The 137,517-nt window shown below is 28.3% G+C and overlaps 12 protein-coding genes and 2 long non-coding RNA genes across 17 annotated transcripts; 8 read left to right on the top strand and 6 right to left on the bottom strand.

The window, feature by feature from the left end:
* Positions 1–3,304: 3,304 nt before the first annotated feature.
* On the bottom strand, positions 3,305–4,135 carry LOC114164802 (uncharacterized). The gene has a single exon (XM_028049570.2). It carries the CDS (start codon positions 4,052–4,054, stop codon positions 3,494–3,496), a length of 561 nt encoding a protein of 186 aa, XP_027905371.2. The 5' UTR covers positions 4,055–4,135; the 3' UTR covers positions 3,305–3,493.
* A 1,365-nt stretch (positions 4,136–5,500) lies between these two features.
* On the top strand, positions 5,501–6,748 carry LOC114181663 (uncharacterized). Of its 2 annotated transcripts, XR_003603887.2 has the most exons (5): positions 5,501–5,636; positions 5,703–5,749; positions 5,879–5,947; positions 6,159–6,501; positions 6,641–6,748. It is a non-coding gene; the product is annotated as an uncharacterized LOC114181663 (long non-coding RNA). The 2 variants fall into 2 exon arrangements; XR_003603886.2 differs by lacking the exon at positions 5,703–5,749 and having other exon boundaries at positions 5,531–5,636.
* A 14,402-nt stretch (positions 6,749–21,150) lies between these two features.
* On the bottom strand, positions 21,151–21,984 carry LOC114164790 (putative invertase inhibitor). The gene has a single exon (XM_028049553.2). It carries the CDS (start codon positions 21,898–21,900, stop codon positions 21,340–21,342), a length of 561 nt encoding a protein of 186 aa, XP_027905354.1. The 5' UTR covers positions 21,901–21,984; the 3' UTR covers positions 21,151–21,339.
* Positions 21,985–25,125: 3,141 nt separating this feature from the next.
* LOC114164758 (putative invertase inhibitor) lies at positions 25,126–25,958 on the bottom strand. The gene has a single exon (XM_028049515.2). It carries the CDS (start codon positions 25,882–25,884, stop codon positions 25,315–25,317), a length of 570 nt encoding a protein of 189 aa, XP_027905316.1. The 5' UTR covers positions 25,885–25,958; the 3' UTR covers positions 25,126–25,314.
* Positions 25,959–26,422: 464 nt separating this feature from the next.
* LOC146883451 (uncharacterized) lies at positions 26,423–29,539 on the top strand. The gene is made up of 3 exons (XR_014984460.1): positions 26,423–26,659; positions 26,892–26,960; positions 29,211–29,539. It is a non-coding gene; the product is annotated as an uncharacterized LOC146883451 (long non-coding RNA).
* Positions 29,540–38,362: 8,823 nt separating this feature from the next.
* LOC146883452 (protein CHLOROPLAST IMPORT APPARATUS 2-like) lies at positions 38,363–39,759 on the bottom strand. The gene has a single exon (XM_085666074.1). It carries the CDS (start codon positions 39,352–39,354, stop codon positions 38,458–38,460), a length of 897 nt encoding a protein of 298 aa, XP_085522200.1. The 5' UTR covers positions 39,355–39,759; the 3' UTR covers positions 38,363–38,457.
* Positions 39,760–41,625: 1,866 nt separating this feature from the next.
* LOC114164713 (uncharacterized) lies at positions 41,626–42,416 on the bottom strand. The gene has a single exon (XM_028049459.2). It carries the CDS (start codon positions 42,335–42,337, stop codon positions 41,777–41,779), a length of 561 nt encoding a protein of 186 aa, XP_027905260.1. The 5' UTR covers positions 42,338–42,416; the 3' UTR covers positions 41,626–41,776.
* Positions 42,417–47,391: 4,975 nt separating this feature from the next.
* Positions 47,392–48,197, top strand: LOC114164755 (uncharacterized). Its single transcript, XM_028049511.2, has one exon. It carries the CDS (start codon positions 47,480–47,482, stop codon positions 48,038–48,040), a length of 561 nt encoding a protein of 186 aa, XP_027905312.2. The 5' UTR covers positions 47,392–47,479; the 3' UTR covers positions 48,041–48,197.
* A 5,787-nt stretch (positions 48,198–53,984) lies between these two features.
* LOC114164750 (uncharacterized) lies at positions 53,985–54,757 on the top strand. Its single transcript, XM_028049506.2, has one exon. The coding sequence runs from the start codon at positions 54,057–54,059 to the stop codon at positions 54,615–54,617; it is 561 nt and encodes a 186-aa protein (XP_027905307.2). The 5' UTR covers positions 53,985–54,056; the 3' UTR covers positions 54,618–54,757.
* Positions 54,758–63,872: 9,115 nt separating this feature from the next.
* Positions 63,873–72,351, top strand: LOC114164803 (RNA-binding KH domain-containing protein PEPPER-like). Its single transcript, XM_028049571.2, has 6 exons — positions 63,873–64,264; positions 65,301–65,556; positions 67,521–67,669; positions 70,447–70,698; positions 71,192–71,383; positions 71,835–72,351. Exons 1-6 carry the CDS (start codon positions 63,989–63,991, stop codon positions 72,012–72,014), a joined length of 1,305 nt encoding a protein of 434 aa, XP_027905372.2. The 5' UTR covers positions 63,873–63,988; the 3' UTR covers positions 72,015–72,351.
* An 899-nt stretch (positions 72,352–73,250) lies between these two features.
* Positions 73,251–87,404, top strand: ATLIG4 (DNA ligase IV). Of its 2 annotated transcripts, XM_085666812.1 has the most exons (26): positions 73,251–73,667; positions 73,755–73,846; positions 76,327–76,412; positions 76,494–76,630; positions 77,153–77,227; positions 77,599–77,690; positions 78,076–78,227; positions 78,759–78,796; positions 78,878–78,884; positions 79,038–79,193; positions 79,440–79,515; positions 80,313–80,437; positions 80,526–80,560; positions 80,657–80,715; positions 81,302–81,385; positions 81,547–81,642; positions 81,741–81,789; positions 81,902–81,989; positions 82,081–82,284; positions 82,647–82,772; positions 82,867–82,966; positions 83,051–83,156; positions 83,526–83,653; positions 83,784–83,945; positions 85,255–85,410; positions 86,569–87,404. In XM_085666812.1, the coding sequence occupies exons 1-26, from the start codon at positions 73,332–73,334 to the stop codon at positions 87,275–87,277; spliced, it is 3,474 nt and encodes a 1,157-aa protein (XP_085522938.1). In that variant the 5' UTR covers positions 73,251–73,331; the 3' UTR covers positions 87,278–87,404. The 2 variants fall into 2 exon arrangements, with proteins under 2 accessions (XP_085522938.1, XP_085522940.1); XM_085666814.1 differs by lacking the exons at positions 78,759–78,796; positions 78,878–78,884 and having other exon boundaries at positions 73,252–73,667; positions 78,076–78,149.
* A 7,046-nt stretch (positions 87,405–94,450) lies between these two features.
* Positions 94,451–100,812, bottom strand: LOC114163278 (transcription factor bHLH35-like). Its single transcript, XM_028047493.2, has 5 exons — positions 100,583–100,812; positions 100,271–100,436; positions 99,836–100,072; positions 99,482–99,652; positions 94,451–94,798 (listed from the first exon to the last, which is right to left on the bottom strand). Exons 1-5 carry the CDS (start codon positions 100,663–100,665, stop codon positions 94,709–94,711), a joined length of 747 nt encoding a protein of 248 aa, XP_027903294.1. The 5' UTR covers positions 100,666–100,812; the 3' UTR covers positions 94,451–94,708.
* Positions 100,813–128,209: 27,397 nt separating this feature from the next.
* PAP28 (purple acid phosphatase 28) lies at positions 128,210–132,898 on the top strand. The gene is made up of 4 exons (XM_085667155.1): positions 128,210–128,448; positions 128,530–128,677; positions 130,948–131,366; positions 132,298–132,898. The coding sequence occupies exons 1-4, from the start codon at positions 128,272–128,274 to the stop codon at positions 132,751–132,753; spliced, it is 1,200 nt and encodes a 399-aa protein (XP_085523281.1). The 5' UTR covers positions 128,210–128,271; the 3' UTR covers positions 132,754–132,898.
* A 1,272-nt stretch (positions 132,899–134,170) lies between these two features.
* Positions 134,171–136,973, top strand: LOC114163906 (4/1 protein short form protein). Of its 2 annotated transcripts, none has more exons than XM_028048292.2 (8): positions 134,171–134,428; positions 134,528–134,641; positions 134,717–134,772; positions 134,882–134,959; positions 135,086–135,159; positions 136,207–136,340; positions 136,464–136,559; positions 136,680–136,973. In XM_028048292.2, exons 2-8 carry the CDS (start codon positions 134,560–134,562, stop codon positions 136,826–136,828), a joined length of 669 nt encoding a protein of 222 aa, XP_027904093.1. In that variant the 5' UTR covers positions 134,171–134,428; positions 134,528–134,559; the 3' UTR covers positions 136,829–136,973. The 2 variants fall into 2 exon arrangements, with proteins under 2 accessions (XP_027904093.1, XP_027904091.1); XM_028048290.2 differs by having other exon boundaries at positions 134,351–134,428; positions 134,536–134,641.
* The last annotated feature ends 544 nt before the right edge of the window (positions 136,974–137,517 follow it).

The raw sequence follows: 137,517 nt of genomic DNA on the forward strand, positions 1-137,517 counted from the left end.
CATATAATACTAGTGAGGTTTTTTTTTTTTAAATTGTCACATGTTAGGTTTATAGTGTGACACGTGACACTATGAGTGACACATGGCATTGTTAGTGTCACGACAAGAGAATATCACGTGTCTGTGTCAATGACAATTGTCATGGTCTTGGTTTATATTTAATCCACATATATGTTTCTTTAATTCAATTTAGTACCCACATATGTCCCTTTATTTCAATGTAGTCTTTTTTTTTTAAAAATATTTATCTTTCCAATTTGAAACCAAATTTATTACTTGTATAAATGTTATACTATTATTTTTTTTAGGTTAAAATACTTTTTTGGTCTCAATTTTCGTCATGTTTTTTTAAATAAGTCCTAATTTTGGTTTTGTGTTCAAATAAGTTTCAATTTTCGTCAATTTTTTTCAATTGGGTCCTTTTTGCTAACACCGTTTAAATCATTAACAGCAATGAACAGTAGCGTACCACATGTTACTTTGTGGTTTTTTTGAATTTTTCTATTTTTTATTTGAATTTTTTTAAAATTTTTATAAATGCACACATATCAACCCAGTAGCGTGCCATGTGTCAAAGTCAATGTTCTATATTCAATTTGGTCCCTATATTTGTTATTGTTTTTCAATTAGGTCCCAATTTTTGTTAACATTAACCAATTTGGTCCCTCTCCAAATTAAAACCAAATTTAATTTTTATATTAAAATTAACATTTTTTTATTAAATATTTTTATATAATATATTAAAATTCAATAACTTTGATATAAAAATTAAATTTGGTCACATCTTCGATAAGGACAAAATTGGTCAATTTTAAACAAAATTGGGACTAAATTGAACAAAAATAACAAATATAAGGACCAAATTGAATATAGAACATTGACGTTGACACGTGGCACTAGGGATGGCAAAAATATCCGCGCCGGCGGATATCTGCGGATAAAATCCGCGATGGACAATTACTACCCGCGGGTATTTATTATCCACGGGTAGCGGGTATTTTAATACCCACTTATAAACGGGTCGGGTACGGGTATCATACTATCCGTACCCGCGGGTACCTGTTATCCGTTACCCGCAAAAAATTAAAATTATATTTTATTAAGTTAAATTTAATTAAAATTAAAATTAACAGTATATTTTATTATGTCGAATTTAATTATAATTAAAATTTAATTTAATTTATATTTTATTTTTATAATTTTATATTAAAAACTTTATAAAATATATATTTTTTAAAATATTTGCGGGTATCGGGTATCCACGAGTACCCGCGGGTTTTAAAATTTTTTGCGGGTAATTTTTAAGCGGATACCCGGCGGGTAGCGGACAAATTTTTTTTTGGCGGGTCGGGTTGCGGGTAGGCACTATCCGTGTCCGATCCGACCCGTTGTCATACCTACATGGCACGCTACTGGGTTGACATGTCGACATTTAAAAAAATTTTAAAAAAATTCAAAAATAAATAAAAAAATAAAAAAAACCACGAAGTGACATGTGGCACGCTACTGAATTGACACGTGTACATTTAAAAAAAAATCAAAAAAATTTAAAAAAACCATGAAGTGACATGTGGCAGTCACGGTTCATGATTTAAACGGTCTTAGCAAAAAATGACCCAATTGAACAAAATTGACGAAAATTGGGATTATTTGAACACAAAACCAAAATTAGGACTAATTTGAAAAAACTTAACAAAAATTGGGACCAAAAAAATATTTTAACCTTTTTTTTATTATGAACGACTTATAAAATTAAGTAATCATATTTATATAAAATGTAAGGGAAAAAATCTTTATTAATAACATGTTAACAATTAAAGAAAATGTAATATGTTATCTCGAATTTGAGATCAAATTTATTATTTATACAAATGATACTAATATTTTTATTAAAAATGACTAACAAAATTAAGTACGGATTATTATTTTAAAATTTTGACAAAACATGGGTTAATAATTAGAAAAAATGTAATATGTTAAAACATCATTTTTAATAAAAAAAATAATAGTATAACATTTATACAAATAATAAATTTAGTTTGAATTTGGAAAGTGATGAAGGATTATCTTGTTCCTTTTTAAGATTATTGAATATGGTGTGAGTTGATTAAGAAAACCAAGGAAATCCCCACTGGACATTAAGATAGCAAGCTATCTAGATGTGAAGGTTCCTTTCCAAGGTTCTAGAGAGGAGGAGAATGGATTGATGGGGAGTAAGAAATCAAAAGGAAAAACATATAATAGAAACAATATAAACCAAGAAGAGTAAAGAAACATAAAATGAAAAGCAAGGGAAATGGGAGGAATGGAGGATTCACGCCACTACAAGGCTAGGCTAGAAGAAGCCATGGCAACCTTGAAGATGAGTGGTGTATGCCGCCACTTGCCAAGGCAAGATAAGGCTTGAAAGAACTCCACTCCCTAAGGAAGAATGCTCTCACAAAAGGTTGTGTATAATTTCTCCAAAATGTTCAACACAGTGGTATTTAGCCTAATAAAAAGGTCACAAAGAATAGTGAAAATATTTACTAAAATATTCAACCATAAATTTACTTAAAAAAATATCAATTGATATAAAAGTTAACATTTTACCTCAAATCTATAAGTCCATCTACTTAGAAGTTGTTATTAACTGATTTTTTATAATAATTATTATATTTATTTTTTAAAAACTGTCATAGATATTTTTTATTATATTTGTAGTTTATATGTTAATATTTATATACTTTTTATTATTATTTTCAAACACTCATTCTTAAAATTTAAAAACTATAGATACACAGAGTAATAATAATAACAAAATATAATATAATGGCAGAAAACTTAAACACAGTGTCCAATAATGAAACTGAGCATTTGTCTTTTTATTTGATTTCATGCATCTATCCATAATTTAATTTCTCCTTATTTATTTGCTAATCCATATATAGTAAAATCTCCGAATAGCAATATTTATATAGTAAAATATTCATGTGATTAATAAAGTGAGTTAAAAATAGTAAAATATGGCAAAGTATTTATGTATAGTCATAACTTCGATACACACTCTTATTTATAATAATTTCAATCTATTGATTTCAAAATTATCAAGAAATGCACGTGTGACTACTCAATATATTAATTATATTATTTCGCCATCTTAAGAAAAAATATGTTATCATGAAAGAAGGATCGACAGTTATACGATAATAAATTTTTGTTGTTAAAATTAAAAATTGGTATTTTTCCAATACCACTGTGTATCTATTAGTATCATCACTGTAAAAGTATGAAAAAGTAAAGTTAAGGAGAGAAGAAGGAAACGTTTTGTGTAATTTCTGAAACACTCTTATTTATTTATCTGTTGAAGAATGCCTTCATGTTGTAGCACAAAGAAGAGAAAGAAAGAAAAAGTAGGGCAACAACATGCAGTTTAAGATTTTGATGCAAAAGATGAAGAAAAGAGTTACAGAGATGGATGCATGCACCGCAAAAACAGCAGAAGCGAAGGGTTTTAGAGTTTGATGGGATTAAGAAGGAGATTGGTAACGGTGATGGCAATGTTGCATAACTTGTGGAAGGCAACGATTTCAACGGAAAGAATGTCTTCATCGCCAGGAATGGAGGCATTGCAGGTGTCGATTGCAGCCAAGGCAGCTTTGAGCCAAAGTTGTATTTCCCCTTTGGAATCAACCTTGAGAGCGTCAATGGAGTCCTCCATCTGGGTCTCTGCATTCAAAATGGTCTTCTTGCAATTAGACAAACCTTGTTGGACATCAGGACTGATTTTATTGTCGTCGATCAAAATGTTGGTTTCGCCGAGGATCCCAGAAGCATTGGTGGCAGCAACCCTAAGAGAAATGATTGTCAAGTCTCTCAGGTTTGCGTTAGGGCTTCTGTAAGGATCCGAAGAAAGAACCTCAATGCAGAGGTTTCTGGTTGCAGAAAATGTGCATACCTTTTGAATTAAACTTTTGCCTTGAAGAGTTTCGAGTGTTTCAAGTGCTATTGTCTGGTGTGCCATTGCAACTGTGCACAAAACCAACACCCAGAAGAATTTTAAAGAGTGTTCCATTTTGTGTTTGGAATGAAACTTAAAGTTTTTCTTCTTCTGGGGTTTGGTTTTGTGTGTTCCGAACCAGGACGAGGAATTACTGAGCCTAGGGCAAAGATTTATAGTAATGTCTCCTCAATTCTTCATACCTAATTAAGAAATTATTGTTTGTTCAATTCTTAATTTAACTATATTTGTTTTGTGTGGTTATTATTACGTGTTCCTCTCTCTTTTTTCGGATTCTTTAATGAATATCTGCAACTACATTGATCCATATCACATATTATTGTTGTTATTATTGTTATTAATATTATAAGTATTATTAATCATATTAATATATAATATATTAATATTATGATTATATATGATTGTTGTTATTATCAAATTTATTGATAATATTAGTCCATTATCATCTTTTTTTATTGACAAGTGTCATAAAGTTTAGTTTTTTCGTTATTTTAAAACTGTTTAACAAAAGGATCCAGATTCAAATTCTACAAAAACCAATTTGTTTTTATTTTTTCATTTATTTATAATTTCAACTATAATATTAATTATAAATAATATTATTATTTGTAATATTTTTATAATTATTATTATTTATAATTATTAATAATATTATTGTTTGTAATATTTTTATAAGTATTATTATTATTATTTGTAATTATTATTAATATTATTATTATAAATATTATTTGTAGTGATAGTATTAAAATTATAACCAATGTTAATATAATAATAATAATAATAAATATTATTATTATTATATGTTACTATTATGTATTATTATTATTGGTATTATTAACATTATTATTATTATTATTATTATTATTATTATTATTATTATTATTATTATTATTATTATTATTATTATTATTATTATTATTATGAGTAAAGAAGTATTAGAAAAATTATTAACTATAATATATGAAAATTAATAGTCAAATTATTAGTATTATTACTATTATATTTTGTTATTATGAAAATTATTAACATTATTAGTAATAAAAAAATTATTATTGTTATTATTATTGTTATTAATATTATAAGTATTATTAATTATATTAATATATAGTATATTAATATTATAATTATATGGTTGTTGTTACTATCAAATTTATCGATAATATTAGTAGTAAAAATATTAGTATAGTTTTACTTATAATTTCAATATATAATATATTAATCTTTTTAAATATTATGAAAACAAAAAACTAGAAAAATTTATTATTAATAATAAAATTATTATTATTAGTTTTAATGATATTATTATTAATAAAATTATTATTATTATTGTTATTATTATTTATTGTTATTACACTACAAAAATATGTATTTTTAAAAGGGGTTTATTAGTTGGGATTATTATAACCTCCACTAAAAAGTAGACATAAAAAGAGGTTTTGGTAATCCTGGCTAAATACTTGAGGTTTTTTAAGAAACCCAGTAAAAGTTGGATTCTATTTTATTTTTTATTTTTGCTGTTTGCATATTTTTAATTTAGTATTCGGACGCTCTTCCTCTCCCTCTGAAAGTGTTCTCTTAAAGGAAGCAACAACTTTCAAGCGCGCATCCCTACTTTCTCTTTCGATTGAAGCTCAAGGTAATAAATTTTTCGTTTTTCATGCTTTCTCTTTTCATTTCATCACACTTTCTCTTTCGATTTCAGCTTTCATCTTTGTCATTGCATCACTACGTGATCTGCGTCGTTTTCAAGTTCGATATAATCTCCATGTCACTTTCGATTTCAAGTTCGATTTAGATTCAATTTCAATTTCAATTTCAATTTCATCTCACTGCATCATCTGCCCTAACTCGGTTATTATTTTTCCTGCCCTAACTCAGCGTTGTCAAGTTACAACACTGACCATGCTACAGCCACAACCGGAGTATGATGCTCGTATATCAAAATAGGTATTTTTTTTTTTCAATTCATACACCAATTTAGTTTCTCACAATGTTCAGTTTGCACTCACTCCTAATTTTTCTTCATGATTTTCGATTTAAATGTGCGTGGTTTAAGTTTCTCTATGTGATGTGTGCATGAGTGTTCCACACTAACATGCTCAATAATCCCTTCTACTTTGATTGACATAATTTTCTTACGTGGTTTTTTTACCGTTAGGCTCTAGAGCTTCAAGTCAAGGTGACAACCAAATGTTTCTCTGATGTAGAAGTTAGGGGTGAGGTTGTGGGAAGAATTGTTTTGGGCCTATTTGGAGAAGATGTTCCCAAAACAGCTGAAAATTTTAGTGCTTTGTGCACAGGCAAGCAATCAAGTTTTTCTACAGCATTTTTCTTGTTGTCGTTGGATTTCTACTTTGGAATGGATTGTGTAACTTTGAATTTTATATATCAAGCTGGATAATCTTCTAACATGTGAGAAATGATATGGTTACAAAGGAAGCTCCTTCCATCGTATAAACAAAGATTTCATGATTCAGGGAGGAGACTTTACGGAAGGAAATGTGAGTTATACTTTTGTATGTAGGCCTACATATTTTTATTGATGAGTACATTTACTTTCCAACTGAGATGCAATGTATATGCATCAAAGAGGCTAATGAATTTTATTCTCACTTATAATGTGCTCTTATTTTGCTGCAGGAACTGGTGGAATTAGTATCTATGGTCCTAGTTTCAAGGATGAGAGTTTTACCTATATATATATATATATATATATATATATATATATATATATATATATATATATATATATATATATATGTATATTGTGGCTTGTGGCTTGATAGTAATATTTAACTATAAATTGTTTATAGTGATTGCCTGATTGGTATTTAAAATTTAGTTTAGGTTTCTTTTCCAATTTAAATTTCAGTTTAATTAATTTGCTTACATTTCTAGTTTCAACACTTTCTTGCAATGAAGCATACTGGTCCTAGAGTTTTAAGCATGGCAAATGCTGGTCCTAACACCAATGGTAGTCAATTTTTCATTTGCACTGTAAAGGTGAGAGACATGTACTGCCCCTTCTGATTTTTTCCAGTTACTGATAGATAAAATTTAATAAAAGTAAAGTCAAAATTCTAATCAAGCCTAACATCAAAATTTTTCAGTAAGTTGTTTCTGATTTGGACATCATTGTATCATAGTGACTAACAATAGCAAAATCTTTGATATATATTAATTTTGCACCAACTGATAGATTTAAAGCATGGATGTTTTGGTTGGTTGTGATTACATGAACATTGGGATCCTAAGTCTTAAATTTCATGTTGATTGCATTCACATAATAACAATGATTTTATTAGTTTATTTAAGATGGATTAGAGAGATGATTGACATGGACAATTTAAGTACCTAACATAACACAATGCATTAGACACCTGCAAAGGGACACATTCTATTACAATTTAGATTTCAATTTTGAGAGTTGAAAAGCATTTTTACTTCATGTAATGTACTTTTTGGGCTAAGAAAAAGTAATGTACCATGACAGTCATCAATTAATTAGTTTGCTTTAGCTTAATGATGCAACTTTCACACGAGACATGTCCTTCCTGATCAAGACAGTAAATTTTAAATAAATTCTTCAACTTCTAATAGCAAAGAGATAATAACAATTCCCTATAAACCGAAGAGATTCATATAAAAAAATTTAAGCTACAGAGAGATAATGTTAAAATTGGGTGCCGTGAAACTACTACTCTATGAAGATGAATTCAAAAGTCAAAGAAAAGATCAACTGTTATGCTACCGGTGGATTACAAACTTCTGTGGAGGCTGTCTTACTGGTTTGTTGCTTCTTTCTTTTGTCACTTTCTTCTTTATGATTTTTATTTTGTTAAAGGATCAATTTCTTAAGAATATTATGCAACTAGTGGTGTATTTAGAAATATTTTGGATTCTGTTTCTGAATATTCTTACCTTGCCACGTAATGTCTATGTTCTGTTCAAAACTTACTTTTGTAAGTAAAATTTGAAACATTTTATTGAAAGATTGAGATTAGGGAAGGGTCGATTCACTTAACTTTTCTTCTAGTTTATGGGTCTTTTTGTATGAATGTCTCTAAAATACTTTTAAGAAAAGAAAAGAAAATATATAGATGTTCTGATATTAGCTTCTTCATACTCAAGTTTTTAATCATAAATAAACTATTGAAAGTGCTTTATTTTTTTCATTTATTTACCCAAAGAAATCTTGTTTGATAATCTTTAACTTAGCTATTGGGAGTTTGATCTCAACAAATTTTACATATGGGTCAGAGTTTTTTTCAATATGATTCTGAACTGAGTACATAATGCTATTGTATCAGGTTGAGTTGTTCAAACATCCACACTTGTTGATTTTGCAAGTAAGAAATTCCATCTATAAACATCCCGGTGGTAGATTATGGTCAGGCAAATGCATCTATCAACCAACTAATTAACAATAATTATGAAGAAATGAAGGTTGGACTGAGAGACTTGAAACTGAAACAAAAGTCATAAATTTTTTTAGTGAGTGAAGAACGTGTTGAAGAAATGTCAAACCGAAATGTTTGGCTATATATAGATTGGTGAAATGGTAACCAAAATAGTGGGTACGGTTTTGAATGTATGTTCTCTCTTGCTTCAAAGTTCAAATTGGCAATAGTATGTTTATACAATATGAATGGAGTTAGCTAGGCATATTATTTATTTAATATGTTTCTATAATATTTTATGTAAAACTTACTGCACATTCATTATATTTTAATACATTTTTTCTGTTATTTGTTTATCCATTTTTTATTGTAGAAATATATTTGGTTACATTTGAGTTTTGAGGAAATTGATTTGGACCAGTCCAATTTTCTTAATTGAACAAAAAATATTGGAGAGGGAGTAATGGGGGTTTTGTAACCCCAGACACTAATAGGGGTTTTGTAATCCCCGGCAATAATAGGGGTTATGAAAACCCCAAGCAGTAGTGGGGGTTTTGAAAACCCCAAGAAGTAGTGGGGGTTTTGAAAACCCCAAGCAGTAGCAGAGGTTTTGAAAACCCTAGACAAGTTGCGTTTTTCAGGGATTATTAAAAACCTCCGGTAATCTATTAGTCACGCTGGTTCTTCAAGGGGAATTGCAAACCCCGGGTAAAATCATTGGTGGCGGTTAAAACCTCCAGAAACGCCAAATATAACCCCCACTAAAAACAATTATTTTTGTAGTGTACTTATCATAAATAATATTAATATTATTACTATTATTTTAATTTTGACACAAGATTATATTTTAATTATTTACATTTTTATTATTTAGATCGTAGTATTTAAATACACATTTTATTTTTATATACTACGAGATTATATTTTAATTACTTGTATTTTTGTTTTCTTTGTTGTGCATTTTTGTTTTCTTTGTCGTTGGTGTGTCTTTTCATTTGAATAATTAGTTGAATCCAAAAAAGTAGTTACTAAAATTTATTTTTATTTTTTTATTTATTTCTATTTCAATTATAATATTAATTATTAGTAATATTATTATTTCTAATATTTTTATAAGTATTATTATTTGTAATTGTTAATAATATTTTTTTATATATATTATTTGTAGTGATAATAGTAAATTATAACCAATATTAATACCAATAATAATAATTATTATTATTATTATTATTGGTATTATTAATATTAATATTATTATTATTATTATATATTATTACGAGTAAAGAAGCAATTAAAAAAATTATTAACTATAATATGCGAAAATTAATACTTAAATTAGTAGTGAAATTATTAGTATTACTATTATATTTTGTTATTGTGAAACTTATTAACTATATTAGTAATAGTAAAATTATTAATGTTATTATTATTATTAGTATTATTAACCATATTAATATATAATATATTAATATTATGATTATATATAATTGTTGTTATTAAATTTATGATAATATTAGTAATAGTAAAAATATTAGTATAGTCTTTCTTATAATATCAACATATAATATATTAATCTTTTTATATATTATAAAAAATAGAAATATTTATAATTATTAATAACATTATTATTATTAGTTTTAATGATATTATTATTAATAAAATTATTATTATTATTTACTGGTATCAGTACTATATTTATCATAAATAATAATAATATTATTATTACTATTTCAATTTTGACAAAATTTAATATTTTAATTATTTAAATTATTATTATTTGAATTGTAGTATTTAAATACACATTTTACTTTTATATACTACGAGATTATATTTTAATTACTTGTATTTTTATTTACTTTGTTGTTGTTTTATCTTTACATTTGCATAATTAGTTGAATCCAAAAAAGTAGTTACTAAAATTAGTAAAATAATAAAACTAAAATGTAGATTTTTTATTATAAATAATCATTTAAATTTAAAAAATAATAATTAGCCATAGTATTAATATTAATATAATAATAATAATTATTATTATTTGTATTTTTATTTTAAATGACATTAATGTTATTATTATTATATTAATATCAATCTTAGTGTTATTATTTGAATTGTAGTATTTAGATACACATTTTACTTTTATTTAGTATGGATTATATATTAATTACTTGTGTTTTTTTTATTTATCTTTAAATATGAGTAATTAGCTGAATTAAAAAAAGTAGTTACTAACATTAGTAAAAAATAGAACTAAAGAGTAATTTTTTATTATCAATAATCATTTAAATTTTAAAAAAATAATAATTAAGAGAATACAAGTATAAAAACAAAATAGGAGACCATGCATCTCTATAAATGTAGTTGTGTATTATTATTATTTTTATCAATATGGGATATTATTATTAAAGTTAGACACCCATTTTATTTTTTTTACTACAGAATCATGTTCCAATTACTTGAACTTTTTTGTTTATTTTGTTATTGATTTATCATTACATCGAAATAATTAATTAAAACAATAGTTACTATTATTATTATATATTATTATTATTATTATTATTATTATTATTATGGGTAAAGAAGCAATTCGAAAATTTTTTAACTATAATATGCGAAAATTAATACTTAAATTAGTAGTGAAATTATTAGTATTACTATTAGTATTATTACTATTATATTTTGTTATTGTGAAACTTATTACCTATATTAGTAATAGTAAAATTATTAATGTTATTATTATTATTAGTATTATTAACCATATTAATATTAATATATAATATATTAATATTATGATTATATATAATTGTTGTTATTAAATTTATTGATAATATTAGTAATAGTAAAAATATTAGTATAGTCTTTCTTATAATATCAACATATATAATATATTAATCTTTTTATATATTATAAAAAAATAGAAATATTTATTATTATTAATAAGATTATTATTATTAGTTTTAATAATATTATTATTAATAAAATTATTATTATTATTATTATTATTATTATTATTTACTGTTATTAGTACTATATTTATCATAAATAATATTAATATTATTACTATTATTTCAATTTTGACAAAAGTTAATATTTTAATTATTTACATTATTATTATTTGAATGTTAGTATTTAAATACACATTTTCCTTTTATATACTACGAAATTATATTTTAATTATTTCTATTTTTATTTGCTTTGTTGTTGTTTTGTCTTTACATTTGAATAATTAGTTGAATCCAAAAAAGTTGTTACTAAAATTAGAAAAAGAATAAAACTAAAATGTAGATTTTTTATTATAAATAATCATTTAAATTTAAAAAATAATAATTAGCCATAGTATTAATATTAATATAATAATAATAATTATTATTATTTGTATTTTTATTTTAAATAACATTAGTGTTATTATTATTATATTAATATCAATCTTAGTGTTATTATTTGAATTGTAGTATTTAGATACACATTTTACTTTTATTTAGTACAGATTATATATTAATTACTTGTATTTTTATTTTTTGTTGTTGTTGATTTATCTTTAAATATGAGTAATTAGCTGAATTAAAAAAAGTAGTTACTAACATTAGTAAAAAATAGAACTAAAGAGTAATTTTTTATTATTAATAATCTTTTAAATTAAAAAAAAATAATTAAGAGAATACAAGTATACAAATAAAATAAGAGACCATGTATCTCTATATATGTAGTTGTGTATTATTATTATTATTATTATTATTATTATTATTATTATTATTATTATTATTATTATTTTTATTTTTATTTTTATCAATATGGGATATTATTATTAAAGTTAGACACCCATTTTATTTTTTTTACTACAGGAACATTTTCCAATTACTTGAATTTTTTTTTTTCATTTTGTTGTTGATTTATCATTACATCGGAGTAATTAATTAAAAAAATAATTACTATTATTATTATATATTATTATTATTATGAGTAAACAAGCAATTAGAAAAATTATTAACTATAATATGCGAAAATAAATACTTAATTTAGTAGTAAAATTATTAGTATTACTATTAGTATTATTACTATTATATTTTTTTATTGTGAAAATTAATAACATTGTTAATAGTAAAATTATTATTATTATTATTATTATTATTATATTTTGTTATTGTGAAAATTATTAACATTATTAATAGTAAAATTATTATTATTAGTATTATTAACAATATTAATATATAATATATTAATATTATGATCATATATGATTGTTGTTATTATTAAATTTATTGATAATATTTGTAGTTGTAAAAATATTAGTGTAGTATACTTATAATATCAATATCTAATATATTAATCTTTTTATATATTATGAAAAAAAAAACTGGAAAATTTTATTTTTATTAATAACATTATTATTATTATTAGTTTTAATGATATTATTATTATTAATAAAATTATTATTATTATATACTGTTATTAGTAGTATACTTATCATAAATAATATTAGTATTATTGCTATTATTTCAATTTTGAAACAAGATTATATTTTAATTACTTACATTTATATTATCTGGATTGTAGTATTTAGATACACATTTTATTTTTATATACTATGAGATTATATTTTAATTATTTGTATTTTTATTTGTTTTGTTGTTGGTTTATCTTTACATTTGAGTAATTAGTTGAATTCAAACATGTAACTAAAATTAGTAAAATAATAAAACTAAAATGTAGTTTTTTATTATAAATAATCATTTAAATTTAAAAAATAATAATTAGTATTAGTATTAATATTAATATAATAATAATTATTATTATTAATTTTTGTATTTTTATTTTAAATAATATTAGTGTTATTATTATTATATTAATATCAATCTTAGTGTTATTATTTGAATTGTAGTATTTAGATACACATTTTATTTTTATTTGCTACGCATTATATATTAATTACTTGCATTTTTATGTGTTTTGTTATTGATTTATCTTTAAATTTGAGTAATTAGCTGAACTTAAAAAAAGTAGTTACTAAAATTAGTAAAATAATAGAACTAAAGAGTATTTTTTTTATTATCAATAATCATTTAAATTTATAAAATAATAATTAAGAGGATATAATTGTAAAAGCAAAATAAGTGATCATGTATCTATATATGTAGTTGTGTATTATTATTTTTATTATTATTAGTATTTTTATCAATACGGGATATTATTATTATAGTTAGACACCCATCTTATTTTTACTGATTACAGAATCATGTTCCAATTACTTGCACTTTTTTGTTCATTTTGTTGTTGATTTATCATTACATAAGAGTAATTAAATAAAAAAATAGTTACTAAAATTAGTAAAATAATAGAACTAAAGATTATTTTTTTATTATCAATAATCATTTAAATTTAAAAAATAATAATTAAGAGAATATAATTGTAAAAATAAAATAGGAGACCATGTATATATATGTAGTTGTATATTATTATTATTATTATTATTTTTATCAATACGGGATATTATTATTATAGTTAGACACTCATCTTATTTTTACTTACTACATGATCATGTTCCAATTACTATTATTTTAATACATGGCAAAATAAATATTTTTCAATCATAAATATTTTAAACATCAAAAGGATTTTAAAAATATTAATTTTAAATATTTATTTAATCAAAATTGATAATATTTATTTTTATTTCATTTAAATATTTCTATTACAATGACCATAAACTATAAATATTATTAGTAAATTTATAAAAATATATTATCATATTTTTACGAGGTAATTTTATATTATATTTAAATAAAAAATGTTCATATAGTTTACTATTAAAAAATGTATATTTTTTATTACTTTTCTCTTAAAAAATTTTATTTAAAAATTAATTACACATTTTTCTATAAATAATAAATATAATATCAATTATATTATTTAAAAAAAAAAAAAAAAATCCATGCGTAGGGATGTCAAAAATATATGTACCCACGGGTATCTACGGATAAAACCCGCAATGGGTAGGAAACGGATATTAAAAATGGATACCCGCTATTCGTGGCTACAGGTATTTTTGATACCCATGTTAACGGGACGGGTACGGGTATCATAGTATCCGTACCCGTGGATACCCGTATCCGCTAAACTTTAATTCACAAAAATATCCTTATATATATATATATATATATATATATATATATATATATATATATATATATATATATATATATATAACATTCTAACCTATTTTTTCTAAGTTGCACATTTTGTCTTCTGTCTTCATTCTTCCATCTTCAAATATTGGTATGTGAAATTTATAGTGTGTTTGTTGTCAAATGATGGAATAAAATTAAGAATACTTGGCACGTGACAATTAAGGTTTATTATTTCATTATTTTTTAGGAAAGAAGTGAGCTTGTTGATCAAAGCACTAATTAAAGAATTTTCATTTTATTAAACGTTATTTTATATTTATTTTTATAATTATTTGGACTTGTATGGACTTGAGTTTGTTTGAAGTTTGTTTAAAATTTATGACAATGATGTATTTTATTTGAATTTATGATTAAATATTTATTTTTTAAACAATTTTGTAAATACTCACGGATACCCATGGATACCCGCGGATATGAAAAAAATAGACGGCTACCCGCATAACGGATATGGGTATGGGTACGGGGCGAATATTTATCCAACGGGTAGGGTACGAGGGAGCTACTACCCGTACCCTACCCGCCCCGTTGACATCACTATCCATGCGTATGCACGAGTCAGTATACTAGTTTTTTATTAAAAATGACTAACAAAATTAAGTACGGATTATTATTTTAAAATTTTGACAAAACATGGGTTAATAATTAGAAAAAATGTAATCTGTTAAAAGATCATTTTTAATAAAAAAACAATAGTAGTATAACATTTATCCAAATAATAAATTTAGTTTAAATTTGGAAATGGTCAATTATTGTTATTATTTTGAAGAAAAAAAATTATAACTAAATTGAATGAAAAAGAAATATGTGAAAACTAAATTGAAACGAAAATGTGAAGAAGAAATTGAAACCAAGACATAATATTTGGCTGTGACCGACACATGACTAGACATATGGTAATTTGTTTATATTTAAAAAAACTACACTAACATGTAATTTGCTGTTAATATTTTTTTAAATGGCATAATTATAACATTTTTATACGAGTTATGACACAATTGAAACGTTTTAAAAAGAAACCAAATTGACATACTCCTCGAAATTTCAAACTCAAGCGTTAATCGAGAAAACACAATATGTTGTTTCATCAAAATGTCATCTGTTAGGAAAATTTCAGTGTAAAGTGAAATTTGGTATTTAGCCTAATAAAAAGGTCACAAAGAATAGTGAAAATATTTATTATTATTATATGTTACTATTATGTATTATTATTATTGGTATTATTAACATTATTATTATTATTATTATTATTATTATTATTATTATTATTATTATTATGAGTAAAGAAGTATTAGAAAAATTATTAACTATAATATATGAAAATTAATAGTCAAATTATTAGTATTATTACTATTATATTTTGTTATTATGAAAATTATTAACATTATTAGTAATAATAAAATTATTATTGTTATTATTATTGTTATTAATATTATAAGTATTATTAATTATATTAATATATAGTATATTAATATTATAATTATATGATTGTTGTTATTATCAAATTTATCGATAATATTAGTAGTAAAAATATTAGTATAGTTTTACTTATAATTTCAATATATAATATATTAATCTTTTTATATATTATGAAAACAAAAAACTAGAAAAATTTATTATTAATAATAAAATTATTATTATTAGTTTTAATGATATTATTATTAATAAAATTATTATTATTATTGTTATTATTATTTATTGTTATTAGAACTATACTTATCATAAATAATATTAATATTATTACTATTATTTTAATTTTGACACAAGATTATATTTTAATTATTTACATTTTTATTATTTAGATCGTAGTATTTAAATACACATTTTATTTTTATATACTACGAGATTATATTTTAATTACTTGCATTTTTGTTTTCTTTGTTGTCCATTTTTGTTTTTTTGTTGTTGGTGTGTCTTTTCATTTGAATAATTAGTGGAATCCAAAAAAGTAGTTACTAAAATTTATTTTTATTTTTTTATTTATTTCTATTTCAATTATAATATTAATTATAAGTAATATTATTATTTCTAATATTTTTATAAGTATTATTATTTGTAATTGTTAATAATATTTTTTTATATATATTATTTGTAGTGATAATAGTAAATTATAACCAATATTAATACCAATAATAATAATAATAATAATAATAATAATAATTATTATTATTATTATTATTATTGGTATTATTAATATTAATAATAATATTATTATTATTATATATTATTATTATTATTACGAGTAAAGAAGCAATTAAAAAAATTATTAACTATAATATGCGAAAATTAATACTTAAATTAGTAGTGAAATTATTAGTATTATTATTATATTTTGTTATTGTGAAACTTATTAACTATATTAGTAATAGTAAAATTATTAATGTTATTATTATTATTAGTATTATTAACCATATTAATATATAATATATTAATATTATGATTATATATAATTGTTGTTATTAAATTTATTGATAATATTGGTAATAGTAAAAATATTAGTATAGTCTTTCTTATGATATCAACATATAATATATTAATCTTTTTATATATTATAAAAAATAGAAATATTTATAATTATTAATAACATTATTATTATTAGTTTTAATGATATTATTATTAATAAAATTATTATTATTATTTACTGGTATCAGTACTATATTTATCATAAATAATAATATTATTATTATTATTTCAATTGTGACAAAATTTAATATTTTAATTATTTTAATTATTATTATTTGAATTGTAGTATTTAAATACATATTTTACTTTTATATACTACGAGATTATATTTTAATTACTTGTATTTTTATTTACTTTGTTGTTGTTTTATCTTTACATTTGCATAATTAGTTGAATCCAAAAAAGTAGTTACTAAAATTAGTAAAATAATAAAACTAAAATGTAGATTTTTTATTATAAATAATCATTTAAATTTAAAAAATAATAATTAGCCATAGTATTAATATTAATATAATAATAATTATTATTATTATTTGTATTTTTATTTTAAATGACATTAGTGTTATTATTATTATATTAATATCAATCTTAGTGTTATTATTTGAATTGTAGTATTTAGATACACATTTTACTTTTATTTAGTATGGATTATATATTAATTACTTGTATTTTTTTATTTATCTTTAAATATGAATAATTAGCTGAATTAAAAAAAGTAGTTACTAACATTAGTAAAAAATAGAACTAAAGAGTAATTTTTTATTATCAATAATCATTTAAATTTTAAAAAAATAATAATTAAGAGAATACAAGTATAAAAACAAAATAGGAGACCATGTATCTCTATAAATGTAGTTGTGTATTATTATTATTTTTATCAATATGGGATATTATTATTAAAGTTAGACACCCATTTTATTTTTTTTACTACAAAATCATGTTCCAATTACTTGAACTTTTTTGTTTATTTTGTTATTGATTTATCATTACATCGAAATAATTAATTAAAACAATAGTTACTATTATTATTATATATTATTATTATTATTATTATTATTATTATTATTATTATTATTATGGGTAAAGAAGCAATTCGAAAATTTTTTAACTATAATATGCGAAAATTAATACTTAAATTAGTAGTGAAATTATTAGTATTACTATTAGTATTATTTATATAATATAGAAAAATGGAATTTTTAATTACTTTTAATTTTAAACATAAAAAAATTTAAAAAAATTAAAAAAATTAAAAAATAGGTTGGCGCGTTTTAGCCCGCTAAACTGGCGGGCCAGACATGCCGAGTTACAGTAGGCTGGCGGAGTGAAAATTCCAATCCGACCCATTTTTTTTTTGCGGGCTGGCGGCCCGGCTCGGTGAACCTTGTCCATTTTGACATCCCTACACATGATACCACACATGACACGACTTGTTGTAATTTGTTTTTCTTTAGAAAAAAACTACATTGACATGTGATATACCAGTTAAGACACACTTGAAACGTTTTAAAAAGAATCCAAATTGACATGCTCCTTAAAATTTCAATGTGAAGCGATAATCGAGAAAACACAATATATTGTTTGATCAGAATGTCAGCTGTTGGGAAAATTTCAGTGTAAAGTGAAATTTGGTATTTAGCCTAATAAAAAGGACACAAAGAATAGTGAAAATATTTACTAAAATATTCAACCATAAATTTACTTAAAAAAATATCAATTGATTTAAAAGTTAACATTTTACTTCAAATCTATAAGTCCATCTACTTATAAAAGTTGTTATTAACAGACACGTAATTATTTATGAATCCTAAAAAAGTATTATTGTGTATTTATTAATTTTCATTATATGACAAATCTTATATCTTACTTAAAAGTTAACATTCTACATCAAATCTAGGTTAATTGACCTTAAAATTGTCACTCGATTTATGTTGAATCTTGATCAACGGGGCACAAAATTATCTTTGAATTACAAAAAAAAAATTATTTGTATTTATTACAATATATAATAATGATAACATAAGACATTTTGTACCGGTAAGTAATGTTTTTAATGTTTAAAATAATGTAATTATCCTAATAATAATATTCTATGTTAATATATATAAAGAATTTTCTCTTTTACGTACATTATTCATAATTTAAATTTATTGTTAACTGATTTTTAATAATAATTATTATATTTATTTTTTAAAAACTGTCATAGATATTTTTTTATTATATTTGTAGTTTATATGTTAATATTTATATACTTTTTATTATTATTTTCAAACACTTATTCTTAAAATTTAAAAAATATAGATACACATAGTAATAATAATATAATATAATATAATGACAGAAAACTTAAACACAGTGTCCAATAATGAAACTGAGCATTTGTCTTTTTATTTTATTTCATGCATCCTATCCATAATTTAATTTCTCCTTATTTATTTGCTAATCCATATATAATAGTAAAATCTCCGAATAGTAATATTTATATAGTAAAATATTCATGTGATTAATAAAGTGAGTTAAAAATAGTAAAATCTTGCAAAGTATTTATGTATAGTCATAACTTAGACGGGAAATTTGTAAAAAGGGGTCTTTTTCAAGGTTTATTTGTAAAATGGGGTCTATTTCAAAAAAATTTGCAAAAATGGGTCGTGTCGTCCGGCGGGAGGACGACATTAAGGTGAAGTCGTCCTCCCAAAGGCCGGTTTCCTTTTATTTTTTATTTTTTTTTTAATGAAGTCGTCCGGCCTCCGGCCAGTTTCTAAGATGAAGTCGTCCGGCAGGAGGCCGGTTTCAGTTGTTGTTTTTTTTTTTTTTTTTTTCGTTGCAGTTTTATTTTATGATTTATAAATTTTTAATTTTCAGTTTTTTCAATCATTTACATTTCTTAAATTTTTGTATAGTATATTTAATTTGTTGGTATTCTTTTATTAATAATAAATTAATTTAAAAAAATACATCATATAATAAAAATAACATAATAAAAAATCGCAACCAATACATAATAAAAATTACATAATGAAAATAATATAATAAAAGTTACATGAAAATTGGATAAAGTGATAAATTACTGACGGTAGGGACAGTTGCCCCTATGATGTCCTTCATTTCTACAATATGAACATTTGCTTCGTCTGTTTGGATTTGGTTCATCCATCTCATTATGGATTCTATTAGTTGGTGGTCTTCCCCTTACCCTACGACGCATGTTTGGGTCTGGAATGAAATTTGGTCCAGTGTATATGGACCAATATTCTTTATTCCTAACCGGATGAAACTGTATTTCATATGCTTTGTTGATGTTGTAGAGGCTATAAACTGGGTGAATGTATGTGGTTAGGTCTATATGTGCGAAAGAGCAAACAGCTATTACGTGATGACAAGGCAGTCGAATAGGATCTTCATCATCAATGCCATTCTATCCTCCGCCAATGCCTTCCCAATCACCACAAATTCCTCAAAATGTCCAAAGTCATCAAGATGAAGATGACGATGAAGAACCACAACAACAACCAGTAACACGTCCCAACAGACCTAGAAGAAGACCAACATGTGGAACCGGAGGACATAGATGACTGTTTCATTATTTTTAAGTTACTAAATTATTGTATTTTAATTTTTAATCATTTAAAAAATATATTAAAGTTTATTTCTATTTTTATTTCAATTTATTACCATTTACTGTTTTTAAAAAAAAAACTAAAATGAAGTCGTCATCCGCAAAGACGACCCGCAAAGACGACTTCACTCTGACGAAACGACCCAGTTTTGCAAATAAATTTTCAAAGGACCCTTTTCTACAAAATTTTGGTCAAAGGGACCCCTTTTTACAAATTTCCCTAACTTAGACACACACTCTTATTTATAATAATTTCAATCTATTGATTTCCAAATTATCAAGACATGCACGTGTGACTACTCAATATATTAATTATATTATTTCGCCATCTTAAGAAAAAATATGTTATCATGAAAGAAGGGTTGACAGTTATACGATAATAAATTTTCCTTGTTAAAATTAAAAGATGGTATTTTTCCAATATCATTGTGTATCTATTAGTATCACTGTAAAAGTATGAAAAAGTAAAGTTAAGGAGAGAAGAAGGAAACGTTTTGTGTAATTTCTGAAACACTCTTATTTATTTATCTGTTGAAGAATGCCTTCATGTTGTAGCACAAAGAAGAGAAAGAAAGAAAAAGTAGGGCAACAACATGCAGTTTAAGATTTTGATGCAAAAGATGAAGAAATGAGTTACAGAGATGGATGCATGCACAGCAAAAGCAGCAGAAGCAAAGGGTTTTAGAGTTTGATGGGATTAAGAAGGAGCTTGGTAACGGTGATGGCAATGTTGCAGAGCTTGCGGAAGGCGACACTTTCAATGGAGAGAATGTCGTCGTCGCCAGGGATGGAGGCATCGCATGTATCAATTGCAGCCAAGGCAGCTTTGAGCCAAAGTTGTGTTTCAGCTTTGGAATCAACCATGATAGCGGCAATGGAGTCCTCCAACTGGCTCTCTGCGTCCAAAATGGTCTCTTTGCAATCAGACAAACCTTGTTGGACATCAGGACTGAGCTTATCATCGTCGATCAAAATTTTTGTTTCGCCGAGGATCCCAGAAGCATTGGTGGCAGCAACCCTAAGGGAAATGATTGCCAAATCTCTTAAGTTTGCATTAGGGCTTTTGTAAGGATCCGAAGAGAGAACCTCAATGCAGAGGTTTCTGGTTGCAGAAAATGTGCATACCTTTTGAATTAAACTCTGTCCTTTAAGAGTTTCGAGTGTTTCAAGTGCTATGGTCTGGTGTGCCATTGCAACTATGCACAAAACCATCCCCCAGAAAAATTTTAAAGAGTGTTCCATTTTGTGTTTGGAACGAAAGTTAAAGATTTTCTTCTTCTGGGATTTGGTTTTGTGTGTTCCAAACGAGGACGAAGAATTACGGAGCCTAGCGCAAGGATTTATAGTAGTGTCTCCTCAATTCTTCATACCTAATTAAGAAGTTATTGTTTGTTCGATGCTTAATTTAACTATATTTCTTTTGTGTGGTTATTATTACGTGTTCCTCTCTCTTTTTTCGGTTTTTTTAATGAACTTCTGCAACTACATTGACCCATATCACGTATAAAACGCATTTTCCTTTTCGTTAAAGTGTGGAAAATATTATATCTTATTCTGTTTCACACACACTTTATGAAAATCAAATTTATTTTAAAATAAATTTAGTTGATATATTCAAATGTATCGTATATATCTAATTTTAATTTGTGTTACTTTCATGTTCAATATGGTAAATAAATACTTAAAAATGTATCTCTTCATGCCTTTAACCATATCTAAAAGTAAATAATAGTGAATGATGTCAAATTGAATAAGTGATTCCATATATAGAAAATTCAATGGATGAAAGTACTCGGAAGCACGATATAACCATAGATATAAATTATAAAGTATTAAATCTTTAAAATATAACAAGAATATATTTAAAGTATAGACTATAAATAGAAAGCATATATAATACTGGTGAGGGTTGACGATATTTGTTTATAGTTTTAGAAACACTGTTATATATTTTTATTATATAGAAAAAGGGTCATGAAGTCATATTTTTGGTATGGCAACAAGGTTTGTGTTGTTTATGATATAATTATTATGTAATCGGTTTTAGTTTTATAATAAAGTTTTTTTATTACTTAATATAATATTTATTTGATGATTTTTTATTATATTTTATTTATTCATTATCAGGTTATTGTAATAAGAAACAATATTTTTTTTTTATAATTTTACTTTAAATTATATTTATCGTAGCATTTTTATGAATAATATACATATATAGCGTTCATTATATATATATATATATATATATATATATATATATATATATATATATATATATATATATATATATACTAGTGTACACATAGATGTTGTCGCGTCTGTGTGTACGTATTTTGTAAATATACTTGATATTATATTAGTAGACGATAATAATGTAATGTTGTTAAGTTATAATATATAAAATAAAATTATATTTATTAAAAATAAAGTGAAATATATCAGAAAAGATGAGAGAATAACGGTTGATAAGTAGAGTGAAAGAAAACAACAGAGATAGACGATTTCATAATAGAATTTGTGAAAATAACGGTCAATTTTCAAAAATTTTATAAATAATTATATTTTAAAGGGTAAAATTGGTATTTTGAAATGTGAACACAAAAGAGGGAATCTCTTTATATATTGTTGTAGATATTTATTTATTTTTTGAATATTAATACATCTCATATATTAATTTATTTACATTGATGATAGACATATATAAATGAGTTTGATAATTGAAATAACTCAATTGAGTTGTTAATATTACATATAGTGTCCGCATAATATTTCATCAAAAAAGTTAAATATTCATTTACACAATAATTATTATGTTAATTAACAATTTATTTTTAATTTTAATTCTGGACACTTAATACGCCAAAGGAATAAGTGAATGAATATCATACACTTTATATATATATTTATATATATATATATATATATATATATATATATATATATATATATATATATATATATATATAAAATAAAATTATTAGCGGATTATTAACTATTTAAGAAGAGACTCATTATTTCTAATCATAATTTTAAAAGATAAAAACAAAATGATTTCATACTATACCGACAATGAAAAATATAATTGGATATCTATGTTAATTAGCATATTAATTTAATTACATATTATCTTTATTTTAAGTTGATCAGATTAACGTAGAAACCAGTGTGCTACTCTAAATTTGCTAAAAATTGAGACACTACTTAAAATTTCAATATGAAACGTTAATCTAGAAAACACAATATGTTGTTCGATCAGAATATCATCTGATAGGAAATTTCAGTGTAAAGTGAAATTTGGTATTTAGCCTAATAAAAAGGACACAAAGAATAGTGAAAATATTTACTAAAATATTCAACCATAAATTTACTTAAAAAATTATCAATTGATTTAAAAGTTAACATTTTACTTCAAATCTATAAGTCCATCTACTTAAAAGTTGTTATTAACAGACACGTAATTATTTATGAATCCTAAAAAAGTATTATTGTGTATTTATTAATTTTCATTATATGACAAATCTTATATCTTACTTAAAAGTTAAGATTCTACATCAAATCTAGGTTAATTGACCTGAAAATTGTCACTCGATTTATGTTGAATCTTGATCAACGGGGCACAAAATTATCTTTGAATAACAAAAAAAATTATTTGTATTTATTACAATAAATAATAATGATAACATAAGACATTTTGTACCGGTAAGTAATGTTTTTAATGTTAAAAAAAATGTAATTATCCTAATAATAATAATCTATGTTAATATATAAAAATAATTTTCTCTTTTACATAGTTCATAATTCAAATTTATTGTTAACTAATTTTTTATAATAATCATTATATTTATTTTAAAAAAACCTATCATATATATTTTTTTATTATATTTGTAGTTTATATTTTAATATTTATATACTTTTTATTATTATTTTCAAACGATTATTCTTAAAATTTAAAAAATATAGATACACAGAGTAATAATAATAATATAATATAATGGCAGAAAAAACACAGTGTCCAATAATGAAACTGAGCATTTGTCTTTTTATTTGATTTCATGCATCCTATCCATAATTTAATTTCTCCTTATTTATTTGCTAATCCATATATAGTAAAATATCCGAATAGCAATATTTATATAGTAAAATATTCATGTGATTAATAAAGTGAGTTAAAAATAGTAAAATATGGCAAAGTATTTATGTATAGTCATAACTTCGATACACACTCTTATTTATAATAATTTCAATCTATTGATTTCAAAATTATCAAGACATGCACGTGTGACTACTCAATATATTAATTATATTATTTCGCCATCTTAAGAAAAAATATATTATCATGAATTATACGATAATCAATTTTTGTTGTTAAAATTAAAAATTAGTATTTTTCCAATATCACTGTGTATCTATTAGTATCACCACTGTAAAAGTATGAAAAAGTAAAGTTAAGGAGAGAATAAGGAAACGTTTTGTGTAATTTCTGAAACACTCTTATTTATTTATCTGTTGAAGAATGCCTTCATGTTGTAGCACAAAGAAGAGAAAGAAAGAAAAAATAGGGCAACAACATGCAGTTTAAGATTTTGATGCAAAAAATGAAGAACAGAGTTACAGAGATGGATGCATGCACCGCAAAAACAGCAAAAGCGAAGGGTTTTAGAGTTTGATGGGATTAAGAAGGAGGTTGGTCACCGTGATGGCAATGTTGCATAACTTGTGGAAGGCCACGATTTCAACAGAAAGAATGTCGTCATCGCCAGGGATGGAGGCATTGCAGGTATCGATTGCAGCCAAGGCAGCTTTGAGCCAAAATTGTGTTTCCCCTTTGGAATCAACCTTGAGAGCGGCAATGGAGTCCTCCAACTGGCTCTCTGCATCCAAAATGGTCTTCTTGCAATTAGACAAACCTTGTTGGACATCAGGACTGAGCTTATTGTCGTCGATCAAAATGTTGGTTTCGCCGAGGATCCCAGAAGCATTGGTGGCAGCAACCCTAAGAGAAATGATTGCCAAGTCTCTCAGGTTTGCATTAGGGCTTCTGTAAGGATCCGAAGAAAGAACCTCAATGCAGAGGTTTCTGGTTGCAGAAAATGTGCATACCTTTTGAATTAAACTCTGTCCTTTAAGAGTTTCGAGTGTTTCAAGTGTTTCAAGTGCTATTGTCTGGTGTGCCATTGCAACTATGCACAAAACCATCACCCAGAAGAATTTTAAAGAGTGTTCCATTTTGTGTTTGGAACGAAAGTTAAAGTTTTTCTTCTTCTAGGGTTTGGTTTTGTGTGTTCCAAACCAGGACGAGGAATTACTGAACACTAGGGGAAGGATTTATAGTAGTTTCTCCTCAATTCTTCATACCTAATTAAGAAGTTGTTGTTTGTTTGATTCTTAATTTAACTATATTTGTTTTGTGTGGTTATTATTACGTGTTCCTCTCTCTTTTTTCGGCTTCTTTAATGAATTTCTGCAACTACATTGATCCATATTACGTATGAAACGCATTTCCCTTTCCGTTAACTTTTCGTTAACGTGTGAAAAATATTATATCTTACTTTGTTTCGCACACACTTTATGAAAATCAAATTTATTTTAAAATAAATTTAGTTGATATATTCAAATGTCACTATAAAAATATCTAATTTTAGAAGAGGTTAATTAGTTGAGGTTATGATAACCTCTAGTAAAATACAATATATCAGAAGTTTTAAAAACCCCAGTTAAGTACCAGGGGTCTTTTAAAAACCCCCAGAAAATTTAAATTTTAATTAATTTTTTCATTTTCATTTTTTTTGTAAGTTTTAATGTTAGAAACAGTGTCTCGTCTCAGGTGTCGTCGTGTGGTCGTGTTCTATTCAGCGAGCGTGGTCGTGTTCTATTCAGCGAAGAAGATCTGTCGCGTGGTTGTTCTTCAACGGAGAAGATCGTAAACGGAGAAGATCGTTTAAAGGTCTCACAAGAACCGTCCTCCACCACCGTTCTTCACTGACTCATGAAACTTCTACATGTAATTGCTCTCCCTTGCTTCCAATTTCATTTTCATACTCCGTCTTCGATTTTTCGATTGCTTCCAATTTCGTCTTTCGATCTCCCGATTTCATCTTCCAGCATTTCAATCTCTGTTTCGTTTTCATTTGATTTGCTACTGCATTCGATTTTTTCTTTCGATTTTTCCCTAATTTGGTTTCTCTTTTCGATTTTGTCACTGGCGTGCGATTTTGCCACTGGCCACCACCAAGTAACCATGCCATAGCCATTGCAATTAGAGTGAGTTCAATTTTGTCACTGCGTCGCGCCATTGCTGTCAGGTTTTCTGCTCTTTCAGTATTTTCTATTTCTGCTATTTGCATATTTCATTGCATATTTGACTGAGTGGTTCAACCTCAGTGATGATGATGCCCTGTTTGTTTCTTCAGTTTCTGCTATTTGCATATTTCATTGAATATTTGACTGAGGGGTTCAACCTCAGTGACGATGATGCCCTGTTTGTTTCTTCAGGGTGCTATTTGGTACATTTGTAAGTCAAAAATGACTTTTAGTTTTTTTTTTTTAGATTTTTCTTTCGCAATTAGTGTGTAGAATTTGAATTCTATGGAAATGACTTTCGCAATTACTGAACCTGGAATAAGAGCAGAGTCACAGACATGTAGTGGTGTTTTTTGGTGGTGGATAGTTGCTACTGAAAATACAAGTTGATATGATCTGATATCTTAATTTTGCTTCTATGAAATACAATACTACTAAATGAAGAAGCCAATTACCAATGGATATAAAAAGTGGCAAATGAAAGTCTGGTAATTTGAAATGAAGATTATACCCGCGAGGAAATGGCAAGGGGAAGGATTCTTGTATTTAAAAATCATATAAAATGTATAGAATGTAGGATATTGAAGTAGATCATTGTGATCTATGCTTTGTTTTCCTCTCCTCTTGTTTTTGTCTTGTAACGTTGCTTTTGTCTAATCAAATTTCGCTGTAACTTGCTTCACCCTGATTGTATTAGCGAAATCCCTTTGGTTAATATACTAACATCTGTGTTTGGTTTGGAAGACCAAATTATGGTACAATCTTTATTTCCTTTGCAGTCTTAGGATTGTTTAGTTTCCTTTAAACTGTAAAGTGCTAAACGTAGAAAAAGACAATGTCGTTCATATGCTTAAGTCTTCTTTTTGTTCCATTATCATTTGTGGGCTTGAATTCAGAATGGCATTGATGTTGTTCCATTATCATTTTTTTTAGTTTCTTGTTTCTCAGTTCTTATAAACGTTTTACTTCATTTGTTTCTTAGTACCTGTCATAGTTTTCTCCCATAACAGAATGCTATAAGTCTAAACTTCCTGGTACGTTTTGCTTCATTTTGTTTTACTATATGTGTGATTAAGTTGTACTGACTATTGAGATGACTATACTAAAAAGTCCAATAATTTTATGACTATGTAAGATAAAAGATAAATGAAAATTATCGTAAGGAACTATATTGAATGGATTCCCTCTTAGAAAAGTTTGGGAAAGGGTACTGGCATGTGCTGTTGGTGAGTTTAAAATGTCATTGCCCTGTGGATATATATTTTTTAATTTGCATAGGAATGAAAAACATGTAAGTTTGAAACTAAAATGAGAATTATTGAAAATGAAAAGTGGGTAGAGAGAAGCATATGCAGGCATAGACATTAGTTGTAGAAGGTCTAAATTTGAATGGGGCATGCAGGGTGAGGATTCAATGTTGAATAATAGATATTAGTAATTGGACATGACAGAGGAAGAGGTTTCTCAGTCCTGTAGTGTAAGGTCAATCTCAGATGGGGTTCTCATTAAATACTCTCTCACCCTTTCACACTTCACCAATACTTCTAACACTAACCTTCAAAGTTTAAGGAAAAAATGTCTCATTTTGTAACATGTTTTATATATCTCATGTTTTACAAATAATTATTGTATATATATTTGAATGCAAAACATAGTGAATTTAAGAGTGAATGTTAATTTGTGGTTCTGCATAAAAAAAATGAAGGGTTCTGTTGGGGATAAGTTTAATAAATGTATATTATGGGTGTAGTATTGTGACACTGAGCCATTTTGGATTTGTGGAGTAGTGTTTGAAATAGTGTGGGATATTTTAATTCCCAAACTCAGTGCTCTAATTGATCACCTTTTGCTGCCTAATTCCAAAGGTCGTGAAGTCATCATGAAATTTTAGTGTCATGCAAGGTCAACCCCTGAATTAGTTTTCACATGCTCATTCTGTTCAAAATTTAATGACCTCACTCAATGTTAATCACTTTTCTTGGTGAGAATTGAATGCTCCTCTGCAACCAGAAAAATAGTTTTTTTTTTAGATGTTGTTTAGGGAGATTTTTATAATCATATACACTTTTATATTGTTTTCTAATCAGCATTATATATATGCACAATATTTGATTTTATTATCAAGGAGAGTTGCCTCGTGATTTTACTGTGCCTCATGCACCAACGGTAATATTTAAAACTTGATTAAATTAATATATGTTTGATATTATTATTTGGAAAGTTATTAATTATCATTATTTTTCATATGTTAGGTATCTGATCAAGGAAGTGTTCCTAACGAAGAAATAAATGATCAACATCCAACACCGCATTAGATGATATTTTTCGTTTACTTTTGAAATTTGTCAACAAATATGCTTCTAGGAAACTTTTGGTTAATTTTGGTTTTATTATAGGTAGATAGTGCATTGCTTATTATGTCATTGTCATTCAAATGCTACCTCTCCAACACTTATTATGTTAAGAACATTATGACTGCTAGTTCTATTGGTACCATTTGAATGAATATTTGTATTGGTACCATTTGAATGAATATTTGTATTGATTGCTTATTTTGAAGTGGCATTGAAGGTTTTGCTTATTTGTATTGATTGATACCAAAATATTAAGTAATAAATAGGAAATTTTATAAAATAAGGTTCTTTTCGTACTCAAATAATTAATTAAACAAATCAATTATCAGGAAAGTACAACTTTAGCATTATAGCAATGTCATAATAATATGAGCACTAACTTTTTGGTATTAACAGGGATTTTCAAGGAATTACTGGGGGTTTTTGGAACCCCAAGCATTGCTGGAGTTTTTGTAAACCCCATGCATTACTGGGGGTTTTTGGAACCTCATGCATTACTGGAGGTTTTCAGAACCCCAGGCATTAATGGGGGTTTTCAGAACCCCAAGCATTAACGGGGGTTTTCGAAACCCCAAGTATTAATGGGGGTTTTCGAAACCCCCAGTAAATTGCGCTACTTCCAGGGGTTGCTAAAAACCTCCGGTAATCCGTTAGCCACGCTTGCACTTCCAGGGGAATCTCAAACCCCTGGTAAAACCATTAGTGGGAGTTAAAACCCCCAGAAACCCCATATATAACCCCCGCTAAAAACAATTATTTTTGTAGTGTATATCGTATATATCCCACTTTAGTTTATGTTACTTTCATATTCGATATGGTAAATAAGTACTTAAAAATGTATCTCTTTATGCCTTTAATCATATCTAAAAGTAAATAATAGTGAATGATGTCAAATTGAACAAGTGATTCCATATATAGAAAATTCAATGGATGAAAGTATTGGGGAACAGGATATAACCATAAATGTATATTATAAAGTATCAAATCTAAAGTATAGACTAGAAATAGAAAGTATTATACAGTGAGGTTTGACAATTTGTTTATAATTTTTTAGAAACACTGTTATATATTTTTATTATATAGAGAAAGGATCATAAAGTCATATTTTTGGCTTGGCAACAAGGTATGTGTTATTTATGATATAATTATTCAGTTTTAGATTTATAATAAAGTTTTTTTTATTACTTAATATAATATTTATTTGATGATTTTTATTATATTTTTTTATTCATTATCAGGTTATTGTAATAAGAAACAAGTTTTTCTTTATAATTTTACTTTAAAATATTTTTGCCGTAGCTTTTTTATGAATAATATTACATATATAGCGTTCATAATATATATATATATATATATATATATATATATATATATATATATATATATATATATATATATATATATATATATATATTTTTAATATTAATACATCTCATATATTAATCTATTTATATTGATGATAGACATATATGAATGAGTTTGATAATTGAAATAACTCAATTGAGTTGTTAATATTATACCTATAGTGTCCGCATAATATTTTATAAAAAAAGTTAAATATTCATTTACACAAAATTATTTTGTTAATTAACAATTTATTTTTAATTTTAATTCTGGACACTTAATATTTCAGAGGAATAAGTGAATGAATATCATACACACACGCACATATATATATATATATATATATATATATATATATATATATATATATATATATAATAATAATAATAAGAAGAAAATTATTATCGGATTATTAACTATTTAAGAAGAGACTCATTATTTCTAATCATAATTTTAAAAGATAAAAAAAATGCTTTCATACTATACCGACAATGAAAAAATTATTGGATATCTATGTTAATTAGCATATTAATTTAATTACATATTATCTTTATTTTAAGTTGATCAGATTAACGTAGAAACTAGGGATGGCAAAAATACCCGTGCCCGCAGATATCCGCGGATAAAATCCGCGACGGATAGTTACTACCCGCGGGTATTTATTATCCGCGGGTAGCGGGTAACGGGTATTTTAATACCCGGTTATAAACGGGTCGGGTACGGGTATCATACTATCCGTACCCGCGGGTACCCGTTACCCGCAAAACATTAAAATTAATATTTAATTTATATTTTATTAAGTTAAATTTAATTAAAATTAGAAGTAACAGTATATTTTATTATGTCAAATTTAATTATAATTATAATTATAATTATAATTTAATTTAATTTATATTTTATTTTTATAATTTTATATTAAAAAATTTATAAAATTTATATTTTTTTAAATATTTGCGGGTATCGGGTATCCACGGGTACCCGCGGGTTTTAAAAATATCCGCGGGTATTTTTTAAGCGGATACCCGACGGGTAAACGGGCGGATAACGAGCGGATTTTTTTTAGCGGGTCGGGTACGGGTATCATACTATCCGTGTCCGACCCGACCCGTTGCCATCCCAAGTAGAAACCAGTGTGCTACTCTATATTTGCTAAAAATAATGTCAGTATTAAATAATTTAATATATATGATCAAGTAAATTATTATTTTTAAATAAAATATTATTATATTAATTAATAGCATTTAACATTTAATTAATATAAAAAAGTAATACATCTGTCAACGGGCAAGATGAGTTCAATTTCTGGTGGACAATTGTTAAGTGGGGAAATTGTTGCGGGTTGCACAATTATCACACGGTGGAAGTTCGGCGAGCCAAGTCACAATTGTTGAGGAAGAGAATGTTGTAGGTGACATCAATTGTTGCGTGAAAAAGGTCAAGTGTGCTAGCTCACAATCAAATCGTGACGTTTGGATCTATTACACTCTTAAGTAAAATGAATTACACCTTAATGACTATAATTTTTTCCCTAATCGTAAGCGCTTGATCCTAATATGACTACGACTCAAAAACCATTGTTAAGATGAGAATAACCCACGAATGTATAGTTTAGACTACTACTAGTTAAAATTATGGTAGTTTAACTTTAAATATTTTATATTATAATCATATGTCCAATAATAATTAAATTATTCTAGGGTGGATTAATTGTCTCGTTAAGAATGTTAAGTAGGTTAAGTAAAAAACGTCACTCTAATATTAGTTATAGATTTTGATACAATGATAAGCATTTGATCCAATCATTAATGTTAGAATTAAGATTACAAGTCAAGATTTGACTTAATTGGTCGGTCACTCTAGTGGCATGTAACATATCGATATATGTAATTTTTTAATTTTTTAATTTTTCATTCCCAATGCAAGAGAGCAACAACATGCAACATTAATTTGATAAACTCACACAAAAATTTAAAAGGAATCCATTTTTTTAGAACTTTTATAAGGACTAAAATTATTTATTTTGACTTTTTGACACCATATTGTAGTGTGGAAATACCAAAACCTCTACAAATCTACAAGGTACTATATCTATATAGAGAAATAGCACATAGGTCATCAGATCATACTCTCCTAACCATTGATCAACAAAAGAACAAAGAACCAAACAGAAAATTGAAGGAACACATGCGACCTCAAAGAGAAACAAATGCAAAAATGAATAAAATTAAACAAAAAGAAAAGATTGAACTCAACTTGCTCAAACAAAGAAATTGATCGATAAATCTTGAAGATCTCGTTGTGAGAATCTTACAGGTGGTCTCTGATTTTCAAACAGATGATCACATGATCAAATATCTTAGAGAAAAAGAAAGAAAACTCTTAAAAGATATTTTAGAGAGATTAAGTCCTTTCAAATATTATATACTTTATGAAATTTCTATTTATAATTAAACATTTTTTTATTAAAATATTATATACCATTTTGGTCTTCTAATTTGTTGATTTGGTTCATTTTTGTCCCCTTATTATTTTTTGGTTCAATTTGGTCCTCTGATTCTTTAGAAAGGTTCAATTTGATCTCTGCCGTTAAGATGACGTTAACACTGTCTCCGTACATGCCACGTGTCATTTTGTGGTATTTTAAATTTTATAATTTTATTATTATTTTAAAAAAATTAAACTTCCACGTGTCATGTCATGATTGTGTCATGTGTCAACTTGATAAATTTTTTTAATTTAAAAAAGAAGTGCCACATGGCAGGTCACATTTGTGCCACATGTCAAGCTAACATTGGTTGTTTTCAACTTAGTCCCTTTATTTTCAATTTTGATTCAATTTAGTCCCCCAATTTTTTAGAATGATTCAATTTTGTCCTCTATAATTTGAGAACAAATTAGTAATTAAGCTTAATTAAAACTTATATATACATGTTAAAATAATTTTTATTATATTTATAGATCAAATTACTCCATCTAACTATTTGAATTATTATCTTTTTTTTTACATGTGTACAAAATTTCATGTGTAAAAAATTACAAGTGAAAAATGTAAGAAATGAAATAAATTGAGTATTTAGGGAGTGATTTGATGTATAAATGGTAAAAAATTATTTTAACATGAATATATAAATTGTAATTAAGCTTAATTATTAATTTGGTCTCAAATTAGAGAGGACCAAATTGAATCATTTTAAAAAATTGAGGGACTAAATTGAATAAAAATGTCAAATAGAGGGACTAAATTGAATACAACTTATGTTAGCTTGACATGTGACACAATCATGACCTGTCACATGGCAGTTTTTTTTTTTAAATAAAAAGTTCTCAAATTGACACGTGTCACAATCGTAAAGTGACACTTGACAGTTTATTTTTTTAAAATAAATAATTAAAAAAGTAAATGTTTCACAAGATGACATGTGGCATGTACGGAGACTGTGTTAACATCAACTCAACAGCAGGACAACCTTCTTCAAAAATTAGAGGATCAAATTAAACCAAAAAATAATAAGGAGAACAAAATGAACCAAACCAACAAATTAAGGAACCAAAATATTAATTAAACCTTTCATATTAATAACAAAAGTTTCTGGTTATTTTATATTAACTACAAAAACATAAAATTTTTAATATATAAAAAATAAATAAACAAGATAATAAAATAAAATAACATTCATGTCATCTATTTAAAGAAACAATTAAGTGACAAAAAGTTGATTAAAAAAATTTTAAATCCTCAAAATACAAAAAAAAAAATTATATGATTCATTACAAAAAATCAGCTTATTATCTACGCCAAATTTTCATAATGGTGACGGCTGTCAACAAAATCAGTTCAGTTAAAAGATCATAACTTGAAATGTAAAAAAAATATAATGCAGTTAATAAAAGAGCAACCATTTGTTTTAATAATATTAATAAGATAACTGAATGAGGCACTACAACAATTTATAGTTTAGACCACACTAAAATAGACAACGGCTAAATAAATGTAGCCTAAACATATAATAAACAACATTTTTATAAATGATGTATAAATATCATGAAAGTCCATGATTATATAATTGTTACTTTAAACTATGTGGACAAAACTAGTAAAAATGTGGTCTAAAAACATAGGTAAGGTATACATTCAACATGTAAAATTGTTGTTTATTGTGAGAATTTTAAGCAACGGTTTTAAAAATATTGTCATACTAAAAACCGTTGTCTATTACCTATAGCTACACTCACCTATACAACGCCTAAAAAATTGTAGTCTAATCTTTAGACCACGGTTTTTATAATTTATATCATAATTTTATGTTGTTGTCTAAAGTGATTTTTGTTGTAGTGAGGTCAAGATTATTAAAAAATGAAGTTCCAATTGTTTCTGAGTGTACATTCAAACATATGCACATCCAATTCACTGAGTAGTGACGGTAGCTCTACATCTACTACACAAAGGTCTAAAATCTTGACAATGGCTGCCATTAGAAAAATCTAACCGAAAAACTGCAAAGGAACATTGCAAGTCTGTGACACATACAAAGAAATGAGTGTATATAAACTAATGCAAGATGTACCTGAGCGATACTATTTCGGTGCGGAACCAAACGATCTCAATAACCCTCTATGTCGAACCTCCTCCTGATCCTCCCTGTACTCCTCCTGGATCTCCCTGTCGTCTGCACTCCGGGGGTGGGGGTACCTGCAGGCACTCCGACACTCAAGTCAAAAAATGTTGATATGAGTAGAGATGGCAAATAAACCCGTCCCCGTGGGTATTGCCCGAACCCGTCCCCGTTTTGACGGGAAATCCCCGCATTGATTGGGTATGGGTATGGGTATGGGGAATCTCCGATTTTTTTGATTGGGTATGAGGATGAGGATGGGAATGAATATATCCCCGCCATATCTTCATCCTCTTTTAAATTATTAAAATATTCACGATTAATTAAGTAACCCTATATATATATATATATATATATATATATATATATATATATATATATATATATATATATATATATATATATATATATATATATATTCTTTCTATCTTTTATTTCTTCTAAATATTTGGTTTGTCATGAAACTCATTCACATCTCCAATATATTTTTTATCTTATCATAACCTTTATGTAATTATGTTAAAATGATGTATGTAAATTAAAAAAAAGTTATGTCTAACATTTGAATATTTCTATTATTTTTTAATATTTTTATTTATTGTATATTTTCCTTTCACATAAAAATGTTTAATATTCTCAATTTAAGTGTTTAATAGGATAAACATTTCATTTACTAGGTAATATAAAAAAAAATCTTTACTTATTATTATTAATTTTTGTTTTATTTGAACTCTTTTATTTTGCTAAAACAATTTTTGTTATTTCTCAACTATTGAGTATATATGTTGATATTTGAAAAGTTTTCTTAGATCTCTAAGATATTTTTCGTCTTATCATACCCTTAATTATACATTTGTTTTTCTTTGTGCAATTCCTTCCAATAGTCTTCAAATTGTTTATAAGACACACATTTGTTAATTTTTTAATATTTTTATTTTTGTGTATTTTCATCATGTAGAATATTGTTTCGATAAATTTTATCTAATTATTTTTTATTTTCTAACTCACTATAATCATACTTTAATTTTTTTCACTATAATTGTATAAATAATTTTTATTTACTACAATATAAAAATTTAATGTAATTGCCATGAATATTCTTTTATCACCATCCAACATATATTGGAGTTTAAAAGATACAAGATCTATGATAAAATTTTATTATGTTTATTATTTATTTTTTGCGTCATTTTTTATCAACCATTGAGTATATATGTTGATATTTGAAAAGTTTTCTTAGATCTCTAAGATATTTTTCATCTTATTATACCATTAATTATATATTTGTTTTCCTTTGTGTGATTCCTTCCAATAGTCTCCAAATTGTTTATAAGACACACATTTGTTAATTTTTTAATATTTTTATTTTTTGTTTATTTTCATAATGTAGAATACTATTTCGATAAATTTTATCTAATTATTTTTTATTTTCTAACTCATTACATTCATACTTTAATTTTTTCACTATAGTTGTATAAATAATTTTTATTTACTACAATATAAAAATTTAATGTAATTGCCATGATTTTTTTTTACCACCATCCAATATATATTGTAGTTCAAAAATACAAGATTTATGTTAAAATTTTATTATTATGTTTATTATTTTTTCTTTGCGTCATTTTGATCAAGTGATGTATTATAACTTTTATTAGTGTATAAAAAATAGATTCATTATAATTTAAAAAATTGAAGTAAACAAACATTTAAAATATATTTTAATTTAAATATTTTTTTCCTTTTATATTTTTTAAAAAATATTTTTTTCCTTTTATATTTTTAAAAAAATATTCTTAAAATTTATCAACTAGGTTTCATTAATGTTTGCAAATTTAATAAATGTTTTGGTTCTCATCAAATTTTATTTGGTATTATAATCTAAAATGTAAACAATTATAATTTATTTCAAAGTATTTGATATCGAAGAAACAACCATACTCCTAATATTGAATATTTAATAATATTATGTTTCCTTTACCGTAATTTTTTATAAAAATTAATTAAAATTAATATTAAAGTAGTAAGAAAACGGGTATGGGTATAGGTACGAGATTACACCCGGTACCCGGTGGAGATGGGGATGGGACAAAAGTTTGATACCCGTTGGGTTTGGATATGGGGATGAGGATGAATTTTTTTGACGGGAATGGGTATGGGATAGTGAAACCTGTCCCCGCCCCGTTGCCATCTCTAGATATGAGGTGTAATTGGTTAGTGAGAAAAGCGTACCTTTACCTGTTCACTATGCCTTAATTTATACTAATTTCTTAATGAACCTGTTATTATTATTTTCGGGTCGTTTGTATTCAAGGATCGATTCTTTCCCTTTCCGACTGAGGTTGCACGCATCGGTTCTTTCCTTATTGACTGAGATTGTTCGTCTGTGTCTTTGTTAAAGATTAGTTCTTTCCATTCTGAGATTTGTCCGTCTGTACTTTTGTCAAAGATCAACTCCTTCCTTTTTGGGGTTTGGTCGGCTGTACTTCTCAAATATCAACTCCTTCCTTTTTGGGGTTTGCCCGTCTATGCTTCGCCAAATGTCAACTCCTTCCTTTTTGGTTGAGATTACGCGCTGCTCCTCTGTACCTCTGCGCCATAATCACAAGTTCCATCTGTCACTCCCTTGGTTCGGGATGTACTCGACCAAGAGGACCGAGATGTATCCGACCATCACACTTATTGGGCCCTCTGTGTTGTGTTGGAGAAAAGGTGAAAAGCAGGTACCCCAGTGACTGGGCCACAACGAATGTGCCTCATACTTGGGCCGGAATGATCCGACCATTTCTGTCTTATTGGGCCGGGATACCTGGCCATACACCAACACAAGAAATTCCTTTTTAGAAAATGTGCATAGTTAAAAATATAAAAAAAAAGTTAAAAGGTAATTAAATCTATAACTAAATATATTAATATACTAACTTTTTCATGTAATAAAATATTTAAAACATCTGTAATTAAATCTTTCAATTTTAATGGAATAAAATGTGAAATTATTTTATATTAAAATATGATTCCTTTCGTTATTTACGTTGTTTTTTAAGATTTGTTTTATTTATGTAATTTATTTAATTGCTATCTATTATGACGCTGAGATTACAAATAGATTATAAAATTTTATAAATATTTTATGAAAATAAAATGTTAGATTTAAATAAAAAATCACAAACGAGTAATGGGGTATCGTATTACTACAAATTTTTCTCAAACTTTTTTCCTTTTAGATTCTTAATCGCCGCCAAGAGAGGAGAAACGTCATTTCCCGGCAAACAATCGGCGAACGGCGACCCCCGGTCCGACCAAGCATTCCGAACGTCGTCGTAATTCAACTTCAATAGCAAACCCTTACTCCGTCCCTCCTTCGACAATTTCTTCACCACCTTCTTCTTCTTCTTCTTCACGGTCGTCGGAACCAAACTCTCCGTCGTAGCGTTCTTTATTCGCGGCGAGATTTGAAGCATGTCAACCACCAGAAAGTTCCACCACTTGGAATCGTCGTGAACTCGCCGGAGCGCCCTCACCCAACAGAATTCTCCGTGGAAGAAGCGTTCCTCGTTGGCGCCGCAATCAGCATCTTCCACTCTGCTCCTCCCCATGACGCTATCGAGCCCTTCCTCGATTTCCTCGTCCAGCATCGATTCGCAACGCAACTCTTCCCTCTCCAAATCCAAATCTACTTCCTCACAATTCACGTTCTTCTTCCTCTTCTTCTCCCTCTCTCGCGCGCCAAAGAACAACTTCTCAGGTTCCGTTTGGAAGCGGCGTTTGCTTTCGAAAGAGAAGGCGTCGTTGTCGTTGTCGTCATATTCTCTGAGCACTAACAACGGTTCCGACAAGTCGTTGTAACATTCCGTTATCGGTTTGGTGAACTTTTCGGGGCTTTTGAGGTTTTTGGTGGAGAAGAGGTTGGGATACGCCGTGGAAAGGAGTGTGACGGCTTCGTTGTAGTTCTGGTTGGGTCGCTTTCGGAGGGTCCGAGGTTTTTTGGTGAAGAGTGATCGGGTAGAGTTGGTGGTTTCCGAGGATGTCGTGGAAGGAGAAGAAGAGGTTGGTGAAGATTTCACAAACTCCAAATTGCTTGAACTCATTGGTTCAACTCAATGAAAATAAAACAAGAGAACTTTTGGTTGGAGAAGAAGGTATTTGAAAAAAAAGGGTTTTTTTTGAATTTCGATAGAAAAATGGAAACAAAAATCTTGAGAATTTGTGTCTCAGTCTTCAACACGTTACAGGGAAAGGATGGTCAAGTAGTGAAGTAGTTGGATTGTCGAGAAGATAAATAAGGGCACTTCACAGAATGCAAAACCCTAAACCCTAAGTAAGCAATAAAGGTTGTTTTTTTATTAGGTTAAAAAAAAAAGAGTGTGTTGTTGTTCCGCCGCCAAAAGAATTGTTTGAAAACAGGAGATGGAAAGTTAAATAAGGCGAAACAGGAAGAAAAAGAATGGTGATAACTGTTTGTATAGTGAAAAAAAGAAAAAAAAAAGAAGAAAAAAGTTATTGTATTTAGGAATACCATAGATAGAAAGAACACAGCTGAATTCACATCCCAATAATAGGAAAATGCCAAAAAGAGTGGTGTCTGCAATGTTCTAGTGTCGGAAATAAAGCAGAAGTGTTGAGAAATAAAATAAAATAAAAAAATGTTAAAAAACATTGAATACGTGAAAGAAAAAGTATGAAGAAATAGACAAGAGAAAGAATGTTGTTGTTGTTGTTGCAGTAGCAGGGTCACGGGGCTAAGTAGATAATAAGCAAAATTTTGAGAGAGCAGAGTGAGTGAATGATGGGTTTGGAGATGAGAACAAAGGAAAAGACAATGCTCAGTTTCATTATTGGACCACTGCATTTTTGTGTTTTCTGCAATTATTTATTATTATTATTATTCCAACTTATTTTACCGTAACACGTAATTTCATTATTTTAAACATTGAAAACATTACTTACGTACAAGATGTCTCGTGTTACCATTATTATATTGATGGTCCAAATATTCCAAATAATAATACACATAACACTTTTTTTTATTCTTTCTTTGTAATTCAAAGATAATTTTGTGTCCTACTGAATTCAACATAAAATAAAATGTTTAATTAGATTCAATATGGAGTGATAATTTTCTGGTAAATTAACCTAACTTTGACGTAGAATGTTAACTTTTAAGTAAGATAGACTAGATTTGGGATATAATGAAAAATAATAAATGCAGACAAAAGAAATAACAAAACAATGGTTTTTGAGACGTTTTCATTTAAGTGTTGTCTAATAAAATAGTAGTAAATTTTATATTAATCATATTTTAAATGCTATTAAATACTTTAATAATATTTTATTTTGTCATATATATATATATATATATATATATATATATATATATATATATATATATATATATCATTTTTTTATTAGTTAGATGTTAATTTTAGGAAATTTATTGTAGCACATTGGTTTGTATTTTACTCTAATCAACTTAAAATGAAGTTGGTAATATGCACATTAAATTAACAAGTGAAAATACATGCGCAATTCATTTTTTTTTTCATCATAATAAAATTAATAATAATAATATTATTATAATTATAACTATAAATAATTTTTATAATTTTATTATAGATATTTTTTATTTATTTTGTAAATATTTGTTTTAAATTATTAAGTTTAAAAAAGTAATCAAATTGAGAAAAACTATTGAATTAAAAAAAATCGTTTTTTAAAAGTAAAATAGTAAAATAATAATTTTAGTTCAAAATTTTTTTATATAAAGAGTAAAAATTAGAAAGAAAATATGAATACCAATAAATATATATATATATATATATATATATATTAGTATATATATAATTACGAATTTTCTTCAAACTGAAATTAAAACTTTTTATTTGATTTCATGCATCTATCCACAATTAATTTCCCCGTATTTATGTGCGTATCCATATATAGTAAAATCTGAGAATAGTAATATTTATATGGTAAAATATTAATGTATATTATAATATTCATGTGATTAATAAAATGAGTTAAAAATAGTAAAATCTGGAATTGTATTAATGTATAGTCATAATAACTTAGGCATACACTCTTAACTATTTATAATAATTTCAATCTATTGATTTTCAAATTTTCTATCAAGACATGTACGTATTATTACCCAATATATTAATTATATTATTGATTCGCCATTTTAAGAAAAACATGTTATCATGAAGAAAAGGTAAGGTTAACAGTTATACGATAATAATTTTTTGTTGTCAAAATTAAAAGGTGGTGTTTCCTCTTTATTACTCTATTGATCGACATTATTAATGGCCATTACTACGTATCCACTGAAAAAAAAAAATTAAGAACAGAAAGAGAAAACATTTGTGTAATTTTTGAAACTTCTGAAACACTATTAATTATTCATCGGTTGAAAATGTAGTGCAACAACATGCAATTTAAGATTGGCGATGCAGAAGATGAAGAAAAGAGTTAGAGAGATGGATGCATGCACAATAGCATAAGCGGAGGTTTTTACAGCTTGATGGGATGAAGAAGGAGCTTGGTAACGGTGATAGCAATGTTGCAGAGCTTACGGAAAGCGACACTTTCAACGGAGAGAATGTCATCGTCCCCGGGGATAGAGGCGTCGCAGGTGTCAATTGCAGCCAAGGCAGCTTTGAGCCAAAGTTGTGTTTCACCCTTGGAATCAACCATGATAGCGGCAATGCTGTCCTCTAGCTGGCTCTCTGCATCTAGAATGGTCTCCTTGCAATCAGCCAAACCTTGTTGGACATCAGGGCTGAGTTTATCATCGTCGATCAAAATTTTGGTTTCAGCGAGGATCCCGGAAGCATTTGTGGCAGCAAACCTAAGGGAAATGATTGCCAAGTCTTTCAGATTTGCGTTAGGGCTTTTATAACTGTCTGAAGAGAGAACCTCAATGCAAAGGTTTCTGGTTGCGGAAAGTGTGCATACCTTTTTTATTAGACTCTCTCCTTTCAGTGTTTCGACTGTTTCAAGTGCGTTTGCCTGGTATGTCATTGCAACAATACACAAAACCAACACCCAGAAGAATTTTGTGGAGTGTTCCATTCTTTATTTGGAATGAAAGTTAAAGGTTTTCTTCTTCTGGGGTTTGGTTTTGTGTGTTGCAGACCAGGACGAAGAATTACTAAGCCTAGGGAGAAGGATTTATAGTCGTGTTTCTTCGATTCTTCATACCTAATTGGGATTTTTTTATCTGTTCAATGCTTAATTTTAGGATAATATCTAACTATAGTTATGTTCATGTGGTTATTATTATGCTTTCCTCTCTCTTCGACTTATTCAATAGACTTTTGTAACTACATTGATCCATATTAAACCATTTCTCACATAGGGTTAAAACATTGATATATTACAAATTACACATATTCTTTAATATTACATCATACAATTTACAGTTAACTTATTTTATAATTAGTATGCATCTTATATTTTACATAATTTAATTTATATTATATTTTTACACTAGAAAGAGAAAAATAATATTATTTAGTTACAATTTTTCTCTCATAAAGTAGATAAAATGTACATTTGGAGTGTTTAAGAAAATTATGGTAGAATTTTTCGTTACTTACAATGTTAATGAGTTAAAACACTTTTATTTTTTCTTTATAACGTGTGTAAAATATTATATCTTACTTTGTTTGGCATACACTTTATAATACTATTCTATAATATTTATTTTAAAAAAATTAGTTGATAATATATATTTAAAGAATTGATACTAAAAATGTATCATATATATCCATCCAGTCTTAGTTTATATTACTTTCATGTTTTGGATATGATAAAAACGTAAAAATGTATATTTAAAGTAACTAATAATGAATAATGTTAAATCGAACAAGTGATTCGATATAGAAAATTCAATGGATGAAAGTACTGGAGCAGGATATAGCCATGAATGTGGCAAAAGGAATTTAAGAAAGTATCACATCTTTAAAATTCTACAACAATATTTAAAAGGGAATATAAATAGAAAGCACATAAAATACTATTGAGGTTTCACAATCTGCTTACATTTTTTTGGAATCACTGTTATATATTTTTTACTATATAGAGGTTTATGAAGTCATATTTTTTGCTGGGCAACAGTGTTTGTGTTTATGGTAAAATTATTACGTAATCAATTTTAGATTTATAAATAATTTTTTTATTTGATAATTTTTTATTATAATTTAATATTCATTATTAAGAAAAATAAATTATATCTTAACTTTTTTATGAATAAGATTATCAACACAATCTGCTTACATTTTTTAACATGTTAACAATCCCGTTTAAGAGTTGACCAGTAATAGCTTGCGCGCAAGACTCTGATGGACAACGTCCTGCCGCCTACATGGCTTCCACATATATCTTCATGAAGTTCGGACATCAACTGCCTTCCGACCTCGGATGTTACACAGATGAGCAAATGTTGGCTGAACCCTCTTCAAAAGAGCTTTCCGTCTATTAGGGTGTATCTAGCGGTGTTCCTTCTTATTGTCCGAGCCTCCTCCTCATCATATATATATATATATATATATATATATATATATATATATATATATATATATATATATATATATATATATATATATATATATATATATATATATATATTAATCATTGTAGGATTATTAACTATTTAAGAGGAGACATAATTTCCAATCATAATTTTAAATGATAAAAAAATATGATCTCATATTATACCGATATTGAAAATATTATAACATATCTATTATATATATATATATATATATATATATATATATATATATATATATATATATATATATATATATATATATATATATATATATATATATATATATATATTAGTAGAGGGTGTTTAATAACTTGTAAGCAACTGTGTTTGAAATTAATGCTAAACAAAAATGTTTCAGAAATTACAATATATAGAATTAAGAAAACTAATATCATTTCTTAAAATTTCCCACTAAATCTAATCAACAATTAACTGTGCAGCTAATCAACAATTAATAATTAATTATAAATTTTGTATCTTTACAATTATATGTTATTTTGAAGTTGCATTGAAATATATTTTTGTCTATCAGCTATCATTTCCACACTTAAACTATATAGTGTTTTAAAATCAATATTTCAAATAAACTGTTTTCCCTTCCTTTTTATCAAATTTTATTGTAATAGAAAAATATTTACATTTTTGAATAGTTATTTTTTTTATCAATTAATTGAATATACACTTGGGTGCTGTAATCCAAAAAAAATAATCTGAAATTACAAATATACTTTTTAATGATTATTATGCTGCACTATCGGTTACTAATTATACCTTATAATACTTTTTTTTACTGAAAATGAAGTATATATTGGGGATTTTAAATTCTCACTATTGTTTTATTAAAACATTTATATTTATTTTAATATTTACATTGTGCATTCATAGATAAATTTATTTTATTTACAAAATTTTTTATAAAAATACTATTTTTCATAAACTGTTTGCAAAACAAAGTAAGATATAATAATATTTTACACATACGTGTAACATCATCAAAAAAGAAATTTAATACAATCATTTTAATAAATAATGTATTACATTATTTATAAATATTTTAGTAAATAAATAAATATATATATATATATATATTAAAATAGTAATAATTATTATTATTAGAAATAATAATGTATCTAATATAATAAATTATAAACATATAAATATTACACTTATAAATATATAAGAATTCAAAATTAATTAATTAATAACAATATAATAATATTATACTACAAAATTTTATACACGTTTAGTTATATATAAGTGTGTATACAACAGAATATATAAAAGTATGTATGATAGAATAATAAAAATAACTCTATAAAAGAATTCTGAAAATAAGAATGCAAACATTTGAAATAATTGGACTATTATACAAACATTTAATTGTATATGAAAGTTCTGAAACAAATGAATAAATGTAAGCATTAGAACGAATAACAAATATATAAAGTAATAGTGATTAGCCGCAGAATAGTTTATTTATGAAAACTCTTATCATAATTAATACAAATTAAAAATAAAAGAAAAAAAATTACATGATAATGTAATATTTAATGACTTAATGACATAAGTACGTATGTTTTATCTTTTCACTGTGAAAAGAAAAAATAATCTCTCTCAACGGTGAATCTATTGTTATATTTATATAATTTTATTATATAATTATTATAGATAAATATTAATTAATAAATTATATTATTTGTTAATTTGAATTATATTGTACATTATTATTAATTTATGGGTGATATATATTGGATTTCTTATCAATGGTCCATGATGAGTTAGATTGTTTAGTAGTCGTTGGTTGAGATGTTCTTGGTCTCTGATGGTAAGAATCTACAATTAGGGGTGGCAATTAGGGTCTGGCCCGCAGGCCCGCGAAAAAAATGCGGGACGGGCTAGGATAGTGAGCTCGTAGGACCGCATAGGCCCAGCCCGCATATGCCCGCATAAAAATTAAAAAAAAAAAAACTTGCACTTGTGTATATTAATTATTTATTTTATAGACTCTTGCATTAACGTTTCAAATTCTTGTATAACGGGAGAAGACAAGTATTATGTAATTTTTAATGTGCTAAAATTTAAAGAATACATTGTGTATGTCATAATATGAATATGATGAAAATGTTGAATTATCAATTTATCATCTAATTCCTCAAAGTCTTTACTTAATTTTGTGAACTTCTTAAAGTTTCCCAATTTTTAAACATTGAAAGTTTTATCATAAAAATTAAAAAAAAATGGGCTAGCCCGCAGGCCCGCGGGCCAAGGAGTATGCGGGGCGGGCCAGTGTTTTCAGCCCGTATAAAGTGTGCGGGACAGGACGAGCCAGCCCACGTTGTGCGGTCCTTATGCGGGTCAGGCCTAAATGGGTCGAGTTGACTCGCATTGCCACCCCTATATACAATTGATACTCCAGTAATCAATTCCAAATAGAGAAATAAGACAAATTAGTCAAATACATTTTGTTTGAGCATTTAATCTCTCGTCATACCCTACAAAGAAAAGAGTAGTATCCTCTCATACATGCATTTCAAGAATGAGAGAGATGAATCTTTTGTTGAGGATGAGAGAGATAAATATTTCGTTGATTCAATTCCTCCTAAACATATACTTTTGAATACACTATAATATTGTATCTTAGGTTATTCATTAAATTGTTATTGGTATTAATATCACAACAATTGGTATTATATTCATTGTATTGTTATTCGAGTTTTGATCACCGTGGCCGAAAATTTGGATTATTTTGTGGTGTAAATCGTTGGCATAAAAATGAGTCAAAAAAATTGGATTTTTTTGGATTGTTCGACCCGTCTTCCTAAGGAAGACAATGAATATTGGCCAGTCGTGAGTGAGCAAGCGTGGAAAGCTCCAAATTTTGGCCAGATTTAAAAAAAATTAAATAATTAATTTTCTGGTTATTTAGTATAATTTTTGTAATTTTTTGTTTAGATACATTTAGGTATTTTATTTAAATTATTTCATGAATTAAATTTAATTTTATATATTGCACCCTCGGTTCTTGGGTCTAAAATTTTCATGCACAAATTCTGTTATTTTGGTAACTTGTTAGTATGTTTTACTCTTTCCGCAATTTTGGTGAATCGTTAGTATGTTATTTTTAAAATTTGGTAATTGTAAATAAATAATATTTTTTTCTCCTCCAAATATAAAAAATATAATACGATATAAGATGCATGTTTATTGTAAAATAAGTTAATTATAAGTTACATGATATGATATAGAAGAATGTGTAATTTGTAATATATCCATGTTTCTTTATTTTAAAAGCAAATAAAAATAAAATAAAAATATTTAACTATAATATAATAAAAAAGGTTAAAATAGTTTAGTTTTAAAGACGTCACTCTCTGTGTTCTAACCATATGTGAGAAATGGTTAAATATGGATCAATGTAGTTACAAAAGTCTATTGAATAAGTCAAAGAAGAGAGAGGAAAGCATAAACATAAATATAGTTATATATTGTCCAAAAATTAAGCATTGAACAGATAAAAAATCCCGAATTAGGTACGAAGAATTGAAGAAACACGACTATAAATCCTTCTCCTATGACTTAGTAATTCCTCGTCTTGGTCTGCAACACACAAAACCAAATCCCAGAAGAAGAAAACCTTTAACTTTCATTCCAAATAAAGAATGGAACACTCCACAAAATTCTTCTGGGTGTTGGTTTTGTGTGTTGTTGCAATGACATACCAGGCAACCGCACTTGAAACAGTCGAAACACTGAAAGGAGAGAGTCTAATCCAAAAGGTATGCACACTTTCCGCAACCAGAAACCTTTGCATTGAGGTTCTCTCTTCAGACCGTTATAAAAGTCCTAATGCAAACCTGAAAGACTTGGCAATCATTTCCCTTAGGTTTGCTGCCACCAATGCTTCTGGGATCCTCGCTGAAACCAAAATTTTGATTGATGATGATAAACTCAGCCCTGATGTCCAACAAGGTTTGGCTGATTGCAAGGAGACCATTCTAGATGCAGAGAGCCAGCTAGAGGACAGCATTGCCGCTATCATGGTTGATTCCAAGAGTGAAACACAACTTTGGCTCAAAGCTGCCTTGGCTGCAATTGACACCTGCGACGCCTCCATCCCTGGTGATGATGATATTCTCTCCGTTGAAAGCGTCGCCTTTCGCAAGCTCTGCAACATTTCCATCACCGTTACCAAGCTCCTTCTCCATCCCATCAAACTCTAAAAACCTTGCTTCTGTTGTTGTTCATGCATCCATCTCTCTAACTCTTTTCCTCATCAATCTTAAATTGCATATTGTTGCACTACATTTTCAACCGATGAATAATTAACAGTGTTTCAGAAGTTTCAAAAATTACACAAATATTTTCACTTTGGAAAAAGTTTTTTGACACCATTTCACAATTCTTATAAGAATAATATTGTCTTAACAAAAAATTAACTTTTATATTTTTATGAAAAATAAATAAATAAATAATAATGAAGGACAAAATCAAATAATAGTAAAAATAAGTGCGGTTTCAAAATACCAGTATCCTTTTCCCTTTATATTATTAATTTTATTTTTTCAGTCGACAGATAATAATGGCCATTAGTAATGTTGGTAAATGATGATAGTAATAAGAGTAAACACCACCTTTTTTATTTTTATTTTGACAACAAAAATTTATTATCGTATAACCCTTAGCCTTTCTTCACGATAACATGTTTTTCTTAAAATGGCGGATCAATAATATAATTAATATTTTGGGTAGTGACATGTGCATGTCTTGAGTAATTTGAAAATTGTTAAATTGAAATTATTATAAATAGTTAAGTGTATGCCTAAGTTATTATGACTATATATTAATACAATTCCAGATTTTACTATTTTTAACTCATTTTATTAATTACATTAATATTTTACCATATAAATATTACTATTGCCAGATTTTACTATATATGGATACGCACATAAATACGGGAAATTAATTATGGATAGATGCATGAAATCAAATAAAAAGTTTTAAATTTCAGTTTTAAGAAAATTTGACATTTTTATTTCTTTATATATAGTTGAACGCAGTTCAAGCAAATTCTTTTTTTACGGAGGGCGTTTATATATATATATATATATATATATATATATATATATATATATATATATATATATATATATATATATATATATATATATATATATATATATATATATATATATATTAGTAGAGGGAATTTAATAACTTGTAAGCAACTGTGTTTTAAAATGCTAAACAAAAATGTTTCAGAAATTACAATATATAGATGAATTAAGAAAAATAATATTTTTTTTTAAAATTTCAAACTAAATCTAATCAACGATTAATTGTGCAGCTAATTAGTAATTAATTATAGATTTTGTATCTTTACCTTCATATGTTATTTTGAAGTTGCATTGAAATATATTTTTGTTTATGAGCTATCATTTCCACACTAAAACTATACAGTGTTTTAAAATCAATATTTCATATAAACTGTTTTCCCTTCCTTTTTATCAAATTTATTGTAATAACAGTTATATTTTTGAATAGCTATTTTTTTATCAATTAATTGAATATACACTCGGGTGCTCTAATCCAAAAAATCTGAAATTACAAATATACTTTTTAATGATTATTATGTTGGACTATTGGTTACTAATTATACATTATACTTTTTTTTACTGAAAATGAAGTATTGAGGATTTTAAATTCTCACTATTGTTTTACTAAAATATGTTTGAAACTTTATATTTATTTTAATATTTACATTGTGCATTCGTAAATAATTTTATTTTATTTACAGAAATTTTACAAAAATAGTATTTTCATAAACTGTGTGCAAAAGAAAGTAAGATATAATAATATTTTACACATATGTGTAACATCCAAAAAGGATTTTAATACAATAATTTTAATAAACAATATATTACATTATTTATAAATATTTTATTGTAAATATATATTATTAAAATAATAATAATTATTTTTAATAAATATATAAGAAATCAAAATTAATTAATTAATAACAATATAATAATATATAATAATGTTATACTACAAAATTTTATACAGGTTTAGTTATATATAAGTGTGTATGCAACAGAATACATAAAACTATGTATGATAGAATAAAAAATAACTCTATAAAAGAATAAGTAAGAATGCAAATGTATAAAGTAATAATTAATACAATGTAATTATATATGAAAGTTCCGAAACAAATGAATAAATGTAATTACACTGAATAACAAATGTATAAAGTAATAGTGAATAGCGGCAGAATAATTGATCTATGAAAACTCTTGTTATAATTAATACAAATTAAAAATAAAAGATAAAGAAATTACAAGATAATGTAAATTTAATGACTTAGCGACATAAGCATATTTATGCGTTTTATCTTTTTATTGCGAAAAGAAAAATAAAATCTCTCTCAACTATGAATAAATATAATGTTATATTTATATAATTATTATTCATTAACATTAATCAATAAATTATATTATTTGTTAATATCAATTATATTGTACACTGTTTAATAATTTATGAATAATACATATTGAATTTATTTTTGATGAAGGATGATCTGTGATAGGTTGGATTGTTCAATAATCATCGTTTCGCTTAAGATGTCCTTAGTCTAAGTTGATAAGGATATAAAACTAATATCCTACTAATCCATTTTAAATACAAAAACAAGATTATAGTCAAATACGTTTTGTTTGTACATTCAATATTTTGGCATACTCTACTCGAAAGAGAGCACTATCCTCTCACACACCGTTCAAAAATAAGAAGGGATGGATCTTTCGTTGTTCTGATTATTCACATACACTATAATATTGTATCTTAGATTATTCATTATATTGTTATTGATATGAATATTACAACAATTGGTATTATAGGTAATTCATTGTATTATTATTTATATGAATATTCCAACAGAGCTTTTTAAAATATTTTAAAATACAAATTATAGATGTTCAAATTTTAAAATATGTATCTTATTAATCTCATAACTATTGTGCATAGAATAATCAGGGATTTTATTATGTTGAACAGTATACATAGCATGTATGGAACTGGTTCCTCTTCCACCGATCGAAATTGGGATATAAAATTTTTCGTTTTGATTCACTAATTGATAGAGGGGTTTTATTACTGAATGTATTAGGAATATATTGTCCATTATTTGGTGTGTTTTGTTCTATATTTTTTTATCAGTTTTTCGATTTGTTTTTTACTTACATTTGGACCAATTATCGTTGAAATTGTTTTAGGGTTTTGACTGCCATGGCCGGAAAATTGCGTCATTCCGTTGTGTAAATCATCGGTATAGAACCGGGTAAAAAAATTGGTTTTTTATTGCCCGACCTGTTTTTATGAGGAAGACAATGAACAATATGGGTCGCGCCTGCCACTTGCGAGGCCAGGCGTGTGAAGCCCTAAATTTTGGCCAAATCTTTTCTTAAATTAAATAATTAAATTTCTGGTTATTTAGTATATTTTTGTAATTTTTTTTGGATATATGTGGATATTTTATTTTAATTATTTTATGAATAAAATTTAATTTTATATATTGTACCCTTGGTTTTTTAATCAGAAATCTTTTTTTACAAATTTTTTGTTATTTTGGTGACTTGTTAGTATGTAATATTCTCTCTGATAGCATGTTTATACTTGAATTAAATTTTGGACTCTTATTTGTATCAATGTTTACATGATTTATGTGTTTTATTTAATGTGTTATTCATGCATAATATAATTTTTTTATATTTTATTAAGCATGAGTAATATAAATTTATATGATTGTGAAGTTATGTATCTATGAGTACAGTTGCATGAGATTTGCTATGTATGAGATAATTTGATTATTTTGTTAATTAATTTTTCATTACATTAATGTTAATTATGTCCTATTGGTATTTTGTTGTTATTGTATTTTATTTTATTTTTTTATATAATGTATTTTGAATTTTATTCAGTTGTCATGTACTTTATTGGTATCAAATTTCTTTATGAAAAAAAGTTGTAATTGGATTTTATTTCTTAATTATATTTTTTATTTATCATGACTACATATGAATGGAAAATTTGATATTATAGACATGTTTGATTGTGTATTAAAAAACATTAATTTTTTATTTCACAATTATGCATATTAAATAAATGTTCCTTTGTTGTTTTTATAAGGACTTATTTGTCTATGTCATTGACTTCAATCAAAACTTTAAATATGAAAACATTTAAGGACTTAAAAGAATCTCTGGACTTATCTGACAATTATCAATATGAACTTTTCTTTGATAGAGGAAGAACATTTAGCTCTTACTCCTGAGTCTAGTGTTGTCATGAGAGCTTCTCATGAGAAATGGGACTCAAACAGAGTGTGTCTAATGGTGTTGAAATACACCGTGAGAAAGTCTATATGGTCCAATATGATAACTTTGCTTGAGAAGACAAAGAACATTTGATTTGCAGGTTGAAGAACTCTATTTATGGTTGTGACAAAACTTCTAGACAATAGTATTTGAAATTTGATCATGTGGTTATCTTTTTGACTTCAAGGAAAAAATGTCTTAGATAAGTGCATTTACTTGAAGAAATTTGGAACAATTGAAATTTGTATGTAGATTAATTGTGTGCACCCTTTAATTTTGTAGGCAAATTATTTGATAAAGATCTACACAATCTTTCGTAGATGATATTCTTCTTGCTATAAAAAGTGTTGAACTGTAGATGATATTCTTCTTGCTATAAAAAGTGTTGAACTTTAGACTGAGACATAAATGATGTTAAATAGCCACTTTGATATGATGGACAGGTGATGCCTTTGTTGTTCTAGACATTCAAATTTTGTGACATTCTTGGATGATCTCATAGGTTATATATTGATAAAGTTTTCAAACAGTTTAACATGCATTCTTACTCGCCATGTTCAAAAATGTGACAAATTCTCTAAATCTCATTCTTTTCAAAATAGTTATGAAAGATTTGAAATGGAAAGTCTCATATGTTTCTACCATTGATAATTTAATTAAAAGAGGAAAGAATGTGAATTGGAGAAAATCAGTGAAAGCAAAGAGACAAGATTAACAAAGAGAAGGAAACTAAAAATGTGAGGAAAATCAAAAGGAGGAAAAGGAAGGAATAATGCATCAATTATTTACATATGATATTGTCTCTGAGGTAAGGGAGGAGATATCTACCATTTAATGTATTTTTTCTTTTACTAATTTCATGTTTTTATCATTGACCAGGTGTCCCTGTAACCCAATCTTAATTCTTTTCTTTTCATGTAATTTATCGTATGGAAGTATCCTAAATCTTAATATTATTTTTAGTCTATTGTACTTTATCTGTAAATTTTGTTATTTGTGATACTTATAATATATATATATATAAAAGTATCGGGCTCTACTCTATTTTATGTGTGATATTTTTCTCACTTCTATATTTTATTATTACGTATAAAAAACAAAATTATAATAGTCTTTTCAGGAAATGTGTGAATGTATGGCAAACAAATATTAATGCGTAAATAACTCAGTAGCATTTCAAGGAACGAGAAGTTTTACCGTCACTTTCCTAATCTCTCCAAATACATATTATCCTTGAAGAACAAATTAGAGTTACGTTACTTTTTATCAGTCTCTAATAGTCCAAATTAATCATATTAATAACCTCTTTTCTCCCAACGCTTGAAGGCTAGTATATAAGGAGGGATATATAATATGAATTAAATTATGTAAAGTATAAGATGCATACTAATTGTAAAATAAGTTAATTATAAGTTGTATGATGTGATATTAAAGAATATGTGTAATTTGTAATATATCAATGTTTCTTTATTTTAAAAGCAAATAAATAAATTAAATAAAAATATTTAATTATAATATAATAAAAATGGTTAAAATAGTTTAGCTTTAAACATGTCACAATATGTGTTTTAATCCTATGTGAGAAATGGTTTAATATGGATCAATGTAGTTACAAAAGTCTATTGAATAAGTCAAAGAAGAGAGGAAAGAATAATAATAACCACATGAACATAAATATAGTTAGATATTGTCCTAAAATTAAGCATTGAACAGATAAAAAATCCCAAATTAGGTACAAAGAATTGAAGAAACGCAACTATAAATCCTTCTCCCATGGCTTAGTAATTCCTCGTCCTGGTCTGCAACACACAAAACCAAACCCCAGAAGAAGAAAACCTTTAACTTTCATTCCAAATAAAGAATGGAACACTCCACAAAATTCTTCTGGGTGTTGGTTTTGTGTGTTGTTGCAATGACATACCAGGCAACCGCACTTGAAACAGTCGAAACACTGAAAGGAGAGAGTCTAATAAAAAAGGTATGCACACTTTCCGCAACCAGAAACCTTTGCATTGAGGTTCTCTCTTCAGACAGTTATAAAAGCCCTACCGCAAACCTGAAAGACTTGGCAATCATTTCTCTTAGGTTTGCTGCCACCAATGCTTCTGGGATCCTCGCTGAAACCAAAATTTTGATCGATGACGATAAACTCAGCCCTGATGTCCAACAAGGTTTGGCTGATTGCAAGGAGACCATTCTAGACGCAGAAAGCCAACTAGAGGACAGCATTGCTGCTATCATGGTTGATTCCAAGGGTGAAACACAACTTTGGCTCAAAGCTGCCTTGGCTGCAATTGACACTTGCGATGCCTCCATCCCCGGAGACGATGACATTCTCTCCGTTGAAAGTGTCGCTTTTCGTAAGCTCTGCAACATTGCCATCACCGTTACCAAGCTCCTTCTTCATCCCATCAAGCTCTAAAAACCTTCGCTTATACTATTGTGCATGCATCCATCTCTGTAACTCTTTTCTTCATCTTCTGCATCGCAATCTTAAATTGCACTTGTTGCACTACATTTTCAACCGATGAATAATTAAAGGTGTTTCAGAAGTTTCAAAAATTACACAAATGTTTTCTCTTTCTGTTCTTAATTTTATTTTTTCAGTCAACACGTGGCCATTAATAATGTTGGTAAATAGAGTAGTAAAGAGGAAACACCACCTTTTAATTTTGACGACAAAAATTTATTCTCGTATAACGGTTAACCTTTTCTTCATGATAAGATGTTTTTCTTTCTTCATGATAACATGTTTTTCTTAAAATGGCGAATCAATAATATAATTAATATATTGGGTAATAATACGTACATGTGTTGATAGAAAAATTTAAAATCAATAGATTGAAATTATTATAAATAATTTATTATATTATATAAGAGTGTATGACTACGTTATGGCTATAGATACATTAATACATTGGCGGATATTACTATTTTTAACTCACTTTATTAATCACATGAATATTAATATATTCCTATTAATCACAGTAATGTTAATATAAATTTGACTATATCGAGAGATTTTACTATACTTTACTTGGATTCGCACATAAAGACGGGGAAATTAATTATGGGTGAGATGCATGAAAATCAAATAAAAGTTTTAAATTCCAGTTTGAAGAATTCATACTTTTATTGATAATGAGATAGTTTATAGAAATAAGTTGTTTCTGTGAGAAAAGAAGTCCCACGTCGATGGGAACTTACTTTGGGGATTATTTTTAATGTTATAAAAGGAGTAGTGTTTCCTTAGGAAATCATCCCAAAGTCTCTCCCTTTCTATTCCTTTTACTTTCTATTCCTTTTACTTTACTTGCTTGAGAGAAGAATTAAGAGAGGGGTATTAGTTTCTCCTTTAATGTTCTCCTTGTATTAGTTTTTCCTATTTTCAAGAGAGGGGTTGTCATTGTTTTCTCCTTGGGATTAGAGAGAATGATATGTAATTATATTCGTTGCCTATTATCTATTTTTGTTCCTTTATTTTCATCTTGTATTTTAGTTGAGTACTTGTGCTGGTACTCTGATACCCAACAGTGGTATCAGAGCTGTTGGTTCGTTTGTGACCAACCTCTCTTTCCTGGGAATTACCTGGTGCACTGGTTCACGGTCTGCTTCCATTGTTCTAGTAGACAGTACTATTCATAGTGAGAAGTGCATAAGTCGGTTTTAAGGCCATGACAGCAAGATACGAGATATAGAGGTTCAATGGGAAAATTTTCTCATTGTGGAAACTGAAGATGAAGGCAATTTTGAGAAAGGACAATTGTTTAGAAGCAATTGAAGAAAAACCTGTCGGCATTACAGATAAAAAGTGGAAGGAAATAGATAACAATGCTATAGCAAATTTGCACTTAGCATTGGCAGATGCGGTTTTATCCAGCATTGCGGAGAAGACTACAGCGAAGGAGATTTGGGATACTCTCACAAGCCTGTACGAGGTTAAGTCACTTCACACAAGAATATTCTTGAAGAGAAAACTCTATACTCTTCGAATGAGTGAGTCCACATCGGTAACAGACCACATCAACAATCTAAATACGTTGTTTGCCCAACTTTCAACGGCAGATTTAAACATAATTGAAAATGAACGTGCGGAGCTTCTACTACAAAGTTTACCTGATTCATATGATCAGCTTGTCATCAACATTACAAATTACAACGTTGCTGACCTCCTACACTTTGAGGATGTTGCCGAAGCTCTTCTTGAAGAAGAATCCAGGCGAAAGAACAAAGAGGATATGGTGGAAAGTGCAAGGCAAATAGAAGCTTTGGTGATGACGAGAGGTAGATCAACAGAACGTGGATCTAGTGGGAGTCAGTCTCATGATAGATATCAAAGTAAGAAGCATCTCAAATGCTACCATTGTGGCAAAAGAGGGCATGTGAAGAAAGATTGTTGGCATTTGAAGAATGGAGGAAAGAACTCTGAGGCATCAACCTCACAAGGTTGTATGGCAAATACCTCGGAGGACGAAGATATTCTGTGATGAAGAGGAGAGATTTGGTAAGTTATGAAAGCTCAGAAGATCATGGCAGATGTGTATGTGCTTTTGGAGATACGTTGCAGGATGCTAATGCAATGGTTGCATCGACAAGTCAAGAAGAAGCGATGTTGATATGACATCGTAAACTTGGGTATAAGTCAAAGCGAAGTTTGCAAATCCATGCAGAACGTAATCTCTTACTCGGGCTCAAGAAGGTTGTTTTACCTCTACGTGAGCACTGTGTGGTAAGCCAACAAACATAGTCATAGATCGCAGATGGTTAGTTTGACTACCAGGAAAAAAAAGAAAACACAAGAAGACTTGATTTATTATGATGTAAGGGAATCACCAGAGTTATCACTAGGAGAATCAAAGTTTACTCCAAGAGATTGTGGGTGTACTACATCAAGAGGAAGTCAAATGTGTTGTTGCCAGTTCAAGGAATTTAAAACACGAGTAGAGCTTGAAACTGGGGAAAATTAAGTGCTTGGGCTATGCTAACAATGTGAAGGGGTACCACCTGTGGGTCCCACTACCCACAAGGTTATTGTTAAGCAGAAATGAAATGATGCTCCAACCAGAAGACGTTAAAGAACAAGAAAACTTGGTTTGCATGGTTGAACAAATCTCAGTACGGTTTAAAGAGGGCGCTCATGTGTTCGTACCAGAGATTTGATTACTTCATAAGCCTCGGTTACAACAGACTGGTGTTTAGACCATTGATGTTGTATGTGGATGACATGTTGGAGGTAGGCCCCAACAAAGTTCAAATCCAAGAATTGAAGGCGTAATTGGCTAGGAAGTATGAGAAGAAGGACTTGGAACCAGCAAACAAGGATTTCAGGGATGCAAATACACCGAGACAAAAAAGATAGGAAGGTTTGGCTTTCTTAGAAGAAATACTTACTGATAATCTTGCGACGCTTCAACATGCAAGATTGCAAGCCAATTTCAACCCCACTTTCTATCAATTGTTCCTCACGTATGAGTCCTAGCAGTGAAGCGGAGAGGATGGAGAAGTCTCGAGTACCGAGTGCATCGGTGGTGGACAACCTTATGAATGCTATGATGTGTACAAGACCAGACATTACACAAGCAGTGGGAGTGGTTAGTAGGTTCATGGCAGGTTTGGTGGAGAGCAGTGAAGTATTAACAAGAGGTCCTTAGGAGGAACCTCAGGTGTTGCATTGCGTTTTGGAGGATCAGAATTATGTGTCAATGAAGTCTACGTGGATTCGATCCTACTGAAGTCTACCAGAAGAACAAGCAACATGAAGGCAGAGAATAAAGCATGGTGTGAAGATTTGATTAATTTCATCAAAATCTTCAAGTGGGAGATTGTGAGAAAAGAAGTCCCACATCGATGGGAACTTACTTTGGGGATTACTTTTAATGTTATAAAAGGAGTCCAGTGTTTCCTTAGGAAATCATCCCAAAGTCTCTCCCTTTCTATTCATTTTAGTTTACTTGCTTGAGAGAAGAATTAAGAGAGAATATTAGTTTCTCCTCTAAGAGAGAAGGTTAGTTTCTCCTCTAAGAGAGAAGGTTAGTTTCTCCTTTAAGGTTCTCCTTGTATTAGTTTTTTCTATTTCCAAGAGAGGGGTTGTCATTGTTTTCTCCTTGAGATTAGAGAGAATGATATGTAATTTTTCCTTTTCTTGAATAAATTATATTCGTTGCCTATTATCTATTTTTGTTCATTTATTTTCATCTTGTATTTTAGTTGTGAGTACTTGTGCTGGTACTCTGATACCCAACAGTTTCTAGGATTTATTTTTGAAATGCAAGTTGTGTTTAGGTAAAGTCAATGTGATTTTAGAGGTTAGAATCATAAAAAAGAGAGATAGTATATTATTATGGTAAAACCAAAATTTTAGAAACTTTTTAGGATGTTTAGAAATTATGACTTCAAACGATTGAATATCTCTTATGATACTAATTCAAAGTTAATGAAAAATGGAGGATAATATATTTCTCAACCTCAGTATGTTTAGATAATTGAGAGATTACCACTTTTAACGAGTTTTTCTATACCAAATGTTGCTTATGCAGTAGGTAAACTAAAAAAATACACTTAATAATCTAATCAAGAATGTTGAGATATACTTATGAGATTCCTAAGAAATTCAACATGTCATTGAATATAGTGAATTTCCTATTGTACTAAAAGGGTACAATGATACTAACTGGATCTTTGATTTAGAGGAGACGAAATCCACTAATGGTTAAGTATTCACACTTGGGGTAGTATGATTACATGAAGATCAGTCATGCAAACAATTATTGTTAAGTCATCAATGAAATATAAGTTTGTTACTCTTGAAATGATTGATAGTAAGTTTAGTAGTTGACAAACTTCTTAGCTAATATTTCACTAGGAATGAAATGTGTCAATACCTTATGATTGCCAATTAGCAATAGTTATAGTTACAAAATGGAACTATTTCCATTGATTGTGTGAAGTCAAAAGGGATTTAGTGGATCCTTTGACAAAACCCTAGGAAGAAACATGATATTAGAAACATTAAGAAGAATGACACTTAAGCCACTTGCAAACAAACAAGTGATGGTAACCCAACCTTTGTGATTGGAGATCCAAAGAATAAGGTTCATATTGGTAAAAATAAGTCACTTGTTAGTTTTGATAGCACTAAATTGATTTTAACTCAATAATGTTCATTCTTATGGTGTGTGTGAAAATGCTAGAGACTGCATTTTGTGAGGCTAAACTTTGTAACTAAAATTCTTTGTGGTGTAAGAATTTTAGTGGAAATAAATTTTTAATGACTTTCATATCCCTTTTGGGTGGTGTATGATTTGCAGCATACACTTGATGAAATCAAATCACTTATATGAGTGTCGAACGGGGGGTGCTTGCATGAGATCTTGGCATGATCTATAAAGCATTAATGAATACCGGCACGCAGTGGAAACAAAATTTTAATAATTTTCATATCCCTTTCGGGTGGTGTATGATTTATAGCACACACTTGATGAAACCACTTGTATGATTGTCGAGTGTGGGTGCTTGCATGAGATCTTGGCATGATCTATAGAGCATTCATGAATACGGGACACGCGCATGGCCTAGTAAGCGCAATACGACGATAACAACAAGAATTAAGTGTATTCTGAATGATAATCCACTAACGCACACCAAGTGTTTTGGGTCATATAGCTTATTATACCAGCTACACTGTGTGTTAAGTTTCTCAATATAGGATGACTAATATAGCTTGTTATACCAACTCTGATGCATTACATCTTATATGAGACCCAAAACTTTCTTATTTTCTTTCTTACCTTTTGCAATATGTGGGGAATTGTTGTATGATATATATATATATATATATATATATATATATATATATATATATATATATATATATATATATATATATATATAATGTATAACAAAAGGTCACCTTACCCTCTGCGATAAATCTACAGTCGTTTCTCCATGCCTGTATCTTCTGGTGGCACGTGAAGTGGTTTTCGAGCTTTCTATTCTGCAAGGTCTAGGATTCTTCCACAAACCAAGATTTGTTAGATTTGTTGGGTAGTTTCTACCGCAAGATGCAGTACCTTCTCCATAAGCTAAGGCTAAGTGGCTACCTTAATAAGGTCTATAAATAGACCATTTTTCCTCCTCCGAAAATACAATATAACTCAAACTTCTTCTCTTCTCTCTCTCATTACAAGAAAAACGCATATTACCCATAGTCAAAATTCGTAGATAAGTCAAAAATCCGTAGGTAAAATAATTTTACTTACAGAATATCTACAGACATTAGTAGATAAACTAGTCGTAGCTAACGTACATACAAATTTATTCTCTCATCCTCTTATTCTCCTTTCTTTATTTGATTGTCCCATGTTTAGTTATTTGTTCTGTTTAAATAGTTATCTTGCTAATTTTGAGATCCTAAGAAAATTTGAAAAGTTCTTTAGTTATATCTTTGGAAGCTTGCATGAATTAAAGACATTGAATATACACTGCTTCTAGTTTTTGTTATATCTTTTTGTTTGTGATTTATTAGTTAGTACAACAAAATTGGTGACTACTTTTTTAATCTTCATGAAATTAAAACAATTATTTTAATTTTCATAACTCAAAAATATATATTACACTCGTTTTAAAATTTTATGCTTTAATATAATATATTAAAACATTAAAGAAAACAATAGCATAATATTAAGTTATTAGAATAAATTAATAATAACTAAAAAATTTATTGATTGGAATAAATTAATAATAACTAAAAAAACAACTAATCACTAAAATAACTAGAAAAATAATCTCTAGTTATATCTTCATCATCAACTACTACTATTTTTCTGAAGACAAAAGTCGACTGATAAATATGTATTTATGAAGAAAAATTGAGTTTGTAAATTTCTTAGTTATTTTTTATAATTTAAGGGAGCAATACCATTAAATATATTTAATGGAAAGAAGGGACAGAATAAAAGATTGATGAGATATTAAATGATCATAAAAAACAAAACAAATAATAATAATGATAACTTTTGCATTAACATAAAAATAATAAAGTACTAAAAATTAAAACACAATCATAAACATTTTTAACCATAACTATTAAAACACAATCACATATTTTGGTCGCTATTTCAATCGGAGACAGCGACATGTTTATTTTGGTATCTAAATTCGTTCACTAAAATATTTATTTTGTGTAATTATTTGATAAACTACTTATATTCTTAAATTTTCTTTAGGAGAATACTTTCATTCTAAAATTTGCTAAGTAAAGATTGATTTATATTTAGTGGCAAACTTTAGTATGTAATGAGATACTAGATTTTTTTTTAAAATACAAATTAGTATATAATTTATAATATTTTTTCTTTAATTTTAATATATTTTATATATTTGACACCTATTTATTAAAAAAGTTTTACAACTCGAAATATTTGTTAAAGCTTGAGTTATATATTATTCATGAATCAAATTTATAGAGATAATTTTATAATTCACATGACTCAGAAAATTGAATAATTTATTCTATATCAACTTTTCTCTAATTTTTAATTTTAATTTTTTATAAAATATTTCAATTATAACGATGTATAACATTTAGTTTAATATAAAAAATTGTTCATAATTTAAAATTATTCTCATAGAAGATTTTTTTTCTTGAAGTTTGTCAAACTATTTCAATTAATATTAAAAACGTTTTATTTATTAATGTTAATAAATATTATTTTTAACTAGATTTGTTTACGTTAGCATTGACTGAAATTATATTTTAATATTATTGATTGAAATTTTTGTTTTGACTTCTCATCAGTATTGGTTGATTTTTTTTTTTCAGCTAGTATTAACAAAAAAAAAATCATAATTAATATTGATAAAAAAAATCCCTAATAACTTTCAAAAAGTAATAAATTAATTATTTATAAATATTAAGAAAAAAAATCATAACAAAACATTAACAATGATTTACAGTACTTTTTTACAAAATAAAAAAAGCTTTTTAATTCTCAATAAATTTTTATATTTTTAATTGAGTTTTTTTTTTATAATTTGTTATATTTAATATAAAAAAAATTATATATCTTTTGATTGAGTTTCTCTTATTTTTATTTTTGTTGTCAATAAAAACGATCTCATTATTATATTACATTGTCGTGTTTTATATATAAAAAAAAAAAACTAAATTTTAAGTTCTTCGTAAATTTAAATATTTTTAATTGAATTTATTTTTATTACATTATTATTTTTTAAATGTCTAAAATATTTATATCTTTCGATTGAATCTCTCGTCAATTAGATGAACTTTTAATTTTGCAATTTAAAAAAAATACAAAAACTTGAACAATGAGAACAAAAAAAGGTTCTTAATCTTTAATTATTTTTTTCAAAAGTCATTATGTTTCCAAATAATTGATTAGATTTTTTAACATTTAATTTATAAAATAAAACCATGGTATTTTTTTATGAAAACAAAAAATTTAAAACTTCAAAATTTTCACTATTCAATTCAATTATTTTGTTTGAAACTGCAAATTAAAATTAAAATATTATGTCACCTCAATTAAGGTGTAACTGAAGACTATTAATAAAATAAAAATCCTTAACTGAAATTTAATTTAAAATTCTCTAATATATTTATGAAGTACTTAAACTTTAATTAAACTACTCTATATCTTCTCATATAAAGACATACAAGATAACGGATGCCACTTTAATTAAAAATTCACTCATATAACGTATATTTAATTAAACGGTTAAATATATATATATATATATATATATATATATATATATATATATATATATTTTATTTTTTAGTGACAATTGAAAATAATTTTTTTTTAAATATTAGACTAATTTAGTTCTTTAATTTTATAAATATATATATTTAATTATTTTAATCACTTTTTTAAATTTATTTAACTTTTCAATCATATTTTATAATAATATTTGAGTCATTTAAATAGTTTAACTCACTTCCATATAAAGAAAGACATTTAATTAAACTACTATTTAACTTATAAATACATACAAGTAATAATTATATAAGGTATCTCAGGACACTCTAATTAAAAATTCAAACAAATAACATATATTTAATTAAACGGTTAAATATATATTTGGTCTCTTAATTTTAGAAAAAATTAAAAGTAATTTCTTTTCAAAATCTTTGACTAATTTAGTATTTAATTCTCAAACTTTAGAAATGTATGCATTTATCATTTTAACCATTTTTAAGTTTATTTGATGTTTCAAACACATTTTATAATAATATTTAAGTTATTTATATGATTTAAGTCATCTTAGCTAAGAAACACATTTAGAATGTGAAATACATTTAACAAAATTTGGTTAAAAAGACTACATTCATCCAATTTTTATCGATATAAGATTGAATTCGTTTAAAATTTAGGAAAAAAATTAATTTCAATTTTCAATTAAAGTTAAGAGATCAAAACATATTTAATTCTTAATTAAAAAATATAAAATTTATCATTATTTTACAAATTAAAGAAGTCAATAAATTATTATCTTTAACAATTCTTATCTTAAACGGTAAAGTTTGAAATTAAATAGACGCACATAAAATTTACAAATTCATACTTGTAAGACTAAAACATGGATTTAATTTAAGGTAAAATGTAAATAAAAAATAAAATATATAAATTTAAATTTGAGGATTAAAGACTCCATTAACCAAAAACAGAGAACGCACAGTGAAGCTAAGCAATAGAGGCAAGCGCCGGTGTGTTCGTTTTCCTCCATACACTCATACCACATTAACTTCACAACCCTTTTCATCTTTCTCATATGGCCACCGCCCAACCACTCCAGAATGGTTCCGCCGGCAACCTACTCTCGCCGGACAATGTCTCCGCCACACAGCCACCCGCCGAGGCGGAGGCGCCTCCTCCGGAAAGGAGGTGGCTGGGGTGGCCTGGAGACTGCGTGTTTCGTCTCATCGTGCCAGTGGGGAAAGTTGGGAGCATCATAGGGCGCAAGGGAGAACTGATAAAGAAGATGTGTGAAGAGACACGATCTCGCATTCGCGTTCTCGACGCTCCTATCGGCACTCCTGATCGAATTGTAAGTCTCAATTGTACCTAATCGCTCCCTCTGTCTAGGTTTTTTTTTTTTTTTTCGAAATTTCAAGTTTTATGCTTTTATTCCAACTCTTTCTAGCACCACGAAAGTGATTGATACCCTAGAAGTAGTCGCTTTTGTTTAGTGCTTTCTTCACTGCTTCTTCTGTTCCCTTTCCTTTAATTTCCATGCTAATGTACCACCAAGCGCGTGATTGTTCTTGCTCAATCAGTTGTTTCGAGTTCGGATTATTGTAATTGCATTACATACTACCCCAAACTCGAGGTTCCATCCGGTGAATGACTCTACAGTCTTTGTGGCAAAAATTCTATGATTACGCCCTTCCATTTCTCTTGTTTAGGAAGCTATGGTGTTAAAATATGTAGTTGATTTTTTATTCTGTCAATTTTATATTTATTTCAATTCAATACAATAGAAATCAAAATTCGAATTTTAGGGTTTAATTAGCATCGTTTTCAAGTTTAATTGTTATAAAGTTCAATAATTTTCAATTACATGACTATCCGTAGTTGGATGATGATGAACCGATTCCAACTACATTCAGTGACATATAGATATAATTGTATCAATTTTTTGTTTGGTCTATTTGTTCTTTTTCGTTGCGTTTTTCACGTTCTGCTTTATTTATACCTTCCTCACATTAAGTGTATATTTTGGGTTTTATGTTCGCTTTCGTTGTTCAACTTCAATTTTATCATAACTTCATTACTATGTGTATGTGTCTCTCTCTCCATGTCAAAGTGTTGCTTTTTATTCTTGTTCATGTGGATTATCAGTGTGACTCCTGTATAGAATCTTCAAGCGTATGTGCCTAGAATGTATTTAGTTTCCTATAGAAAGTGAACGGAAAATAACTCTATGGTTCAGTTGCTTTATGTTGTTGTTCAAACGAGAAATGTATGCGTGCACATATACTCTTTTGTATGTCTTCCTTTATGATGGGCTCTATATATTTGCGTATTAGTTTCTGTTTTATACTTAAGTTGGTTATTTTATATTTTTTTTATATTTCTAATAGGTACTTGTATCCGGGAGGGAAGAGACAGAGGCAGCCCTTTCCCCTGCAATGGATGCGGTGATAAGGATATTCAAGCGTGTCTTTGGATTATCTGAAATTGATGCTGAGAATAAAGAATCTGCTGCTGGTCTTGCATTTTGTTCCATCCGTTTATTGGTTGCATCGACACAGGCTATTAGTTTGATTGGAAAGCAAGGCTCATTAATAAAATCTATTCAGGAGAATACCAGTGCTTCTGTTAGAGTGCTGTCAGGAGGTATGATTCCTATTGTCTACATGGATATAATGCAAACATTTGGGTTTCTTCTGCATGTAAATCCTTTAATGCACACAGACACATATTATGGGGGTATTAGTGTAGAAAAGCATTGATGTTCAAGGCTGTCCATAATTGTAGATGACAATTTAATTTCTATGTCGGATGCTTTCTTTTTATGATTGTTGTGTCAGAGATATTGTATGCTACCACTACTTTTATATGGTTAGAGAATGATTTTACCAATGTTTCTTAGCTAAGCAATTGCAGTTAATGTTTGCTGCTTTCATTTGTTTATTTGAGTTATGTTGACATTTTCATCTTGCATGGAGTGACAGTTTTCCTTCAAGGTAGATTACAAGATTTTGTGATTGTGATCATCTATTGAGAAATTTAAATGAGTAATTAATTATCTGTCTACTGATTAGTCATGAATGTGTGCCACAGCCATACTGTCAACTTCCCTAAATTGTTTTTCTTTTCAAATATTGCATATGTATGCTAAGTATTATAGGTGTATGCTAGTGAAGGTAAAGAGCGAAGTACAGTTCAAGGTAATAAAGGAGTGTTTGGAAGAGCTTATTTTAGTTTATGAAAATAGCTGGAGTCCCATAAGCTCTTTAAACTTATTTCACTTAGCTTTTTGGTGTAGCTTATCAAAATAAGTTCTCTTTGGATCATTCTTGCCCCATCCTCAACGTATTCTATCTTAACATTTCTCATTTATGCAACTCTCACCTTTTTTCTGTCCTCTTATCGACCAACATTCCGAACTCTATTGTATTATTGGATGTATAGCAGTAAATAAAACTTGTCTTTGAGTTTGGAAGGTATTTTCTCATCACAAATAACCTTTAATGTCTTTTTCCATTTTGGCCACTCCGCTTGTATTGTATGTGTGATTTTCTCATTATTTTGTAATGTGGACTCTAGATATTTAAACTTAGAAACTTGTGGTATGACCTCTTGACTCTCTTTTTTTTCTTAGTAGTATTTCTCTTTTCTCTTGTTAAATTGCCATGCATATGTTGTCTTCAACTTAAGTGACCGTTGGTTTCTGTTTGTTTCCAAAGCTCAAGTTTAAAGTTAACTTCGCTTGGTTCCTTGATCAAAATTATATCATTCACAAAAAAACATACAATTAGGGAAAATCTTGTGTTCTGAGTAAGTACGTTCAAAATTAGGTTAAAGTTAAACAAGGACCTAAGGTTGAGGCTTGATGTAAACTTATCTAGTTATTCCAACAGGGAAGTCCCTAGTCTCGTCTCTTGGAGTTTTGGCACTAGTAATTACCACATGTCTTGTATAGCCACAATATAAGCTACGAAAAAAAAAAACATTTTTTAACATCTTTCACAAGTCAATAGTCTTCTTTACGCACCTGCTCATAAGTTTCTTCAAGTTAATAAAAATCATATATGTCTCTTTTTTTCTTCAGTATCTTTACATCATCAACCCATGTAAATGATAAATTACTATTGTTACAGAGCCAATCACAGCATAAAACCAAATTAATTCTCTTCAATCCCCGGTTTTATTCTTCCTCTTGGATTTCTAGTCCTCCATACTAAAAGAAAATATTTGTCCATATTTGAAAAGCTTACAAAAATAATTCTATTTTCACTCCTTGATTTTTTTATTTGTGACCAGAACTTTCCCTTCATCCATGATGTATCTTGATCCAAATCTTTTTGTTTTTCTTTCTCTATATTAGCAAGCTTATATATCTTACTCTCCATTCTCTATGTTGAGATCTTTGTAACACACATCTAACGTTTTAAATCGCAATATTCCTTTAAATGCAATATTACTGTTCCCAGATTATAATAAGACGTCTTCCAGACTATTCATTTCTTAAATTCCATATTTATTGTTAAATCTAGATGTAATAAAATAACAATCTGAATGCATGCAAGGATTTAAACTACAGTATATTGTTTTAATGGCAAATCATTTTCATGAAGATGAGGTGCAATTTTATGCTACTGCGGATGAGAGGATTGTGGAAATTCAGGGAGAAACCTTGAAGGTCCTTAAAGCTCTGGAAGCAGTAGTTGGCCATCTGAGGAAATTTTTGGTTGATCACAGCGTTCTTCCCCTATTTGAGAGAAATGTAAGAAAGTTTCCATATAGGATATGCACTGAGATCGTGCAGCTTTGCTATGTCTTCAGTTTTTTTAGTTTTGTGATATGTTTTGCCTTTTCTATTTTGGATGTTATTTCACCCTTTTCGAAATCTCTACTCATGATGCCTTTTTTGGTAGTATTTTCTTTTACTATGTGTTGGAGTCAAGAAATAAAATACTGAATTCTGACTTAAGATAGAAATAACCTAGTTTTAAGGCAAAATTTGTGAACAAAAACAGGGATTTCCCCTAATACACATGGTGCTTCACTATATCAGGAACTTTCTCCTTTGAAGCACAGGGATAGCTGTTTGACACCCTTTAGTTGCCTTTTACAAGTTTGGAAGAAAACGTATAATATATCACAATAACTGTCCGATTATAATCTATACATTCCTAAATTGAATTTAACATAAAATAAGTACCCAATAATACTTTCCTAATACAGAATTATAAAAATAACCACCAATTGTGATATTTGAACGAAGGGAACAAAGAACAAAGGTACTCTTAGAATTTGTGCCAAGAGACTTAGTCAACCCCACAAATTTGGCTTGTGAGGTAAGTACAAAACTTTGTGAGCTATATTTCTAGCTAATGTTAGAATAAGCATAGCCCCTCGAGACTATGATTAAGGCAACTTCATAAGAAGCTGCAGTTAAGGAAAACCAAGAGTTACAACTTCAATTAAAGTGACTTTCCAAAACACACCTTCACTCCTAGGTGTATGGGCTTGGACTGTGACAACGCAAATGGTTAAAAAATGAATCTAAGGTAGATGTCAATACCATCTTGAAATTTGGGTTAAGGGCTAACTCCAAAATTGCCTTGTAAGGCGAGGGCAGCACAGCAGTATAATCTCTATTTAAATCATATATCTAGTTGATGTACATTTAAGCACACCCTCTTGACATTGCAGGTCCCCGAAGAGACCATAATTAAGGTGACTTTCAATTGGAAACATATATATCATGGAGGGTTACGTCAAATCATTAGCTATATCATTATTTGGGTTACAATGTTTTTTGTTTATAAAAAATATTAAATGGAATCAAATGTTATTACTAACATTGTGAGAACCTACAAGGGTACACGTACAAATGAAATTAATTGGAAGAAGATTAATTTTTAGTCATGTACCTTGTTGTGGCAATTTGTGGAACCCAACATATTGGGAACCTTTAAAACTTGTTGCTCCCTTTGGAAGAAGGCTCAAAGCATCTATGTTAATGCTGCCAACAAATTAGCCTCTCAAACACGCAAACAAACGAACCAATTATGGTTTCTCAAGCTGCAATGAAAGAATTACGGATGTTTCTAGATGATGACTCTTTAGAAGGAATAAAGAAAAAAACTCGACAAGTTGTATGTTATGTTGATTCAACAAACCTTGACTCAGATTTAATCAATGCCCATGACCAACTCTTAATTGGTCATGAAGTTCCCTCAGAGGACAACTTGACTGCTGATCGTCTTTGTGTTCACAACAAGTAAAATTTAGAAGTTGGAAATGTTGAAGCTTATGTGATGGTGTCTATTAGGAATAGGTGGTTGTTGAGTTAGAGGAAATAGAAGTCGTTGTCCTCAATGTTCCTATTGCAAGAGGGTGAGTTATACTCAAGAAAATTGCTACTGTCTTCATGGCCTTTCAGAAAGGCAACATGGACTGAGAATTTTTAAATAAAGGTCCTTCAAGGTGATTATGAAGAGTACATGCAATGGAAAGCCTCAAATAAAGACTAATCATCCTCTACAAGTAGTGTTTCAACAACTTGTGTTTCTCAATCAATTGCTAATACAATTCTGTGGATTCTTGAGTGATGTGCTTTTGATCACATACCTTGTAATGCTTTCTTATTTTCTTTCATGTCACCACTAATTTCCTCACCGTATTACTTCAGCAGATCTCTTCAAAAACGCTTCCAGAGGAACTGGTCAAGTTTCTCTTTCTCCTTCAATGAATCTAAATTTTGTTTTATTTATCCCTAATTGTCCGTCGGATCTCATCTCTTTAGATTGACCAAGTCCTTAAATTTAGCCACGTGATGTTGAAATTGAGATTGAGACTAAGTGAAGCAGATTTTTTCGTATTCTCTATTGTCACACTTTTGGTAAATGCTTTTATCTAACTGTATGTGTTAAAGTATTTATTATTACAAGAAATGATATTGCTAGAATTTCTTAACTAAAACTCTTGTTTTGTTACTTTCAAATCAAAGATTTTGGTTGTTTAAAACACTTTATTGGTATTGAGGTGGTGCAATCTAGGAAGGCATTGTGATATCACAAAGAAAATATGCTTTGACATTATGAAGGAAACAAGCATGACTGAGTACAAATGAAAGTTAATGGCTGATCAAGGTGAATCATTTTCAGATCCTGGGAGATATAGGCCACATTAACTACAAATACAAGTTTCCCCTAATTGTATCCTCCTTCAAGCAAGGAATAACATCCTGAGGCATATTGCCTTTTACCAGTCTGTAAGACAGTAACACAACTTACTTATCACTACAACTTTCACATCATATTAGTTTCCTATAACTGCCTAATCTGAAATTGATATAAAAGTTCTCTAGTAACTTCCTAACGCAGAATTAGAACTTCCAGAATCAGACTTTGTTATTTATGATGTATAATTTCTGTGTTGAGCCGCCACCTGTATTTTTGTTAATGTGGTGACAGCTCACCAAAAAAAAAATATATTATTTTCTGATTTTGTTTATATACTTATACTATTGTCCTTGATTTTTGTGTTGTTAAGTTCAATGCACCAATCTCGCAAGACCGTCAAGCAGAGACCTGGTCTGACAAGTCATTGTTGAATAGTACTTCACGTACCAGTGTATTTCCCGATATGCCTCTTCCATCAAAAAGGGATTCTATCTTAGCTGAGCGTGAAAGTCAATTGGACTCATTGCTCCCTTCTTCCACCATGTCTCTCTATGGGCAGGATTCTTCACTTTCTGGTGTTCGTTCGGCTCTAGGCCGTGTTGGTGCTCCTATTGTTACTACGGTTAGTTATATTCCCCTCACATGTTTTCTGTTGATTTCCTTGCATGAAATTTACTTGGGAAAGAGACTGCTATATGTGATTGCCTCTATTTCGTTAAGTTTTACTACTTGTTCCAAAATAATCTATTTGTTTTTTCTACCTATTGCGAAAAGACTTATGTGTATGTGTGCATCTGTTTTGTCAAATTTTACTACTTATTACAAAATAATATATCTATATCTATATCTATATCTATGTACATGCATATGTGTGTATGCGTATTGTGAAGTGTTACTCCTTGTTACAAAAGAATATACATCTGTGACTGTTCATCCGATGATGATCTGGCTCTATGGTTGGTTATGATGTGGGTGTTTAAAATTTGTTATAGCATATAATTTCTATTGACTTCTGTGGTAAGCTAAAAGCAAATATGTGTGCTCATTCTTCAGTGTATATATTTTGTTTATTTATCTGTTCTGTTGTTTTGTTAGTAATGATGTCCGTTTTTTAGGTAATACAAACAATGCAAATACCACTATCCTATGCAGAAGACATCATAGGTATTCACGGGACTAATATTGATTACATTCGTCGCACCAGTGGCGCTGTATTGACTGTGCAAGAGAGCAGGGTGCCTGATGAAATCATTGTAGAAATAAAAGGCACCTCATCTGAGGTTCAAACAGCGCAACAGTTAATTCAGGTAGGCGATTTCTGAGGGCCTTTTCTCGCAAAGAAGGAAGTTATATATTTCTGTTTCTGTTACCTCCTGTATGATTATCATATTTACATAAGCATATCTGCAAGCTTTCCTCTTGTTCATCTTCTTGACTGAAGTTTTATTCATCGTAGAGAAATAGGAAATGAAAGATGATTACAATTGTTCTCGTAGTTCTTTATGAATATGCAAGAGTAGAGGTCTCATGCAAGCATTTTAAGGACATTTTAAGGACATTTTGCAGTGTCACTGGAAGTTAATAGTTAATTTTCACAGGACAAAATTAAGCACAAGTGTGAAAATTTTATATTATATTTTCTCGATTGTTACTAGATTATATAGTTTTAAAGTACTTACCATCAGGGTATAATGTGTATCAGAGTAGTTGATTACTTTAGGTTTTGCTCACAGAAATTCTTTCCCCTCTGCATTGCAGGATTTTATAAGCACTCACAAAGAACCTCTCACTATCAATTATGGGAGGTTAGATGCAGGTTCAAGGTCTTCGTACTCTCAATTGGGCACTGCATCACGCCTCCCATCTTCGTTGTCATCACAACCATACACAGGTTATGGATCTTCTGGTTTAGGAGACTACAGTACTTTCAGGCTTTAAATTGATTTATATGCAAGGCTACTCCATTAGGCCAGTTTGTTTCTGATTGGAGGGGAGTAACGCTTGCATATATCATGAAACCTCAGAAGAGCTTGTTTTTATGTATTTCATTCATACCATCTTGTATCGTGGTTAATTTTAGAGGTGGCCCAGTAGATGAGAATTTTTACAGAAAATGTAATGAAATGTCATTTAGCCATTTTGACTATTTTGTTTTTGTTAAGGGCGCATGTGGAGTAGCTGCAATATCAAATATCCTTATACTATTTCCTAACTATGTCAAACGTGTACGGTCACATTAGTTAATTAAGTAACTAATTTTGTTAATTATTTTAAATTTATGTTTATCTGAAGCAATGATATTTGTTTTTATCTCTTTCTATTAGCATGCTATTATTAAGATGGAGTTAACCAGAGAATGAGAGTTTTTTTTAAATGAGATTCATAAAAATATTTTAACACTGTTTTTGTCAACTTAAAGCCACATCTAACTTTTCTTTAATCATATGTTTATTTTATGAAAACCTATTGATAATAGGTTTGTCGAGATAAAACATCATTTGAGTACTTTTATCGTATGTTAAATTGCAAAATTTTTTATAAGTTTCAAATAAATAATTCAAAATTCTCTTCTGTATTTTGCTTGTTTTTTGTATTAAATAATATTCATATAATGTGAATGGACAACATTACCAATGTGTTGGTCTCAATTTAGCAATTTATTAGTTCTTGAGGTTTGTGCAACATATGGACATTTGAGGTTTGTACGATCTCACACAACCTGATTCTTTCCGCACCTCCATAACTTCTTCCTACACCTCTGTATATTTGAAAATTCATATTATATTATCCTGTAGTTATCATTTTGATTGTGTTCCGAAAAGACAAATTAAAGGCAGAGATGTCATTATAAAAAAAAAAGAGTAAGAGATAAATATGTATTTACGAATGACAGAAATGCATAAAAAATAGAAAAGAATATATGTGCTATTTAATATTTATTGAAGCCAGTTAATTGGAATTTACCTTTTGGGAAAAAAAAAACAAATTTTCATTTTATTTATTTTTAGCTGAATATTAAAAATAACTAACTAAAACAAACAAGTAAAAACAAACAAACAACGTAAAAAAATAAACAAACAACATAAAAACAAACATGCGTATTCAGCAAGTCGCGCTTAATCTTGTTAGATATATGTGTTTCACTTTCAGTCTTATAACTTCAAAAAATATTTAACTCAACACAAATATAGATCATTTACGGGGCTTTGGCGGTTAGTCTAAACCTCATTTGCTTCCTCAAAGTTCAAAATTCAAATGGCGACGGAGCAAACCAAATTCAGCGTGTTGTGCAGCCTCTTCACGTGGACGCAGCGGAGCAAGTCGGCGGCGAAGAAGCGCTCCAAGTTCCGCAAGTTCCTCGACGCCTTCTGCATTGACCGCAACTTCTTCCCTGCCATTCGCCTCATTCTCCCCAACCTCGATCGCGAGCGTGGCTCCTACGGCCTCAAGGAGTCCGTTCTCGCCACCTCTCTCATCGACGCCCTCGGCATCTCCCGTGACTCCCCCGATGCCCTCCGACTCATCAACTGGCGTAAGGGTGGCGCCGCCACCGGCGCTACAGCCGGAAATTTCGCCCTCGTCGCCGCCGAGGTCAGTGCACGGCGCCGTTTTGTCTGTTTTAGGGTTCTGTAATGCTGCGGTCAGGTGAGAAGTGAAATGTTGTTGGTTTTGACCCAGGTGCTTCACAGCAGGCAAGGGACCGCTTCGGGAGGGTTGACGATAAAGGAGTTGAATGAGTTGCTTGACCGGTTGGCTTCCGGTGAAAACAGGTGTGATTTGTTGTTGTTGTTGTTTACATTGAAGTTTCGCATGTGATTGTCGTGTGTAGCATTCCTAGGTGCTACGCGAGGTTGCGTAAGTTCTGATAGTGGGAAATTTTGAGAAAAAAATTGAATGAACTTTGAAGTTGATGTGGCAAACTCTCCTTGTTATTAGGGGAATTGAGGTTTGTGAAAATTCTGTGGTATAGCTTAATAGTTGGCCTGGTTATCCAACAATGAGTGGCATTTGGATTGTTCTTAAACATGTCGAAAGGGCCTTGGCGTAGGAGAAAGACTAAGGTTCCTATTTGAAAAGCTTATTGGGAGTTTATTCGGACTTATCTTATGACACGAGTCTTATTCGAGAAATAACTATATGTCCATGAGCTGTATTCAGCATTTTTCAATAAGCTTATGAAAGGGATTTACAACTCATGTGATAATATTTTAGTTCTATTTCATATTTGATTACAAAAAACTTATGCATATATGCTTATGTGACGAGTACTTATTTAGTAAGTGCTTGATTAAGACTCGGATTGGATTAATTTCTCCATTAACACAAAAGAAAAAAATAAGAAGGTAAACTGGATTGTACTTCACTTATACGCTAAAATTAACTAATGCACTTGTTTTGTTAAATAAATATATGTATTTTATATTATTGTGTGTCGTAAAACTTGTGAAGAATCGTCTTCGTGTTCAATGCTGAAAAATAGTGGGAGTTCGTCTGAACCTTTTGAATCTTCAACAATTGTATTTACTCAAGGAAGAGGAGGTTGTTGAATCCATAGTGGTAGAAGTGGTTGCCCTTAGTGTTCACACTGTAAAAGGATGAGCATATTAAAAAAACGTTATTCTTTGCACGACTTTTGTGACCAGGCAACACTTATTTAATTCTAAGAGTTCTCAAGCAAAATTTTCTGATGAGGAGTATCCTAAATATCTTTGGCTAAAATCTAGCAGCCAAGCCCAATCATATTTGGTGCCATGTCTTTCAATGACCTTATCTCAATCAATAGAGATACATGTCTTTCTTCATCAATCTCCCATGTGACAAATTCTCCTCATTATGAAATCACTGCTTGACCCATTGTTCTTAGGAAATATATTCAATCTACTCAAAATCCTTCTCCTATGTATAATTTTTTGGGTTATCATCTTTCATCACCTTCATGCTTTTTTTGTTTCTTCTTTATCTATTCTTACTATTCCCAAATATGTTCAAGTAAGCACTCAATCACCCTAAATAGCGACAATCCAGATTGTTAAAATGCAGAGTCTTCAACATAATGGTAAATGAGAGTTGGTTCCCCTTCCACTTGTGTGGAAGGTGGTTGATTGCAAAGGGTATATGCTATTGAATTATATCTTAATGGTGAGGTTGACCTATTTACAGCTTTATTACTAGCAAAAGGCTACGCTTAGATATATGGTATTGATTACAGGGATACTTTTCTCTTGTGGTCAAGAATACTATTGTTCATGTCTTCCTTGCCATGATTGTAATTTGTCATTGGCCTCTTTATCAGCTAGACATTAAAAATGTGTTACATCATGTTGAGTTTGAGTTAAGTTTAATATATGGTCAATAATATATAAGTGAGGTGTACATTTCAGTTTAACAAGACGATTTTATGAGGTTGAATTGGACTTAAAATTCACCTTCTAAGATCAACAATGGAGTATGTGTATTCTAATTGGGATTATTAGGATAAGAAAAGTCAACTTATGAGATAAAGGAGATTAATTGTTAGTAGAGAGAATGTGTCATACTTATACGAGGGGCCTATTATTTAGGAGGACTCTTACTCTTATTGTTACCCATCACTAATCAGTAATTTCTTTTTGTGAGTAAATAAATATTAATAATTAATTAGTGAAACCTTTGGAGGCTTCAAGCGAAGAGCTTTACAGTCTTATGCTTGGGCCACCCATGCCTCCTTGGCCAACCATTAAAAAATGAAAATAACATTATAAAAATGATGGAGCTAAGAAAAATCTACTCTGTCTCCTAGAGAAAGGGGTGAATGGTAGAAAAAGGCACACAATAATTGATTAATTTGCTAACGGCTTTGGTTACTGTGCTCTTGGTCTCTTTAGATGTCAGAATTTGAGTTACGAAGTCAATGCTATTTGCTGATTCCGAAGGAGTATATGTGTTTGTACCAGATTCTGAGGGAGTATATGTAAGGTTCTTAATGGCCTATTGTTGGGATTGAGTAATATTGTTTACACTTTTAGGAACTTCTCTGTCTTGTAAATCTTTTATATTGTTGGCGTACAAAACATGAAAAATACTTTGTTGTAGATTGAACCAGAAGACCTTATCTTCCTACATGCTTATCTAATACGTTGCTATTATGTTTTACATTTTTTACATAGAACTGGTGATGCTAGATTATTCTAATGTTCTTAACATTTGGGTCCAGCATTCCCTATCCTCTCTTTTGTTAGCATGATTCTTAATGGCGCCATCATTTCTACAGGGCTGAGAAAATTTTGGTTCTTTCTACCCTTATCCAAAAGACAAATGCACAGGAAATGAAGTGGATTATCATGATAATCCTGAAAGGTGTTTTTCATTTATACCAGTAAACAAATTTATTTAATATCTTAAAATTTGCTTTGAGCCTGTAACTAAATTTTGTTGCAGATCTAAAGCTGGGAATTAGTGAAAAAAGCATTTTTCATGAGTTCCATCCTGATGCAGAAGACTTGTTTAATGTTACCTGTGACTTAAAATTAGTATGTGAAAAGCTAAGGGATCGGAATCAGCGGCATAAGCGGCAGGTTAGTTGTGATTTAGAAAAATAGTTTGAAATCTGTATAGCCTTCAATGATGGTAATTAGTCACTTCGTTATTTTTTGAACTTGGGGCCTAAATATGCCTTGCGACCTGACCTCTATCAATTTCAACTATTAACTAGCATATATTTTCGCTGTCTCTCCAAGGCCCATGAGTAACATGCACATGAAACAAGCTTGTTGCATGACATAAACAAGCTTTAGCTTGAGGGTGTGGTTTGATACGAGAATTATTTGGTCTATTTTATACTTAGAATAGGAAATAGTGTATGTTTTTGTTGTAAATAGGTGTCAGTCCCTTTTCCCTAAAGTATGGGATTTGGTTTTGTAATATTTTCAATATAAATTCATGAGGCTGGGAGAATTTGTTGAGTCATTTCTAATTAGAGAAGTTCTGAAGTATTTCATTCTAAAATAAAGATTGAAATATACATGAACATTCCTATCTGCTTATTGCTTGTTAATATGCTTTATATAATCATTCTTAGATCTTCTTTTCTTCTGTAGGATATTGAAGTTGGGAAAGCTGTGCGCCCCCAATTAGCTAAGAGAGTTGCTAATGCAACTGAAGCATGGAAGAAGGTTTGCTTTGCTAACCCTTTTTATCAGTCACTTATGTTTTTACCAAATCACTTGTCATTCTTATCCCTTTCCATGACTACATGACATGGAGACTATATTACAGTGTTTTGGATCTCATAAACAACTAAGGAGTTGTGAAATTCACCTTTAAAAGCTAGTTGTTGAGGGGGAGAACTAAACACTTAAAAACCCTAATCGTTCCATACTACTTGATGTGAGACTTGAACACACCATAACACCCAAATTTCTGTGGCCGCAATGTCCCTTAGACTCTATGTCTCAGTGGCTCACATTGTAGAACAATTCATGCATAGTGAATTTATTAGTTTGGTACTTATTACTCTTCATTTTTGTACTCTGCTTTTATTTAGCTTCATGGGAAGGAAGTGGTTGTTGAATGCAAATTTGATGGCGACCGAATTCAAATTCATAAAAATGGAACTGAGATACATTTTTTCTCAAGGCAGGTGCATAAATATGCTTTGCATTCAATGTATTTTATATTTTTATTATTTTTTATACTTCACCCTGTGTACTGTCGCCGTTTCACCTCAGGGAATTCTTGTTTTCATCCAACCTTCCCTGTATGTATGCTATTTCTGACCTTGAAACCAGATGATTGCTCGATGAAATGTTTTATTTATCCAATAATTTTATATTGCTGAAAAAGCTTAATGTAACACAGTATGAGTTTCTCTTTTTTTCTTGTGTTTTCCATTTGCTGTGGCATTTCCGAAAATCTTATAATTATGGGATTTATTTCTTGTTGATTATTTTTATCAAGATAGATATTTACTATGACAAGTTCTGATACAATGCAGTTGTTATTTACTTTGTTATCTTTGCAGGAACTTTATTGATCATTCTGAATATGCACATGCAATGTCAGAAATCATAATGCAAAATATTCTTGTAGATAGGTGTATCCTTGATGGTGAAATGTTGGTGTGGGACACATCCTTAAAACGCTTTGCTGAGTTTGGCTCAAATCAGGAAATAGGCATGTACTTTAATATAGCTTGATCACCACCACAAACCTTTGTTTGTTTCAAAAGAAATTGAAAAGTGAGAGAGAATAAGTGATTTTATGCTGTTTGGTTGAGACATTAGAGATGATAGAAAATAAAATTTGGGACCCATCTCAACAAAAGAAAAATCTCTTCCATGATGGGAAGAAAATGAAGAAAGAGGCATAAAAATTGTGTGGCCCTCCTAAAATTACAATTATAGCCTTCAATCTTTTTCCAATCTCTTAAAAATCTTTATATATCCAGGGCAATTATGTCTTTATAAAGAAAACTTATTTTCTTTCTCCACTCTATTATCCAACCTAATCAATGGAGAGAAAACTCAACTTCTCTCTCTTGAATCTAAACACCTTAAAAATATATTCATTTTCTTCTCATTTTTCCTGTGCTTGTACTTTTTTCTACCCTACTTCTTTCTTTTCTATTTCTCTCTTTGTCCAAACAAAGCATAAATCGTTAATTTTATGTAACACTACCATTTAATGTTTTTCTGTTATTGGCAGCCAAGGCAGCAAGAGATGGACTTGATAGTGACAGACAGGTTATCTATTTTGTATTTTTTTTTTTAATGAGAAACTATCAAGTTCAATTTTAATCTTTTCATGATCTTTTCTTGATGCAGTTATGCTGTATCCTTGTATCTGAATCTTTCAACCATTAATTCCTCTCACGAAATTGATCTGGTTTTGGTTTCAATGGAAGAATGCATATCCATAGGTGATGAATATTTTATAACGCAATAAAAAAATTATATATGATGTGCCTTGACTTGAGGTGGCTAGATGTTGCGTTTGATATCCTTTATTTTGGAGATACTAGTGTGATTCACCAATCTTTGAAGGAAAGACATGAGATATTATGTAAAGTTGTTAGGCCAATGAAGGGACGATTGGAAATTTTGGTACCTAATGCTGGTATCAACAGTCATCTTACTTCAGGTAAGATTGTTCTCACAAACAATTTGTCTTGTCTTGTGTGCTTTTGGGGAATTTCCCTACAGCCTTTCACTTCAATCCAATTGTCACGATGGCATCAACATTTCTAGTGGCAATTCACATGTCTTTGATACTATTTTTTATTTTCAATATCCTCATTTATTAATTTTCACCTGATTTATTTATTGAATCAATGAGTTACGACATCATGTATGATATAATATATGTGGTATTTGTGCTGTTATACAGGTGAACCTTGTTGGTCATTTATTGCTCATAATGTTGATGAAGTTGAGAGGTTTTTCAAGGAAACCATTGAAAATAGGTTAGTGAAAAACTTGATTTATTGTTGTTAATTTTTTCGAACAAGCTATATGGCGATATTTGAAGCAGTAATCTAAATTTAGGTATTTTCTCTTGGGTACGAATTAAATTTTTATGATCTATTAAGTATTCAAATTTTTTAAACTAAGTCCCTACTATTTAATATCTTGCTTCGTTGTCTTTCTTGTTTCCATGTATTGAGAAATAGGTTTTGTGGTTAATATAAAATGATAGGTGAATTTTGTTGCTTTAAAACATGTTGGATAACAAGATTGTCTTGTTTTCCGATAACTTACATGTCATCACCTATAGCGACCAAGGGAGTGTTGCTATCACCATTATTGATGTAGGTGACGGCCATAGTCTCTTGTTATCTATTAGATATTGTTTGATATTATTCAACATGTTTTAATGAAAGTAATAGATGTTATTTGTTGTTTTACATCAATTGTAATATCGTTTTATATTAACTATAAAACTTCACATTTCTTAACACGTGGACAATGCATGATGACAAGACAAGATAGTAGTCACGTCACATGACTAATGGAAAAATCAAATGAATAAGGACTCAATTGAAAAATATAAGAATTTTGAGTACCCAATAAACCAAAAAACTTTAATAAAGACTCACTTGAAAATACTCAAGTTCATGAAAGACTTAAAACTTAATTAAACCTTTGTAGAATTACATTGTTTCAATGGCTGTGATCCTCTAATCTTGTTCCACTTTACATTACCGTACCATTAGGTCTTACTGTATCATGCACACTAACACTTTTTTTTTTCTTTCTTTAGAGATGAGGGAATTGTTTTAAAGGACCGCAGCTCTAAATGGGAACCTAGTGATCGTAGTGGGAAGTGGTTAAAATTGAAGCCTGAATACATTCAAGCTGGCTCTGATTTGGATGTACTTATCATAGGTATTTGATTTGGGTTCTTAAATTTGTACATTCTAAAGTATAGTGTATAACATGGTTGTTTTTACTTTGTTGCTTTTGCTATTTCTAGGTGGCTACTATGGTTCTGGACGACGTGGAGGACAGGTTTGGTTATTTTTCCACCGTATTGGGCCTATGTTTAACAATTTATTTCATTGTTCTTCAAATTAGCTTGTAACAGCATTCTTATTTTCTTTCCAGGTTGCTCAATTCTTGGTTGGCCTTGCAGAACGTCCATCTCCAAATGCACAACCTAAGCGGTATAAACGTGTTTGGGACTTTTTATGATTTTGGTTCTTATAAATATGTGAAGTTATGACTTTTGTCACATTTCATTTAGAAGTGAAAATATTTAGTCCCATGTTGCAACTCTTAGTTTCTTCCTCCTCCTTTTGCCCCCATCCAACTAAATAGCACATAACCTAAAAAATGTGGACAACCATCATTCTGGCAACACAGACCCACCATTGCTCCACCTCCAACAACCACCATCATTATTGCCTACTTCACTTTTTCAATTTTCCCTTGTGCCAACTCTCTTATGCTAATCCTTCCTTCTCTATTGCTCTTGTTTCCATTCTCAAAACCTGGTAGGGATGCATGAACTTAATAGTGTAATTGCAGTCCATTCATTGTATGTTCATCTTCATTGTGATGTTGAGCTTCATGATAGTTGAATCAGGATACAAAATATGAATGGGATGACCCATCTTCCAAATCGAAAATCAAATTTGTATCGTTAAGATTCATAATCAATAGACAAGTGCACTTTTTATTAGCTTGTTTAACTTCTATACATTACTGTGTGTACAGAGATCCATTATGAGGTTCTTATTTATATTGCAGGTTTATATCCTTTTGCAGAGTTGGCACTGGACTCTCTGATGAGGAGCTTGACGTTGTAGTAACCAAATTAAAACCGTACTTCAGGTAAGTTATATTTTCAGGTTAATTTCTTTAATGCCGTAATAACTCATGTTGTTTTTCCTTGTGTATTTAAATTATTTGCATGTTTGATGATGAAGCTAAAAAGTTAAATGTTATACTATAGTGTATCAAATATCTTCAACTTCTCTGCCTCTTTCTGTCAGAAAGTATGAATATCCAAAGAAGAGGCCACCAAGTTTTTATCAAGTAACTAATCATTCAAAAGAAAGACCTGATGTGTGGGTTGATAGCCCTGAGAAGTAAGTATCTCCATTCCACCTTAATTATGAACTTGTTAAGCCATATTTCACTTGTATTATATTCAATGATATCAATATTTACCCTTTTCTTAATGCAGATCAATTATTCTGTCTATTACCAGTGATATCCGAACTATAGAATCTGAGGTATGTCCTCGCAAATGCAGTGTGTCTATCTAAAAGTGGAAGGACTACAGTCTACATAGCTTTGCATGTCCTGTGAATTGCACAGTTTTAATCTGAATGATTTTATTTACAGGTATTTGCTGCACCTTACAGCCTGAGATTTCCTAGGATTGACAGGGTGAGATATGACAAAGCTTGGAACGAATGCCTTGACGTTCAATGTAAGGGATTTGCAACATGGGATTGTTGTGGTATTGATGATGGATTTGATGTTGCTGTAAGATTGACTGCTTTCCTTTTCTCCCTCTACAGCTTTTATAGAACTAGTGCATTCTAGCAATGGTACCACACAGAGGGATACAGAATATGGCAGCAAACAGGACAGTAAACCAAAAAGAACGAAATCCTCCACTAGGGGAGAAAAGAGAAACATGTCCATTGTTCCTTCTCATTTAATTCAAACTGATATTTCCAGCGTTAAGGGGGGCTCCTTAATATTTTCAAATATGATGTTCTGTATCCTGGTGAATTTTGCTCTAGCTACTAATCAGCTGTCCACTAATTGACTTCTATTTTCTATATATGTTTTGTTTTAAAATTCTTCCTTTATTGTTATTTCCTTGTGTTAAAGGTGGTGCATTGTCGTTTATGACATTGTACAACTAGCCTATTTTATTGTACGCATGTACATGAGCTGCATCCGAATTTTGCTACGTTTATTTTCCTCTCCTCTTAATAAAATGGCCTTTTGTTGCTAGAGAATAGGGAAAACAATTCTTTCCATTACAAAGATATTATATGTTGCTTGCTTTACCCCTCCTTCCTCATAATTTTCCTGGAGGTTGACAGTGCAATATAGTTTACCTTGACATGTGTAGACTTTGCTAATGTGCCTCCATCGCATTCTCTTGAGTCCTTGCACAAAATAATTGCTGAGAGTGGGGGAACTTTTTCAATGAATTTGAACAACTCAGTCACACATTGTGTTGCCGCAGGCAGCAAGGGTTCTCTCTCTCTCTCTCTCTGTAATTGCATTTGCATGAGAAGATCAAATTTGTTGGCTGAAGTTCTAATAAAAGACAGTTGCATGTACTGTAGGCTTTAAATTTGAAGCAGCAAAGCGTCATGGTGATATTATTCATTATTCTTGGGTACTAGACTGTTATGAACAAAAAAAGCTTGTCTGCTTACAGCCTAAGTGAGTTATGACTAAATATAAACTTATTTACATCCTGTAAAAGCTTATCACGCTATATGTTGCTTTCAATGTTTCAATCGAAAGGTACTTCCTTTTCCTATCTGAACTGACAAAGAAGAAGTTCCGAGAAGAAATTGATGAGTTCTCAGATTCTTTCTACTTGGACCTAGATCTTGAAGACATCAAGCAGGTAATAGCATTTTCTCCAGCTAGTTTCTATGTGGTCAATTTTTTTACTATTAAATTCCAATGTTGAAATGTGAAGGAAACAAAACCACGATATTAATGTGAAAATAGGGGTATGATTTTCAATTAGTCAAGTTTTAGTTAATGTATTTTTCTCTTAGATTGTTGCATTCGCTTTGATAAGGCCAAGTGATAACTTTTTTTGTTTGTGTAGACCTTTGCCATTTAATGGGTTGTGTACATTGTAACTAATAACTGCTTGATTGATGTGTGTCATGTGATGTGTTTATCTTTTTCCTTAATATTTAGCAAAGTCAAGTTAGATTGTACCTCGGTATTTTAGGTTAATTTTCGTTTATATAAACTTTTGCAGCTCTTGAGCAATATTAGTAAGTCTGAAGATGTCAGCACTGTCGATCATTACAGGAAAAAATACTGCCCAAAGGATAAGTGGTCTTTCTTTTGTGGATGTTCAATTTATTTCCACACTGCAATACCTATGTAAGATATTATGTTAAATCAAATATATTTTATACCTTCAGCAGTTAAAATGAGATTTCAGGATTTTGATTTTAATCATTATTTTCACGTAGTGTGTTCCTTAGCTTCATTATTAAATATCTTCATATAGGAAAGGAGATTGGCATTATATATTACAAGTTGCTTTGAGGAGATTCAAGCTTGAAGTTCTCATGGGTGGTGGAAAAGTTACCTCTAATCTTACTTGTGCAACCCATTTAGTGGCCTTTCTTGTGCCAGGATGTCGAACTGAATTTGAACAAATACTGAGTAGGTAAGTGCTCTGTCTATTTTTAACTTGTTAAGTGAGCATGATCAACTACTTATGCAGTACAATTTGTTAATGACAGGATAGTTTTAGTTTCTCAGTTTCTAGTCTTTTTTCATTTTTTTTTTCATGTTTTTCATATTTATTTTAGAGTGGATGTCTCATTTCTCGTTAGTTGATAACAGCTTGTAGAAGATCACATCCCCTGTGAGTTTAAACAAAGAGCTCTCAAAACAAAAGTGTGGTGCTGTGAAAAACTTGATCATAAGAAATTCATAAACAAGATTAGGTTTGAGTACCTTCTTCATTAACAAAATGCGGTAATTTGTTGGAAATGCCATATCTACTAGTGATATGGTCAATATATATATATCATGTATAAGGCAACCTTCACCTCTTAAAGCTAGCTTTTGGGGTTGAGTTAGATCCAGACCTAAATTTTAAAATGATATCGTAGTTATTATAGAAATTGTTGTTAAGGGTATAGGACCATCTCTAGTCAGTTGTTATTAGACCACTCACTCATGTTTAGTCGTGCAAGGTTGAGGTTGGCTTAAGTAGTGTGTTTTAGATCTCATACTGACTGATATGATCACAACATATTATATAAGTGACAACCCTCATCTCTCGAACTAGATTTTGGCCCCGAGTTAGGTTCAAATCCAAATTTGGAAAGAACCAAAGCATAGAACGAATGAAGGTGGTGATTCTTAAAGAGTGGAGAACGTCCTTCAATACAAGGCTGCCCTGAATGTTGTGTCCTCGTCAGCACTAAAATATTTATTGGAAGAGTATAATATACCTAGGTTACTAGGTGATGGCCTAAATCAAGTGAACGTTACTTTTACTGGAGTACCCCAACTAGAAGGCACTTGAAAGGTTTTGCAGTGAGCTTGTCCTACACGGAGAATGGAGTAAGATTGTATTAAAACAGGTAAAACCAAAACATGAGGAGGAAAAGGACCAAAAACAACATGCATAAATTTGACATTCTGTGTAAAATGGTGTTGGTAAGACTTTCTTTGATAGAGGAAAAGTGCAAGAGATGCCGGAAGCCATGCGTCTTGACTACACAATAGAATCTGTTTTATATAGATTTAATGCAATAAATAAATATAGAAGATGATATCCTTATTTATAAGATACAACAGGCCTATATAATTACAAAGATCTTAATTAAACAAGGAACCATATCAAATTTAAAAGAAGCATAAATTCTAACAAATCATCCAGGATACCCTTAAAATATTGAAGATATAAAAAATAATAATATCATCAGATATTCAGATTTTCTAACATAATTTTGGCTATGCAGTTTCACTTCAGTGGAAAGAAAAATTCTCCAAAGCAAGAGGTTGTATATAGTTAATTCCCAGTGGCTGGAAGATTGTTCAGACAGTAATAAAAGATTACCAGAAGACTCTTACAGTTTGAAGCCCTGGGGAATAGAAGAGACAACTGCTGCAGATTGGTAAGTTTATGCAAAAGCAGCATTTTAGATCTGTGACTTGTGGGGGATGTCAATTTCGAACGTTTTGTGAATCCAATTGCTTTAATATTGATATAATAATGTTCCTCCGAGTGCTGTAACCTGTAACTATGGTGTTCTGCCATGTTCTTGGGGCATTTGCACTAGTGTTTTTGAGTGTGGATGGCTTGCGGGGCAGGAATGGTTAGGAATGCTGAGATTTATATTTATATTATGCTAATTCAATTAGATTACTTGCTCATTTATTTTATAACCTGGAGATTGAATTTGAGGTATGATTTGCTTTGGTATTTGTTTTATTCTCAACTAAACCTAGCTGATTACAGTTTTAATGTCATCATCACTTTGCCTTTAGATTTCCAGTTAGATAGGATTATATGTTAGATAGGATTATATTTATAGCTTCTCCTCTGCAAAGAGATTGGACAATTTTACTTCATTCTTGATTGTTTTTCTCCTAGGTAAAACCGTACTGAAGAATACCTTTTCCTACTGCTAGTTATAATTTCCCTCTCTCTTTCCGATGAAACTTTTTCTCTTTATATTGAAGGGAAAAGGAATCTGATTGCAATTTTCATACTTAATAAACCGCATATCATAAGTTGCTTCGCTCACTGAAAGGTACAAAATTTGATGATAATTTGCAAGAATAGCTTCAAATTCCTTTAGACTAAAATGTCCAAACTAAAACTGCTGCAAATTCCTTTAGACATCATTGTATTCATCTTGAAATTAAATGAAAGAGGAAAGAACAAAAAAGAAGAAAAAAATGATAAATTCACTTGAAGAGCTGCGCAATCAAAGTTGAACCAACTTATGTTCCACATTATTGTTAGACTATAAAGCACCTACATGTGCAGAAAAATCATTTCATTGCCGCTGAAAACTGCCCGTAGATTGATAAAAACTATAATTTAGTATTTGAGAAAAAACTACGTATTTCAAACATTTTCTTCCAGCTTTCTAGTATCCTCTGCTAAGAATATTAATGATGATATCCTCTGCTGTTTGAAATGGTAAATCAGGCTACAAATGCGAAATAGGTGGTATTGGCTGTGGTTAAATGTAGGAAATCGTCCTCAGTAGTTCTCTCCTATCAATATTTTCCTCAGCATTTGATGGTTTTTAGCTCTGTTTCAGTGAACAGGACTTGGCGTTAGAGGCTCATCTGTGTGGAGATAATACACAAGACCAAAATACATCTTTCTCTGACAAGGGAAATCGTCAAAGAAGTGAAAAAGTTGCATGCGAAGACAGTACGGCCTTCTTATCCCAAGAGAAGGGTATCAAAAGGAAAAGAGGAAGACCTGTTGGCAGTGGTATAAAAAATGTAAAACCAGCTGCCAAACAAACTCGAAGAACACGACCACAAAATGTGAGAAAGCCTGCTAAAATATGTGAATATGAATCACCGGATGAAAGTGAGTCTCGTGACAAGAGACCATTTGAAAGTCTCGACTTTTATGAGAAACATTCAGAACCCCAGGAGAATGAGGAACAGAAAAATGTCGAAGTTGCTGGGACAGTGGAAAGTTCTGAACTAAATAAGGTTGACAACAAGCTTAAGGACTTGAAGGACAATGATCATGAAATAGAAATGACTGATAGGTACAATGACCACAACAATGAGGTGGTAGAGAAATTAGACTTTTCTGCTGACCCCCTTCAGGCGATGTTATTTGACATGATTCCTAGTCTTGGCACCCAAAAAGTTGAGCAACCTGTGAATCCTAGTGTTAGAGAAGAGAAGGTAGCAGAAACCTCCAATGCAGAAACAGTGCCTACAACTACAAAGAAAAATAAGGTTAGCTTCTTGGATGCTGCCAATGAGCTGCTGAAGGACTGGTAGAGCATCATCTTACAAATGTCTTACGTAAGGTTTCATTGTCTTAGTTTGTAAATTTGATATTTGGATTTTATGGTACTAATTTATGGAAGAATAGCAATGCTAATATTCCTAACAAATTTTTATAGTATTTTCTGTGGCTTCTAAGATAAAAAAAATTATGTAAAAATAATTAGCACAAATAGAAATAATTATATGATATTGAAATAAAACTCAGAATTTCTAATAATTTGGTTTGGCGGACAGTAAAAGCAATTTGGTATGACAGAAATTTTGTAGTGAAGAGTTAATCTTGAATTTAAGTTGAATGCACTTGTGTGATTCATATAATAAAATGTGTAGTAGGATCAGAGTTTTGTTTTTGAATAGTAAGAGTTCTTCCACGGACCTCTGTATCTCTTCAATCGGAAAGAACACATTATAAACATTTTAAATCTAACTGAGAAATTAAATTTTGTTGAAAAAAAAGTTATTTTTTTCCGTTATTTTATTATATCATCTTCAATCTTCTGTCATTGTAGGATTTCAATATATATTTTTATATAAAATACACTTCAAAGTTCATGTTTTTATGTAAAGTTTGAATAAACTGATTTGATACTGGAAGTTTACCATAAATTTGCTTTTCAAGTTATACTTTTTTGTTAGGATACGCCATACCGATGTTCTTTTTCTATGTCTCAACTATCTTGAAACATTAGTTTTCAATGGTCATTAACTGTCATTATCTTGAAAGATAATTCAATGAATAAAATAATTTATTTTATTTTTGGTATATAATAGGCTGTTTTTGTAAAAAACATGATTACTAAAGATAATTTACCAAGATTCCTAGTTAAAGGTGAAAATGTTGATTATTGTTTTTAATTTTAAATATTTTAAAGAGGTTTAATTTATAAAATAATATTTTCTATTATATATTGCTATCATTTAAAAAACAAAAATATTTTATCTTTAATATTTGTATATTTATTGCAATGTGTCCCCACCTTAATATTTTACCACAAACAAGTTAAGAAATTAGGACAAATAAAATGTGGTGAAGAATAGTAATGAAAAGTATAAGTAAAATAAATTTGATGGAATTAAAAGGGTTGTTATTGTATGGACTATTTGGATCATGAAATTATTTTTAGGAGTAAGGTGAAGGATGATGAGAAAGTGTTTGATTTATCTTAAGTTAAGGTTTAGATATGGATAACTAATAAAGTTTTTAGCGTGAGACTCTTATATTCCGATTGGTGCTTATATCGATTGGTGCTTACGTCGAGTCTTATTATTAAATCTTTAGGGTGTTTCTTGTTCTTGGGTTCAATGTTATAGACCTTTGCTTAATCATTAAGTCTTAGTCTTGACCCTTTTGAGAGATAGATTTTCTTGGTTTTGGTTAGTGTTGGAATTGGTTATTGAATTTGAAATGTAGTTTAGGTGACAGTTGTACAACTTTATTAGCATGTTGGGTGTCTTATCTCTCAAGCAGAAATCATGATTTTTTTACCTTCACTATCTTAGGTGCATACTAGTATAGATTGAGAACAACCAACCATAATATAGACTTTTCTTGTACACCTGATTTTAATGTTAACATAGATAATATGTTAGTAAGACTCATGTTACACATTCTAAAGATTTTTTTGTTTAGAATACAAAATAAATGGATTTCAATGATAACAAAGACTAAGATAAGAAAGAGAAATAGTTCCAAATAGGATCGTCTCTTGACAATTGAGACTCTCCTTGTACACCTGATTTTAATGTTAACATAGATAATATGTTATTAAGGCTCATGTTACACATTCTAAAGATTTTTTTGTTTAGAATACAAAATAAATGGATTTCAATGACAACAAAGGTTAAGATAAAAAAGAGAAATAGTTCCAAATTGGGTCGTCTTTTGACAATAAGCAATTTCATTTATTTTCTTTTACACATGTCTTATTCTTGCTTTATTTTATTTATTTTTCTTAGTTTTGGATGTGTTTTGTTTGTAAAAGTCTTTATATGTCGTTCTATCTTTATTTTCTATGAAGAATTTTAGATATTTTTCTTCTTTTTATTTTATTTTGTCTAAATTTTTTTTAAAGTGTGTATAATTTAAGGATTCGATTATTTTATATATATTTTATTGTTGGTGATAAAAAAATAAAAAATTTGACAAGTGACTTATGTAGCACATAAATTAAGTATAAGTTTCACTCATGAAAGCTTGGTTTATTTTTAATGTAATGTTAGAAAATGTGAATAATTTGCATGGAATTAATAAGATCTTTCAAAGAAAAATAGTAATGATAGCCATAAAAATAATATATATATATATATATATATATATATATATATATATATAAAAGTCTTAATACGAAATGATATTTTTTTTACTGAATAAAAAATTGTATTTATAGACAAAAAATAATATTTCCAAATGTTTATGTAAGTTAAAATGGCAAAATATTAGAACTAATGTCATATGGATTCACTTAAATATAAAAAAAAAAAATAATGATTTCAAAAAACAAAAAAGTATTATTTAAACGTCCACCTTCATCAGCTTATAGTAAAAAAAAAAAAGTGAAAGTACTTACTTTTATTAGGAATTTTAACAAATAGAGACTAATAGCTGCTTACTATCTGTTTTGTTTATAAATTTTCATATTTAATTATCATATATCCCTTCTGAAAATTATTCAGGGATTATTTTATATCTGTGAATGTCTATGCATTAATATATGTGGATTTTTTTTTAATTTCAAATATCATTATTTAAAAGATAAAATCAAATGAAAAATTAATCTTAAAATATAATCCAAATAAAATTACATAAAAATATTGGACGAATAAAAATATTTTTTCTAAAAAACAAATTCAAATAAATTAGATAATAAAATATAAATATAAATAAAATTATTTTTTTAAATAACTTTAATTTCATAAAAATAAATAGAAAAATATAAATATAAATCTATACAATTAAATTATAAATTATTCTTTAATCAATAATATTTTTCTCAACAATATATAGTTCGTTATATTTGGTAAAAACTTTTGTTGCCATTAAAAGGGAATAAATGTTGAATTGATAGTACACAACTACAAATCACCACACCCATCACCATAATTAGCACCAACTTCTATCTTGAAAATTAATATAACTAACTTTCTTCTCATATATTAATTGAAATTTATTTATAATATATATATATATATATATATATATATATATATATATATATATATATATATATGCCCACCTGTGTGTGGGATAACGTGATTTTCATGTGTTCGAAAATTCTCTGCACATTATTTAGATTCAACATTTTTTTAAATTAGTAATTTTTTACACTACTATCATTATTAAATCAGAAAATCACCTTAAATATACAATGTAAAAAAACCATATTTTCTTTTTTTTTAACAATAAATATTAAAGAAGAAATTACAATAATATAAATCTTAAAATAGATAATCAAATAACAATTATATAATTATAAACAAAGGTTAAAAATACTTTAAGGATTTTAGTGAATTTTGTATATATCGGATGAGTTGAATCATTGATAGAAAAAAGATTATGTAAATGAAAAAAAAAGTTGTTTGAAGTAAAAAAAGATGATTGATTAATGTTACTTGATAAATAATGAGTTGATACAATTGAATACTCGAAATTCATGGTAAAATATATTCATCTGAAAAGAAAATAATAAACAATACAACTAAAAACAAGTAAAAATAATCAAATATATTTTTTGAAAATGATTCAGTTTGATGTAATGAAAATTTATAGTTCTTGTAACGTAATTATGTAATAAAAGAAGAGTTCTTCAAGTTAAATAGAACAACATACAAAAAAAATAATAAAAATAATTTTTTTAGGTTAAATAATAAATTAAAAGTATTTTAATAATTTAAAATAAAAATAAATAAGAAAAATGAGAATAAGAACAAGACAGAAATTATTTTTTATTTTTAAAAAGTAAATATTGTTTATGCTCATATTCTTGTTTTTTCAGTATAAGAATTCTCTTTCAAAATAAAAACAAGATAATATTAAGAATATTGAGTAATGTATACTGCAGGTCCTATCAACACTCCATCCAAGGATAAGTGGTCAAAGGTCATCCATTACAGGCGGACTATCCAACGGTTGGGGTCTAAAGTTGTGAACTTTGTTGATGTGACAATTTCTCCGGAGTGATTTTAGGGAATCCACAACCGAACGGCTCCGAGAACAAGCGGCCGAAGACCGCCCACAATGGTCGGTCGGCCTTGGCAATAAGTAATTGAAAATCACACTGAGATCCTTCTTAATGTGAACGCTGACGACGTCGGTCATGATTTGCCATTCTCATCCAACTACTTGGACACAAGAACATGGTCGATCAGAGTACGAACGCTTAACAACGTCAGTCAGGCGGATCAAGAAGATAAAATATGTAGTTAAAGTAAAACATGTCAGTAATCAAGTTTAAAAAACAATTGGGTCGTGACTAAGAAAAACCTAATCAGAGACCCTAATCACATACCCATATGAGAAAATAGGAGCCCAATGTAAATTGGTAAGGACTTTTACTTCGCATTTATTACAACATTAATTGCATAGCTCCGATCGAACTTGAACTGACTTAAGTATCGGAATCTGATTGACAAGTACTCTGATCGTCTGAAAAACCGAATAGGATAAAAGTAAAGAAGACTGAACACCGAGAAAAGGATAACTTGTGACAAGAAGAGATTTAGTGAGTGCTTTAGATAGGTATTCAGTTCTTATACCCGAAACATAATGCAATACTAAGTAAGAGTTGTGATGTTCATTACAATAGAGAAATTAGAAAAAACCTAGAAGTTTTACAAGTTGTTGTTACAAATTTGAAGATTATAAAAAATGATAATATAAGAGAATAAGGGTAAGAATGCAAGTGGTTTATACCATATGTTTTTTCAAAGGGTAATAGTAAGACCTTATGGAGTTAGTTTTTGAAATTGTTAATTGAATATCTTAATGGTATCAATAATCGTGTTTTGTTCACATTCATCTTATCAATAGGAGGTATGCGTATGCCATTAACTCTGAAAATAACCATTTTAGTATATTGCATTTAATATTAATTTAAACCATGATTTTATACTAATAATTTAGTATATGCCATTACACTAACAAACCATTAACTCTGTATATTTATCTTTCAAAAGAGAGATTTGGGTCAGAGGAAATAGAAAATATGTAAATACAAAATAAATAAGTAGAAAAAGAAGTAAGAAATAAAATTAAATATTTAATTATTTGGTAAAGTAGATATAGGAGATAAATGAATAGAAAATGCTTTGAAAGTTATGAAATTTAATAGAAAATAAGGAAAAAGATATAGATTAACAAAATATAAAAGATGCTTTCCACTATTTTTAATTTTCTTTCTCCTAAATCAAATAAGCATTCTTAATTTTCTCGCCATTCCTCCTTTCTTTCTTCTCATCAAACATGCAATAGGTTTACTAAAAATATTTAGTTGTAAGAATAAAAAATTTTAAAATTTTTATTGTTAAAAATTTTGTTCTTTTTTATATTTTTTTATGGTATTGGTAATCAATAATTTTGTTCTCTTTTTAGTATAAATATTTATTTTTCTTTTAATAATTTTCATTGTAGGAATAATTTCATTTCTTTAATTTTTCTAAATAAAATATTTGAGAATCTTTTAATATATTATAATTTTATAATTTGTTATTAAAGTTTTAGTATCTGTTATAATCAATGCATTTGAAATCAAAAAGACTTTGATCTCGCTTTATAATCATAATTTATTTCAGGATAAGAATTGACATCTTATACATCTGGGACACTTCAATAAATTATTGTTAATATTATTATTATCATTATTATTATTATTATTTATTTATTTATTTTTCTTGTTTCATCATGGCATGCCATTAGTGTTTTCACTTTTTTTTTTGAAGAAAATTTAGTTTTGACTGTTACTATCATGAAGATAAAATAGGTTGGTAACATTATTCATTTTGATTTAATATACTTTAACAACATGTGACTCGCCAATCAAAGGACAATTGTACTTTTTAATCTTTAAAAAGTATATTAGTTTGTTATTTATGTAATATATTATTGAATCAATATTTTTAAAAACTATAATGATAAGCATTTTGCGAAGTTTGATTATATATAAATGAAAAATAGTTTTTAATGTTTAATTCTCTCAAATTTGATCCGGTTTTTGTATCCGTAAAACTTGAATTATTGAAGAAGCTAGTTAAGGAATTGATCATTAATTAAGTGTACCATAATCAAAATAAGATTTATATTAAATAATTGGATTAGTTCAGATTTTGGAACTCTAGCCCGATGTTAAGTCACATTAGTGGATAATGATATGCCAAACTTTGACTAATTATGAATATTTTTAAATATTATATTCCAAGTTTTTCGGTTTCCATGTGCCTTTTTTTCTTCATAAAATTTAAGGAGACGCGTTTTTCTAAATTTCGAGTGTGAGACTCTCTTTATATACCTAACTCAATTATTTTTTAGATAGTAACAAGTGTATGCGGAACACTGTTACATAACATACTTAAAAATATTTTTTTTTATTAAACTGCGTAAATTACGCTCTTTTAGGATTTTTTAAAAAAAATTATTCTATTTTTACTTATCTAATCAATGTATGTTTCCAAGTAAATTTCTTATATTTCATATACAAAATTAGAATTTCGTTACATCTTACAATATGATGTATTTTATATCCTCAAGAGTCTTATATAATATAGGAGCTGATTCTAAGTATAGTTTATTATCATATTTGTCCTTTACTCTTCCTTTAATATACCGAAACGAGTATAACATTTACCAAACTTCGAACAGCAGTGAAAATAATAATAATAAAAAAAATAAAGAGCCGAGAGTTAGTACTGATATTTTTTTATAAAAAATTGTGAAAACTATTAAAATAAATTGGCTTATAAAACCAAACTTTTTAATGACTTTTTTAATAAATATTAATAACAACTATTTTGTTAAGAAAAATCGTAATTCCATGCCACTTGTTGTTACAGTGCAGAGACTCATGATATGTTATAGTTTCACAATGTACAAGTTACAAAACATGGGAAAAAGTACAAGTTTTACAGAACATTGAAAAAGGACAAGTTAGAAAACATTTGACAAAGAAAGTAAAATGGTGTGAAAAGCAATTTTATTATAAGAATAATAACAGTTGATACAGTAGACAACACAAGGGTATGAAACTTGCAAACTTTCCCAGGTGATAAAGTTGAAGATATTTGATTGATGGAAATATTGAGAGGGGAAAAAAAGGGTAACTAAAACCAAATTGTACTTAATAACCAGAGAAAACTTCTATGAAAGGCATGGTTCCTAAACTTTTCTATTTATACAATAGAGACCCCAACTTATGATGTTTTTCTTCTTCTTCCTTAAATGCTCATGGGACTCAGAGGTTCGTTAAGAGCTGCAATGGCTGTCTGGATCTTTATCTCCAAATGATACTTATCTTCATCATTAGCCTGAAAATAATTAAATGTAATATTAGCTCTTTTCATAATTTTCTATAACAGTGTGTGACATTGTGTACCAGTGTGTACCAGTGTTTCTGTTCAAGAAAAGGTGAAGAATACACAAATGGCGAATATATATATAGGTATATATAGATAGATAGATATTCTTTTAAAATTGATCAGAGGTTACTATGTTTGATAAGACTTTTTATTTAAGAAAAACATTCTTAGAGAAGTAGCATTTGAAGAATACTTTTAAGAATATTGTTTGTTTAAACATTCTTACAAAGGAAGGGTTGGGACCAAAAGTTGTGATAAAATAAGGGGAATAGTTATAATCGTAGTGATAATAAATAACATTCTAAAGAACCTTTTAAAAGTTGTTTTTCAATAAAAGAAATAATCTTTTTTAATCTCCACTTATCATTAGATTATTTTTTTTAATTATTTTCTAGATTGTTCATTGTTTCATTCTATGACTATTCTCTAACCTAATGTTCCTTTCCAGACTTTCATATCAAATTATTAAACTATTGAACCATAGAACTATAATGAATGTTTATATTTTAAAAATAAAAGAATCTGAACAGATCTTTGCACTAAATTATTACACAAAATATAATAGTAAGAATTGATTTGAAAGTTTTAGCAGTTAGAAGTATGGTTTGACATCTGTATAGCATATTGAAAAGAGGGAAACAAAACACGTCAACCATGACATGTTTTATAACAAAAACACGTCAACACTTGAATTGTTTTTTTAGAAAGACAGATAGTGCGGCACTTGTTTGTTTTTTAAATCTCTAGCATCTCTATTATGAACTAATAGTCATGTTTAATAGCTATTAAATATTTGTTATGCAATCATTATAATTCATAAGTGATATCTATCGTTTTGGAGTTGACATTAATTAAGAAGTAATTGAGAACCCACTTTAATAACGTGCACGTAAGAGTATTACCACATTCATAATTTTTTGAATTTAAATTTCATCTTTATTGTATAAAAAAAAAATAATTAAGTATAATGATAACTTTTTGTATAAACTATGTGTATTTCTAAATGTTTAAACTTACAACTAAGCATTAGTCTTCTATTTTTGTTTTTCAGACAACTATGTATTGGCTATTAATTAGTACTAAAGACTTTAGTAGTTCCATTATGTGAATCTCGTCTAAAGAAAAAAAAAGTTTTGTGGATAAATACAATATTTCATGTTATGTTCTCCTGGTAGTAATATTCTAAACAGGCTCTTTCAATATTTATTTGCCGTAGAGCTTGAAACATCGGTTGGACGTTGGAACACACTTATGCGATCTGTTTCTTGATTTTCAAAATAAAAACTGCTGTTGTTTCTTAAAAAGTAGCATATTTTTCAAAATCTAAACACGTCTCTAAGCTGTTGTTATTTTTTTATTTTAAGGTCTCACTTTCTGTCTCTATTTTTATTGAGTCCCGTTTACAAACAGTTTGAAAAAATAAATAATAAATAAATAAACTCTTGAACTTCATTGTCGCGTTTGTTATCTCAAAATAAAGAAACAAAAGGGAACAAGCAAGCATTTATATTTTTTTTCAAGTGGGCATTAAAGATTTGTATGTACTGTAATTTATAGACTGCACTCCTGTCTTATCGTTTTCCTCGTGCCATGGTTTGACTTTGAATTAAATATAAAACCACGTTTATGTGTTTGGCAAATAAGAAGGTTCCTTAATCTCCTCTGTGAAAAAAAAAAAAAAGAGGAAAACCTCTGTAGCAGTGAGAGTTGTTGTATGGTCTTTGACGGGTACGTTTTGGAATGAAGATTGAACTAGTAATAATTAGAATTAGAGAGTGGGTAAACGACAAGTGGTTTTGCGTTTGGGTCAAAAGAGAGTTGTTTTAGTAAGAGTGGGGTGTGGACGTGGGAGCGACATAGTGAGTGCAGAGGAAGGTTCGTTATGTCGTAGGATGTAAGAGGAGTCGTTGTTGATGATGAAATTATTGTTTGTAACGAACGAATAACGAGAACAAGAAAAACAACAAGAACGTGCGCGATTGAAAAACGGCACCACTTGGGTCAGAGTCACGCCGATCCATGAAGCCTTTTTCACAAGCAGAAGAACGAGAAACACGTTTTCAAAATTCCGTCTTGGTTTTGGTTTTGGTTTTGGTTTTGCTGATGCTCTGTTTTTGAAATTACCTAGCAGTGGAGATTCCCCCAAGTTTTGGTCTGTCTCCTCTGGAACAACAAGGTCGCAGCCATGTGAGTGTTGCCCTCCAAAATGAAATTGATTGTGAGTGTGTTTAAGCATGATAGAAATGTGGGTTTATGTTGTCTGGTTTGGTGTAGTCGTAGATATTTAGGACACTATTTAGAGACAAGCCAGATACAATGAAACAAGGGGAATTGGATTACGTTGCAGTCCTAATGCTCTGTTTGGAAGCACCACTGGTCGAAAGCGACAAACAAAAGTGAGACAACAAAGAGTTCGGCACGTCTAAAACAGGAAAAACAAATCTGAAATCTTGCGGGGAGCTCACTATACTATACTATTATATTGAATTTTGTTTACAAAATAAATTCACAATCTATAATTTTGAAAATTCTCTGTTCATTAAAGATATTATTAGAATATATTCTACACGTGAATTCTAATTTTATTTTATAAGTTATTTTTTTAAATTAAATTAAACTTTAGATTAAATTTTTAATATAATATCGGAGTTTATTGTCATCACTTATTGTCATGCTGGAGATTATAATTATCTTTCATTTGATTAGTTAGAAAGATATTTAGTTAAGAAACTACGATAGGCTTTTTATAGTTAGTTGATTAATTCAAGTACCTAACTAATTTGATAGTTCATTAATCAATTCGATTAGATAGTTAACTAATCAATTTAATTGATTAATTAAAAAATTAAATTAGTTAATTATGGATTAACTAATAATTGAACTGATTGATTAATTAACTGGTCAATTTATTTAGATAGTTAATTAACCAATACAGTTAATTAATTAACTGGATTAGTTAATTAGTAGTTAACTAATACTTAAATTAAACTAGTTGATTAGCTAATTAATCAATTAGATGAATTATCTAACTAACTCAGTTAATTTATAATCAGAATAAAAATAATAATAATAAAATCATAAATAATACTAATTGACATATAGCAATCAACTATATAAAAATATAAGGAAATAACATAATCAAATTCATATTATATACTTAAATAAGATCAATATCGTTATCATCAAAGACACGAATCATTGTGTCTTAATTTTGTTTCATATTTTTGTGTCGTTTCACGAATTTGTAATATGTTAATCAATTAAGTTATCGGGTAATAATATTTTGAGAAATTCATTTGAGCCTTTTTAAGCCAAAATTGATTGTTAAAAAGTAAACTAGATGCTTAAATTTGAAGCTTAATAACAAATTTAATATAGATTATTTTCATGAAACTCAAGATTCGTAAATGGTTATTTTGAATTTTTTTTTTCTATTATGTAAAAGTTGATCCTTTAAAATGAAATGAAATTAATTTCGTAGAAAATTTATCAGAAGAAAAATATTAATCATAATTGTAATCAATCATACGCGAAATATTTATTAAAGTAAAATAATTTTTGCATATTTGAAACACACCCTGGTCAGCTTGACTTGATGGTAATAAAAAAACACACTTTAAATCAGCATCGCCCTCCACTTAAATTTTGTCTCATATAAATGTTCAAGATCCCAATGATGACAAAATATTAAGAACCCATAAATGGTGTTTGGTATTGACGTATCTAAATTTTTCTTGCTAAAAACAGTAGTGGGCTTTGATTTTTTTATTTATTTCTTATTTCTTATCCACCACCAAGTCTATGATGATACAAAAGAAAAGGAAAAATGTTCTTTTACTAGATCCAATATTTGACGACTATTTTTAGTAATTAAAAAAAAATTAACTTTTGTATTTATGAAGAAAAAGAAAGATGAAAATATAAAAGAATAAATGCAAAATATGTGTAAAAACTTGTTGAATATAAAAATAATAGCACGAAAAAGGAAATTAAGCATCGAGAAAAGGAAGCATAATCTTGTTTTGTAGGAAGTTTGGTTTATAATATTGATATATAAAGGGAAAGGCCATTTTGTTTGAAATTGGATTTGGTGTGAGTTGAAGTGCGATATAATAAATGGAAAAGATTTGAGAATTTTAGGAGTAGTGAGAATCACGTAATCTTTTCTTCCATGTTATCTGAATACTTTTTTAGTATGATTACAACTTAAATGATGTGATGAAGAAAATTAGGAGTCTTGAGTCTTGACCGGACTTCACTCAGAAATTCTGGTTAAAGCCCTCATGATTGCCCTCAAAAGTCTAATACTATTCCTAATGGGTGTTCCACATTTCCACTTTTGCTAAAGTGGTCTCGTGCTTCCTCAGCACGTAGGCCCAAATTCTAGTTGTAAATTCTTTATTTTCTCTAATATACACGCACACGATATATTTTCTATAAGATTCTCCTCATTTATCATTATGAGTTAAAAAATGGAATTGGGATCTCTCACGCACCTACCTACCAATTTTACCAAAGCTAATTTAATGGGGATAAAGAAATGGAATAATATATTTTATAGTATAAGATAGGAGTGGTTGTGAAGGGAAAAGTGATGTCATGTGATGAAGGAAAGGAGCTAAGAAGACTAACCTCGATGAAGACTGTTTTCAGAAGCCTCCCTGAAAACGAAGTGATGTTAGCAGTGATGATCTTCAGCTTCAAAGATTCGAACACCTCGCACAGTTTCACCATTGTGTCTGTCCTTTTGCTGCATGTCAAACTCACCACAGCAATTTTCTCCCCCATGTAGGTCACGCTCAGCTGCATCCACCACATCAAAATCAATTAAAAATTCTAACGAATAACAACAAAAAACGCACAATACCCCACATCATCTTCATATAACAAATCACCACTACCCCACACTATTTTTATAGTATCAATAATGCAAGAGAGAGAGAGAGAGAGAGAGAGAGAGAGAGAGAGAGAGAGAAGGGGATTAACATCAAGGACTTCAATTGGGGAGTTTCTTGAAATGACTGAATCGTATATCTGCTCGGTTCTCTTCTTCTTGGACCTCAGCACCACAGGGAGCTGTTCCTGCTCAAAGTCATAGCTTGAACCACTCTTTTTTGGCATCCCAGATTCAAGATCCATGATCTCAGCTTGGATTATCTTCTCTTGCTCGTGCAAATGCTGGATGTAGTCAATAGCATCCTTAATTATCGAAGCCTTATCCATCTGCAACAAACAAACCCCACTCATCATTCTATAACAGACACAATTTCACAAACATCAAGCGTGCCTCATTTTCTTCTCTCTTGTGTTTACACTTCAACACTCCCAATCACCATATTCAAAGATATCAATGCGCACACCAAATAAACAGTAAGTTAACAAGTCATTAATTAGTTAATTAATCGATTAATGAAACCTCACCTTGCTGATATTAGGAACCACCGATCTAAGCGCGAAAAGCCTTTCATTGAGCTTCTTCCTCCTATTCCTCTCCGAAACAATGTTCTTGGATGCTGCAGTTGAAGCAGCACCATCAGGGGAACTGGAATCGTAGTACCCTGATAAAGCCTCCTCGAACCCCCAATTACTGGTGACCAAACACAACACCAAAACGAATAAACCAGCTTATGTTAGCCGAATTGTTGACAGAAGATGCAGTATTTGAGATTGATTAATTAATTATTGATGAGTTGTTGATGTTACTGTTATTAATTAATGAACGTTAAGTTTTACCTGTCAAGCTCCTGGGTCTGGAGGAACATGGTGGTCTCCCAGTAATGCTTGTACTCTTCACCAATATTCTCCATATTCTCCATGATTAAGGTTGAGAGAGAGAGAATATGGTGATGAAGGTGGTGTGTACAGTAATAATAATAAAAAAAAAAAATGTGTGTTTGTTTCCCCTTTTGCGTGCTGTGGTTTTAGCGTAGGTTTGTTTGTGTTGGGGACTTATATATAGGGAGAGAAGGAGCAGAGGAAGAGGTTGCGGGTGGAATTAATCACGTGACAACATCAATAGGTTCATCATGCGACGGTCAGGTCTCTGGACTCTTGTATTTGCTGCTTCCTAGAAATATCCAAATTGTTCAAACAGTTCGGTCCGCATTTAAGGCATTCATCTTCATTCTTAAAAAAAATTTATTAAAGTAAAAAAAAAAAAAAAAAAACATCTTGTGAAGATTAGAGAGAAAATAATTAGAAATTTCATGTAATTTTGAATTAACTCGTGTTTATTATTTTTCAATAAAATAATAATTATTTTACTTGATTTTGTTCTAAATATAAATTATTTGCAGCGGATAAAAATAACGTAATTATATGTTTATAATTGATCTTAGACGGTAGAAATGTACAAGTCAGATTCACGTTGTTCATTAATTAACTTCATGTTGTGCTTCTTCTTATTTAACTGAAATCTCGGTAAGTTTGAGCATCTTAAATGTTATTACTCATTTTAGAAAGAAGAAAGAATTTTGCTTCTATGAGAACTGAGCCTTGTATTTATATAATTATTATTTTTATCGTATTTTCTTACGTGTGATAGAGAAAGATATAAAAATAATCAGAATAATATTTATCACTATGCAATCAGCATAAATAGACCCTCATCTATGGTATTGTGCCACCTGTCCTTTGGTTGTTGGGCCTGGGGCTGAAACTGAGTCCAGAGCACAGATACTTTGAGTGAGTGTGAACAAACAACTGGATCCATTTTTAAAAAGCTTTACTATTAAAAACACGTTTTTTTTATTTTTAATAAAAAAACTGAAAAACAGTTTTAATTTTGGCCTAAAACACACCTAGTACTTATGTCAGTAACTAGAATGTTTAAATCGTTTAATTAGTTAGTTAATAGCCATGTTTGGAAAATGCTGCTGAAATTAAAATAGCTTATTTTTCTGAAGAGGAATTTCTACAGTGGCCGAACGAATATAGGAGTAAATAAAGTTTTAATCTAAATAGTTTTTCTAGATTACTATTAAATAGGAAACAAATTTGTTAAGGATAACAATGTAGTATGACCTGTCACAGCTGGATTGGTCTGTTCCACATAAAAATTGTTGGTTAATTTTGTTCTTTCATTCTGTATAATGATTGGCATACGGACATTTAGACAAACTTACATAAACAAAATTAAAAAAAATCATATAAATATTGTAATAATAATTTCTTTTTTATATATTTTGTATATTATAAGTCTATTATTCATAAAAAAATTGAAACTAAATAAATATAAATTTAACATTCACGTCATGTTAAAATTAATATTTAAAAAAACATAAAAATAAATTATTGTCTAAACAATAAAAGAAACTGGTTTATGGACTCAAACATAGAGTAAAAGAAAAATAAAATAGTTTAGCCTGACTTGAAAATTAAAATATAATAAAATTATTTTTTGTAATTTATTCAGATAAGTTCTTCTTGTCATTATAGTCTACATGTGAGTTATGCTACATACAAATTAAAATACTGAGTCAAGTTCATTTTTTTTTCTTGTGAAATAACTGGTATATCAGTGTGCATAGTTCATCATGTGTTGTCATCTTAAGTATTTTTGTTAGTGACAACAATATTTATAATTCTCAAGTACTGTGTGGCGGTGTTTGTGTTTATTAATCAAATGGTTTTGAATTTTGGTGATATAATATGTGTAAAAATATATATATAAAAAATTAATATTATCATTAAAAGGGAAATATGGAATTTATTTATTCATCTTTTCATGGATATGAATCTTATGGAAAAATAAAAACATAGAAGAAAAAATGCGTAGAATTCGTAGAGAAGAGTTCCCTGAGGAGAAAAGTATATGGTGACGTATTGAGGTGACATCATAATTGGTTATGATGACGTGTGAACGTTGTGTGAATACATAGAGGGGTCCATTAGCCACCCATGGAACAGTGATCAGCTTCGGACAAAATATTAACTTCACACTCTCTAAGTCTTTCTTTTTTAGGGTTCATATTTGATATTGAAAAATCTGCAAATAAACACAAATTATGATTGTTTTTTTTTGTTGTAGGTATCCATAGGCTTATTATTTTATTAATTTCTCTTCCTATCTATTATTTCCTGGAGGCTATGGCGGCTCTTTTATTTTTCTTCCATGGTTATATTAGAATAAAATACAATAATATTTATAGTATTTGGTTACGTATATTCTAATTCATAATCATAAATGACACGATTTAAAATTTGAAGAAGAATAACCTTAATTTTGTGATAATTTAACTGTTATTATATTTTGTATTTTAAAGTTTTAATTCAAAACTCAATTTTACAAAAATAGAACTTGGGTTGTTTTCAAAATAGTTCGAATTTCATTTTTGTGTATATGCATCGTATTGATCACGGATTAAGTAATCATGTCTATACATAAATTACTTTTGAAAAACACTCTCTGTATAGAGAGAGAATTTGAGAAGTAAAACAATAGAGTTTTTTCTTTTACGAATAAACTAAAAATAAATAAAGTTTATATCACAAACTTAAAGATATTACGTTTATAACACAAAATTTGGAATCCTCTAAAACTTTGGAATCTGAACTCACATTTCTTGCAAAAACTTTTTATACAAGAGATCTTTAAATGTACCATTAATTTTATTATATTATACTTATTGAAAATCATTGAATAAAAAAAATCTCTTAAATATAAAAAACACACCCGATTATAAGATTTAAATAAAAAAACACACTCACAAACAAGAATATACAATTTAAATAAAGTACACCTAAAAGCACAACAACAAATATGGAAAGAAAAAAAGAGTAAAGAAGAGTACATTCAAAGAATAAGAACATAAAATTTCAATAAAATTACACAAGAAATTTAATACGCTTATCCACAAATATTATTATTCAATTTTCTTTTTTTTTTCAAAAATTACAAACATTCTCGTAAAATCTTGTTGAAGAAAAATAGAAAATGTCTCATCAGAACTATTCACGTTCTTCATACATTTAAAAGAACTTATCGAGTTGCCATAACGTTACTGAGATCAACCTTTTGAAGTAATTGTTCTCTTTTTTCCCTTCTTCGTATTACTCAGATTAAGCCATAATATTAGGAAAACCTAACTAGTTTAAACTAATTGTGTTAGGAATCTAAGTGAGTCTAAATTTCATATTGACCAGAAATGAGAAAACAGAACATTATATAAAGATAAAGACTCATGAACACATTGTCTTAAGATTTTGAGTTTGAGAGTGGTCAGTGGCGGAGCCACATAGAAGCAGGCGGGGGCCACGGTCCCCCCAACTTTTTTTTTTTTTTTTTAAGTTTTATGTATTTAAATATTTTTAAATTATATATTTTTAATTTTTTTAAATTATGTGTATATTTTAAATTAGATAGTAATATACTGAAAATTAATAAAAAACAAATTAGATATTTTTTTATAAAGTAAATCATTTAATTTTAATAAATAGTACAATATAAAATTAAATATAATAAAGAAAAAAATTGTTAAGATCACTTTTCTTTTTTTTTCACATTATTTTTTATGTTTTTTCATATGTTGTATTCATTTATTACTTTTTACCTGATTTCTTTTGTTATTGAAAAAAAAAAGTTAAACAGAAACTCATTATTTTTGTTCTCATCTTTTTCATATCTTCTCTTATTCGTAAAGGAAAAAAAAAATTCTCTTGTCTCACTAATGCAATACTAATATTTAGCCCTATTTTTTTTTTATCTCATTACCCTTTTGTATATTCATTTTTTATGAAAAAAGAAGAGCAAATAATGTATTATGTGATTTTTTATAGAGTATTTTTAAGTGTAACTTGATTATCATAATTATTTTTAGTAATTATGTCTCTCAATTTTTAATTAAATTATAATAAATTATTTTTTTAGTCTTAAACTTGTTTTATATTATAGACAGGTATATTGATAAAAAGAATTAAAGAATAAATTTATTTTTTAAAAATTGATAAAAAAGAAGTGAAGATGAGAACAAAATATTGTGATGACTTTTGAATCAATATATGCATATTAGTAAAATGGAAAATCAATATTTTGCAGATAATATAGTTATTTACATTGAAAAAAATAGCTAAAAAATGTAGTTATGATTCAATTATTTGATAAATTCAAGAATATAAAAAAATGAATGATGACAATATTATTTAGATATATGTATTTTCTATTATAATTATAGCTATATTAGATTATGTATTAATTTTTCCTGAATTAGTGACAAAAATATTAAATATATAAATTGAGTATATTATTTTGGTTCCCCCATAAATTTTGGCCAAGATCCGCCACTAAGAGTGGTGTCAATGTCTTATTAAACTCAGGTCTCATTAATATTGTATTTCCCAATAAAACCTTCTACATAAACTTAACAAGACATTGTTAGATTGAACTCTTAATAATTGGTCAAAAACTATAGTTATTAGTCAAGATTCTATATTCAAAGTTTGTTCTAAACAGCACATGACATGATAGAGTGATATAATGAATATGCAGATGTATATGAGTGTAATGTTTGTTTCCCTGAAACTTAAATATGAAGCCATGACGTGCACGTAACACTACCTGCCTCGTCCAACTTCGGCTGCAACCGTTTATACCAAGGAAACTTGACTCAGTTGACACAGTGTGGTGTGTTGCACTGTTTCATCATAACACTCTTCTGTAAATTGCCACCAAATTCCACTCTTTCAACTTTCCATCACCATAATCACACATTTTACTTGTTTTTATTGTAAGTTTTTCTGATTCTTGCTGTGGACACAGATAATGAGACTCAACACATTATGTCTAATTCAACGACAGAAAAACGTTTACTTTGAAAATGTTTCTGATCAAAACCTAAACTTTTACAGATACATTTGTAGCTACCATTGTCGAAACTGTGTGGAGGACGTTCTTCCACTGGTCCTCAATACATCATCAACATTTAAATTTTAAAATCATCGTACGTATTAATTGTTGACGAGGTTTTGTCGGTAGTTGTGATCTTGTCAGAAATAGCACTGAACGTGAGGCTCAGAGTCACGATGCTGGATAAGAGAAGATTGGAATGTTTTACAACAAATTAAATAATAATAAGTAAAAAACGCACAAGGTTTTTAAATCGTAATAAAATAGAATAAAAGAAAACTTACTTTTGAAAATACTCTATTATCGATATCAGTCTAATGATAAAAATTGGAAGGAGCGTGAAAAGATTATATGTTCAATTCTCCTATTAATATTTTATAAAAAAGTATAAAGTTGATTTGAAGGATTTGGAAAAAATAATCAAAGAGGTTTTTAAATCGTCAAAAATAGAATAATAAAAGTTTACTTTTTCTTTTTTTAAAATATTCGTATCAAGGTTAGTCTAGCAATAAAAATTGGGAGAGAATGTGGGAAAGGTTATATGTTTAACTTTTGGACTAACGTTTAAGAAATATAAAATTAATTTGAAAGAATTTGGGAAAAAATGAGAGAAATTATATATTCACTTTTTCTATTAATAAAAATTAACAACTAATATTAACATAAAAATCGCTTTGCTTGTTTAGTTATTTAAGTAGGATTATTCTATCAATACTATAAATAAAATGAAAATATAAATAAAGTAAGGAAGACATTATTGGAAGAAAAAGAAAATATGGAAACCAGACCTAACCTTTATATAAAATAAAGTGATTTTGAAAAATAGAAAAATTATACATCTCATATTTGAAGTTTATATATATTACGAAAGAAATCAAAAGTTATTCTGGATGGTACATAGAAAAAAATTTTACTATTTATAATATTTTATTTTCAAAACCTGTGTTATCACATTTTAACCAAACAGGCATACATTCAATAGAACATGTTTCAGGTATAGGAATTGAACGTATATCTAAACACTCGTATGTTTTTCCTCCTTTCTTGTTGTAGGTCAATCTTCCTTTGTTCTCCTATTCGGTTATCTTTTTTTCTCCCGTTCGGATGTTCAGACAATTGGGGTAGTTGTCAATTAGGCTTGGATGCTTAAATCAGTCCAAATCCGGTCAGAATTAACAATCAATACTATAATAAATGCGAAGTAAATGTCCTTACCAACTTACCTTGAAGTCTTATTTATAGTTTTTATATGGGCTCGTGATTAAATTTTCTTTAAGTGAGGCTCAATTGCTTTTTAAACTTTTACTAACCTATTTTACTTTAACTGCAAATATCCAATTTTTTCGCTCTGCAACCCGACTAACGAGGTTGAGCGTGCGTGCTTTGATCGGTCTTGACTTTGGGCTCAAATAGTCGGATGAGAATGGCAAATCATGGTTGGTGTTGTCGATGCTTACATCAAGAAAGATCTCAATGTGATTTTTGGTTAGTTGTTGACAAAGTAAATGTGGCATTAGGCCACCCGGCCGTTGCGAGCGGCCATCGGCCACTTATCCTTAGATCGTCCAACCAACGTGTTCTTTTAACCACTCTGAAGAAATTATCACATCAACTAGTCACAATTTCAAATCTCTAAGTATTGGATTATCTCCTTATAATAGACAATTTTCGGCCCTTATCCTTAAGCCAGACGGATAGAGAGAGGTTAATCCCCACTACAATATGTTCAATAGCTAAAACAACTTATATTAATTCCGCATATACAGAGAGAATTATGAATTCTCAAAAAAGTTTTCTTTTACTCCTCTGAGTAAACAAGTACAAGAAAAACAACATGTGCAACCAAATGTTATACCATCAATATTTATTTTAACCCAGTCCATATTCGAAAATCTCCAACAAACCTGCAATATATTATTATTTTGGATAAATAATAATTCATACTGAAAGAAAAAATACGAGAGTTCAATGTCTTTATTTGTCACTCTTCTTCTATTATGAATAGTTAAGTATTATGGTTAAGAAACAATGTAGTGACTTTTAGAAAATGTTCTCATAAATAACAACGGTTTCGTAGTTATCATCACTTTTGAGGCACGATTTCAGACGCATTTTTAATAATTAATAACAAAATTTAAATATGCATCTCAACGGGAAGAACCATTAACTATATACTATGATATACAAATACGATACGTGTATCGGATACGATACGTATCCGATACGTTAATACGTTTATTTTCAAAATAATAGGATATGATACGTGGTAGATACGCAATATATGAATATTAAAAAATGTATAATAATTCTTACAAATATAATAAATATATGATTGTTAATGTGTCAACCCAAAATTTCTAATTAAAAACAAATTATTTTGGTAGCCAAAACTTGGTAACTAATGTTAGTGACCAATTTAAAAACCAATTCATAATTGAAATTATTTTAATTATCAATTTAGAGACTAATTATAATTTTTTGGAACTATTTTAGTTGTCAATTTGGTTACTATATAGTGACTAATTATTTTTTGTCACTAAATTTGTTCATTATTCAAAGATTTTATTGTAGTGTATTACGACTTTATAAAATAGATAAGTATTGTTAAAATATCATAAAGTATCAGACACGGATACATAACCCAAGTTGAAGTATCAGTGCATCGTAGACTATATATGTTAGCGCATATGGAATTCTGAGTCGATTGAAGTAAATTATATTTTAACAAATTATTATCATATAACTAAGTAAAACAGAGGATGAAACTTAATTATAATTTATAAATATCTAAACCGTAAAATATATCATGTGCTAAAAGTGAAGGAAAACATAAGAAATAAATTGGTCATTATTCAAACAAGAAATGATATCATAAAAGATAATATGGACTCAAATCAGGAGTATTTAGAAACCAATTCAAAATATATTTAACCAAAAACTAATTAAAAAATTGATAAACAATTAAAGTTGAAACATTTAAATCGATTTGGGATTTTAAGAAATTGATTTACACATATTATATATTGATTTTACAAAAAAAAACATGTGGATGATCTTAAAAGAAATAAATTATGGAGAGTTTTTATAATATTTATGTCATAGTGCATAAATACAATAGGATTTTCGTTCTTTATTTTAAAAATATAAACACCCTTTATGGTTTTAATGTTTTTAGTTCATTTGCTAAAAAATAATAGAAGAAAGTTGATAATAAAATACAGATAAATTGTTTAAAATTATACTAGAGTAGAAAATCAAACTATTTATCATTATATAATATTAGACTTTCGTTTAGAAAAAAAAATAGAGAAAACGAATTATACAATAGAACTACGCAAACAATACAAACGAATTATAATATGTGGTTAATTATTTTTATTTTTTTCAAAATAAGGAGCTAAATTTGCACACCCTTGTTTCCAAGAAGTTTCCAAGTTCCATATAATTGTTTTATTCCTCTAAAAAGTTCAATAGAACAATAATATTAGTAACGTCAAATTATAGTTGTATCTACGTCGTCGTACGTCATCTACTTTCGGTGTGAAAGGTCAACCATATCAAACTAAATTTGACTTCTATAAAATTAAGCTTGACCATAAGTGAACAAATACACCCTTCAATTATTTTTCTTTCAATATTTTAAATTAATATGCTTGTCCCAAATTTTAAATAATAATTATTAGATATATATATATATATATATATATGTGTGTTTTTTTTTTCATTATGAAAAACTATTATTAGTATATAAATTAAATTATAAAGTGTTTTATCCATACCCTACAAGAAAATTTTTAATTAAAAACCAAGAACAGTTAGTCTATAGTGACCAATTTAGACACCAATTCATAAAATTAAAAATTATTGATTACTAAAATAGTCACTATTATAAATAAAAAATTATAATTGATCATTAAATTGGTCACTAACTGATTAGAAACCAGTTTAGAAACTAAATCATTTTGTTACTCAAAACCTAGGTAACTAATTTTCAGTGATCAATCTCCTTTGGTAGCTAAAACCATGATATTTAATTTTAATGATCAATTTAGTGATCAGTATAATTTTATTCATTATAACGACTATTTTAGTAACCAATAATTTTTAGTTTTATAAAATAGTGTCTAAATTAATTATTATAGTTAATAATCATTATTAGTCACTAAAACTCGTCATTATTTAGTAAAAAAAATAGTGATGTAATTTAAAAAATATAATTAAACACTTATTCTAACAAATTATGTACAAGTTATATTTTAGTTTATTGTAGAACTTCGTTTATTACGTGAAAAACATTTTATATGTAATTTATTGAAAATAGTATTTTATATTTAACTTTGATTACTACAAATATAAGTGGGACAAAACATATGTTAGTTTATGCAATATATTAAGGAAAAATATTTAAAATATTAAAGTAAAAGTAAAATGAAAAATGAAATTCCTTTTTGCTTCTTATTGAACCGTTTTATGTTAGTTTTCTTTTATTAAAAAACTGCACTTTATATCTGAATGCGCCATTGTTTATGGTGAAGAAATGTGTATGATCCTTCGTAAAAGTGGAGACAAAATGATTGTTTATCAATGACTCGTGTTTTACACACTCAAGACCAAACTACTTTTAGATTTTCTCTTCATCATAAGGAAATATTGCTCTTCATGAAATTTTTAGAAATTATTATTAATCAAATTTATTTATGTTAATTTGAAATTGATTTAACTTTATTATATTAAACCAAATCAATAACACTTTTTAGATTAATTATATTTTAAGATTCTTATCACTCTCATCGATTTCATTTTCATTTTAAACAACACGCTATTTAATAAAAATAAATACGTATTCAGTTAAGTAATTTAGTTCCATATTTTCCTTCCTAAATTTAAAATATGCACATCCTTCCATTATTGATAATGAAGTGTACATTATTTTTCACTAGATTTTATTAAATCTAGGGTTAAATATATTTTTATCCCTTAAGTTTTAGTGAATTTTAGAATTAGTTCATCTTCGAAACTTTATACCAATTTAGTCATTTATTTCTAAAAATACGTAAATTTAGTTTTTCTTACCAAATTTTGTTAGATTTATTTGTCATTTTAAACGCATTTTATAATAATATTTGAGTTAACATTGAAGTGAAAATGTGTCAAACAATATAAATAATTCAAATATTATCATGAAGTGCGCTTGAAACATCGGATAAATTTAACAAAATTTGGTTAAAATGACTAAATTCACGTATTTTTAAAAATGAATGACTAAATTGGTCAAAAATGTTGAACATAGACTAATTTCAAATTTTACTGAAAGTTGAGGGACCAAAAACATATTTAACCCTTTTATCTATGAATGTTGTCCAGGACGTCATGAATAACAAATGCTACTACTTTCATATACATGTCTAAGTATAAAAAATTGTACTACTATCTTAGTTATAATAACCATTGCAGAAATATATAAAAGTTTAATCATTAATTCTACAATCTTTTATTACATATAATATAATACAAATTGTAATAAATATGTCTAAGGATGAGTTCAAATATGTTTTAATATTCAATAACCATCGATACAATTTAAAACATCATATTCAAGTTGTCTATAATTTGGAGTAATGTTTGAAATGTCTGGTGTAAAAATAAGATACGAAAAAGACGTATCAAATATAAGTCTTAAGTTTGAAAAAGCAAGTTTTGGTGAAAGCTACAACGCTTTGAAAGACGATACGAAGTCAGAAAAACACATAATTCAGTTGAAGATGATTTTATTCATAACATAGTACTCAAGGAAGAGATAATCATAAAGAGAAACATGCTAATTTGAAAATAATCGTTTGAACACCTACGACTCTCAACATCATACTCCATGATTTTATGGAAAATTGTGTTATTTTTTTACTTATAACTCTTATTTCTTTTTTCTACTTTTTATAACTTCTTTCTTTCTTTTTCTATAATTTCTTCTACTTTTTACAACTTTTGTTGTAATCGTTGTAACAACTATTACTCCTCCTAATTAACAACCGGAGTTTTGTCACTTTCTCACATAACTATTATAAAATGGGAAGAATGTACCATATTCCATCATTTTATTCTTTATTTTTTAATCTAAGAGTATTTTCTAAGTTAATTATTATCTTTATAAATGTTATATTTAAAATCTTTTAATAAAAAAATAACATAATTTAATTTTACTATTTTTCTTTTTTGCATTTTGCATAGTTTTAACATTGCATTTTTCTTTTGTAGGAGAAAGGTAATAAAAAACTATTTAATGAGTCAAATTGATGGAAATGAATGATCCATCTTATGCGGCTCATTACATATGTGGATGACCAACAACTCATAAAGTTAACTGATGAAATGAAGATTGTGAATTAATCAAATTAAATACATATATTTCGTGGATCATTCAAATTAAGAAAAAACATGAATTGTTTCGATCAATTTTATTTTATTGTAATTATTAACAATATTTGTTTCTATAATAATGTTCCTGGTCTCTATAAATACAGACTTGGACAAAAAGCATAAAACGCACTAGGTTATCGAAAAAAGTCTTCCTTTTTTTTCAATTTTATACGATTCAAGACGTTTTATTCATTCATACTCTTGCTCTAATTTCTTTTAGCTACTTGTATAATCATTTTATTTAAATTTAATACTTGATTTAATTTTTATTTTTTATTTCACAATTGCATCCACAACTTTATTTTATTATATTCACACCCAAATTCATCCAGACAGATACATCATCAATCCATACATCACTCATGTCACTCACCACCACAATTAATTACAATCATTATAAATTTTGGAATCCAATTTTTATTAGCCTATTCAATTGCTCCGATCCAATTTGTTTTAATTAAATTTCATCTATATCCATCTCTTTAGTTTCTTATTATTGTTCAATTCTACATGCATTGAGTTTTTTTTATTAGGTTCGAATTAATTTTCAATTTAACTTAAGGTTATATTTATTTCATCATTTTAATTTACCCGATACTAGATCTATGTTTTATTTATTTTTATCACTTTTTAGTTTAAATTCAATTTAACATTTTAAAACTTAGTTTTTTTCATTCACTTTGGTTATTTTATTCAATTTCTAGAAATTTTTATAATTTTATGTCTTCTTGTTTTAATTTGTTTAAAGCATTTGTTTTTTTTTTTTCTCCTTGTTAAAAAAACCTAGTTATTTTAAATTTTATTATTTTGCTTCATGTTATTTATCATTTTTATGTTTTATAATTAAAAATTAAAAAAACAATTATTTAAATTTTAATTGTTTTTTCAATTTAATTTTATCACTCTGTTATTTTATATTAATTCATTGTGAAACAAAACAAACCAAAGGCTGATCTTTTAATGGATTGGAGGGGTCATGACTCTCCTGAAATTTTTTCAAATTTTTTAAATTAATATATTTATATATTTGAAATTTTTAAAGACTTCTAGAATTTTTAAATTATGTATATATAAATTGAGAATTTATGAAAATTATATTAGATATATTACAATTTTTTTATAACATAACATTTAATGTTAATAAATAGTAAAACATAAAATAAAGTATAATAAAAAATAAAAATATTTATTAATATTTTTTCTGTTATATTTTGACTTTATCATGTATTGTATTCATCTTTTTTCTTTTTTTATGAAGAAAAAAGTAAGTTAAACACAAATTTACCATTTTTACTCTTATTTTTCATCTGATTTCTTTATTTTTGAAAAAAAAAAGTAATTAGCTTTTGTGTTACTTAATAATTTGATAGTGAAGTATTAGTTTAATAATTAACATTATATTTTTAATCTCATGAGCCATTGTGTATTCACCTTTTATGAATATAAAAGCGAAAATAATTTATTGTATTTTTTCATAACCGATTTTTAATTGTGCCTCAATTATCATAAATTTTTTGGATCTTTGAATTTTTTATTTGATTATAATAAATTATTTTTCAATCTTAAACTCATATATATATATATATATATATATATATGAAAAATAAAAGATTAGATTTAACTTCTTTATATATTATGAAACATGATACCAATAATCTAATAGTTCAATTAGAGAAGTAATTTCTTAAGGTTCAAAGAATAATTACAAGTGAGGAGTTTTGAATTTATTCTATAGAACCTGATCCTAGAAAATGTAATAATTTCTTTTGTAATTACAGTTATTTCTTCATAATTACATTTATGTTAAATTATGTATTAATTTTTATTATATCGATGACAATAATTAAATACATAAATTTTAAGTATATTATTTTGATTTTCTAAAATTATTTATCAAAATCTGTCATTAAAACAACACCTTTCTTTACTGTATCTGTAGAGAAAATATGTGAGATTTGACATGAGTTAACTATGTTGCATTAAGTTTAGTTAATTCTATAAAATTTGAGCAATATTTTATGCTACAAAAATATTGTAATCATTGTTCTTAAGAAGCAATGTAATAATTTAAAGTATAACTTAAAAATCAATATAAAATATGTCATTTAACAAATATTTAGTTGATTTGTAGAGACATGATAAATCGGTTCTTAAAAACTACTTATGTAATATGTTTATATTATATCGTTCTTAAGTACTAATTAATAATATATCTTTTTACAAACATTTGATTAATTTGCGGAGTCAAATATTATGAGAGTAACATCTATATTGATTTAGGAACATTTGTCAACACGGATAAATAGTTGATATAAAATGTTTCTTTATAACATTGTTTGAATTATTAACTAAAAGTCTTGATTTACACAGCTAAACATAATTTGGAAGACATTAATTCCAAAATTAGTTGAGAACTTGATTGAAAAAGAGAAAATAATGGCCCCGAAGTCAATTCAAATATAACAATTGGAGTAAATACTAACGTTTGTTTGAACGCAGAAAGTGAAACTCAAGTCAATCAAAAAATCCAAATGTGGTAGTCAATAGAAAATAATTAGTATTGAAGCCAATTTTAATGAATGACATAACTAATACTAAAGTTGGTTAAAAAATTGAATTCAGTTCTTAATCCAAATCTAAAGTAATAAATACGAATGATACTCAAGTTGACCAAATTAGATTTGATATAGTAAACTGAAGATTGAGATTAAACATGTGATGAATTAGAGAAAATCATTACGATATTGGCTTGAAAGATATATTTTATAAACTAAGGTAGAGATTCGTTAATACTAACTGAAGAATTAAATTTATAGAATTTGTATATCCGACTCGTACAATGGAAAGTGGAGTTTGAATCCTCTATTGATTTTTCTTCGTATATTTAAAATACATTGATTATCATAAATTTTAAAATTTTAAAATATACTAAAATTATTTTTAAAGTATCAAAATAATATATTTTTTAACGTTAAATATATTACTATACAAACAAAACTCAGCAGTGAACAACATAAAAAACTCAATAAAAAGACCGGATGCTAAAAAATGTCTAGGACACCTTGTGTAATAAATAGTAATGTCTAATATTGATCAAATACTTTTATCAATACTATTTTTTATACAGAGTAAATTAAATAGCCTTGTATTTATCACAAATTACAAAATTAGTTATAATTATTCCGAATAATATCATTTATTATATATAAGAATGATAATCATATATAAAATTTGAAACCCATAATTTTTTATGTCCTTTGTTTGTTTCTTCTTTTTCTGTAAATTACTTTTTTTTTATCTGTTCCCGTAAATATATACCGAATCTCAGCAATCATTATAATATAGAACTAGTTTCCACTTTTATCATATTATCATTAAAAGGTAAAAAATTAATTATTGTAATTATTGCTAAAATAAAAATGTTATTAAACTTACAAAATAAATATACTTTTAAAAAATAATTATGAAAAATAGATAAAAAATTTTAAAAATAAAATAGTTTACATTAATGAAAATAAAATTAACAGTAAAATGTGAACACAAAAAACGATTATTCATATCAATTATAAAAAACAATCCTCTTTATGTATAACTAGGTCGCGCCTGTGTGTACGTATTTTTTAAATATGCATGATATTATATTAGTAGATGATGATAACTTTTTAAGTTAATATATAAAATAAAATTATATTTATAAAAAATAAAGAGAAATATATCAAAAAAGATAAGAGAATAATTGTTGATAAATAGAGAAAGAGAGAAGAAGTAAAGATAGACAATTTTTTAAAAGCGTTTGTAAAAATAATAGTTAATTTTCAAAAATGTAATAAATAATTATATTTTAAAGGGTAAAATTGGTATTTTGAAATGTGGACACAAAAGAGATAATCTTTTTTATATATTGTTATAGATTATACATAATTTTACTTTAATTAAATAAAAATAACTGAACTTAGATAAATAATAATTTAAAAATATAAATGATTAAATAATTAAATTTAAATTAATCGTCATTGAAAGAATAAAACAACTGAATTTAAAAAGCTAAATGGTGGAATAATTAAATTTAAATGAATAGACATTTAAAAAATAAAAGTAAAAATATAATTATTTTAGTTTAAAATAAGGATAATTAAAGAATAAAAGAGTAAATTTTATGTTTAAAATAATTATCTATAACAATATATAAAAGAGATTTCCATTTTTGTGTCCATACTTCAAAATACTAATTTTACCTTTTAAATATAATAATTTATTAAATTTTTAAAAATTTACCATTACTTTTATAAATTTGTTATAAAATTAATTATCTCTGTTTTGTCTCTTCTTATTTATTTATCCATAGATATTCTTTCATCTATTCTGATATATTTCATTTTATTTTTAATATATGTAATTTTAATTTATAATTATAATATTATCACCTACTAGTATAATAACTCATATTTAAAAAATTTATATACTTATACCGATCTTATACAATATTTATATTTGTATAAATGAAGCACATCATAAAATTAAAAGTCGTTATGAGTCAAACATTCTAGAAAGTTCATGGTAATAAACATATGTTTCGGCATTTGGAGTCTGGTGTGGCCAATGAACACTACCATCGAAAAGCATGCGCTTATATTATCTGTTGTTGCTGAAATACTCTAAAACAAATAAAATGTTTTTAATTTTGAAGATAATTAGCGCAATATTAACAAAATTAAATGACAATAATAAATTCAAAGAATTTAGTAAATTCATAAATGATTTTAAAAAATGAGACAGATATATAGCAGTTCATTCATAATTTTAGATAGGTACTGTAACGAAAAAGACGGCATAATAATGACAATAATAATAATTGAAAACATTGATTTAATGAAATGTTGGTATAGGGGGATGTTTGGGTCTCAATTAAACGGCGTGAAGTCGTCGCCCTCCGTAACGCGTCTGCGGTCCCAATACGCCGTTTGAAAATACTGTGCGAATGTACAACAAAGACGGCCCAAAACAGGTTCAACCGTTTTACTTCTAAATTACATCAATCTCACTTCAGTCCAACATCAAATGGGTCCAAATAATTTTTTATTGGACCGATCTTACATCAACTTAGTTAATACACCATTTTGACTCATTTCAAAATAAAATTAAAGTACTTTTAAATTATAAAATATCTATTTTAAATGAATTAAATATGTTTTTATCCCTCAAATTTCAGTAAAATTTAGAATTAGTCTCTCATCAAAAATTTTGACCAATTTAACCATTCATTTTTAAAAATGCATAGATTTAATTTTTTTAGTCAAATTTTGTTAAATTTATTTGAAGTTTCAAACGCATTTTGTTATAATATTTGAGTTAGCATTTAAGCGAAAATGGATCAAACGACGTAAATAATTAAAATACTATCATGCAATGCGCTTGAAACGTTCTGTAAATCTAACAAAATCTGATTAAAAGGACTAAATTCATACATTCCTAAAAATGAATGACTAAATTGGTCAAAAGTTCCAAAGTGGGACCAATTCCAAATTTTAGTGAAACTTGAGAGACCAAAAACATGAGAGACAAAAAACATATTTAACCCTTTTTAAATTAAGTTACTTAAATTAAATTAGTTTCAATTTTCAATTTTAATAATTCAACTTATTTTACAAATTATTCATATAAGATAGTTTAGTAATAAAGTTAAAAAAAAAAAATTGTGAGTTCAACTCGTCTAATAAAAAATACTGACTAAAAACATTTGTCCATACCAAAAAAAACTATAGACTTGGATATATTTTATCAATAGTTTATTAAGAATATGTTTAGAATTAGTGCACGTATTTTATTGTCTGTTCTATCTTTTAATAAATAATAACGTGTTTATAAATGTAATTATATGCCATCTGTAACACTATGTTATGGTTAAAAATATTTATTATGAACATTTATTGGATGGCCAATGTTATCGTATACAAATTATCGTTTTATGCTTTCATTAAGTAGAAAACATAAATCTTATTTAAAAAATACATTGAATTAAAATCTGTGTAAATATTAAAATTTTAACTTAATAAAATAAAAATAGAATAGCTTGATTGAAACGTAAATACACATGTGCGATAGTTTGTGTTTTTTGTGTATCATGGTTTTGTTTAAACGCGTTTCTCCATTACGGCTTTTGGGAGAAAAAAAATAGGAAGAAAACCTAAGATTAGCTTTTCCATAAACTAAATTGGCTAATGTGGAGGCTATTTTGAAAAGCTCTCTTATGTAACTTTTTAAGCTCTAATTTTCAAGTTGTGTATAATTTAATTTCAACTTATGGAAAGTTTCACTTCCTAAGAATTTTTAGGAAGAAATTTGTCAAAACATGTATAAAATAAGATTAATATTATACAACACTCTCTTCCATTGTGAAAGTTGTTTAACTTCATTCAATCGTACTTGGATTAAGCGATTTTTTAAACTCAAAGGACATTAAAAATCTTATATAACATGTAAATGATATAATGTGACAAATTGCTTTCTCATCCGTTGATTCTATGGAATGGAAAAAAATATAGATAATCAAGTCTCTAAGTTTGGTTAAGAATAGAAACCTTTGACTTTTTTGTTTAGTATTGATGGGATAAATTCATTTGATCATCTAAGTACCAACGACAATTGTTGGTCTGTTCTATTATTTATTTACAACTTATCTCCAAGACTGTGTATGAATAAAAAGTATATGATGTTGTCTATGATGATATTTGGTTCATAGTAGTTTAAAAATTAGATATATGTTTATCTAGGTCTACTAATTGAAGATTTGAAGTTGTTGTGGATTGATGAAGTTCAAATATTTGATGTGTTTTCTAATGAAACTTTTGTGATGCACAGTCTAACATCCCCAATTTTTCATCTTCTTAAGATTTATAGCTAACAAAAATATATTTATTCAATTTTATAATTAAAAATAAACATTGTCACTAATTTAATTAAATTTTAATAATTTTTTTTTTTGTTTTACATTCATAAACTCTAATAAACACAAAACATAAGACTAAAAAGCTCTTTAAACCCGCTCTTGACTACTCTCCCTAATTTTGTGCATCTTCCTCAACACCTTGTTATTTTGTACCATCTATGACTTCCTACTTATGACCAACAATTTGTTAGGGTATATTGTCAAAAGTTATAAAACATACAATATACGTAAAGAAAATAATGTATCTCATCAATCGAAAGGAAGACAATATATCTTCATCATAAGAAATTATTATTATTTTTTAACTGTAACCTTACATCTAAAATAATTATAATCAAGTGATTAGATTTGTGAAATGTATGGTTGATTTCAACTTATTCAAAATATAAATTTTTAACGTTCAAACATAAATTTAAAATATTTATTTTGAAGGATGAAAGTATATTTAATAGAAATCACATAATATGGGAGACAAATTTTTTATTGTGGAAGTACATAAATAATTAAAGCACATAATATGAAATGATTTTTCTTTTATTATTGTAGAATTACATAAATAATTAAAGCACACAACAAAATGGTAGATCCTTTGTCATGAATGTATTAAATTTTATAAGTTGAACGTAGTTCACAAATATCTTTACAAATGAAGATGTTACATATTTGCAAGAAAATAGTAAAAGAGACAGAGAAAATACTTAAATTAAATGACAAAGAAAAATTAAAAGAAAAGGATTAAAGTATTTGAATGTAAATGATAAATGCAATGGTTGAAAACATTATATGAATATGTCTATTCCCGAGCCTCTCCTTAACTTAAGATTTATGTCAGTATTTATAAGTTCTAACATTTATTCCAAAATACAAATTTAATATTTATAAAACATAAATTCTAACTACTCGTAATGTTCTAATAACTACCCAATAATGTCGATTGATAGTCCTAGTACTTGGTTTTTATTATTGATAGTCCTGATATATGATCATAGAAACTTTATTTATTATTATTATTTTTTAATATTGAGACATTCTTTCAATTATAAAGTAATGGAACATCTTACGAAGTAGGTGGAAAATAAATAAATTCACAGTTACTATTTGATTTAAACTAGTTTTAACAAAGATAAAAAAAAAAATCTAAAATTATCAAATATTCACATATTCTTCTTGTTCTTTTTCCGAACATCTAATCAGTTTTAAATTATTAGAGTACTATTAATTTATTTGATTTTTTTTTTTTTCAAAATGTAACCATTACAATTTTTTTTATTATTTGTTATGAAGAAAAGAAAAAAATATGTGTTTCTCATATTGAATTTTTGATAAACTTTATTTTATTTTTTAAAATTGTTCAATAAATATCTGACGAGGTATAAATAGATCCATCAGCAAATAGAAATAAAATTAAGACACTAATCGATACTCATAAAAATATGAATAACACATGACACGTTTATTGGGCCCTGTGGCTGTGATTTTGATCCAAATCGTACAAGTTAGGTTAACATGAGTAAGGGGGAAGATGGAGATGGCGGGCCTTCAAATTTATTTTCTCAGTTTTCATTTTTCTTTTTTGAAAAATGTTTCACAATGTCAATTTCTTATTTCAAGGACTCTGCTGACAATTTATTGAATTTGAATGAGATGTCAATTCTATGACTTGGTTAGATGAAGGGTTTTTACTTGTTGGAATTTTTGAATTCTTATGTTTTTCTTTTTTAATTTATTTTGTTTTGCTCAATCGATTTACTTTTTTTTTTAATTTTAAATTATCAGTTTGGATGGGATTACTTAATTAATTACTACTATATGAAAATTTTTCTTCTTGGAGTTTTTATATTGTTATGATGACTTTCATAACTTTGATAAGTAAGTTTTTTTATTTTTCTTTTTTACTTGAGTTTTTTTGGATTTTTTACACTTATAACTTATGATTGAAATGTTAGATGATTCTTCAATAATAAAAAGTTTTAGACGAGAAATCTTTGAAAGATTTTTTTGATGTAATTCTTAAAAGGGTAATAGAATCTTGATAAACTTAAGAGACGTTGAAGAATTCACTAACCATGGAAGAACAAATGCAATTGATGAAAGAATGCAAAGCCTACAAATGATATATAATATTTAACCAAAACTCAAGGAAAAAAGGAGTAACAAGTTTAAGAGCAAATAGAAAATGGATCGTGGATGAAAGTGTAAGGAACATGGTACTTTTAAGATGATTCTCACGGGTTAAATGTTGTGAAGATTCACCACTTGAAAAAAAAAAAACAAATTCAAGACAAAAATAAAAGCATGAGAATTGATCTCTAAGACTCTAAAATATCTCTCATAAAATTAAATATTGTATATTCTTCAAAAGTTATATAATCAACTTGATTTTTCTTTTATAAACTTATGTCAAGACCAAGGAGTGAAAAAGTCAACTTTCATGTGTATCGAACATAGAGAATCCTATGTGTACACACAAGACTAATTAAACTAATAGTTACTTTAACTAGTCTATGTTTATTTCTAAATTAACTCCTAGTCTTCGTAAGCAAATGGATGGATCCTTAAAATTAGAAAAAGATGTGTGAAGTTAGTTATAAATGCTTATGTGATGCCAATTAATAAAGAAAGAAGCATATGGAGTTGGTTAGAAGTTCTTGAAAACAAGAAGACATGTGAAGTAGTTCCAACAATCACATGCACTTGAAAATGACATGTGAAAGTCGAAAACTCTTCATGTGTCTGCTTACTCCTTGTCTAAATCTCATCCCATCCACTCTCATATATCTCTTGGGTTGTAGAATGTTCCTAAAGGAATCAAGAGTATTCTATAATCTAAGAGATTTACAATTTTAAGTGATTATTAACTTTTATTTTTTTAAGCCTTCCTCTTAGAATCTTTCTTAAACACTTTCTTAATTTTATTCCTTTTTACTTCCTCTGGTTACATCAATTGTATTTATTCTTCTATATTCTTTTCCATCTTTAATAAGTTCTTCCTTATCATTATTTACATAACCTATTTTTGACTTTTGAGTTTTCAAAACAAAGGACTTCCTATCGTTTATATAAATTTTTTTTTTTTTACAAAAGTCTTCATTAAGAAAAAAACTTGTTTTGTTATACATCTAAATCAAGCAAGACTATGCTCCTCAAATGATTTACTTTTTAGCATTATCTTTACTATTTAACTTAGTTTTTTCATGCAATTAAATGATATTATGATTTTGAATGATGTTATATTGATATAATACTGAAATGTCTATGATATGACTAATGTGTGAAATGGAGTTCAATTGAAGTTACAAATACACAAGTAATTGTTTGAATGTATGTATTAAGTGTAAAAACGTACAATAATATGAATTTCCTTATTTCATTAATGATTTAAATGATGTAATTTGAGATATTAGATAAGAAAAATATGATGGGGAGATCTTGCATGTTCAAAACATTTATAAATATATAAATATCAATTGGATTGAATTTACTTTGACATGTGAAGCCAAGATTTTTAGTATTGAAGTGCTTAAAATGTGTCAAATATTAGTCTTGGATAAAAAAATACTTAATATGAGTATTTTTGAAGATATCAATGGACATTCTTTGTTGAATATCTTTTCGATATAGATCTATGTATTAATTAATTAATTTTATAAATAATAAGTGATTAAAGAATTGTATAGATTATCGTTTTAGTTCGATGATTCAATTAACATATATTATCAGTTTTTTTTTATAGTTTAGTTTCTTATCTACATGAAATTTTTTTCTAATTATATATATATATATATATATATATATATATATATTCTTTAAAAAAAAAAGTTAGAATTATAAATCTTTTATCTCAAAATTTTGTACATAATAGTTTATGTATTAGGTTTTTATTAATCAGTTCATCTTCACCAAAGTTTAAATCTCGTGAGATATAGTTGTCTCTTTTTTTTCTCTAAACTGTATACTTTTTTGTTGTTAGTGGGCCATTAAGTGTACTATTATAAGTTCTTAGAAGTTGTTTGAAAGATATAAAAATCTATTTGTAATTATTATTTATGTTAGAATTGTTGATATATGTATTATTTCAAATCAATCAGTTGAATAATTATTTTCCTTTACATCAATTCTTATATGCTTCTGATATTTTGATTACTAGGATTGCTTGAAATACATTAAAACAAAACCATCGTCAAAGTTGTTATTAGAATTTTCGTCGTAGTAATTTATATTAACAAGAGACTCAAAAATATTAAAATTAAAAATCAGTTCGAGAATCTTAAAAGACTATTATTAATATAAAATTGTAAAAAAACTATATTATGTAATTGATGACAGTGACATGGTATGTTTAGAAGAAACATGTGGGCACAATGTTCAATCAAAATTTAATGTAAATGTTTGACAATGTAAATAAATAGGAGCATTTAGTAGTGAGTTTGAAAATAGAGTGGGCACGTGTAAACGAATAACAATGCCCCTTGTCATTGTAATAGACAGATGAGCGTTGAAAGTAAAGTCACGTTTGATTAAATTCAATAAAATAAACTTTTATTTATTTTTTTTCCGTCCAAGAAAATCACTTTCAAAACGTGAGTTTGAAACCCCTCCTCCAATTACAACGTAGAAATATCTTCTTCAATCATTTACATCTCATAGAAAAATGTTGGACATATCAATGACTTCCTTCTTCATCTCATTCTTCTTAATGTCACTTTTGTAGGGTTTATCATAACATTTCGCACTAATTTGGAGTTCCTAGTTACTTCTTCTAGAGGGAACCAAGATTCTCTTGTGAGACGATTTATTTCAAAAATAATATATATATATATATATATATATATATATATTTTCACTTAATTATGAAGTCCATGTGTAAATCGAAAAATTTTAAAAATGCAGAATTAATATATTTACTTCTTAATTTATAAATTTCACATATGCAATGCTCATTCTAATCAGCATCTGAGTAGTTTGAGGAAGTCACCATAATTAATAAAATTGTTTTGGACAAGAATGCATTACTGAATTAATAATAGAATTAATTCTGTTGTTGTTCTCCAAGTTTTAGTAAAATTTAGAATTAGTTTATCTTTAAAATTTTTGACCAATTTAATCATTTATCTTTAAAAATGCGTGAATTTAGTCCTTTTAACCATATTTTGTTAAGTTTATGTGACGTTTCAAGCACATTTTATGATAATATTTGAATTATTTATCCTGTTTGACACATCTTTACTTTAATGTTAACTCAAATATTATCATATAATGCGTTTAAAATATCAAACAAACTTAACAAAATTTGATAAGAAAGACTAAATCCACATATTTATAAAGATGAAGGACTAAATTAGTATAAAGTTTTGAAGGAAAACTAATTTCAAAATCCACTCAAACTTGAGGGACAAAAACATATTTAACTTTAATAATAATAATAGTTTTTTAAACATATTGATTAAGAAAAAAATAGTTTTTTAATATAAATCATACGAGAGCGTTTGGAAAACATATAAATAAACGTATTTTTTCTCTCAATAATTTTTTTCTCTCTTTTAATGACTTCATCACTGAACTCAGGACGCTATGAATATTATTTACTGTCATATAACATTAGTTAAAAGCTCATTAAAGGATGTATTTTATATGTATTTATTGGTATAAACATTTATACTTAAGTCCTTTTCCAAATATTTAAATAAATGGTAGCTTTAGTTTGAAAAATACTAATCTACAATGCTTTTTAAAATGAATATCAAACTATTTCCATTTCTTTTTAATGTTATTGATAGAAAACGTGAGATCTAGAAACTGGTTTAAAAAGTTAGAAACTGTGAATAACTTTTTTATAAACTGAAATTTATTTTATAAAAACCACAAAATCTCTAAACTTTCTTTTTACACTATTCCTTTATCTAATTTTTAACTTCAATCTTCATTCTTTTAAAGATGTAGAACCATAGGATTGTTGCTCATTCATCCTATTGACAAATTAAGTTTATTTTGTATCCATTTTGAGATTGTTTTGCTCTTAAAGTTTGCATTTGTATCGTAATAAAATGCATGTGACTCAAATGTACTCAAAGTGAATATTTGTTGATTTGTGATTGTGGTGTTATGTTTAGATTTCTAATCAATATTTTGTTTATCTAATTAGGTAATCTTGTGAGAAATAAAACTCTAAGGAGCAACTTATTGAAATGACAGTTTAACTAAGGTATGAAGATTTCTACTTCTTGTTGATTGTTAAATTGGTGTAGACTCATCCATTGATTTGGTTGAATTGGAGAAACTATATGAATAGGTTAAAAGTGGTACTCTTAGCTCTAATGAATCATTTTAAGCAAATTAGATTTGTTTTGACTTTTATAAAGAAGAAAAACACTCTATTAGGACTAGAGACATTTATGTTTTGCAAAATTTTGCATATAGTTTGTGCAAATTTTTTAGACGAGTCAACTCTCTTGCTAAGTAAGTGCTAAGATCGAGTCTGCTGATAATGTTAATTTTTACCATTATCTAAGTTATATTTCATTAGTAAAATCATCTCTTCCAAAGCTTTTAACCTACTTAATCCTCAATTTTACCTTACTTTTGTAAATAAATACATTTTGGGTTACATTTATCTAAATATACCACTAATCCCCATTTTTTGTGTCCTTTTTGTAGATGGGAAGCTTTGTCCAAAAATCCAGATTAATGAGTGACCCGAAATAGCAAGGAGAAGAAGAAAAATGTCAACAAGAAGCGCCTGGCGACACGAAGCAAGCGCCAGGCGGAACAGACCGCCAGTCAAGCGCCAATCAAGCGCCAGCCAGGCGCCCCTGTTACGAACCGCCTAGCGATAACTGGACACCGCCAGGCAGTAGCTGCCAGTTTTGCCCCCTATTTGCTCGATACCGCCTGGCGGTGATACCCTTCCGCCAGGCGCCAGTGTTCGCTGATGTGGCAAGTTGGCTCCTTTTCTTCTGTTTTCGCGAGGGGAAATGGATCTTGGACAATTTGGAGCTCGAGCAACGCGATTTGGAGAGCTTGGAGGAGTGCTAGGGCTTGTGGGAACAACTCCATCTTCCTCTTTGTATCTCTTTCTCTTCCATTTTCCATTTTGTAAGCTTGAGCTCTCCATGACAATGGAGAGCTAAACCCATTTTTGTTGGGGTTAGATGTAGCCACTGAACTCTTATGTATTTTCGAATGGTTTGAATATATATATGTTTCTTCCATTGATTTCTAGTATCTTTGTTTATGCATTTAAAGCTTGCTTTGTTTTACCCATTCATTGTATGATACTTGGGTCATTAGGTATTGGAAAATATCTCTTGAAACCTTGAATTGGAACAAGATACCTAATGGAACTTGTATCTAGGAATGGAACTTGACCCATTAGTTGTCTTAAACCCTAATTTGTAAAGCGGGTTTGTTTATTTAGGGATTCAAGGAATTGACTCTAAATAAGGAAACCTAGGCTCATTCAACTAAGGGATTAGAGTTTGAGTAAACTTGTGGGTTGACATTAGTAATTAATGGAAAAGAGTTTTATTGCTTAATATACATGAGAGTGAAGTAGGTGAAGTCTAACTCCAACAATATCAATCCATTGCATTTCTAGCCTTTACCATTTTCTAAAGTCTTCAAATATCCAAGTTCAATTTTAATTATTTATGAAATATTTACTTTCTTGCATATAAAAACCCAAATCATGAATATATTCATTAGTTTAAATTAATCACTAATTACACAATTATTTAGTATACACGAGTCTCTTGAGAAACGATATCCCGGTCTTACCAGTTACTACTTGCATGACTTGGTACACTTGCCAAAGTCTTAACATCTGTAGAGAGGTAGGGAAACCTTCTCGCTTGATGAGTTTGGTTTCACTAGACAATTTTGGTCTCAATGAATATTGTGTCAAATACGAGTTTGACAAAAAGACAAAAGAGACTTGTGTATTAGAGGAAGTTATCTTGACTAAATTAAAAAAGTTATAATTATAAAATATTTTATAATACTATACACATTTATAAGTTATTAAATAAAATATCTTTATTTAAACAAAAATGTAAAATGACTTTTTAAAAGAAATAACATAAAAATATTTTAAATTTTTTTTATTATAGATAAACTCTAAAATATATAATTTGGGAATTAGTATATAACCATTTTTTATTATTCATTCTAAAAATCTCTTTTTTATTTTTCATTACAAAAATTGCATTTCAAAAAAATAAATAAAAAAATAAAACCCATTTCTGAACTTTCTCGAGGTGGGAAAAATGGGCCATGTTCTTTTCTAAACACAACTTTGACAAATTTAGTTGAACAAATAATTAAAATGTCAAATATTAATAAATGCATATTATTATATATCTTCTCACATCATCTTCACAAAATCCCATTACCTCCTCCACTTGGTCCACTCGCTAAATAAATCCATCCCAAAACTCTCATTACTTTCCTCCATTATTTTTATTTTACTTTTGTAAAGAAAATGTTGTGAAAGTGGTGTAATTTTTAAAAATTTTAAAATATCCACATAGTAAAAATTATATTTAGATTGATAAATTTATTATGAAAAAAAAAATAATACTTCAATACATAATTTTAATTTTTTAAGTAAGCTGAATTAGTATTTTTTATTACAGAAGTGAAATTACGTTCATGTAAAATTATGTTATCAAACACAACTTTAGTTAAAAAAAGAAAAATGAAGTCATACCAGCAAATACCACACTACCTAGTTAAAAGGATAAAAATTAAGTCATACATTTGGATTATGTTTTATTGAGGAGTCATATATTTAAGCACAACTTATTCTTTTACGATTAATTTTTTTAAATTTATCCATTTTAGTAAATTAGAAAAACAATTACACCATTTTCATAAGACATCCTATGAAATAATAGGCAAAAAAGGGTTTCCCCAAACGTAAGGTATTTTAACATAATTTTGAATAGTTAAAAATCAATTTCTTATGCTATATTTTAAAGTATTATTTTTTAAATATATATTTTTGTTTAAGAGACATGGAATTAGAATATTTATAATAAATTATAGATTGTGAGAAGAAGATAATATGGAGTCAGAGAAAACAGGTGGCTCATGTATTGGGCCACAAACCCGACCCATGCAAAGCCCAAGAAGAGAGGCCCATGATGGAGTTGACTTGCGAACGAAGGTGGTTGTTGCAGGCATCAACAAGCATCTGTGAGGGTGAGAGAGAAGGGAAAGGTAATGGATTCAGAAAACTGGAGACACTCTTTTCTCTACCTCGCCTTCGTCCTCGCAATCCTTCACCTCACGCAAAACTTCCTATCACACTTCTTCATTGGCAACGAAACGGTGCGCATCAAGAAGAACCCCAACCTTCCCCTCCGGTTCTCTTCTGACGGTACCTTCAAGATCCTCCAGGTTTCTCTATCTCTTTCTCTTTGTGCGTAGAAAATAGTGTAAAACCGCTCTGTTTAACTGTTCATCGTGTTCTCGTTGAAGGTGGCTGATATGCACTATGGCAGTGGAAGCCTAACCCGTTGCAGGGACGTGCTACCTTCTGAGTTCGAGTTTTGTTCAGATCTTAACACCACTCGGTTTCTGAAGCGAATCATTCAGGCAGAGAATCCGGATTTTATTGCCTTTACTGGTACTTCCTGTTTTCTTTCTTTTTATATCCGTGGGTAAAAGGGGATTTTGAGAGCTTGGCAAAAAGTGGAAAAGTGTTATTATGGTGAGATTGCACGTGATCAATTTTGGTGGTTTGTAACGGTAATTTGGTGAGTGTTATATACAAAATATCGGTATCCATGTTTGGATTTTGGGAGTTTTAGAAAACTAGAAAGGAAATTCTGAGTGAACAGAGCAGATATACTATTGCATTTGACACACAATCCACGTGAATTTGGTAATATTTTTATGGTATAGTAATCCTTAACATGAAATGGTTATAATGTTAATGACTCTTTAAATACTTGGTGGTAGTATAAGAATAATAATGTTCTTTAATACATACTAACTCACAATCCTTTATTTTTTTACATTATCTTACTGTTCTTTATTTTCTAATTATCATTTCTAAGACCTCCCTTAATTAGAAAATCCACAACAGCCTTTCTCGACCCCAAGTGTTACTATCAATCTTCTAGAATCTTCAAACTCGAAGGTGATTGTAAGGGAAATATATGTAACTTTATTTTGTGTCTTCACATGAACCAGTTCCACATTTTTTTTATAGTTTTTTTCTTACACTTGAAGGCCCACTTGGCTCTAACTGTTTCATACTTACATCGAGTTTCCAGTGCTTGTCCTCCACTCATTGCCTTCCTGTTGTCAGAATCACTCCGCAACACCCTTTCTCTGTCTTGCTATAGCCTCTTTTGTCTACGTTTCTGATCTCATTTCACTGTTCCAATGTACTTTGGCGGTGGGACACGCTCTTAGAGAAAATTCTTCCTAACAGACTAACCATGATATGGTCTCACACATGGCAAAGACTAGGGCTGCAGTAGAAGAAGTTAAAAAGATTTCTAGTGACAGACTCATTAGAGAAACTCAACAAGAAACCTGATAGATATTGTATGGTCTTTATTTTGAGAAGGAGCCTACATTCAAATTCTGATTATGTTCATGATCAGATTCTACCTAGTGATCAAGTCACTTCTATGGATGGTTTAATTACTAGACTCATCCGTGCACCTAACTTGATGAAAGATGACAATCAAACTAGAGTTATTGAAACTTCTGCAATGTATCTAAATTTGAAAAATCAGAATCTAATTATTTTTTTTATAAAGAGTACCAAGAATTTTTGAGGTACAAGTTTGAGAAATCAATTAGTCAAGGTTAGTCCCCTTCGATGCTAAGTGTGTCAACTGCATGTATTTATCAATTGGTGGAAGGTCATGGATTCTTGATTTAGATGCCTCAAACCATATCTATATTAACATTTCTTCATTTTCCTCCATTTTTTACCCTAATATTTTTAATAAACAATATATATGATCACTTCTGCGTCTTTTTAATGATCTTGTTATCTTTGACTTTTCTCTCCTCCATTTTCTTTCAAAGAAACTTTGGCAATGAGGACTTTCTCCAAACGCTAGTCATGCTATTTTTGAATCTTTCTTTCATACGTCTGAAGTGAACCCATCAACTAGTTTGTGGTCATCAATTCTAAATTTTTTGACTCTTCAATTGCACAAACAACAAAAAAAATATTTTCCTGGTAAAGAAGAAACGATCGTCTCTATAACACAATCATCTTCCATATCACAACGCTTCATTTAGTTCACAACCATCATCTCTCTATTGCCAAAATTTGAAATTGGCTCAGATTCTTTTATACACACAAGGATTCAAACACTCCATATGCACATCTTTTCCTTGCCAACATCCTGAAGAGGGCTCTTCAAATTCTCCTTAGCTTGTTTGCAAATGGACGCATTGCACACCATCTCAAACAAGACTTCGTCTAAGCCTTGATAAATGAAGGTAAAGGGTTCTTGATCCTTCATCTTCATCTTGGACAATGTACCTTCTTATTTGGTGTCAAATTATTCAAATTTTCGTGTTGGGTAACCTTTCTCCACAACCTCCCAAGCATTTTACGAACCTAGCAAGCCCTTTATATGACGAAACTAATTATCAAAATTCCTATTGGTAAGGGATGGAATCGAAACAAGTTCAAGACATTGCTTCAATGATATCAAATCCCGGTGACATGTTTTCGAATTGTGAAACAAATTTTGATTATGATTTCAAATAAAATATAGGATGTCTCCATGAAACTTTTGTTGTCAGTTGCCATATGGTACTGAACAGTATTTCTTTGGTCTTTTAATTATGCAGTATTTCCCATGAGTTTTTTCCTTTCATGTTCTACTGCCTAATTAACATGGATTCAGTTCTTGCAATTAGGAGATAATATTTTCGGATCAAGTGCACCTGATGCTGCAGAATCTCTGTTTAGAGCCTTTGGTCCTGCTATTGAATCAGGACTTCCTTGGGCAGCAGTTTTGGGAAACCACGACCAAGAATCAACGATGAATCGTGAAGAGTTAATGTCCTTAATTTCCCTTATGGATTATTCAGTTTCAAAAATCAACCCATCAGATGATGATCCAACTAAAGGTGGCTTGAAGACTAAAATTGACGGATTTGGGAATTATGACCTAAGAGTGTATGGTGCCCCAGGGTCCATGTTGGCAAACAGCACTGTTTTGAATCTTTTCTTTCTTGACAGTGGAGACAGGGCTGTTTATCAGGGAATTCGAACTTATGGATGGATCAAGGAGTCTCAACTTCACTGGCTTCGTCGTGTTTCTCAAGAATTCCAGGTAACAACAAAATCTGAATATTGTCGGTTGGTAATCAAACTAATTTTGGCTATTATTTTGAAGAGACTCAATATTACCTGTCTATACTTCAATTTTGACATGCTGCATGCTCATGATTGTCTTCGTTGACTTATATTTCTCAGTTATTTTCTGCATAAAAATACAATCTTCATAATGTTTTCCTTTTCTTTCTTTGGTAGTGATTTCATAAGTTTTCAGTTTTTCTACAACTATATATGGGAAGTGTGAGAATTTTGTGGATACTACATACACGAGCTTTGTTAAATAATATTTATTTAATTGTAGAGTAGAAAAGTGGCTCGAGGGGAATAGAGCAAAGTGAATTGTGGGTAAAGTATATTGATGCATTTATTAGTTTTGCATAAATCACTAGGTGGAAAAAACTGTCTGTCGTCCTTAGGAAAGTTGCAGAATAGCACAGGCATGTCAGATAAGGAATCAATTTCTGCCTTGAACACACAAGGGTCATAATTGCACAAAATCTTACTAAAGTAACTACATTTGTTTCTATAGTTTCACTCTTCTAGGAATGAAATGAACAACAACAGAGTTTTCGATAGCTAGCCATGTTTAACTTGAAATTGTAATAAATATCCGAGAAGAAATGAAAATATTGGGTCGGGGCTGGCAGCAATGATCACAATAAGATGAATATTTTTCTCTTTAAACATTCAAATTGTTTAAATTACTGACAGTAATGAAAGTAATACATGTAATCAACCTCTTCAAATTAATGAACATTTAAGCTTGGGTTGAATGTAATGAGAAAAATTTTAGTTCTCTTGGCATTTTTCATGCAATAATGCAATCGCGCACTTCTGTTATTCTTAGGATACGGCCTTTCTATTCCCTTGAGGGAGGTTTCCCAGATGTAGACCCCATTAACATCTTGCTGGTCACACACTAACAGGGACAAAATCAAGATTCTCTTCATTCTACTGATGGTATTTCCACAATTAATCCCCCCGCACTTGCATTTTTCCACATCCCTATCCCAGAAATTCCCGAACTGTTCTACAAAGAGATTGTAGGCCAATTTCAAGAGGCTGTGGCGTGTTCAAGAGTGAATTCGGGGGTCTTGCAGACCTTTGTCTCCATGGGAGATGTGAAGGCTGTGTTCATAGGCCATGACCACACCAATGACTTTTGTGGAAACTTGGATGGCATATGGTTTTGTTATGGTGGTGGGTTTGGATACCATGGCTATGGGAAAGCAGGGTGGCCCAGAAGAGCGAGGATCATACAGGCTGAACTTGAGAAGGGAAAGAATTCCTGGATGGGCGTGCAGAGAATCTTGACTTGGAAACGCCTTGATGATGAGAAGCTGAGCAAGATTGATGAACAAATTCTATGGCAGGTTAGATGACCATGCTACTATCACTTCGTTGTTCCACGCACACGATGCATATTGTGTCATTTTGTTGTTCATGGTATTATTAGCCGTATTATTAGCCTTAAGCTGTCTTTATTTCACTTTTGTTCATTTATAATAAAAGTTAATTTTAATGTTACCTATGCATTTAATATTATGATTAATTTTCAATAATTTTGTATATTGAAAGTGTTTAACTAGTATACGTTAACTTATTTATTCTTTTATTCCATCCCTTTATTCATTGGATTCTAATCTCATTTCACTTTAAAATCCTCATCGTCATCTCGAAATGCGTGTCCTTGAAAAAACTGTAACTTTTATTATTGGAAGAGAATCCTTTTATTGTAAGAGCAAGTCTCGGATACTTATTTACTATACAAATTTAAGTAATATGTAGATTTATGATGTGTACCTATTCATATGTACTTGGACTTATTATAATTAATTATTATAGACAAACCAGTTAGTAATTACTTATAACCTAATAATTTAACTATTATGTAGAATAAATCTACATTAAGGAGACACACTTTAATTCACTCAGTTTTTTTCCCACTATTTTCTTGTTCATCTATTAACTTGTGTATCTGTTATATACTTATCAATTTATGAAGTCGAGTCCCTAAGGCTCTGTTCACTTGAGTGGATGGGTTTGAGAGAGATGAAATGAATGAATTTGAATAGATGTAAGAGTAAATTGTGTGTTGTTCTTTTTAAGGGATTTAGAAGTGATTGTGAATGAATTTGAAAGTAAAATTTGTGAGAATTTGTGAATGATTTGATTGATGTAATAGATTAAAAAAATGTTTTAATTGATAAAAAATGAAATATTACCATTTTGTCCTTAACTATAAAAATAATTAAAAATAAAATATATTATTATTATTATTATTATTATAACATATGTGCATATTTATATATTTTTTTCAACATTCTTTATTTGAATATTAATGAATTAAGAATTATAAATTATATAATATATATGAAGTAATATGAAAAGCAAAAAGGTAACTGCAGTATAGAATAAATGAAGAAATATAAGTAAAAAAATAGGTTAAAAAGGTTATTATTGTAATTTCATGTAAAAAAACTTATCTTTCTTTGCATATCTCCTCGTTAGTGCGCGGAATGAATGAAATGCTATATCCTCCCTTTCCCTACTTTCACATCCACCTAAATTGTTGAAAACGAACACAACAAATTAAAAGTTTATTGATTTGTAATCTTATAACCAAATTTTGTTTATATTTTAAAACTATATATATATATATGTTAAAATGAAGCAATTTGATGAAATTTTACCACCCACATTTTCATATATAAAGATATAGAACAGAGTAAATTAATAAAACTTACTCAGAATTTATTCACTTAATGTGATAATAATTCATTAAGAGTTTATTTATAATTATGTTTTCTACAGCAGAATCTAAAATTCAAGTGGCGTCTTATGTAGCATTGGACTTTTTATTAAGCAGACATGATGAGGATGAGAATTGGGCCAAGGTCGGCTTTTAAGGTCTGGCCCAAAACCAATACACTCGTTCAAAGTTAGAAAATAGATAATTTGAATTTGTCGAGGGAACAACAAACAACAACAAAAATGGCGGCAACCAGTGATGAAGAAATGGAGTCACTTCTCTCCGCATTCGATCAGATCTACGAGGTTTTAGTAAAATCTGATATTATTATTGATTTTCAATCAGCAGCAACGATTAATCCTAAAACATTTGATTTTTTGTTCGTTTTTTAATTTTGCGTTAAGTTGTTCAGGATGCTAAGAGCGGCATTTTGGAGATGCAGTTGCTGCAATCCAACTACAACGCAGAGTTCAAGATGCGTGAATCACTCCAAGTCGCTTCCAATGCCCTCAAAGGAGGTTCTTAACTATAATACACATTAAAATTTTCATGTTTAGTAATTTTTGTGCTGAATTTGTTTTGTAGTGTTGCAGAAAATGACAGATTGGCAAAACTGTACTCGGAGTCCTTGAAGAATCTAGCGGATCAGGTACTTTGATTGCAGAATTTTTTGATGACCTAAATTGTGATTACAATTTATATTTGGAATCATTTTCTGAAAACGTTGATTTAAAGTAGAGTATGTTGTGACGCTACAGCTTGATTACCGTACAAATTGCCTGATTTTGAAAGAAGAATTGGAGAGAGCAAAAACTGAAGTTTCGCTCAAAGAAGACGTGAGTTGCTCCCAGTTTTTTGTTTTCTTCCTGCTGTGTGATTTGATTGTGAAAGAGAATGTTACAACGCGGTTGTATGATATGTTGTGGTTTTGAGAATTAGTTCGGATTTTGTGTTTGGAGCAGGGACATAGGAAGGATACGGAATTGCTTAGGCGAGACTTCGAACAACAAATTGCGTGTTTGGAAGCTCAAGTTAAGTGAGTATATATTGAAGATTCAGCGAAATTTGAGTGGTTAGCTAAATTAATTTTTCAGATATATTTATCCTTGAAGGATGAAAAACTACATATATGGTATCTATATTCAGGTGTTGAAACGTGATTTGATATACTAATGCAATAAATAAATCACAATCATTAAATAAAGTATATGAAGTTTCAATTTTAATTTGTTTTACATATCCATGTTTACTAGATATTAATATTTTAAGATACTTCACCAACACACGTAATGAACTATCAAAACATATAAACACTGACAGTCTTATTTATTTCCCTCGTCAAATATAGATGATACTTCATTGACATGTGTTGATAAAATATTCAAACTTTATCTGAAAACAAAAATTACAAGAACGACACAAGTACTTGATATAGAAATATATAAAAATTGTTTCTTCATAAACTAGAGGGTAAAATTGTTTTTCATGAATTATTTTAAAAAAGTAATGAAATTGACAGTTTTATTCTTATGTGTAAATAACAAAAAGTAATGTATCCCAATAATAATTTATATTTTCTTATTTGGACAATATCTGAAAAATACGATTTTAATTTAGTATATATTTATTATATTTAATAATATTTACGTATTTTATATATTTTTTGAGATCGTATCATTGTTTCATACAGGCTTATCATATCCATGCACAAATAAGTCAAACTTCGTGTACATCGAATTATCTAAATAAAATATGAATTAGTTGATCTGCATCCAATTATTCTAATTTGTTGACTGTCTAAACGAGTGAAAATTTTGACTCAAATTGAGAATTGCAATTGGGAGTTGTAAGACAATCGAACATGGTTAATTGTTGAACCCAAATTATTCACAGATTCACGACATCATTGATATGGGGATTAATTTAACCGAATAAATCCACATTTGGGGTCTTTCATTATAATTGTCACTGTTCAGGGACCATATGAACTTTCAAGCACTAATTTATTTATTTGAAAAAATGTGCCAATCACTGAACTGAAAGTTTTGTTCTGTTGATGTTCATTGGGGTGACCTTATATCAGGGAATCTCTACACGAGAAAGCAACATATGAAGCAACTATTAGCCAACTCCATGGAGATTTAGCTGCACATAAAAGTCATATGCAGGTTCTAGCAATGAGATTGGACCAACTGCATGTTGAAGTGGAATCAAAATGTGAGGCACTTTGTTTACCAATAAATGCATGAATTTTCTTTGCCTCAAAGTTGAGATACATCTATATGTAGGTCATGTGGACTGAAGATTTATTTGTTCTGTTCATCATTAATCATCTGACAGATAATTCTGAGGTTCAGGACTTGAAGGAATGTCTTGCGGTTGAGCAGGAAGAAAAAAATGAATTAAACAGAAAAATCCAAAATCTGGAAAAGGAATGTAAGGCTGATTTTATTCCCATGTCTCTATTCTGTTCAATAGCAGTTTATTGTTATATATTGAGCATATTTTGGTCTTATATTGCCTAAAAATAAGTGGGAAGCTTTTCTGAACCTGCAGTACTGATTTGTAAAGCAAAGCTGGTGGACCAGCAGCAGGAAATGACCGCAAATTGGCATGTGGAAACGCTTAAACAGAAAATCATGAAACTGAGAAAGGAAAACGAGGTCCTGAAAAGAAAGTTATCCCATTCAGAGAAGGGCAAGTAATGCAGGGAAACTGAAGCTTACCAGCAACTTTGAGTTCACAAGGACAAGGTATCTGATACTAATTGGGTACTGTACTTTCTAAGTGACAAAGGTTTACTCTATCAGGGTTTCACAATATATAGGAAAAACCACATAATTATTATTTGTTTTATGTGTTCAACTGAACCAGGTTAGTCTAGAAGTCAATACCATTTACCATCGTACTTGTCAAATTTCAACGTAGTTTAACCTAAAATTTGATTAATTTTAACATAATTACATTGTGAAAACTTAAAACTACTTTAAGACAGTTTCTAACTGATTAATTTAAATGTTCAGTAATCATTATTTAAAAAAAATGTTTAAAAAATTAAATTATATTTTAGAGAAACTTATAAAAATAAATAAATTGGAATTGCTTATTGAATTTGAAAAGAAAAATGATGGAAAAAGTTTATTGTGTTACAACCAATATGATTTACCACACTTTCAGTTTTTGAAAATTCTTGTCAACGAAGTGCTAAGTTTTAATATTTTGGAAGAGTACGGTGTAATTTGAAGTTTGAAGTTAAAATTGAATAAAAATCAATAAATTAAATAATATACAAAAAAGGACTAGCTTATTTTAAAACTTTAAGTTGAAAGTAGTGTTATCTTATAGTAAACAGTTAATCACTTGTTGGTAATAACAAAATGTTTTATCTTTTATT

The sequence above is a fragment of the Vigna unguiculata genome, chromosome 9, assembly GCF_037176805.1.
Source record: "Vigna unguiculata cultivar grain cowpea cultivar isolate G323 ecotype 2 chromosome 9, ASM3717680v1, whole genome shotgun sequence".
NCBI classification, from domain to species: Eukaryota; Viridiplantae; Streptophyta; class Magnoliopsida; order Fabales; family Fabaceae; genus Vigna; species Vigna unguiculata.

Excerpts from the sequence above, each read along its gene's own strand:
- LOC114164755 (XM_028049511.2), top strand. The coding sequence starts at position 47,480 with ATGGAACACTCCACAAAATTCTTCTGGGTGTTGGTTTTGTGTGTTGTT.
- LOC146883452 (XM_085666074.1), bottom strand. The coding sequence starts at position 39,354 with ATGAGTTCAAGCAATTTGGAGTTTGTGAAATCTTCACCAACCTCTTCT.
- LOC114164802 (XM_028049570.2), bottom strand. The coding sequence starts at position 4,054 with ATGGAACACTCTTTAAAATTCTTCTGGGTGTTGGTTTTGTGCACAGTT.
- PAP28 (XM_085667155.1), top strand. The coding sequence starts at position 128,272 with ATGGATTCAGAAAACTGGAGACACTCTTTTCTCTACCTCGCCTTCGTC. Across the intron at positions 128,678-130,947 it reads GGATTTTATTGCCTTTACTG|GAGATAATATTTTCGGATCA; the intron begins GTACTTCCTGTT and ends TCTTGCAATTAG. Across the intron at positions 131,367-132,297 it reads GTGTTTCTCAAGAATTCCAG|GGACAAAATCAAGATTCTCT; the intron begins GTAACAACAAAA and ends ACACACTAACAG.
- ATLIG4 (XM_085666812.1), top strand. The coding sequence starts at position 73,332 with ATGGCGACGGAGCAAACCAAATTCAGCGTGTTGTGCAGCCTCTTCACG. Across the intron at positions 81,643-81,740 it reads TGGGTTGATAGCCCTGAGAA|ATCAATTATTCTGTCTATTA; the intron begins GTAAGTATCTCC and ends TTCTTAATGCAG. Across the intron at positions 82,285-82,646 it reads ATTTTCAAATATGATGTTCT|ACTTTGCTAATGTGCCTCCA; the intron begins GTATCCTGGTGA and ends TGACATGTGTAG.
- LOC114164758 (XM_028049515.2), bottom strand. The coding sequence starts at position 25,884 with ATGGAACACTCTTTAAAATTCTTCTGGGTGATGGTTTTGTGCATAGTT.
- LOC114164750 (XM_028049506.2), top strand. The coding sequence starts at position 54,057 with ATGGAACACTCCACAAAATTCTTCTGGGTGTTGGTTTTGTGTGTTGTT.
- LOC114163906 (XM_028048290.2), top strand. The coding sequence starts at position 134,366 with ATGGCGGCAACCAGTGATGAAGAAATGGAGTCACTTCTCTCCGCATTC. Across the intron at positions 134,429-134,535 it reads CATTCGATCAGATCTACGAG|GATGCTAAGAGCGGCATTTT; the intron begins GTTTTAGTAAAA and ends TAAGTTGTTCAG. Across the intron at positions 136,341-136,463 it reads TGTTGAAGTGGAATCAAAAT|ATAATTCTGAGGTTCAGGAC; the intron begins GTGAGGCACTTT and ends ATCATCTGACAG.
- LOC114164713 (XM_028049459.2), bottom strand. The coding sequence starts at position 42,337 with ATGGAACACTCCACAAAATTCTTCTGGGTGTTGGTTTTGTGTATTGTT.
- LOC114164803 (XM_028049571.2), top strand. The coding sequence starts at position 63,989 with ATGGCCACCGCCCAACCACTCCAGAATGGTTCCGCCGGCAACCTACTC. Across the intron at positions 64,265-65,300 it reads TCGGCACTCCTGATCGAATT|GTACTTGTATCCGGGAGGGA; the intron begins GTAAGTCTCAAT and ends TATTTCTAATAG. Across the intron at positions 70,699-71,191 it reads GTGCTCCTATTGTTACTACG|GTAATACAAACAATGCAAAT; the intron begins GTTAGTTATATT and ends TCCGTTTTTTAG.
- LOC114164790 (XM_028049553.2), bottom strand. The coding sequence starts at position 21,900 with ATGGAACACTCTTTAAAATTTTTCTGGGGGATGGTTTTGTGCATAGTT.
- LOC114163278 (XM_028047493.2), bottom strand. The coding sequence starts at position 100,665 with ATGGAGAATATGGAGAATATTGGTGAAGAGTACAAGCATTACTGGGAG. Across the intron at positions 100,437-100,582 it reads CAGACCCAGGAGCTTGACAG|TAATTGGGGGTTCGAGGAGG; the intron begins GTAAAACTTAAC and ends TTTGGTCACCAG. Across the intron at positions 94,799-99,481 it reads TGAAAACAGTCTTCATCGAG|GCTAATGATGAAGATAAGTA; the intron begins GTTAGTCTTCTT and ends AATTATTTTCAG.